We start from the raw sequence: 143,224 nt of genomic DNA on the forward strand, positions 1-143,224 counted from the left end.
GTAAAAGGTGCCATGTGGACTTTTCTCATAAACAAAGAATATTGTCTGCTTCCTTGGGGTCTAACAAATGTGTTAAATGCATTTTCTTCCTCAAAAACATTAGTTGATTTTTTAAGTGTTTTGTATATTGTTTAGCTTGCAGTCTCCTTCCTCCCAGTGTGAAACCATTGGGCAGGAATGTGTGTGACGTGCATTATTTCCTAAAATATAATCAGTTTCAATGTTCCTTGGTTGGTCTCTCAACTGAAAGTCTCTGATGTTACTTCCTCAATTCTTGTTAAATAACTTTTGCTAAACTGCAACAGTTCCGCTGAAATTACTACACCTCCACATGAGCTTCCAGTGTCCGATCTGAAGTCAAATTTAACTTCATCAATAAGATTTAGAGATTTCTGGAATAGACTCACAAACATTTGAGTCCTTTAACTAGAGGCCAAAATCATAGTAATGGACTGATAGTGATGTTTTGGTGTGTTCAGGCTGTTGTTTAATGATGATGCATTGTGTAATGTTGTGTAGAGCTTGAACAAATCACCTCTTACATAAAAGGAAATCTCTCTGGGGGGTTTTTCATAATGGAAAAATAATCTGTTGTGATTTAAAGAGATGAAATGGGACATCAGATGTGGAAAATAACAGAAAAGAGAACAGTTTGTCCCCAAGACAAAGTCAAGCAGATTCTTTCTCTTTCACTTTCGATTCATATTAATTCCCTGAAGGCTTATCCTAACCTTGACAGAGTCATAAACCTCAACCCTAAAAGAGACTGTACTCACCAGAAAAACTACAGCATCTGCCGTTTGCTCAAACTCTTAATGATTTACTTTTTGCCCGACGTGTGACCTTAAGCAGATGTGTGAACATCCCTCTCTAAATGCCCGGTCACACCAGAAAGTCACAGAGCCAGATTAATTTGCTGCGCATGGAAGATTGGTAATGTAGTGACTTGCAGGTCATGCAGCAGCTACCGTTAGTTGTGGTCAGTTTCGTTTGTGGCAAAAAGGGATATGAAGAGGAAAGCTCTACAGTTATTTCTTTTCATTTTGCAGAGCAGGAGTATATGATGAAAAGAAGGCTTTGTACACTTCCAGGTTCAATGCTAAAAGTATTTAATAAAGTCAAGCTTTTGTGCAAAAAAGGTTAATTCCAGAGTTTATAATGAAAAATACAGCACGTCTGTTACATGCAAGTACACAAGGTAATGTCTGTAAGTCAGATATATGGCAAATTCCACATGTTATATGACTGAGGACAAATCAATATAGAACGCAATCATGTACATTTATTCATTTAGCTGAAGCTTTATCCACTTACAATTGCTATATATGACAGAGGTTGCACGTCTAGGAGCAACTAGGAGTTAAGTATCTTGCTCAATGACACATTTGTGGGTGTCTCTCACACCAAAGGCATGTGTCTTATCCATTGCGATCAATCAAAAGATGTGTTTGCCTTCTTGCATCTTAGTATTATTATTATCTTAGCGTGAGTGTGGTCACTTGTTGAAAGGGTCAGGGTTATATAGAATTAGATGGTGAAACAGAGTTAATGATATGGTCAGCCTCACCTCTACAAGTGTTATTTATTAGTTCTTTAAGTGTCTAAAAGTCTAAAATGTATGTTTTATAGTGCCCTGAAAAATGTCCATAATGTCTATAGTTTGTATACTACTAAAAACCACCCAATGCAAAGCTTCATTCTATGAATGTTATTGATGGCAGAAAATAATGACACAAGTGCCTGAATCTATTTAAGCTTAATTTGATCTCTATGTAGTAGTAGAGGAGTAGGACATGGTGAATGCATGAATAAGGGAGTGATTTAAACTCATTTTCAAGAATCATTGGGAATATTTTAAGGCTGAAGCATGGAGATAATCTTACCATAACCAATGCGCATATGAATCCTTTTTGGATCAATAGGCAAGGGCCAAAAATCAATGACAAAAAGCCTGTTTTGTCATTTAGGTATGATAGTTGGTGCCCTAATCATAAAAAAAAAGAGGTTTATCTTTTGGGACGTTTGCTCTTAGATTGGAGGATAGAACTGATTTTTGTCCCAACATGATAAAGGCATAGCAAACACATAAACACACACATCTATTGAGAACAAACTGCTGCTTTATTGTGAGCCTTGTTCAGGCTCCAGAATGCAGCCTTGCAATATTCATTAAGCACAAACATACGTAAAGTGCCTAATCCCCCACTTGTCCACACCAGAAAAACTGCTATATAGGTCGATTGTGCAACAGCATATTACGGCCCATATTTACATTTATTGTAGTGGTCGCATGACAGTATTAAAGGAGGTAGTCAGGTGACGAAATATAAAGATTGACAAAGTCAACGGGGGTGGGTCAAAAAATAAACACGACTTTCACTCAGAAAACAGAGTTTTGCTTCCCATGTAGAAGAAAGTCAAAGTTGACTTATTTAAAGTTAAATAACGTTAGCCTACGTGCAGAGAAGGTGATTGGCTGCAATCTTCCATCTCTTGAGGACCTCTACGCCTCCAGGACTCTGAGGCGAGCAGGAAAGATTGTAGCTGACCCCTCCCACCCCGGACACAAACTGTTTCAGACTCTCCCCTCTGGCAAGAGGCTGCGGTCCATCAGGACCAAAACGTCTCGCCACAAAAACAGCTTCTTCCCGTCTGCAGCTAGACTCATCAACAAGGCCCGGGTCCCCCACTGACACTCCCCCCTCAAATAATCCAATCGTTTCTGCACATGTAAATATCACCTCATTTCATATCATGCATGAACCTGGCACATTGCACATATGTTGTTAATTGTTATTTTATTGGGTTTTTTTATATTGTCAATTTATACATTTATGCACACAACATCCTCTTCTGTTACAATATGTCTGCACAACACAAACCAGAGTAATGCACATGTAAATATCTGCCACATTGTTCTTTTTCTGCAAATAGTTGAATTACTTTTCTCTATTCTTCTATTATTTTTACAGTATATAACTTGCATTTGTTTTTTCCATATTTATATATTTAGACATCTATTTATGTCAGCTGTATGTCTGTCTGCGTGTTGCACCTTATCACCAAAGCAAATTCCTTGTATGGATACACTACTTGGCAATAAAGCTCCTTCTGATTACAGTAATTATGTCACTTGATTTACATAATATACTTATTTTAACCCCAAAAAAGTTTTTGCTAAACGTTTTGTTGCCTAAACCTAACCAAACTACGACAGCAGACAACAGTTAACTCCATATGACTTAAAACCCATACTTCCAACAATCGTACATGTCGTTTTGGGACAATTTACAATCAACATATTTGTCGTGGGTTTGACTCCAGCCCCGTGACCTGTACACAGGATAAGCGGTTGACGATGGATGGATGAATATTTTGACACTTAGGTGTGAGGACATGTTGCAGCCCCGTATTAGAACCACCCCACTCTTCTTTGTGCTCACAGGTGCTGCTGTCTGCAGGACATTCATTGTTGGTGGTCTGGTGGAAAAGCCAAAGGCAGCGTCTGTCATACATCAACCTCTGCAAGGTGCACACGTGCACGCACGCTTGCACGCAGATGCACACGCAGGAATGCTGTTTCAAAGCCAGCACCAATCCACAAGGAACAGATTTGGACAAACAGACAAGAGGCCGCACACAAACACACACACTGCTGCTCTGTGCAACCTGCACTGCATGTTTATTCTAACTGTTTGTATGAAGTGTGTATTGACTGAGCAATTAAACATAACTGCAAGGGCATGCCTACTGTACCACAGGACAGAACACACCACACACACACAGCAGGCATTATCCAATCTACCAGAATTCATTCCTATACTCTGCGTCTTTTCAAAGAAAATGTATGCAGTTAGAAATACAGTGAATATCATCTTATCTGTGACAAATGTAGTCTGTGAAAGGTCAGAATAGACTGCACAAAAGAAAACAAAACCACACCAAATATCATCTAACAATTAAGAGAGAGAGAGAGAGAGAGAGAGAGAGAGAGAAGTTGCAAAGTTTGCTAACATCAACCACCATAAACTTAAACCAGACCAATAAAAGCTGCTTTAAAACCACTGAGTGGATTTGATTCAACAAGTAATTCAACTTGTCTCTTTTTAAAAAGTTACGTAGACTCACTTTCATCCCGTTCTTTTCAATAGTCATGTTTTGTTTTCAACGTTTTCATGTGGATTTGAATATTAGTAGTATGTGAAAAATTTAGTGCTTCAAACATATTTGCATAACAAAATATCATTTGTTGATCCAGAATGAATCTTGACTCATGGTCCATTTACTAGATTTTTTCTGGAGCTTTCATCCGCACCTCATTATAGAGGTTCTGGGGTTTAGTTTAGCATCTGATATGGTTACATTTAACAAAAATGTATGTTGTGTTACGTTGTGTGTAACACAACATAAATTTTGATTATACAGAGATCTGTCCACGTTCCCAGCAGTCAACTCAAGACTCTGGCAAGATGAGGAGGCGCACTCCTGTTTTACATCGATGATGCTTGGTGTTCAAACGCAGTCAAGATGGACTGTTTCCCAAATATCAGACTTTTTATTGGAATATGAAATCATATTATCGTCATCTTGTTGCTGCTGTTTACATTCACTTCAGATGGAAATTCAAAAAATGCACTGCTGAATGTTCTTCACATGTATGTATATATTTCTTTTATTTAGACCTATTTGTTACCATATTTTAATATACACTTAATTATGTTGTGTGGGTAGCAAGAAGGAACTACAAATTATGTGGTGTTATGCAGCCTTCTGCTGTATGAAGCAAACAACCTTGTATAATTTAGAGCAAATTCAGAGTCCTTCATTGTCATTGCACAGAGTACAACAACATTTTTTGCATTCCTGATGGTGCATTCCTACCTAACAAACAATTAAAAGTTAAAAAAGTCTGAGCTAAAACATTTTATCTAAATATACAAATAAACAATACAAAGTGTGTGGATTACTATATCTGTAAAACAATGTGAAGCAATACAGTAACCAAACCTTTTATTAGCACCTGACATATTTCTCATATTGCACATTGCTGAATTGCAGTGGCCCTATGCACAGGCAGTTCAGTTGGGAATGTAATCTGCATACACGATACAGTGGAAATGATGCTGTCGAAATGTAAACATAGGTACGTGCTGTGCGCGCAGGTAAAGATTTACTCCAGATCCTCTCCTCTCTCATGTGTCAGCGCTCTGTTCTGCGCCGCTGCTGCGTCTTTGCGCTCCGCTCCCTCTCTGCCTTTTCAGGGAGCAGCGCACCTTGTTTGGCTCAGTCGAGTCCCCATGGTTCTCCTCCGCGCGTAATGCGGACTTTCTCCAGCACCGGACAACATTCATATCGGCAAACAGCCAACAGGCGGCTCAGTTCATGGATTGTTTCCAGGTCTGGAAATTTAATAAGGAAATAATTTCTTATTCTCGAAGACTGATATTGTCCCTGGACATATATTTTTACTTTTTTTCTGCGCAGTGCAAAGTGAACAAACCTTAAAAATGTTATTACACAGTATGTTCATCTCTGGAAGCTCGTGGTTGAAATGGATGGCCACATTACTTCACTTGGGTCTGTTCCTGCAGCTGGTGGTGTGGGAATCGGTGAGTTCACTCGCAACATTATGGCTATTATCTTCAGGATTGGCATGATGAGGTTTATGATAACACGTGATAATGATAATGAACAAGATAATGTAGCCTACGTGTTCTGGTTAAGACTGATTTTATTTTTGAAAAAGAGCTTTTTTGCTTGGCCCTGCATGAATAGTCTACATTTTAAAGATCTGATAGGAGATCAAGGTGACAAGTATTATTACATATTATTTTGTCTTAGCTTTGACAACCAGAAAAATATAATATATAACAAATATTTGTTTGTTTACTTGTCATTTCCTTCATTCTTGTATTCTATGTCCTCCTTTAGGGTTCATGGTGGAATAAAAAGGAGAAGGGTTTCAGATAGATTATATAACTGTTATAGATTTAATCCCATAAGCATTTTTAAACAATTGTGTAGCCTACTATTTTTATAATTTAGATATAGATTTCGATATATTTTATTGTGTTGGTGAGTTGCAGATTCAGTTCCCGAAAAATAAAGTTGTCGCGTTTAACTTATTGCACATCTATGCCAAAGTTAAAAATGTTTTTAAAGGTGGAAATGCTTTTAAAAGCTGCCCCATGTTGTCTGACATGATAATAATAATTACCTGTTGGATGACTAATGTGTCATGAGTGATGTCAAGTCCCTGATGATCACATGATTTAATGATGGATGTTTTATATTGAACCTCATTATTGGCTATTCTGTGTGGTGGTTTGATATTCCAGACTTTTGCCAAATCAGCTTGACTTTTGCGTTTTGCTATTTTTTGCTGCCCTAATAAGAAAAGTCATAACATTTGATAAATGAAACATGAATCGAGAGAAACATTGAGCTTTCAACAGGACCAACCAGTGATGAAAAACTGCACACATAGCCGTACCTCAAATAAATATTCAATAAATAAAAGAAAAGATCCAGTGGGGTCCTCTGTGGCTCCATTAACACTGGACACTCACTTGACTCTGCTGCCTTTGGCTCCAGAAAGACAACAGCAAAGAGAAATCATGAATATTTTCTCCTTGTGCATATGCACGTATGCCCAGTTTGAATTTCATACTTTGAAGACAATTCAGGGTGAAGAATATTCTTATTCTATTTTTATTATTTTTTTTATCCTCGTTTGAACTTGGATTGAATGCTGTGTGTTCATCTGTGGGTTCATCAGAGTCCAAATTATGATGGAGGATTTGATTTTGTGACATATGTTTCCTGGTCCTGAGGGGCAGGAGGTAGAGCAGGTCGCAGACTAATCAGAAGGCTGTGGTTTGCTCCTCCAATCTGCATGTCGAAGTGTCCTTGGGCAAGATATTGTCTCCTGAAGGCTGCATCATCAATGTATGAATGTATGTGAATGATTAGTACCTTTCTGATGTGCATTCTGCACTTTGCATTAGTGATGTGTGATACCACTTAATTCCTGTCCGATACCAAGTAATACCCAGGCTGGTATTGCAGGTACCGATACTTTTTACATATTTTATGTCTAGTTTAATGTGACCTCCCCCTCCCGTTTCTGTGTTTGAGAGAAATAAGGGAGTAGGCCGTAGCCTTACCAATTCAAAATAATAGCTGCATAATGACAAGACATCAAACGACAGATGTATTCTTTAATTATAATGAAAATATCCTGCTCAGAACTGCCGCTTCATAACATTATCCTGTTATTGTAACAGCCTTAATCTCAGATGTTTAGTGACATTTGCGGTATTGCCAAAGTATTTCACTGTCTTTGTGCACACATTACACAGAGCAACATTATTACCTTCACAGCTAAAATACAGCCAGACGTGACTGTTTTTACAGTCAGCCAGAGTCAGTATTCAATGGTGGGAAATGTAAATGTGAAGGGCTCTGTCACAGAGCCATAGTGCAAGCATGACTTTGACAAGCGGAAGGAAAAGTAGTTCCGAGTATAATTAGACCATCCTGGTGACAGTAAGATACTTATGAGAAAACACATACTCACTCCAAATGACTGAGTTTAGATATCGATCCTTTTATATAAGTATCGATCCTAGACCAGGAAAAGTTGGTATCAGAAATATTGATACTTTAGGATCGATCCGCACATCACTACTTGTACTACAGTGTAATAATGTGTGTGAATGGGCTGAATGTGACATGTATTGAAAAAGCTCTTTGAGCAGTTAGAAGACTAGAAAGGTATTATATAATATATACACAGTCCATTTACCATCCTAAAGACTAATGATGAGTTGTCCCATCCTTTATTAGCTACTTCCTTCAGACTCTGCTGCAATTCTGATTGATATCAAGACTGAAGGTGCTCATTCTATTCTCTCTGTGTTTTCACAATAGATCACTTTTGTTATCAATGACAGCAGGGGGGACGTCTAATGCATTAACCTGCTGTATCACTGTAAATTAATTTATCATGGCAGAAATGATTTATTGTGCACACGTATACTCCTAAAATATGTCATTTGTCTTGATCTTGTTTGACATTGTATCCTACTGATTAAAAAAACATTTTGTTATCTTGATTTGAAAGATTTAGTTAGATCATTTTGAATAGGCAGATTTGCGGTGACCTTTTTGACTCACTTTTGTGCATGTGCAGAACGGATCCGGCAGGCGTTTTTGACGAAAGATTTGGCACTGACACAACTGCCTGTTATGTTTACGATTTTATTAGGCTGTGATTGGCCAACCTGGCTTTACGGTAAGGGTCATATCACCGCCTGGTGGTTTGGCATGCTCTTGGCATGTCTATCATTTGGCACTGAATGTAAACATGGCACATTTGAGTACATAAATAACATTGCCCGTGTGAGATACTGTTATATTTGATGGGAGGTGGGGCAACTGTATACATACCCTAATCTGTAAAATTGTCCTCAAATGTGCATAAAGCAAAAATGATAATACTAAAGTACCTCATCTACTGAAGTACAGTACTTAACTGAATGTATGTAATTACATTCACCTTTATACACATTTAATGGAAGGACACTCAGGTTTCTCTACTGATTTTAGGAGACTATTCCAGAGCTTTTGAGCCCTGACGTCAAATTACTGTCTCCAGCCTGAGGCAACTCGTGTCTCTGCCTTAAAAACAAGCCCTAAAAACCTTAAAATCAATCCTAAATGCCACAGGTGACCAGTGCAGAAAGGTCAAAGTGGAGGAAATGTGCTCCAGTGTTTCTAGATTCACTGAGTTACCTTTCCTGGTGGCTGTATTTTGTTCAAACGGAAGGCAGTTAATTGATTTTTGGGGCAAATAATGAGCCACAGTAATCCTGTTTCTAGAAACAATGTCAGGTAGGGTTTCTGGAAATGAAAATAATGATGCAATTTTAAGAGATGCTCCTAAGCTGACAGTTAAGGTTGACTAGGTTATGCTGCAAAAAAAAGTTCAGATACATTTGAAGGGAGATCGATTTATTGAAAGGGTTGTTTTTGTGGTAGTTGATGTCAGAGATTGAGGTAGAACTCAAGAGTAGACTTGAGACTGGCAGGTTTGTAATTAAAGTCTTTTATTGAAAGAACAGGCAGGTGAGATGAGATGGTGGCTGGCTAGAGTGAGTGGCTGGGGTAATGGGGAAGATATCAGACAGAGCTCAGCCGGCTGGAGAGGAAGTCAGGTAGCCGGTGATTCTGAAGGCAGAGTATGCCTACGTTAGTTATGCAGGCAGGCACGATGAGCAAGTAACTATAGGCAACTAGACTTTAAGCTGCAAAGCTGAAACGCAGCACCTTACGTACTGGCTGAAGGAATTATCAGCACTGGTTTCTTGTAGTGTGGAGTAGATGCAGACCAGGTGCGCTGATGGCTGATAGCAGACAGGTGTGCATTGGGCCAAGCGAGGCGAGCCAAAGGAAACCACCCGCAACCATAAATGGAGAGAGGGAGAACACAGACAGACCAACACACCACATCAACCCAAAAGACAGAAATAACCAAAAACACCCATGAGGCATCACAGGCAGGAGTCAGGGAGGGGGAGTTGTGTAGTGCAGTTGAGTTTTGGCATAGGAAAAAGACAAGAGTTATGTTGCATACATTTATAAATTGCTTTATCTAATCATTAATTCTTCAAATGATAAATTTGGACAAAGATAAAAATGACTCTTTGGTGGAACTGCTTACAACTAATACACATACAACATGCAAGCTGTGGCAAAGGAACACACGAAGCTGCTCCCTTCAAAGGGGCACAACTCAACAACACTAAGAGTCTACAGCCATCCTAAAAGCTCTGTGAAGCTGTGCAAGGACAGATAGCGGGTATAGTGTTTACCATGCTCACCATCTTAGTCTGCTGAGGGGAATGTCATTCGTTTTTTTAATTGAAAAATCATAAGGATCATAACATTCATTACAATTCATCCTGAAGGGGACATGAATGTCTGAGCCAAATTTAATGGTAATCCATCTAACAGTTGTTGAGAAATTTCACTTAAAGCTTCAAATGTGAACATTATGGTGACTCTACAGGAGAAGTCAGGTGATCACCAACGTCATTCAAAATCATCATCTGAGAAACATGAATGTCTGCACAAGAGTTTGTGTCAATCTATCAGGTAGATGTTGAGATAATTAAGTGGATATGGGAAACTTTCTAGTTTGCTGTAGGAGGTCTGATGGATTCAATGTACCTGCGTATCATCAGCATAGAAATGAGAAGGAATACTAATAATTACTTGACTGGAGGTAAGAGGTATATTGAAAACATTAAAAAGGGACACACACACACACACACACTCTCTAATGGCACCAGAGACCTGGTGATTACCTGTCCTTTGTGTTACTGTGAAATATAAAATGATGGTAGCTTGGCCAGAGGCAACTGTAATCACCCAGTTAAGACACTGATTGAATTTAAATTACATTGCAACCACCTAAACTGTTGCCATTTAAGATCGAGGGTTACAATAATTACAGGGCATCCTCAAATGCCACCCCTCCATCCTCCAACACACACACACACACACACCCCAATCTGATTTAATATTCTGCGTCTTGGGAAAACATCTGCCGTGCTCTGCACCTCATCGGATTCTCTGCACATCACTAAACTGTAAAATTACACATTGTGTTGCTTCATAAGACAGCAAGCTGTGCTACTATCTTGCTTGTATAAACGAGGTTTGTTCCATAAACCTGCAGGGTTGATATGACTGTGTCATGGTGAGGCTGTGCTGCCAGATACATTTTTTCCAGCTACACAGAGGCATTTGTTGCTGCTGTATAAACTATTAATGGTTAGATGATGAGTTTATGGGCCACCCAGTTTAAATAAATTGTATAAATATTTAGCCTTTTCACATGTGTTTAGGGGGTACTGCGGATTTATCAGATAATCTTTAAAATAGAAAATGAGTGTATTTCATTTAGAACTGCTGGAAAATAGGGAGGCATTCATTTTGCTGATACAGTCTAATCCAAGCTTTGTAGGTCTGTGTTGTGTAGGAAACTGGGGGATTTATCCAACTGTGGGACCCGCCGACAGACCAACATTGACATTCTTAGTAACATGCCACTAGCATGGCTAAAATCCACCCATCCAACATGTTGAAAGGTCAGCAACCTCGGCCTTTTCTTGTTATCTCAAGAAAAAATGTCCTCCTTCGGCAAAGGTTAAAATATGTCCATGCTGCAGGGATGTGCGCTGTATTATTGACAAGACGGCCAACTCCACCCACTTCATTAGCATTTTGAGATAATAATTTTGAGCATAATCACAAAAAAAAAAAATCACAAAACTTCCCCTAACTTCACCTCAAAGTGTTTTAGAAGTCTAAACCCAACCACGTCTGGGACCAAGGATGCAAACCTTTTTCGTAGGTGCAGTTACTGAGCTTTGTTTGAACATATTTGTCAAAACAATTTATAGTACATAAATGTTATTTTTAGAAGACAGGGTTGAAATAAGACAGAGGGACATTTTATTTGATCAAATAATTCTCTTTTTCTCTTTCTTTTTGCTTAGTTTTGACTCAGAGACTCCCAGAACAAGAAAGAACTCCTATTTACGTCAGTAGTATCTCAACAACTGGTTCAATGAAGGAAAAACACATATACACACTGTGGACACACACATATTGACAGTCAGACAGCAATAACTTGACAGCTATAGGGAAAGATACCCTGCAACAGACCAGGTGGTGTTCTGTTCAGCGTGAGCAGTGAGCATCTCCTCTTGCGTTAATCCTGGACACTGCAGCACTGTGAGAGGATAAGGTCAAATGTCACGCTCACCTGCAGCGTCTCCATATGTTCAACCAACAGGCAGGTGTTCTACCTGTGATGGGCCACACATTTAAAGCAAGCACATTCACCGAAATCACTTAGAGAAGAACAAGAACGTACTTTATTGTCACATACACGTTGCGAAATTCATCCTCTGCATTCAACCCATCGCTTGAAGGGACAGCCACGGGGACAAACTCCAGATTGAGATGCCATGACTGGAGAACCTGCCTAACATGTTTTTGATGGTGGGGAAAACTGGAGCACCCTGAGAAAACACACGCAGACACAGGGAGAACATGCAAACTCCACACAGAAAGCCCTTACAAGCCTTCAAAGCAATTATAGGGTTTAGTTCTCCAATGACAGCAAAACAGATTTGTGACATGATTGCACAAAAATAATTTGACTGCAGGGTGGAGATACTCCTGGAATCTATATTTTCTTGGCATATGTGAATTTATACAACCTTCTTGGATTATTATAGGATTATACATTTCTGTACGTTTCTGTCCTCCTCCTCTTCATGTTCTTCAGAAGGCGCGAAAAGCAGGGCAACAAGGCAGAGGAGCTTTGACAGTAGATGTCAGGATTTTAAGAGGAAGTCACTGAACTCCCACGTTTCAGCTGTCAGGAGTGCTGATTACCGTATAGAGGTTCATCACTAGAGGGGAACCGCTAACACCCTCTGGGTTTTCAAGTGGGGTGAAAGGTAGGGCAACGATGTGTATTAGATTAAACTCACATAAACATTGGACAGACAGAGCAAAACGTTAAAAGATGGACAGATCAATACGTCAGTAATGGACACATTGATACTCAAACTGCTTACTTGCTATCTATCTATTAAACAACATTGATCATAAAAGGGTTTTAAACCTTTTAATGCAATCACAATGTCACTTAAATGCCCTTTCTGCATTAAATAGCTGTTTGTGTCACTGAACAGACCCCTGGTGACCTCTGTAAAAAAACAGAAAATACAAAACTCCCAAACGCCCAAAGCACAGGTTGCCTCCATTATTCTGTTGAATACATTTTTAAGTGATCACTTGATGAAATGCACAACTTTCTGTATTCTGCATTATGTTTGAATCCCTGTTTTCATTTGGTTGTTTAGTGTGAATGCTTATAAAGCAATATTTTGCTGAATCATTTAGATGCTTTAACAGTAGCTGAATTTGTGAATCAGCCACACTTGCAAAAGGTGAATTATGTGCCAGCTACCAAAGTGTATCTGATTTTCCATGCATTAGTGTGTTGATCTTAATGTGTGAAGCTACATAAAGTACTACTGGATGGCTGTGTTCTAAACAGACTTTAGTGGCATGATAATGTGATGAATAGTAGCACAGAGAGTTCAGACAGGGTGAATGTTGAACACTAAAAATGATTAATTCATTCAATATTTTAACAGCTTTGGGCAGCTCTTAAAAATAGTGCCTGTCTTACTTATGTATCAACCAAATGAAAGTAAAAGGTACTTGTTTATATTGGTCATAGTTTCTTGGTATTTTTGTTAAATTGTATTTAAATTAGCTAACTTGTGTCACAAGACTTTAATTTATTCGTTAATCTCATCCTAAATAGTGGACTGTAGGTTGTATTGTTGTATAAAATATTTAAGTCTTACATTAATATTGTTGCGTCACGTTTGGCTGAGACGTCTTTCATCCGGTGATTCCTGCAGACATGTGTCATGTCAGTGTAAACACCGCTAACGTAGCTCCCTGCTAAACCTTGTATCATAATTAGTGCAACTCAACTCTGCCATTATCTGTTCTTAGACAGAGGCCATCCACCCAGACTGCGCCGTGGTGGTCCAGCTCATGAAGGCTCAGGAAGAATGCAACCAGATCCTCAAACGGGAGGAGAACAACCACTCCGCCAAGACAGGTCTGTGTCTTTTATTTAACACTGATTTAAACACATACTTACAAAGTGGGAAGTGGGACTCTTCCCACATGCTACATTTGGGGACAAACATTGTGCCCACAAGGTTAACCTTTAGTCTTAAGATTGGTTTTAAAGTAAAGAATAGAATTAAACTTTGACTAAGGTTAGAGAAAAGGTTGGTTTTGGGTATGTAGTGGTTATGGTGTAGGTCAGGATAACCCTCCAGAGAATTAATTTGAGTCAGGACAGTGTGACAAAACCAAAACGTGTGTGTACAAAGGTGAACCATTTTCTCCATTCTCTGTACTTGAGTCATTTTTATGGTGTTTTTTTGGTGTATTTTATGAATGTCTGAATGTTGGCATGAGTTGTAAAGTGCTTTGAGTGGTCGGTAGACTTGAAAAGCACTAGATAAATGCAGTCCATTTACTCACTCCATCCTGATTTTTACTCTTGGAAAACAGTCTTTACACCCCTGAATAAAACACACAAAACACATTAGAATTAGAAATCACTCTCTCAGTGTAGGCCATTTCAATTGGTTGCCATCAGAAGCGGTCCTCAGTGAGTCATGTCAAGACATTTAGGATTAAATTTAAAAAGGTTCTAAGGTTTGAGTTTGATGGACAGTGAATTTTACAGTACTGGACAAATTCAAATGTCACAGGGATGCAGAAGATTTTTACATTTCACTTAGAATCATTCTGGGCTGAAAGGTTCCCTTGTCATCCTGTTACACATTATATTATACATCAGAAATACTTCAGAAATGTTTGCTTTCATGAGAGATCAGAATCTTACAGTACATTATATATATATATATATATATATACTGAACATAATCCATGCATCCTCCACACCTGCATGTAAAGCTCACTGCAGCTGATTGTTGCGGATCTGTAATCAACAGCATGGCGAGCACATTTGCTTCCTGTTATCAAATTACAATCTTTCATGTGGCAGAGCAGCCCAAACAATCAAGGGAACTAATCAAGCGAGGAGATGTCTGGATTAAAGGAGCTGATTGGTCAACCTGTTTCATGTCTGCGGCTCAGGTATAAGGTGAGCTAACTGAAGCAGAGGAGATTCATCCATTATCCTCCCTTCAGTGCCTCAGAAAAAAAAAGTCAGCCACTGGAACAGCTTGTCCTTCACGAGGACGTTTTCCATCTCAAATTCGGTATTAAAGCATATTGATTACACCGGAAATATGAATTCTCTTTGTTTTGAAGTGTTTCAAGTTATGCGACAGGTTCATTCCAGGCAAGTAAGCTCTGGCACTCCTCGTCTGCTCGCCTGTGACTGACACAGCTGGTGTCACTCAGGATTAATTGCATCATTTGTCACCCTTTCCTGTGAGCATCCCTAGCAAAGACATGACAATTAGCATTTGAAGCGGCACGCTGCTTCAAGGCCGAACACTGACGTAGACTGAGGCACTGCTTCACTTCTCCAGTCAGCTTTCAGAAATTTGAACTCTGAAGAAGAAGAAACAGTCCCAACTGCTCCTGTTTGGCCCAGTCTCTTAGCCAGCCCACCAAATACAAACACAAGCATCGAAGCGCTCAAATCTTTATTTATATAGATGTGGGAGCTCTGAAAAAATCCAAGCAGCAAAAACAGATTCTGGGAGAAGTAATGGACACACACAAACATTTAATCTTTGTTAAATCAGTGCCATAAAGCATAAAGTTGGGGTGGAAAGAGCTTCTGCAGCTAACGCTGTTGGTCTGAGCGTCTCAGCAGAGTGATAGTAAGAAGCGTCGGGTTAAAATGTCCACACTGTGCACCTCCATGAATAGGATTGGACGTTGATAGTCAGCTAGTAGTGAAGCAGCAGAAAAATTAGCTACTGGTGAATCATGAAGCAACGAATGCAACTGTGACTTTAATGCTATGCTCCATTTGTTTAGCATTTTCATGCAGGTTGTTGAAGTACAAAGTCCATTTTAGTTGAATGAGAAACTAGTAGAGGCTGGAACATGCCTCTCTTTCTAAACGTTAACATGACCAACGAAGGTTAAAATAAAGGGCAACTGGACTTGGTTGAAGATACTGGAAGACGTTTCGTCCCTCATCCAAAGGACTTCTTCAGTTCTGACTGACTGGCAGGGAAACTCAGCTACTCAGGTCAAGACTCTGCAGTCTACTTACATCTGAAGGACAGAGGACACTCGTTTGAGGACCACCAGGTGCACATTTTAGACAGAGAAGATGGATGGTTTGAAAGAGGTGTCAAGGAAGCATCTACACCAGGGTTGAGAAGCCGTCATTGAACAGGGGAGGGGGTCTACGCCACCACTTATCCCCCACTTACAATGCTGTCCTTTCATCACTTCCCAGGAAACTCAACAAACGTAACCTATTGGCCTCAGGTGAAGATACCAACGATGGTCGTTCAGTCTTGGCCACAGGTAGTCTCAACGACTGTAACGACTGTCGTCACAGCAACAAGGAACACTAACGAACCAGCGGTATCGATGACCCGGGATAACGACCCCACTGAGGTTAAATAGCTGAGTTTCCCTGCCAGTCAGTCAGAACTGAAGAAGTCCTTTGGATGAGGGACGAAACGTCTTCCAGTATCTTCAACCAAGTTCAGTTGCCCTTGATTTTAACCTTCGTTGGATAACTATGACCTGGATGACTGAGAATCTTCATAGACGTTAACATCTATCTGTTTCAAACTCACCTGCTGACAGGAAGCACCACTCTATTCATACATCCTCAGACGTTTACATGCGTCTTCACAGAAACTAGAAAGAAACAGTAAAACAATGGAAAACTAATCCACATTAAAGATAGCAACATAGAATTAGGCTACACTTCCTACTTCTACCTGTGCCTGTGAACTGCCGTGGCTCGCAAATGTAGTGTCCACACAGACAAGTCGCTGCTACTGCCAGCCCTATCTTACATTAAGTTTGCCTTTGATAATGGAAATCAATATTAGAATGTTTAATTTCAGAATACATTTCATTTATATTTAGTTTAGGCAGAAAAAGGTTTAGAAGTGTGTGTGTGTGTGTGTGTGTGCTCTATTGAACAAAATAAATAATAACCACATGAAATCTCTAGATGAGGTGCTGCTGCAGACGCGTGGCTGATCTAACCTGTTAACGTGAAATGAAAAGTGGTTCCGCACTGCGCTGCTCAGGTAGGCGGTGTGGCCTGGGCATTAGAGCATGTCAGTTCAAAAGAGATCTATGTGGTGGGTAAGTGAAGTGAAGTAAAATGAATAGAATCAAAAGACAATTTTCCTCTCTACTCTTGTTTTTATACAGTTTGGTGTTTCAGAAGCGCAGTTATCAGTTGTGTGCATAGCCATGTAGTCTAATGTAGTGCTAAATAAACAGTGAAAGTTGTCAGGCCATGGAAAATCTAATCTAAATGAGCTGGAGTTTAACACAGGTTGGTTTGATTTTGGACAGAGATATACTTTTGTTTTTGACAATTAGGATGTGTTATATTTGACATTTTACAACATTTAAGGGATGTTTTAAAATGTCAAATGTTGTTTGACATTATGTTCTGCTCATTTGTATAATTTGTGCAATGAATTAGCAAAATCAAGATTACAAATTTGTGCACAGGGGCGAGTTTAGAAGCCTTTGAATTTGGAGGCAGACCAGGACACCATAAGTAAAAATATGTGTGATTCACATTTAAAGCCCTGGTTGTTAAAAAAAAAACTATGCAATCAGTAGTTACATAGTTTATTCAGTGTAATAAATTAATAAAATAAATAAATGTAAGTATTCTAATATGAAACTATATCAAATAGCTACTATTCATTTGTAGTTGTTTTGCTATCTCTTTGTGGTCACTTTGCGTCTCACATGTTGCTATTGGTTGAAAAACAAAGATGAACTTTAGTGTTTAGTTGACACTGGATATTGTTGTAAGTTTGTGGTTGTTTTGCATGTCTTTGTGGCGCTGCCCCTGTTTGGCACACAGATGATCAATTCGAGAGCATATATAAGTACATCTTTTATACAAAAAAACTTTGTTTTCCCCAATACACCTGTCAAGCTTTGAAAGAATGAAATCATGGACATGTTGAATTTGTATTTATTTCATGACACCAGGCAAAGATGTTTCTCCAACTGGGGAAAAGCAACACAAACTATTTTGACATTTTGTAAGCATGACAATCCAATGCTCTCCACAATCCCAGTAAATTTAGTTTATTCCCATAGGGATAACTTAGTTAAAAGGGACCATTTGATAATTTGACTAATTCTACTTTTGATTATCGAGCACATTCTGAGACTAGCTAAGCTTGTTTAACTCAATGCAAGAGACATAGTTGTTCATTTCAATATGAGGTCAAACAGGTGCGTTTGGGAACACGATTCACCTGCAAATCCTTTCAGTCTAATTCATGAAGAGGGGAAGAATCTATCAGGTGTGACTAAATGAGGGACAAACAGATGGATGGGGATGATGAGTGGAGACGAAGGGTGATTGTGATGAAATTGTGAGGCTTCGTAATGGCAATGTTGCAAAAGACTGCACATGTAGGGGCAACTAATAGATACACACAGTTGTTAGTGTGGTTAGCTTTGTCTGTAATATGTAAAAAGACAGACAGTAAAACAGCACCAAAACAGGTAAAAACACACCTCACTTTCACTTTGTGCCCTTTTTCTCTTTCCTGATTCCTCAACAACTGTCCAGTAGAAAGAGGGAGAGAGGGCAGATGTCTCGTCTACTTTGGGTTATTTATTTAGTTAGTGACAGAGGAAATGAGGACGCAATGCAGGAGTAAAGAGAGACAACAGTCTTCTCCCTTTTCAACAGAAACTTGTAATTAGACTCACAGTGAACAACAGCCAGCCGCATGAATGTATGTGTGAGATGGCTGGCTGACACCACGGTTGGCATTTCCACAGATCAGTACACACCTGAATGTCCTGCCCTCTCTGTGTCTTTGTGGTCCCTTGTTATTTTCATTTTCACAAGTAATTACACAGAGAAAATACCAGAGGTGGAAAGTAACACAGCAAAGTTTGTCACAGAAATGATTGGTCTATAAACATATCAACAAATAAATTAATCAACAACAATCTTTAAGTAATCCATCAAACAAAAATGGTAAATTTTCAAAGGTTTCAGCTTCTTAAATCTGAGGATTTGCTGCTTTTCTGTTTTATATGATTGTAAATCTAGTGTCTTTAGATTTTGGACTGCTGGTTGAACAAAATAGAATATTTTTGTTTATTGGATAGAGACAGTAGAGAGACAGGAAACGTGGGGAGAGAAAGAAGGGTATGATAGCCGGAATCAAACCAAGGACATTGCAGTTATCTGGTAACGACCGGATGCCCAAATTCATTTTATATATATATATATATACAAACACACACACACAGTGTGTGTGTGTGTGTGTGTTGTGTGTGTGTGTATATATATATATATATATATATATATATATATATATCTTAAAGATATTTAGAGCTGATAAACAGTAATGTTAACCATGATAAACAGCATGTCTACAGCTAGGTGCTCAAGTGGACCACCTAGAAGAGAACTGCGTGGCCCTAGTGTAATTTGAGTTTGAAAGCATTGGTGTACACATGCAACTTATCATCTTAGAGGAAAACATTATAAATTTTCACTCCTTTCCGTCTGCAGCATCCAGTTCCAGATAATTTGTAATAAATGTTTCACCAAAATGTGGACATTTCTTTAGCTATTTATTGGATGAAGATTCAACATTCAGTTTTGCCTGGATTATCAGTGTTATGTGGTAATGGGGGATTGTACGGTTTGAGTTTGTGGAGCAGGAGGGAGGTTAAATAAAAGAGATCCAGGGAGTATCTTTGTTTTAAACCTACCTATCTACCTATCTTAAACCTACACAAACACTGAATTTCTGGTCTAGCTCTTTGCCCTTCTGAATATCTCCCCCCTGTCACTTCTTCCACCTCGCCTTCTCTGTCCACCTCTGCTTCTCCCTTATCACATAAAATTCTTTATTGAAAGGGGGGAAATTGTAGTATACAGATCCCAATGGAACCTTTCCTCCTGTAATATTTGTAAAAATACTACAGCAGCAGCAATGTACATGAAAAACAGAAGACGATTGAACCATGAAAACACTGGAAAGTGAAGAGTGGGAGGGAGAGTTGTAGCCAGAGGAGGAACAAAATACTGCGATATGGCCATGCAGTCAAAGAGGAAATACATGACATTCACCGGTCAGATTTGACTTTGTTTACCTGCCTCGGAAAGATAATCCAACAAATCAAATTTGATGGCAGCTGTGCTTCAAGCATTAAACACACAATGAAGTGTTGCTCTTGTTAATGCTGTCTCGTATACCAGTCATGGCCATGAGAGTCAAGTCTTCTAAGCATCTCTAATGAGGCTGCGTGTGCTTGTTCAACTAAAAATGTTGTGGGACCTCTGCGGGATTTGCAATCCTGTCTTCAAGATGATATGTTCATTTTTTTTCTATTGTTATTTTGCCAATTATGTTTTAAAAGGTAACACCAAAGGATTACATTATTTGGCAACATTAATGTAGGAGGCCTTAATGTACTGCACGACAGTTAGCTTGCTAAAGTATCAGCTTTTTCCATAGACAGTAAATTACTGAACAAAGCCACCCAGTGGATTTGAATGGAGAACAATGATGCCAGTTCCGGTCCCATGAAATACCACTACTGGGCTTCTTCCTGTTGGCACCAGTGTCTACTGCGCATGATCGCGCAGCATTAGCGTGGTTTAGTGACTCAGAGCAACGGCAGAAACACTATAATTCTGGTAGCTGCATACACAGGGTTTGGCCATCATTTTTGGGCCTACATGTAACCCTCCATGCAGGCTATTGTCAGCTTCACTGTTACAACTCTGGCTTACCCCCTTGGCTTTTTCATACAACAAGGCTGTGTCCGAAACCACCACTCATTCACTACTCCCTATCTAGTGAGTTGTATTTAGTGGACTATATAGTGAGCTCACCCGTAAAATGAAAGCAACACTTTCGGACACTACTGCGATCATTACCTCTGCGCTGTTAATTACGTCATTGCTGTCGGACAATCTGTCGGTTGCCTGTTTTCAGCGCAATGCATTATGGTACATAGGGCTTGGCTGGTGACCATCAGTTGTACACTAATTTTCAAAATGCATTGTGGGATATTTTGAGTGGACTATATAGGTTGTAATAATTCTCACCATTCTGATAGCACTACAAAATAGCGAGCTCACTTTATAGTCCGCTATATAGTGAGTAGTGGATGATTACGGACACAGCCCAAATGTAACATTGCAAATGTTTTGTATGGAAGCCCTAAATGGCCATCGATTCAAATATTTACTCCGTTTTCCTGTGATAACGGGATAATTATCTTGTGATCTTGAGATAACAAACCATCAGACGTCAGGCAAATGTGTAACATTAAATGGATTCCCCTGAATGAGAAGCACAGGAATTCCCTCTGCCTGGAAATGATGGGGAAATTAAGTCCTTTTTATTGATGGATGTGGACCAATCGCTCGACTGCGCATAGTCCAATATGTGCTTTATTGTGAGTATGTGAAACAGTCTCTTCATAAGAACTTATTTGTAGAGAAAAAGTTGGTCGTCCGTGAGGATCAAACACACAACCCCATGACTACAAGTCTACTGTTTTGTTATGTCGAGATCACGAGAAAATTATCCTGTTATCACACACATTAACACATTAACAATAAAAAATAAAATGATCTATTTTCAATGGATAACCTCTTGAAATAGCAAAACTGGTCTAAATTTATATGGTGTGACTAGTGTATAATTGTGGAAAAATGTGTAAACACCAAGTAATAAACGCTTTCCAGTTTTCCATTATTCCGACACGGTGCCAAAGAGAGTTCTTATCTTTCTGTTTGTTTGGGGGATCTGTTGTTACTTTGCTGCCATATGCCTTTGGAAGAGTTCTGTTATAATGTGTGAAGGTGTGTGTCGATGAGCTGTTCATGCATGTGTGAACATAATGATGATGATAGTGAACATTAAATAACAGTGACACAGACCACCGACATTAACAGGATAACTGAGATCCAGGAGCGGAGATTTATTAAAAATATGAAAAGAACAAGACAGAAAGATCCTTTAATACTTAAAAAAAAGCACTAGTCTATTCATCCACTGTTTCATCCTGTCAGGGTGTCACAAGCTTTACTTTCATTAGCACCTAATGAAGGACCTTACTGTTGTCACTTGCAGAGATCCTTTCACACTGTGATTCAAAGAAAAGCACCCTGTCCTTTCATACTGTCACAGTCTATGAACACACAGAGTGGCTTTTCGTTACTTGAAGAGCCATTAGGGCATTTACAATAACAGCCCTTAAAGTGCCATTTTCAATTGATGCAGATGATGAAAATGTCATCAGCAGCTTGGTGTTAGTGTGCAAACAATATCGAAGATGCAAGAGAAAATGTTCTAAAAAGGAGAGTTCAAAGTCACATTTATCCAGCAAGTTGTTTGCCTCATCACAGCTTTGGCAGGAGAACCTCCAGCTGTAGCCAAAAGCTGTGTTTTATTATGAATGAGTGGTGGTGTGTCTCTGCGCGCTGCTGTTTTAATTGACATAGGACCAAGCAACTTTGATGTATGAGGCGTAGTGGTGGCGGAGAGAGACAGGCTCCTCATTACTGTTCTCTTCCCCCTCTTCACACCTCCCTCGTTCTAAGCGACGGAGGCTGCAAGGAGAGCTTGTTAGCCATGCGAGGGGAACAGCAGAGACAAAGCGTGGGCAGAGAGGAGGGCTGAGGACGTCACCAAATCAAACACCCCTTCATTTTCCCAGACTTGGGGAAACCTCTTATAAAATTAGTCAAGCAACAGTCAGGTGACTTATTATATTAACTGTATGAGTTTCTATAGTGATAAAATGGTTCTTAAGTAGATATGTGAATGTGAATCTGTCGTGGATGGCTGAGTGCAGCAGGTAAACTGCAGTGTGGGCCCAAACGCAGACATAGACGAGGAGGACGCAGTTCAAACCAGGGATTTATTAAAACAAACAAAGCAGGCTTACGCTGGGAGCACAGCGGCAAAAATCCAAACAAAGGAAACTCCAAACCAAAACATAATCCACAGGGTAAACCAAGAAAACAAGGAACAAAGTACAATCCACAGGGTAATATCCAAAAACACGGAGAACAGAGCAAGGCATTACACTCAACAGCAGACGAGGACTTAACAAAGACTGAACAGAACATGCAACACCAGGTAACGAGCAGGGTGGGACCAAGACCAGGTGGAGGACATGAGCTAATTAGACAGAACACAAGCAAGCAGGTGACACCAAATGAAGGGAGCAGACAGGACCAGACCAAAATGTAGAAACACCAAACAAACACCAAAACACAAACTAAACATAACAGGAAACAAGTACGCAAGACTAAACACTGTCAAATAAACAATCACCAGACAGAGAACACAAACCAACCCTTAGAAGAGAGAAAACTAAATAATACAAATAAACTGAAACCAAATAAGCAACACACTAAAGCTAGGATAAAACAACACAAAGCAGACAAGACCACAATATTACAAACACAGAACCAGGAATAAATACAAAGACATGAACTAAGACACAAAACCAAAATACAGGGGGGAAAAAACTAAGATACAAGACAGGTACTAAGACAACTAAACATGAACAAAAGAATAAACAAGGCTACAAAGAAAAACACAAAACCCCAAACCATGACAGACTAAACACATGAAAAACATGAGCACAAAACCAAAGTCCTAACAGAATCACTACTTAACATTGCAAGTACTGTAGCTTTAAGAAGTGGTCAAACAAGTAGCTCTTTGATTGAATTTTAAGTGTGCTGCCGCTGCATAAAGAGAAAGGAAAGGTCCAGCTCTCTGTCTATAGTCAGGATTAGATCAAAAGCCTGAAAATATTCTTCAAAATTAAAAAACTTCTTATCAAGTAATTTTTCTCTGTAATTGTCATTTTCTTAAAACAGGTGAATATTTGGCCCATGGGGATGATAATTTCCCGATGCAAATCAACTTGTTTAAGGAGTTCCTTTTGTTGAGTCTGATACAACCTCCTGCCTTATTCGTTTTGGTTTGGAGGTATTGACACACATACCTAAAACATTTGAAGCAAGACTGTTCCACAGAGAGTTTGAAATAGTACAGAGTTTACAAGTGTTATTAAAACAAGTTGTTATAAGTCTCAATAGTTGACAGAAATGGCTTGATAAGATGGTGATTTATTGTGGTTCACATTGATTTAACTTCACAAATACTTGACTGAAAAAAACTCTGTTAAGTACATTAACGGGTGGCTGTGGCTAACGAGGGTGTGGCTCAGCAGATAGAGCGTATCGCCCATTAATCAGAAGGTCGGTGGTTCGCTCCTGCAGTTATTATATACATATTGAAATTGAAATGTCCTTGGGCAGGATACTGATCCCCCAAATTTCTCCTGAAGGCTGTACCGTCAGTGTTTGTGTGTGTGTGTGCGAATGGTTAGTTCCTTTCTGATGAGCAGTTGGCACGTTGCATGGCATCCACTTCATCAGTATATTATTGTGTACGAAAGGGGTGAATGTGACATGCAAGTTGATGTAAAAAGCTTTGAGTGGTTAGAAGATTAGAACAGCGCTAAATAAGTACAGTCCATTTACCATTACTTTCCCTCTTCTCAGAACAAATAACATCTATCATCTATTTGTAGAAACAAAATATGTCCGACCATATTTAATACAGTACATTCTATTTAACTACTTTGACTCTCTACCTGTACTGTGAGCTATCAGTGAAACTAATGTGTGATAAATGTTGTCTTCATGTCTCAGGTTGTCCAACTGAGTGGGATGATATTCGTTGTTGGTATCATGCTGAGGTGGGACAGGTGGTCAGCGTCTCTTGTGCCAACGTCTCCCAGCTGTTTGCTAATAATCAAGGTAAATCACTCAACTTACGTTTCACATACCTGGGTAAGATTTCAAAGCACAGCCACGAAAGGCATAGATGCATTAAGAAGCTGTTTACAGTCTCCACGGGGCCTTTGAAAGAAATGAAAATGAGTTTTGTCTTGTGTTCTTTTATCCTCAAAGAAATATTGTGAGCCAGGCTCAGGTGTGAGGAAGTTTCGGAGACTGATGAAGACTTAGCATGGTTTATTGAGCCCGGCTGAGGAGATACAGTGCCAGCATACAACACGTGAACACGTCAAATGTCAACACCAAATCTGAAGGATACCATCGTTTGGTTCCTTTTTATGTTTCTGTATTCTCCCAAGTGCCTGTAGGTTTCCCTATTAGGTCATCTTTTGCTGGCCTTAACTTAGAACAACTAATCTATCTGATGTTTAGACTCCGATGCTTTGTCATATTGGAATCTATCACTACCCATGAGTTATACTCTAATCTGAGTTAGTGAGTTCTTGTAAACATTCTTGTTGGACTTAACCTTGTAAGATTCCCAGAGAACACTGATATCTGCTAGCCTGACGCCTGAGCTACTGTCTCTACCTTGTCAATCTAACTGTTGTCTCCCTAACTAGGACAGTTACATTGAGAAATACCTAGAGCTAGAAGGTCAGAAAACACTTACGGGGTCAGCTACATTACTCTAAGATAGACCTGTCTTACCTTTCCTTGTTATCAACAGAACCCCTTAAGCAATATTCTCAACACTGCTTATGCCTATACTGTATTCCCTTCATTGATGTTGTCAGCCAATACTCTGTCTTAAGGTAGCAACAACTGTTACTACTCCAAGATGGCATGGTGGCGAAGATGTGTGTGTGTTTGTCTTGTGTGAGTAGCTGGTGTTCTTCTTTCTAGCTATGCCCGTATTGGTTGGTGACTATTATCAAGGACTTCTCTGTGTATTGTGGATACTTCCCTGAAACCTGTGTTGTGTTAACAAACGCAGACATTTGGTATGGATGTGTATGCTGTATACTGTTACTGTCACTGCCTCCTCACCAGTAGGTGTCACTGTATGGCCTGCGTATAGAGTGAGTAAAGCCCCTCAACAGTTTGCCGTGTCCAGTGCTTGACTCAACAATGGAACAACCTGCATTACCCGTTGTGAAATGGACTTATTATTTTACAGTAGATCCCTGTCTCCTCCAACTGGCAGCTAGTTAACAAGCCACTGTTAGCGACCACCACTACTGTGCTCATGCTACTGTACCTGGCTGTGCTGTGCAGATGGGATCCATCTGCCTGGGGGAAATCTCAGTGCAGTGCATTGCCCGCCAGGAGGACACCTTCGTAGCACAGTACATTATTACAGTATTGCTTATTTATCAACTAGTCCTCAGGCTGGAAACCTGCTCCATGCACATACAAAGCACTCTCTTCAATAAACTCTCTCTTTATCTCTAGCCATTATAAGGTATTTCAACATGCCTTGTTTGCTGTTACTATAGTTTGTATGTTCTTACTAGTCTTAACTGTTTCCCTTCCCTGTAGATTCCTTAGCCCTCTTCACTACCATACAGAGAACCCTCTTGCCCCACCCCTCACAATGTCAGAATTTTGGTTTAATTAATTTCGAGAGACAAAACCTCCATTTCTGTCACTCAATACTTACTTAACACCCATTCTGCCATATCGCTGGCTGCCCACACGGCGCTGAATCTATACTTGGTCGCATACTTATCTCACTCCTCCTCCTCTATTTCTCAAGAGACGTAGAGCTAGATCAAAGCCCTTTAGCTCTTAGTGCTGTGCCTACTCCCCAGGTGCTTTCATTTGCTGACTTCTGTAACTGTAAAAAAGTCTTGGCTTCATGCACATTAACATTAGAAGTCTGCTCTCTAAATTGAATTTATATACTGCCCTTGCACTCTCAGCCAACCCTGATATCTTAACTGTTTGTGAATCCTGGTTTAGGAAGTCTATCAATAACAATCCCTAACTACAACTTTTTCCATCTAGATAGAACTACTAAAGGGCTAGGAGTTGCAGAAACAGCAGCACCGAGCAGTGGCCTGGACATCAAATACGAACTGATCGACCCCCCACTTATCCTCAGAGTTCTTACTGCTAGGAGACTTCAACTGGGAAATGCTTAATACCCCTGCCACTTTACATTCTAAACTTGATGCACTCAATCTGACACAAATTATCAATAAACTTTCTAGGTACAACCAAAAATCTAAAAACAGGGTCTCATCCTCTCAGTAGCCAATGCATTGTTGTTCTTCAAAAGTGATTTCCTCTGGTTCACACCAGACCTGACCGCCCTCAACCAGCACAAAAACATCTTGAAGCCTGCGTCTTCTTTCCACCAGGCTTGCTTGTCCGAACCAGTCCCACCCGTGGCTGACTAATACTATCCATAGCACAGATCTCAGAGTTGCTGAAAGAAAATGGTGAAAAATGAAAGACCTTGCCGACCTTAAGGGCTAAGAAATCCTCCTATCCTCCTTCTCAACCAGCATTAGTGCTGCCAAAACTGCGTTGTATAATGACCAAATTAGCAGTGCCACTGACTCAAGGAAATTATTTTCCACTTTCAAATCTCTACTCTATCCTCCTCCGCCTCCACCACCCACAAACCTGTCTGCCGACACCTTTTGTTTATTCCCAGGCAAATTGACGGTTATAACTAGCCTATTCTCTAATTCAGCTACGTTCAGACTGCAGGCCTTAATGCTCAATTACAATTCTTTTCCCAGACCAACTGACCTACCTCTGTGAATGGACTTCACCTGAATTTTGTATTTTTGCATTTGTATTTGTGTGTTTTAAATGTGTAACTACAAATACCACACACTGTACTGCATCTTGCAAATGAGAATTTGTTCTCAATCAGCTTACCTGGTCAAATATAGGTGAAATAAAATAAACCAAAATTTAATAAAGGCCATGATGACTTTTGCTTGTAGAACAAGGTTTGTGAAACTCGAGAAAAGAGTGTGACCATTCAGTTGATCTTTCAGTTTACAGCTCAGCAAAGTGACCTGGTTATATTTAGATATCTCTAAGCACCAGTGTTATACTTTCACTGAGAGGTTTATGGAGACGAGAGGTTTTTCTCTGCAGATCACGTGGACCTACAGTATGTCTGAACTTGGCTAAAGAGAGCGCTGCTCTACTGACTGTTTACATGACCCATACCTTCTCCCAAGCCCTGTCTCATCCAGCTGGCTGGTCTAAAGAAAACAAAAATATGCTCAGAATCTCTTGTGTATCAATGGCTGACTGTAAGAAACAGATGCAACTGAGATACTGTGTTTCTGGACATTTAGGAGATGAACGATGGCAGAAAAATCAGCATGTTGTCACAAACAGACCCAGTGGAAATGTAGAGGAGTGGGAAAAGAGGCAGTAAAAATGTTATTCATCTAGTCAAACATAAGAATATACACCAAAAATATGTAATCTGTATGATTATCCACGCAAAGACAAACACAGGAGTTCCATGCAAATTTTCAATTCAGCTCTGTGACAATCCTGTGTCTCTTTAATGAATTAAATAACTAAATACATGAAGAAAACAGTCTGTGTGCTGGCTTGACTTCAGGAAATCACTAGATAATTGTTATAACCAAACAAAAGGGATCTTTAGCAACATGTTTGTTAATATTATGTGTTTATGTCTGGGGAAATAAATGACTTCATATGTCATATCATGGTATTGTTAAACTCTCAAATATTGCTACCCAATCTCCTTGACATTACATTTTAAATACAACTAATTTGCAACAACAAATATGTCTTGAAGGAATCACAATGGATTACGTTTGCTATTTTGCTAACTTAAATGCAAAAAATATTGACACTGAATATATCAGTAAACTGTTCACTGACAGACAACATATTTAATTTGATTCCTGACAAAATACTAGATCTTGTAATAGAATATCTGTTATTAGCCACTACAGCATTAATCAGCTTTTTTATGGTTATGTTGGCAGCACTGGGTTAAGGTTAAGGAAATATCATGGTCTTAGTTCAATACAGAAAAAAAGTCCTTACTTTATTGCCAAAACCTGACTGACTACAGGAGTCAGGGTTGAATATTGAAGCCGGTATTGTTCAGGCACTAGCATTTTTAGACTGCACTCGTACACTTTCTGAAAACAAACCAATGACAGGAGTTGAAGCCCTAACTCCTCCAGCAGAAAGCTGAATTACTTTTCACAGAAGAGTCAGTAGCCGCAGAGAGCATGTTCAGTATGTGGGATCATATGCCTGCAATTGATGCACTTGACTGATTTCCAATAGCAATGAGAAGGAAAGAAAAAGAAGAAAAAACACACAGCAGCTCTTCCGTGAAAGTCAAGCGTATACTTTGTGTCGATGGACCAGCAGGCGGAGGTTGCTGTTGATGATCTCATAACTTATTGTTAGTGGGTTCCCAGACCCCACTGGATTTCCTCCTCCACAGAAACCCGGATAAGTCAAGCGTTGTAGCTGTGCAGTTAGAACCAGCCTACCCAAGGGGAGGCTGCGTGCAGAGAAAATAACGAATTGGAAAATCAAAGAGTTCACTGTAAGAGTCAAGAGCATGAGGAAGGAGTTGGCACTGCTTGTTAAGCATGGCGGTGTGAGCACTAGCGCCCTCCCCGGAGCCTCGGCCTTCAACCTCCATTCACATCCAACCATTCACCCACCGATGCTGCAGGCCTGAAGGCTCTACACAGCACGCTAGACTGAGGCTAATGCAGCTGGATATCGGAAAAACCACCCACGATTCAAAACCCCCACACTCTCCTCTGCTGTGCTGAGGAGCCGGACAGTTATTTCACTCTAAACTTTTTATCCTCCCTCTCCCTCACATGGATTCACACAGAAAACCTGATGACCTTATGAGCATCATAACCGTCACAGAGCTTGGTGAGAGAGCTCTGTCATTCTGACTTCAGGCCATGGTGGGAGAACATGGCTAAAAGTTTGCCTCATTTGAATTAATTTACGGTATTCACCTGACTGGACTACTGTTAGTGTTACCTAGAGACTTTAGCAAAGTACACAAAGTAAACATCTCGTACTTAAAATGTAATATTTTCTTGTACTTTTGGATGGATACAGGTGTAACTGCCTGTGTATAGGAACTACAGAGCACTCTACACAAAAACAGCCGGACACAAGAACATTTCCTTCCCACAGGCCAAAACTATGATGAACATAGTGTCACTAACTCTGTAACACTAAACTTCCACTTTAAATATGAATTAAAATACATCAAGTCTCTACTTATTCAGTCATCTGACAATGAGACAAAATACAGACAGAATGGCGTTTCTCTCCCCAGCTGAAACAAAAATCTGTTTAATTTTGTCATTTGATATTTTTGCTTTTTATCTTGTAAAGTGTCTCTATCACGCACGCACGCACACACACACACACACACACACACACACACACACACACACACACACACACACACACATACACACACATACACACACATACACGAGAGGAACCATCAAGGGTCTTTCTCTTTTCACTGTTATGGGTTTATGGGTTTTATCTCTGCATATTCCTTCTGGTTGTGTTTTTGTGCTCACATTCTCTGCTTTCCTTTGGTTCTTGTTGTTGGCGTCTCTGCTTGCCACTGAGAGGTTTATGATTAATTTTCAGGTTACATCTACAGGAACTGCACTGAGGATGGATGGTCCGAGCTCTACCCCTCCTATGAGGAGGCCTGTGAGTTCACAGAGTACGAAGAGACAGAATCAGAGGTAAATTTTTTAGACGACTTGTTGAGCGACTATTCACTGTAATTATTCCTCCCTCTTTTTCCCTTCTCATTTTGATTATTTGTCTTTCTGGGTGCTGTTATAAATGTTACCCTCAGGAAGTGGCTGTTGAAATAAGCTGAAGATGCCAAAGCATATTTTTTATCACTTCAAGCATGGCACAGCCAATAATTTTGCTTATTATGATGAGGTAAGGCTAAATGACATATGTCTGCCGAGATTCGCAGTCATCCAGGTCATAGTTATCCAGGGAGGGTTAAATCAAGGTTAACTGGACTTGATTGAAGATACTAAAAGACGTTTTGCCCACAAACAGAAGAAACCTCTTGGACGAGAGGCAAAACATCTTCAAGTATCTTCAATCAAGTCCAGTTGCTCTTGATTTTACCCCCCTTGGATAACTAAATGACAGATGTTATTTCAAGCAGGTTGTAAAATAGATGATTAACAATTCTGTCCTTCTTTGAGACATGAACATGAACCCTTCCAGGCTGGAAATTTATAGGATTGGTCATTTGTGCTAAAAATGCTTAAAATGTCTTTCCTGAAAAGTGACCTTTTGCTGTCGAGCAAATATTGACTCTCCTCTCTAAGTAACAAAGGAGGAAGTAGAGTGATGGACTTGCCTGCTCATACAGAGATGCTTTGGTCAAGGGAAATGCTTTGAACTTAGTCAAACAAGTGCAGATCACCTTTCAAACCATAAAGTGCAAGTGAAAAATGAGATATTACACCGGCAGTGTGGCACTGATTCAAAATAAAAATAAAAGCACAAGGATTTTCCAAAGGTGATAAGTCATGTCATCTAAACATTTCAAAGCGTCCAGCACATGTCTTGTCAGATTCAGCTGATACTCTGTGGTTGTTTTCCAGACTTTCCACAGAAGAACTTGGAGGATGTAGTCAGCTTTCTTCAGTTTTGCATCTAATTAATTGAAAACCCCATTCAAATCAGTCACACTAATCCTGCAGCATTGGTCATAGAAAACACATAGCAATTGCTGAAGACATGACACATGCACCTTCTGTCCAAAGTGTTGAAAAAGTTTACACAAGTTACAGCTAATTCTCATACACATACCAACATTTACCACTAAACGCTTTGTAGGTACATCATGTTCCACCAGACAGAAATGTTAAAAAACAGTGGCAGTTCCTGACTGCCACTATTCAACCTAATTCTCTCATCACATTAATTAGCAGTTGTAAATTAGCAGTTGTAAGGAAGAGTGTGAGTGCAGTTAATTGTTATGCTAAGATTGGTTTCTTTCATACTATTTTGTTTGTTTCTTGCATTTCAGACAACATACTTCTCCAACTTCAAACAGGTGTACACCGCTGGCTACGCTACCTCCCTCGTCTCTCTTATATCGGCCATTTTTGTCTTCACTGTGTTCAGGTAACAATGTTTCAGAGACTGTCCGCACAAGAACAACTGCAGCCTCAGACAAAGTGCCCTCTAGGAGTTGTAATAATCATGACGGGAGCAAAGGAGGAAGTCAGGTGACGTTATTATAGAGTAATGTCAAACTTTAACACGGCTTCTTCTTTCCAACTGCGGGTAAAATCGTGTTTTCCAATCATGACCACGATAGTTCCCTAGTAGTTGATAGTAGTTAGTCCCACCATGACGACGCAGGTCCCCCACCATCAACAAAATACTTATTTTATTTATTTTAACACGACACACAAAGTAATTTTCTTGCCTTAAACCTAACCAAACCAAATCCAAACCAAGACTTGTTGTTTCTCCCCGAAGGGTACTTGCTAAACTCAACTAAACACCGATTTCCAACCTACCGGTGGTTAAAGCTTGAAAAAAAATCCTTATTACAAATACCCCAAATGTGTTTCACAGAGCGAGATCCCTCCATTTAAGAAACCAATCTAAACTTCTCTGTGCTCTACAGGAAGTTTCACTGTACCAGGAACTACATCCACATCAACCTGTTCTTCTCCTTCATCCTGCGAGCGAGCGCTGTCTTCATTAAAGATGGCGTTCTTTTTTCTGATGAAAACCTGGACCACTGCTTCATGTCTACTGTGAGTTTGAAAGCTAACTACATCTCCATTAGTGTGTCTATATTTACCAGTGAAGGGCACATTTCCTTTACTAACATACAACAAGCGGTAACTGTGTTTAATGGACAGACACAGTACAAGTACAAGTAGTCTCGTCCTGTATTCAGTAATCCAGAGCGGTAAACATGCTGTAGCAGTAAAATGCAATTAAGTATAAAAAGTAAAAACCCTGAGAGAGTGAAGACGAGTAGATTGAGGTTCTGTTAGGTGAGTGTCATGCTTTCGGATCATTTGAAAAAGGAAAGGAAATAAAAAGACATGGCATAGGGAAGTTTATAATTATGAAGGTTTAACAGAGAGGGAATATGGAAATAAGGAAAGACATAAGGTGGAAAGAGGAAAAAGTTAAAAGAAAATATCGAGAAAAAAAGTAAAATGTGACACAAATCTTATATAATATTAGGTAATATAGTATCTACAGTCATGAAAGAAGTGGAGTTAAGAATATTATCCTCTGAGCCTTTCAAAATGGAAATTTCATCAAATGTGACCTCTCCAGGTCTTGAATATGAAAAACATTGTATTGTATTAATGCAAGACAGAAGTTAAAAAAGACAAAGTTAGAAAGAAGTGAGTTTACAAGACTCCTTATCGCTGCTTGAGGCTAGCGGCTCACTGACAACTAATTTACTTATGCTGATGAAATCCAGCTGTACGTCTCCTCTAAGCCTGATGAAACTGACAAGCTGACTTCTCTGAACAATTTCCCGACTGCCATTAAGGACTGGACAACTTTGAACAACTTTTTACATCTTAACACAGATGAGACTGAGGTCCTTATTTTTGCTTCTGACAGCTCCCATGGTTGCTGAGGGGGTATTGGGTCCTCAGCTGTACAATCAAATCTCAGAAATCTCTGTTTTCTTCTTTGTCAGTTCATTGACCAATATTTGTTTGTTTTTTGATTCAAGAAACATTGCCAAAATCAAATCTGCCTTATCAAAATCTGAACTAGAGATGATCATTCGTGCTTTTATGTCAGATTACTGCAATTCCCTTTTCATCAGCAAGTCATCTCTGAACCGTCTATAAATGGTCCAGAACGCTGCTGCAAGGCCGTTAACCCATCACACCCATCTTGTCATTGTTATATTGGCTGCCTGTTTGGTTCAGGATTCATTTTAAGTTTCTGGTTTTCACATACAGAGCCCTGCATGGTCAGGCACCTGTGTACATCTCCAACCTGCTCCACTCTTATATCAACACTAGGTCACAGAGATCTTCTAACCAGGCCTTACAAGTTGTTCCTCGTTCCTGTTTTATTGTAGTTTATTTACTTTTTAACAATCTTATTTCTTTTATATTTTATTTTGTGAACTTTACCTACTAACTGACTTACTTCAGTCAAATTAATAAAATTAGTTGGTTGGAGAGGAATAACCTGCATTTTGTTTTCTGGACACAAACGTCACTAACTCAGAAGAGCTCATTATCACAGGAGTTGGAAGGAGTAGGATTGAAATGCCAGGTGTGACTGTGCAGAGCCTGGGAGGGTATCAATGACGGTTGTTTCTTTATATATATCTCTGCTGATGAGGCGGACTGGAGTGAAGGTACAGTGAATATCCCTGTTAGCTACGAGGGACTAACATCAACACAACACTGTGACTCATTTCTGTGAAGGGCCATGAGAGAGAGAAGATAATGAGAGAAAACTCTTGTGGAAAGGGAAACTAATATATAAAATAATAAAACCAATAAAAATTGTGACAATAAAAAAGAAAATGAGTCTTCATTTATATAGCGCCTTTCATGCAAGAATGAAAGTGAATGTGAAAATACACCTACAGTAGTGATCAAACTACTTGTTAAATCTCTTTAATCGCAGTAATCAGTTACTGAATTACTATTAAAGCAGCTGGTGAATAAATTAGAATATTTAGCAGCCGAGGTGCCAGGTATTTTTCTTAGGAGTTGCTGGAGACCAAACCAGAAAAAAGGAATATTAATGATGACAGAAACAACTTCAAAATGAATGCTTCTTGTCCTCAAACATTTTCTTATAGAAGTGAAATATTATTTGAAAGCATGAACCATAAATCATAAATCTCACCTTTGTGTCACTACAATTTCTTTGTACATTTTTGTACATGGACTATCATTTTGTGAGGGCTGTCTTTTGCATGAGGCATGTAGCTTCAGCCTCAGTCCACTTAGCATTATATCATACATAGTCATTGTGTGCATATTTTAGACCATTATACTCTCATTTAAAAGTGAATCAGCTAGAAACAATACAAAATCAGCTGGAAACAATTTTTAACCAACCCGCAGAATTAGTGTTGATTAGCTAGTGGCAACTGATAAGCAGACAACATTTTCCGTTTCATCTTGAAATGAGGAGCCTGTTTTTTTTGTGTGAAATTTAGGAGTCATTGTTTCAAAACTTACTGTGAATTCCAAAGTTAGAAATCTGTCACAGGTGTAGCCAGGGGCGTCGCACAAAAATCTGGACCCTGTACATAAGCATTCTCCATGGGCCCCTCCTTGCATCCACGGCTATCCGTTCTAGTTTCTTTGTGGGCCCTCCTCACACATCAGTCCCCTTTTCCCACCCAGTCCCACATCCCTGGGTCTAGTAACAGCAGGGTGCGAACTACGGGGGAGCCAGGGGGAGCTTAGTTCCCCTAAATAAGACATCAGCTCCCCTAAAAGCATGATTTGTGATATTTCGGGGGGTCTCTAAAATATTTACAGCATGCTTTATTGCCATTAATTTCTATATATTTCTCTATCATCATGGATTCATGCGTAAATTCGGGAGTGTCAGACTTCATCCAGCCAGAGGGGATTATTACTGACCGCCCGCAGATGGCCGGTCGCTCCTCGATCTTCTGGCCCAGTACGCTCCACAGCCCCACTCCCTCTCTGGTATGGGTTGTTTCGCTAGTACGGCTGACGCTCTGTAAACGGTTTGTGTTTGTTCAGTTTGGCTGGATATTACGCATGATCCATGCAGTGCTGCAGCTGGGGCTCTCCGCAGCGCCACGCAACTTTTGAAAATTCCCTCTCACGGAGAACAGAAAGGACAGGTCGCAAACATTTGTTGTGTGAAGCGTAACTGTAGCAAAATAGCTACATATGATAATAATATAATAATAATATTTTTCTTATTATAATAATAAGACAAATTCTTATATTGTCTGTACAATAGAGTGTGAACGCAGCATTGGCTCCACATACCCTCTCAGCTATGAACACATACCAGCTGGCTAATCAGCTAAGAAGATACAACATGTAAATAAGATTGTTTTGCCCTTGTGCTAAGCTAACACAACCCCAATCGCTCTCCACAGAACACACAAATCTTATCAATCTAAATGAATGCTTTTTAACTTCTGGCAACAAACAAGATTACCCACATAATGTTAATTTTCAAATTAGTAGCCCATGCTTTTATTTGCTTCAATCAATGCGAAAAAAATCACGCTACTGAATAACAAACTCAAACAAAGAGAAAGAGAACGCCCCATATCAAAGTAGTGTTAGCCTAGAATGGATGAAAGCCAAAGGTCACTGTAATTATTAATTCATTTTTATGAAAGAACGGTTTGATTATTTTGATTGTAGGACTAAAGGAGTATAAATAATCAAGGTATGGACACATATTCAGACTTTATGACCACTTTAAAGGTAGTGCGTCTCCACTGTCTTTCGTCTCTCTTGTTTACTATGCCAGTAAAACTGAAGGAATATCACTTTGGTGTCCATGGTTTCTGTAAAATGAACTGAATGATTGAATTGTGGAGACTCGAACTGATCTTACAATGTGTAGCCACAATGACAAAAGTTTAAATAGTTATATTTGTGTGCATAATCTAAGCATCTTAAAACTAGAACTGAAGATAGTAAACCGGTGGGCTTTAAGAGGTTTTACATTGCAATCAATCTAACAGAGAATCTCCACTGACTACAATCTTAATTAGAGTGTAATATAACCCACAACCACAGCTTTAATAAAACAGGTGCCAAACTGACCCACAAATATCCTCAAAGCCTTAAATCTTGTAAAAGTGAGACCGTCGATTGCCGTCGATTAGCTAACTAGTGTACATTTTGAATTTTGAGTGATTAATCTGCCACCATTATTATGAGTGTAGGGTGAGCTTGCCTTTGGTGTGGGAGACCTGGGTTCAATTCCCACTGTGAGACATCCACCATTGTGTCCCTGAGCAAGACACTTTGCCCCTAGTTGCTCCAGAGGCGTGTGACCTCTGACATGTATAGCAATTGTAAGTCACTTTGGATAAAAGCGTCAGATAAATGAATAAATGTAAATGTGTTGTAAATTACATACACCAGTAAGTAAGGACGGGGCTTAACCTTTAGTTTAATTATTACCCACAACCACAGCTTCAATTGTTTCTGACCTAGAGGAGAATTTATGCCTAACCTGCAACCTTCTTTGCCTTCGAATGTATTATCATTACAGAAGTCCTTGTGGCCCATAAAGTGATGGGAGAGGCCATCACCATTATGACCTCTCCAGATAAATGACATCCACAGACTAATCCGATGCTTATGGCTTTTGTTGCTTTTGTTCCACAGACATCCTGTAAATCAGCTGTGGCCTTCTTCCAGTTCAGTATCCTGGCAAACTACTTCTGGCTGCTGGTGGAGGGCATGTACCTGCAGACACTGCTTGCTCTTACCTTTGTCTTCCAGAAGAAGTACTTCTGGTGGTACATACTCATCGGCTGGGGTGGGTGCCCTGCTCTCTTTCACCTGTCTCTGTTTTGTTTTCTCTGTCTTGTTAGAGCTCTGCTTTGTTTGTGCCTCCCAGGTCTCCCAACAACAATCATAACAGCGTGGATCCTCACTCGAAACTTCTACGATAACAGGGGGTGAGCTGCTGTATTAGACTATCAGAGAAAATGGCACATAAAAATGAGGAAACTTTGAAAAAGAATAGGCATTTAGGTATCCTCCCAATAACACCCACTGACATCAATTTTTGTAGCCAACCACCACAGAATCTAACATGATGCCTTCATTGAGACATCAAAAGCACTACTGGGGATATTTACCAAGAATATTTAGGTGCAAACAAATTGTGTCTGTCTGCACAGACGTTTTGTGCTGGTAAAAGCTAAGAAAAATATTCCAAGTTCAGCAGCAGATGACACTTTCTTTTGTAGTCCATTGCTTTTCAGACATGCACAACATGGTCAAAACAACCTGGCATCAGTTCCTGTTTATGCAAATCAGATGAACTCCGGCTGGGTTCATTTACATCTTATAGGTTTTATCTATTGGGCCATGAGCGACGAGTAGACAAGCTGTGCTAATAAAACTTGACAGGTTTTTCATTACAAAAGGTGTTGCCAATCTTTCTCACTTTAAAAATTACAATGAAGGAATTAAAGAAATAGTTTTGGGAATTACACTTATTGACTTTCTTGTCGAGAGATAAATGAGATGGTTAATCAACACCACTCTCATGACTGAATGAAGCTACAGCCAGCAGCCCTTTAGCTCATTAGCATAGCATTTTATGTTGAATACATTATGGTGATTGCAAGTGGAATGAGTAGATGATTGTGAAAATTATTACACAGAATACTCAGCAGAGAGAAAAGATGAATAAAAGTTAATCTTGCATTTAGATTTAGACGTCCCCGTAAGGATTTGTTTCATCTGTTTCTAACACAGCGTTCTGTCTGAGGACACTGAGTTGTTGTGTGTTTTGTGATAAGATTCTGTAACTGCCTTATTCATCTCATTACTGTCTGTTGTGTGCCTCAGGTGCTGGGATGACACAGATGTGGCCTTCATCTGGTGGATCATAAAAGCTCCAATAACTGCATCACTACTGGTGAGTATAGAGCAGTTGTAGTGGGAGTTATTGTGGAATTATAAGAGTCCTAAATCCTGGATCAGGCCTGTATTTTAAACACCAGCTAGACACTTGGGTGTTCACATTAGATGCAACAATAACAAGTCAAGGAAGATTTATTAATTTCCTACTTTAAAGCAGAGAAACTTGCTCAGTGCTCAAATGGTCGTCAAACTTGTCATTGTTGGCACTTAACACAAACTCAGTACATATTTCTCACAATGTATTTAATATTACAGTTTGAATGCCTAATTCTCTTGTACTCCAGTCCTTGACACAGCTGACCCCTCTGTCAGTCTAGAAAAATACTGGAGGAGGCTGCATGCCTTCTCCAAGATGAAGTTATAGTCAGTATGCTGTCATCCATCAGTCACGGGCTTCACTGAGAGGGCATATTTCTCAGCCACCAGGGATTGAACTAAATATAACTAACTAAACTAAAAAGGTTGTTTATTTGTCATTATACAATCCAAGGTTGTAAAACAAAATTAAAGTTTGTAGTCCCTTCATGCTACACACACACAGAAGTTAACAGATAATTAAATCTGAATTAAGACATGGTAAAATTCAAATAAGTTAAATTAAATTAAACAAAAGCCTATGAACTGTTATTTATAGACATTTGGGAACAAAGCATCATCGCTGTAAACATAAAGTCACCTCCTCTTATCTTGCCCGAGTCTTGCCCTGACAGCTCGGAAACACGGACCACCCGCCGATTGCTTGATCCAGGATGTTTACGGGGTAGGTCTCTGTAAAGATGTGGGCACAACAGTCTCTGATTTCCGTTGCTTGGCCAACATGAGTCTCATTTTGTCCAGACTTGACCTGTAGCAGCAGCCTTAAGTCCAAACTGGGCCAACACAGGCATGATTTGTACGACTAATGAAGCCTCTTGGGTGCATGTTCCAGTGGCAACATGATGTTGTGGTTTAAAGTTTTTAAGGTGTAGGTGAAACGCAAGGTATCTCAAAACCTAGGTAATCTTTAGGAGTGAGAGGTTGATTGTCACAAGCTTTCTGCTTCCGTAAAACTTCTTTCAGCAGGCCAGCAAATATAAAAAAATTGGCTGAAATTGTAGCACAAATACTGTGGTGGTTCTTTAAAGTTTTTCTTGACACCTCTTCATTTGATCCATGTAGGTGAACTTCATCATCTTCATCAACGTGATCCGTATTCTGGTCCAGAAGCTGAGATCTCCTGGTGTTGGTGGCAACGATACCAGTCACTTCAAGTGAGAATAAATATCCATCCACATGGTGACATGTAATAACACATAGATACACCTACAAATGACCTGCAGATACATAGTGTATGCAGTTTTCATGGGTCTTTTTATACAATGTGTGCAGGAGGCTGGCCAAATCCACTCTGCTTCTCATCCCTCTGTTTGGGATGCACTACATGGTGTTTGCCATGCTGCCAGAAAACACAGGAGCAGAGGCCAGAATCTTCATAGAGCTCGGTCTGGGATCCTTTCAGGTAAAACACAGATACAAATTAAAGTTATACAGGAAAAATAAAATATACATTTTCCATAGAAACATTGTCCCACTGACAACTTTGCTCAGGATGTAGACTTTAAAATTTAATGTTTAACACGTTTTGGATAATATTTTTCTGCTCTGAAGGGATTTGTTGTGGCCCTGCTCTACTGTTTCCTAAATGGTGAGGTAGGTAAACATTATGCTCATTATCATGTAAGTAAAATTAGTCATCATAAATATTTTTACTGTTTTGTATATACTTGTGGTAGTTTATATTTGTTGACAGTTAGATGACCATTCAAATGTTTTTTTTTACATGTTATCATCCAAAACATACTTTAAGTTTCTAGAATCATCTCCAAACTCTGGACAGCCATTTTAAAGATACTGTGCTCTAAAAATAAATTTGACTTTACAATATTAAACTTGCTTGAGATTCTCACCACCTTTATTTTCTGGAAAAATTTATTTTCCCCATGAAAACTTTTATGATTGGTATGACTAAGGATGCTCTGGGGTTTGAGAATGGGCTACTTAGAACCAACCTTTATGAAGACCCTGCACACTCATGCAGGTGTTTTTTTTTGTTTTTTTTTTAACCTTTTCTGGTTGATCAGGTTTCTGATCAGGTTGAAAGTGTGCAGGGTTTTTCTTCATGCATTTTCATACAAAACATGCTTGGAAAAAAAGTTGCTTCCAAAGTGCCAGTTGTTATATATAAAAAAAACAATATCAAAACAGTCGCAATAGATACACAAATAAATACTTAAACAACTGAGACATATAGCAGCTGATCTTTCTGGTTTTATAAAATGCAATTGCACTTGCCAGTAATTAAGTTAAGTGTCTTTTAGTGCATGGCAGCACAGTTATTTGGTTTCAGGTGGGCATGTTAGTGGGAGGGGGCACAGTACGTTGATGACTGTAACAGACTGTGGAAAGAAAGTGTTCAGCATCTGGCTAGACCTTCCATGCATGCTGACGACAGGAGGGACAACAGACAATAAGATGGGTGATGAGGGTCTCCAATCACCTTTCTGGCTCTGCTGATGGTAGCTCTCCGTCAAGACAGGGGCACCGATGACCCTGCTGGTAGTTTTCACTACTCGGTCAAGTTGGTGAGGTTCCGACGCCCTGCTGTTGCCAAACCAGCAGGTGAGGCCATAGGTGAGGGTAGAATCATTGGTGCCGTAGGTGACATGCCCTTCTGATAAAGCCAGGGTTTTAATAATAGTTTTCATTATATTACACAATGACAGGAGGAGGATGTCAAATGCCTCATTTTATGAAGCCAAATAAGTCATAACACCTGTGTAGGTGTATCAGTGGTGTGCAGGGCTTTGAATGCAAAGAAAAATCTCTTTTCTAAGTTAAACAATAATTTCCCTCGAGATAAATACACATCTATCTTAGAAAAAAAGAAATATCACTGCTCAGTGTAATAAATGACAGGTGGGAAATATAATATACGGTCTGTTTTGGAAAATTGTTAGAAAGTATTTAATGGGCTGAAATCTAGTTGTATGGTTCCTTTTTTAGATGTGGAAAGGAAAAGCCCAGTGCAGACCAAAAGTGCACCTGTTGTCCAATGTTGTAATGTTTCTGTATTGTTTCATGTTGGTGTGTGTGTGTGTGTGTGTGTTCAGGTGCAGGCAGAACTGAAGAAGAGGTTTTGGAAGTGGCAGACTCAGAGTTACCTGAGCTACAGTAAACGACGGCGTACGTTGTTCACCGACAGCAGCACGGTCACTCAGATATCCGTCCTGGACAAATCCAGCCCTAAAGATCAGCCGGCCTTAGAAACACACAGGCTGACATCCAGCAACGTCTCCACCGTCTGAGGAATATTCAACAGCGCTGGTCTTCACGTCCTGCTTGGTATTTGGACGATGTTCTAAGCAAGTGACTAAATCTCAGAGCCTGATTGTTGAATGTTTAAGGTACCTTAACTTCATGCAGTACGAATTATTTACAGATTCCCACATGGGCTGCCAAATGTACACGTGTTACCTTAAGTCTAGCTTTTTTATTCACATATCCCACACATCTTTCATGTTAAACTTTACCCCATTTTTCACCTTACAGGCTTTATTACAGAGCAGTCACATCTTCTATTGCCTTTTATGTTTATCATAGGTTGCTATTGGGGGCCCTCCTCCACATCTTACTTACGCACCAATATCCCAACATCAAACTAAATCAGTTGTGTTATAAAATAAGTAAGAATTATGATTAGTTTCTTGTGGCACTTCTGGTGCAAGTCTCAACTGCTTTGTTTCGTGGTAAAATGTTGAGTTTGTGTTTTTTATCGCCTTTACACACGCTAAGCCATCCATAAGGACAGTCAGAAATGTCTTGCACCTGAGCTTAATGGAGACTCTCAACTTTTTCAAGCTTTAAAAAAATTAAACAAATAAAATAGATTTTTTTAACAACCGGAAGACTGTCCTAACAATATTTTAGACCAGTCTTAAATATCTTCTCCTACCCTTGTGCCACTTGTTCTAATTTTCAAGCATGTGATGTTCTTTATGAGCATTCAGTACAAAATCACTCTAGTGAGTTTACAGCTGATTATCTTCCAGCTTGACCAGTTTACACCACAGGCCCTAAAAGGACACGTGTAACATCCTCACAATATTTTGACCCAGGAAAAAACATTAATCACGACACATGCACATTGCTGCTCCTTAATTTTGCAGATCTACATTCATTTCTTTAAATAGTTTTACCTTAAGGATTTGTGCCATTCTTTAGTCTGGATGCTTCTCGCTGTGATGTTAGTGTTATTCTTGCTTTCACTGATTCAGCTCCACTGATCTCTTGAACGTTGGGTGGTACAGCATAATCATGTTACAGAAGAGAGAATTCCTATAAAAAATCAACAAAAACGTTCTTAGATTTATGGAACAAGCCCATGCAACCATCAGTGGCTCTGCATGCAACATGTTGCACAGTGCACTAGCGCACATCTGGAGCACTAGACTGTAAAAGATATTAAATTGTCAGATAATTGTTTTAATGTCTTTGTGTGAATGTACATAGAGTTGAACTAGAGTTTACATGTATTTTATGTCAGTACAAAAAAATCATAAAAAATACAACTTATTTTCAAATAGATTGTTGAATTTGGTATTTATATTTAACATATTTCTTGTATCATACATGTATGTTTTATTCTTTTTTTGCTATAATATTGCAAAATGTGGAGAAAATCATACTGTACATTTCCATATTTGTTAGCACAAGTTTATTGATGCCCAGTTAATGATTGCTGTGCTAATGCTAATCCAGAGTTTCCTCTGAGAAATAATTTTGGGAGACTAGATGAGCTGTTTAAAGTTGATGGCTCAGTGTTTGTGTTTCTATGTATTTCTGTGTTTCTACTTGGTAGGCAGTTAACAGCATGCCTGGAAATTCATCATTTGAAGGGGCAATGCCACTTGACCTTTGGTGATTTTTTGAGAGCACAAAGGCCAAATGCCAGAGCAGCGAGGCCATAAAACACATCTACAGAAATGATACATTTAACTTTTTAGGAGGAACTTATCCCTATCGTCTTCTGTCTTGTGGCTTTCGCTGCAAAGCCTTGACTGAACTGGTTTTGAGGAGGCGGATGTGGGTTGGTGCTTTGTCAAAGTGGGCCAACAAAACATCTCTCTCACTTTAGCTTTTGTATAGTGGGCTGCTCAAGGGGCCCGCGAAGTGATTTCTCACGGTGCCCCCGAAGGCCAATTCAACTATGGATTCTTGTCGTACGTTTTCTCTAGTTTATCACACTTTCTTACCTCCGCGTAGTCGACCTTGTCTTCTCAGTAGTCCACTCAATCACAGCTTTAATGTGACTCATACCAGGCTCAAAATCGACCCCGCCACTGGCTATGTGCGCAGTGTTTTACTTGATGTTGCCCAATAAGAATACAGAATCTCAAAAACTGTGGCCACAGAGGGGCGTAACGGCATGGCCCCTGGGAAATTCCTGCCTTGCTTAACAAGTATGTTCAGTACAGTATAAATACATACAGTATGTACATGTAGATACTGTATGTATCATTCATGGAAGAAAATATAAATTACTCAGCTACTGACCACTACAGTGCCTTTACCATAAAGTAAAACTGTTGTTTTGCTTTTTCTCTGCAGTTCAGGTGGATTGACATACAGTGGATTTTGAATTTGTGTAACAAAATCAAATATTTAAGATTGTGATACTATACCACGTACTTGAGTCTTTGTTGTGCAGCATAACAGATATGCTTTTGTGTTGTGTCCGGTTTAAGATGGACTGTGCTTAAATGACAAAAAGAAAGCTTTCATCAAATTTCACATTGTGCAGCAGAGAAGTGAAGGACGTTCTTAACTGAGCATGCTCTGATGTGATGTTTTTGAAGGAAAGCTTGTCATGTTGTGTCTGGACTTTTGCTTTTTGTATTATATCCATGTAAATGTTATTTCTCTTTTCTGACTTGAAAAAGTAATGTTTCTTTTAGCGGTTCCGGTTTACTACACAAATGCAAGTTTCTCATAAGGTGTTTTCTTATTTGGGCTGGTGGGTGAACATTACAGGATTAGGCGAGTGATCGTCTGTTATTGTCAACAATACCATTACAAGACCTAAATTAAAAGGTTGTTAGTCTATTTCACCATACTTTGTGATTACCCTACCCTGTCTGTGGCAGTCAGGCCCTAAACCATTGGTTCCAACTAAAGAAATGTCTAAAAATTATTAACAAACAAAGTTATTTAAAAAAAAATGCTCTATAATTTACTGGCCAATGTAATTTTTAATGAATGTTACTCAAACATGAATAAATAGTGCAGTTGTTGCTACTATTTTCAGAGGTGGATTAATAAACATTTTATAAATTTTCTGTCCAAAACATACAAGCCCCAAAATACTCACTAGGGCACCAAATGTAGATTACCAGACCAGCTGTTTCCAGAAATTCCTGAGCCTTTAAAAAAATAATAAGGAAATTAAATCTTAGGAATAGTAACAAATGCAATAGTGTAGGAAAATTGGGAAGTATAAAGAGATTAATACGTAGAATTTATTCACAATAAAAAAAAACACCAGCCTTACCCTTTAAACCAGAAGACTTCTGAATATTTATGACACACAACATTGAGCCAACAAGTTAAAAACATTTATTGTCGATGCTTCCAAATGTACAAAAAACCCTTCTAATGTGTACACCGAAACAAGATAAAACGGTGCACTGTGCAGTGAAAGAGGTGGAATGAAAAAAGAAGAGCTCATGAGCAGACAGAAGCAGGCTCACAGCTTAAGTTACTTTTACATTCAGCCATCAGTACACAAACTGCATAACCCCATTTTTACCTCTTAACTGATTTAAACAGGCAATTGGGACAATGACGCAATTCAATAAAAAAACAACCACCATCAAAAAGCTACAAAGAAACACATTTAAATCCAATTTTCTTGTCATGCTATGCAGTAAAAAACAATAAGAAAAGAAAAGAGTACAGCAGTTTTTATGGCACTTTACTTCTCCTCATGTCTGTAAATATTAACATTCAAAGGAAAAGTATTCGATGGGTCCTGATGGCACTAGAGCTACAATTCGATAAATCGTTCACAGTTGAAATCCAATATCCATGTTCCAGCTTATTAATTGCCTCATCCACTCATCACAGCGGATTCGAAAACAAGGACACAGTTCAGATTCCCTTAATGGCCTGAAAGCTCGACCCTCCCTTGTGATTACATCTGCTGGTCAAATGAGATCAAAATGATTTAACACGCATGCATCAGCCTATTAGAGAGTACAGAGGCATTACAGGAGGCTTTATACTTTTAGCAAACACGATCACCATTAAAATAAAAATATGAGAACAATCACTGCGCAATTTTTAAAAATAATGACAGCTATTCACTTTTAACCACAGAAAACTCCATTTACAAGGTACAATGTTGGCAGCTTGTTTCTGTCTCACACATTTAAACTGCAGTTTACTTAGTCACACAGGCTGGCTACAGACCTTTCAAACACTTCATCTAACTACAGTACTTCATACTCTCAAAACAACAGGTTCAAACGAAAAAGTATTCTTGTAATAATAGCAACATCTTTGTCTGACATCAACATAGTACTGGCAATATAAGGCTCCAACTCCCATATTAACACTAAAGGAAATAAGTTTTAAATACAAGACCTGGTGAGATTGTCATAATGTCTTTAATGAACTGGACTGAACATTCAGCTGAACCAGAGCAGAGGTGGTGATTTTCCAGCCCTTTCCCCCCAACATCAGAAGAAGAAACAGGCCCCTCTTCTGGCTGCTGTTGGATCTGCACTGTTATTATTTCAGGTCGCACTGAAACATACACCGTAGAGCAACAGGACAATACAGTTTCTGGTCAGCCCTTCTGTTCTCTCTTTGCCTTTGCCTGGTTCGCACCGAGTCCACCCAGAAATAATAAATTTGGTAATTTGCAAGAGATGACATTTTGAGTAAAACTGGACAAATGTTTCTATGTAATTTTAGTAACTAAGTGTCCAGTAAAAGTCTGATGGACATTGAAATAAAGTTGACTGAAATGATGTTGAAACAAAGGTTATTTGTCATCTAGATGTAAGAAACTAATTTAGCCCAGTTCCAGTCCAGTAACCTAGATTTAGGGCCCACCATTGAGGACGCTGCAGGCTCTCTTTACTGTTTGACTTACTACATTTTAAATTAATTAATTTTCTTCAGTTACTAAATTTTATTGTCTAATTAGAACCTGATACAAAGTTAAATACAGTCTATAAAATTACTGTTGACAAAAAAAATATTAAAATGAGATTAACATGGACAAGAAGTTCTTTAAGTTCTCAGAAATTTGCAATCTTCAATTCAATAGCAACTGGGTGACCTCTACTTACTGATAAATATCAGATACAGAACAACTTTTAATGTAACTTGTGTTGAATTCTCAATTGACTTCTAAAAACGTTTACTTATCAACCTAATTAAGCAACAAAATTTTTGTTTTTTACCTACATGCACAGAGGACACAGAGGCCTTTTCTTATTGTTTCTGGGAATGTGGTGTTTTAAAAAAAATAATTTGAACAATTTTATAATCCAGGTCTGGACTATGGAGCCCTGAAACAGTCAAAATGGTTTAAAAAGGTTATCAGACAAGTCAAAAATATAATTAAAATAAAATATACTGCTATGAATTTTACTCGGGTGTGAAATGAAAGATGAAGTTTCATGCTTTTACTTTACCACCATTTATCTTTAAACAATAATTACTATTTAACAATATTTCGTCTGTTTCAGAACTCCGTACCTGACGTCTTTTCCCTGCAAATTACCAAAACTGTGTTTATTGTGTGTCTTCAAACAGCTAATGAGGAGAAAAACTCATATATATATATATATATATATATACATACACAGTAGAACACTGAACTGAGCAGATGTACTTTTCTATTATTATATTGTCATAAATAATGTGTATTCAGAAATTAAACAGCAAATATGTGCGTTGTTGTTTTGGAGTTTGTCTTTAAAGACACTTCCAGATTTCAGTCATTGCAGAAATGGGAAATTCAACCCTATTTAATAGAAATTTTGCCCCTTGGACAATAGAAAGTGTCTCATATTTTATTGAATATCATAAAGAAAAGTCTGTTGTGGGTCAGGTACGTGAGGCCTTATACAATCCAGTAATCTTGTATTTTTCTGCTGTAGAGAAAAATAAAACGGTTGTGTTGGTAAAATAAGAAAACTATAACATATTTATTCTTGTGTGCAGGTGATATAGTGTGCTGTACATTGACTCACTGAGTTAGTATACAGAAGCACTGCTTAATTCAAAACACTAATCTGTCGTATGTTCTGCTCATCTTGAGCAAAGACGAGTTAAAGTACTTTGAAGGCCTCCAGGTTTAAAATACTGATTTAGTCTTAAGCATCATAAAAGCACTTTGTTCAACCCTTTTCTTTACTTTGCAGTTTCGTTTTGAAATTAACAGACAAATCTCCTCTTTGTTTTAAATCATCAACCGAAGTCAAAATACTTGTTTTGTGCTTAAAGGCACTTTTGGAGACACAAAGAAGAAGAGTCGAGCATTGGGATTCAGAGGATAGTCGAGTCAGACCAAAGGTGAAATCTGCATCAGTCGCAAAGCTATCTCAGCCTCTGCAAACAGATACGGCCGTGCAAAAACTCAGTGAGGAGTCGATTAATTCGTCTTTGGAATGAGAGAATTACCCCCCGAGTTAAAAGTTCCTCTGCGAAAATAACATCCATCTCAATGTGCTTGTTTTCAAGCATTAAGAGAGAAAATGCCACAAGAGACAATAACTGCAGCAAGACAGAGATACTGCAAGATAGCATGAGGGATTTGTCTGAAATGAAACCCTCATTAATCAACATTTTTCAGATGGTAATTGGTGTTACCACCTTCACTTCGACCAGTACAATGTTGAAACTTCCTGCAGGAGGCTGTTGAAGAGGCTCTGTGACAAGAGAATCAGTATTACTAGAGCATCGCCTCCACAACAGCCCAGCACTGAAAGTTCATGAAGAAAAAGTAACTGTTAAGAAATTTAAACATCCAATTAAACACTGAATTCTCACACAACAACAGCAAAAAAAAAAAAACCCACAGACAATAAATGCAATTTCATGCATGCAGTTGAACTCATGATGCTTCAGTCACAAGTTCATTTTCATTGACATTTTCTGTACTAACGGCTGTTTAAAACTACAGACGCGCTGACCTCCAAAGGTGTCTTTTTCTCAGACGTCTAGTTTTCAGGGCTGAGATTTATAGAGAGGTTTGTGTTTGTGGTCGTAGTTGGCAAACCTCCCCAACCATCCCCATTTAACCCTGGAGGGGTTTTAAACTCTGTTTTTTTGGCATTTCACATAACCGTAGAAAATATGTCCTTCTCGTCAATACTGCTTTTTCACTTGTTAGATCCAGAAGAAATTTCTCCTCAACATTCCTCAGTCTGGTTGTCTTCATCACCCATTAAATTGTTTTGTTTTATCCGTCACTGTTTACACAGGAATCGAAGGATTGTGCCAGTACACAGTCACAGTTTAGTTGTTAATGTGGTTGGATGTTTTCCTCAGCAAGGAACACGTTCAATAAGTCTCGGTAAGACTCCGCTGACATCAGCCATAATGTTTCAGATGACCATTTGCTTAATCAGTAACATCAAAATATTTAACAAAAATAGTCATTCTGTACATTAGGGAGAGTAAGAATCGAAGCGGCAGAGGCCGAGATATGAATTTGAGTCCAGAGTTTGGGGTAAGTTCCAACAACACATTTCCCACAATGCAGCAAACAATAACCATTTAATGGATCCTCCTCGCTTAGTAAATACCCACATCTTCCAAATGCCATGCCCATAGTTTATATAACAGGTTTCCAAGCTGAAATAACCCTGAAGACATCACTAGGATTATTTTTCAGGTCCTTGAGATCCACACAGGCTGATAAGTACTCAACGTGACAATTTAACTTATCTTCATGTGTAAAATCATGTTATTTACATTGCCATGTGTTGTCTGTCTTTAAGTAAACTATTTCAAATGGCAAGGCAACTGAGACGTCTATTTTAATTGGAATACAGACTGTAGTTATAGTCTAAAATACATTTTGAGGATTAAACTTAAGGACAAGTGTGAAAACTTCCTCAGACAGACTGGAATGATCACTGTGAGAGGGCACATACTGTAGAGCTGCAGTAATAAACTGGTCCCACTGTGCTATACAGCAGCGGAAACTGTAGCACCAGACAACTTTGAACACTGATAGAATATATACAGAGACATAACCATGCTTTTTTCTTCATGTTACAGCCCAGCAAGACACTGAATATAAACTAGAAGTCCTAATCATGCCCTTTGAAATTTAAAGGCTTAGCCTATACCGGACGACTAAGTGTGTTTTTCACTTCGGCTGCATCCGAACCAGGTCAGAGGTCGGGACATGAAGAGATTCATTATGTGGCACCTGACTTTCAGGTTCGGTCATGTTTAGGGTTGAAGCAGGTCAGACTAGAGGCTGTTCTGGGTCGCTGGAGTTGAGTTGGGTTTCCATCATGGTTTCGTCTGGGTATGGGTTGGGGTATGGGTTGAGGAACGGGTTGGTGAAGCTGGTCATCGGGACGAGGGTAGATGTGGCAAGGTTGGAGGTGTCAGGTCCGGAGGCGGCGTCGTTGCCGGACATGGCGTCCCCGTCTGTGCCGCTCAGGTGGCCGGGGTCTCGGCCTGCAGGCTGGACATGCGGATCTGTGAGCTGCTCTTGCTGAGGATGGACAGCTGCGTGCCCCCGTTCACCCCACTGCTCGCCAGTGAAGGATGCCGGTGCTTCAGGTCCACAGCAAAGTACCTGTTCACCGTCCAGCTGCGCCATTTCCTCTTGATCTCCGATTGCACCTTGAGGGATATACTTCACAAGGTCATTATTAATGGACCTCGCTGGAAAGAGACAAGCTCACTGTCACTCAGTCTCACTCTAGCTCTGTCTGTGCTGTTTGTCAGGCTCAGTGTTTTAGATTTTTACTGGTTTTCATTGAAAAATACAATTGTCTTAAAAGTAACAAGTTCTTTAAACCAAATTTTTGCTGGAATTTATGCCCCCACACATCCAAAATCAATTCCTGCTTCATAAAGAAGCTACGCTAAGAAAATAGTCCATATAACAGAGAGTGAAAAAATGAATAAGCTACTAATTATGTGCCAGATAAAGAACAGTTAAAGTGTCACATCACATTTCTACAAAAAAACGTCCTGGATTTCCAGTTTTTTTCATAATCACAAAGACAATTCCAGATGTTTTTGTTTTAAAATAAAAAAGTGTGAGCCTCATTCATAACATAACTCAGATTATTTGCATTTCAAACCTCATCTATTCCTGATCAGTACTTAGTCAGTAACAGTATTAAAGGAGGTTTACCTCTCCATTCAGGAAGCAGTAGAGGACGGCCACCACAAAACCCTGAAGAGACACGGAGGATGAAAGCAAGAGACAAAAAACACACTGACTGAAACAAATGCTCAAGCATGCACCATAACTTTAACTTTCCACAATCTGTACACAGATTGTCCTTTTCTAAATCCAAGCCGTGATGGAGAAACAGTCACCTGGAAGGATCCGAGGCCGAGCTCAAACACCAGACGCTCTCTCTTGCTGACGTTCTCAGGGGAGAAGGCAAACACAGTGTAATGGATCCCAAACAGAGGAATCAGTAGCAGAGTGGAGCGGGCCAACCTCCTGCACAATAACACAACATTATGATGAGAGGGCTAGACTACAGTATGTGTGTCCTCATTATAATTAGCTCACACACGCATGTACAGTATGCATGATAACTGGCCCCATCCTCTGTCTGGTATTTGACACTTTTTACGTGTTTTTTCAACAGAGGGACGCGGAATAATTACATCCCTAGTCCTTAACTGTATGATAATCATTGTTTAAAGAATTTATACACAGTCTCTGAGGTTTATTGTACTTCAGTGATGAGGGTACTGTAATCTCATTACTTCTGATCCAAGTCAGATTCACCAAACCCTCAACTGGACAAGCCTGTTGTAAATCACTCATTTCAGCCTGAAGACTGTCAGCTGTTCATGATCCTTGTGAGATTTCATTATCAGTATAATCTACACTCATAAATTTGCCCTATGAGGCTGCCTGAATGCGTGAAAAAATGTTATGTCGTTTAATTGCAGAGATGTAGAAAACTAAAATGAACTCAAAACACAGATTACATAAATACAGACAGTGTTTATATGTGCTCATACAGGACAGTGACCTCACAACATCTGATCTTTACAGCAACATCTCAAGAGTCATCTTGAAATGATTAATGTAATGAACAAAATCACTTTATAGTCGAGCAGAAAATGTCAAAGCAAATGTTAAATTACTCACAGGTAAATGCTGGATTCATTTCCACCGATATCTGGGGACTGTAACTTCTGGACAAGGATGACGATGATGCCAATGAAGAGCACGAAGTTGATCTGTACAAAAAAAAAATTAATATGAGAAAACAACAAATAAACATTTCTATGGTAATGGAAGGTTTGTTTTTGTTTTCTCATTATTCAAAGTGATGACATACCATAATTGAAGCCAGCACAGGTCCCTTTATCACCCACCAGATGGCAGCATTGTCATTCATGTCCCAACACCTTAGAGAACATAAAACATGTTCAGCGCATGATCTGACAGGCTTCAACATGAGACTAAACTCTGTTGTTCATAACCTACCCTATATTATCAAAGTGTAGCTTCAGCACTGCCCAGATGGTCACACACACTGTGGGGGCTCCTGTTGCAACAATAAATTACACACACATAAAAAAACATGATGCAAAAATTATTTAAATGATGCCTCCACTGGGAATTATACCCATTTGATCAGATAAGAAATCTAGTGTGTGATGTGGTATCTGTCTCACCCCAACCGATGATGATGTACCAGTAGAAGTATCTCTTTTCAGGGAAGAAGGTCTCCACCAGTAAAGTAAACAGGTACAGGCCCTCGATGAAGAGCCAGAAGTAGTTAGAAAGGACGCAGTAGTGGAAGAATATCATCACTGCTCGACACTCCAGCTTCAAGGTAAGAAGGGACAAAGAAACAAGGACAAATGTCACAGTTGTTAAAATCGTAGTAAATGTTTGAACAAATCACCTTCTGCCTGTTAACATGAGAAGAGAGAGCATTGTGGGCATGTGTGAGGGCGTGTTTGTGCTACTCACAGTGTGCATGAAGCAGTGCTCGCTGTCCTCTTTGGCATACAGCACGCCGTCTTTGATGAAGACTGAAATAGCTCTCAAGATGAACGACACAAATAGGTTCATATGGATGAAGTTTCTGGTACAGTGCAGCTTCCTGTGTAGATGAAACAGACATACTGTTTCATTAATGAAAAACACTACACTACAATATACTGACATGTTTTTACTATTGCTATTCATTTATAAACACCAATACCGCTTTTTACTGCTGTTCATGCAGTAGTAGATGCAATTATATAGCGGCAGCAGTAGTGGGAGAAGAGATAATAATTGTAGTAAAAGCAGTAGTGGTAGTAGAACTGTAGTAGCAGTTGTAGTCGTACCTGAACCTGCACAGGATGACCATGGCCATGGTGAGGGAGACCAAAGAGGTGCTGTAGCCCACAGTGTACAGAGCCTTCACTGACACAAAGTACATATCCTGGAACGGAAACACAAGCACAACAAGCACTAAACAAACAGAGTGTTTTTCATATGAAATGTCTAATTGAAACCTTGAATCTAACACAGCTGCAGACGCAGTAATACACTAACCGTATGGCTGCTGTTTCCTTCCTCATACAGGCAGGCGTCAATGTAATGAGGGAACGTCTCCGACCAGCCAAACTCAGTGCAGTTACGACTCACCTTTCCCACCTCTGTGGACACGGGGCACTTTATTTGATTATGGCAAACACAGACTTATTTCTAGAGTGTAATGAGAGCTGGAGCTAAGGTAGTTACCACCTCCAATATCATGCATATCTTCAACATTTTTTGCAATTTTATTCTAAAAATCAATAATACAGTTGGAAGCCCTTAATTTGACATGTACAATGCAACACAGAGAATGGATTTCTCACACACTGTATGATTCATAATACATCAAACAGCCTGAAGCCATGACCTTAGCCAGAACTTAATTCTAACCCTCAGCCCTAAAGTTGGGGATTATCCAACTTTCCAAAAATATCCTTACTAAAAAAGAAAATTGTTACTTCCCCAAAAAGTTGGGACTTGCATAGGTATCAACTCATAATGTGCACAAGAGTGCACGCTCATCAATTTCAACACTGCAATTCACTGAAATGGGATCACACAGTCTCCACACTGCAACAAGATATGTAAACAGGCAGCCTCAAAAAGCCCAATTAAATCAACAGAATTAGCCGGTGATGGTAATCGTGTAAGGAAAGTCGTTAGTAACTGACCGTAGTCTTCTTCACTCATGAATTGAGAGAAGAGTTCAGGACAGATGACTTCGACCACCTCACCAATCCTGGCAGGCTGCCAACATGTCAGATTGTCCCACATCCACGGACAACCTGAGGACACAACAGGTAGACACCACGTAAGTGTTACATTCTAAAAAAAAAAGTCAATGAGCCATTTATTCATTTTCAGAAAAGAAAAATTTCACAATCACAGATCCTTCAAATTCCCATTTGGTAGGTGTAATGTCAGCTCCCATGCAGTACAAACAACAGAGAAAAGCAAGATAATATTGGGCATTTTATGTTTGATGATTGGTTATTGTAATCTACTTTTTGTAGATGAAACACGAATTTATAAATCGGTGGGACACAATCATGGAGGTTAACTGAAAAAATGGCTGCATATAGGCCTAATTAGAAATTGGGAACAATCGTCTGGGTTTGCATTGATGGTGCTTGCAGCAATAAAAAAGCTAAAAGAAGATGAAAAAATTTCCAAGTCTAGTTATTGCCTTAGTTAACTCTTTTTTGCAGCTAATATTCCAATAAAGCAACCTAAGTAGTATATGTAACAACAACACAAATAACATCTTTGAAAAGACCGTGCTAGTTTGCTGTGCAGATATACAACCTTACAAGCTACTGTACTTGACATCAAGTCGATATGAATATAATCAATCCTCATTTAAACACATTATATTAATATCATTGTGTAATCAGCCATCCTTCAATGCTGCTGGATGGCAACAGAGATGTAGAAGAAAATGCAGATTGTCTTAAGGTAAACGTATTGGCAAGCATTTATGGGATAAATCCCATTTATATCACATTTGTATGACACCCTTTTCACTTTTGAACTCTTTGAGACTGGAAAAATTCCAATAAATCTGCATGTAACAAAATAATAATAAAAAAAAGTGTAGAGCACTTATCAAACAAAGTACAAAGAGCCTTCACAGAAAGATAAACACAATCAAATCATAGCAGTCAATAAGAGAACATTTCCTGTTCAGCCTTTCTAACATCAATTTATGATGAAAATGTTTTATTTATGTAAAGTGAAGTATTACAGAATATAATGCATTGCAGCTCTCATTCTGTGTTGCTTTCACATATTTTTCTCCTGTAGATCAACTTTTCTCATGTAATGTCATCCCTGATGAATTAGCAGACATGCAGGCATTATTTAGTCTTCCCTCCTCTTTTGTCATGTTCACAGAGAGAGAACGGAAAACTTGGCCGAATAGAAACTGTGACAAGAAGTTGTTAAAGTTACTGACGGGTGCTGTACGTTTTGGAGTCATTTTATAATCAGTAGCTTGTTTTATCTTATTTAAAAATGCAAATGAACCTTTCTCAAAGCGCTTTCTTTGGTTCGTTGCCGTTTCATGTTGCAAGCTATTTTTCAAAGCATTTATAACAAACGCTTTCAAAAAGTGATGGGGACATGTGCCCAGGGTAAATAACACTGTTTTATCCTGTTGACGTTAAACTACATTACATCCAGGTTGTTGCCGCTGCTCTGAACAGCTTAGCTAACATTACTGGTGAATAACAGCAAGCAAAGTTATAAACTTGGCAACATCACTGTATCTGACAGGACAGAATTGTAAGATAGCTTACTTCTGGGCTTGTTTCCCGACGTACAGCTCGTTTGTCTTTTACCATCCTCACGTGTTCAGCTGTCAGACTGAGGACTAACTGGTAGGCCAAAATGCTGACTTTATTAATGACCAGCGCCCCCCAAAAGGTGAGGAGTTTGCATGCCTGAGCTCTGCTTTTGGAAGACAACTCCAAAGCAAAAGAGACTCATGAACAAGGTTAACAAGGAGAATTGGCACAAAGCGGCCTCTTTCTCAGTCTGAACTTCCCTTCATTCATCAAATAATAAGCCAGAGAGACGCCTGTCGCTCACTGTCTCCCTGATCAACTGTAATTTGTCAGTTCATCAGCACGAGATGCTGCCATCTCATGGGAGGCTCGGCCCCTCCCTGACTCTGGAGATAGAGCCACAGAGTGAAACAAAATTATTAATGTGCTTAGCTGAATTACTCTGTTGGCCCTGCTTTAGCTTCCTGTGCTACAAATCAAGCAAAAATACACACAGGGAAACTGTGAAGCCTTTCTAATGTATTTACAGACAAGCAGGTCAGAGTCAAGTACAATTTGTAGAATGATCTCCTGCTCATTAGTATGGAGCCCCTGGAATTATTCTTGTTATTAATCTCTATGTTTATTCTTTTCTTTATATTAATTAGGCAACAAAATAGTGGTTAACATGAGGGGAAGGGATTAAAGGCTAAACAAACACACACTGACAGAAACCTACCAAATTCTGGATCGTTCCCAGGATCATCCAAGGCCATCATTTCCATGCATTTCTCCTGCTCCCTCTTGATCACACAGTTAGGAGGCACCTGTTGGCTCCAAACCTGAAAAAAAAAAGCATGAACATACACACAGAAATACGCACACCACAGAGAGAAAAAGAGAGTCAAGTGGCTGAAGATTACATCAGAGCAAAGAGGAACAACCCAAAGGTAAAATGGAAGAGGCCGCTTTATTAGCTTCACAATGCGGTTCATACCACAGTGTGGGAGAGGTCTTAGCTCTGGGATCTGTTTAAACACTCAACCAATTAAACAAACCATTTCAGAGCTGCTGGCACTCTCCCCATGCTAACTGACCCAGAGGAGGGGCATTATTCTAATGAAAACAAGGCAGGAAAGGCTTTCAGACGTGCACTTTTCACACTGGACCGTGCCAGGCGGTACTCCCATCTGTTACAAGCCGACACACAGAGAAGATTGTTTAAACTTGTACACACAATCGAAGCCAGAGATCACAGCGGCAGCCTGAGTCCCAGAGCTGCGACTCCAGACATGGAGGTTACATCCGGAGACGCCGCCTTCATAGCCCCTGTGACAGCTGCATAATGCTGGCCTGACACGGTGACTGAGAGAGGGGGTTAGAGGTGGGTGTCTGGTGAGACGATGACTTTGTGTCTCTGTTGGCGTCAGTCCGGGAGATGCCACGTCACAGCTTGATGAGATGTAGCGGAGGAGCAGTTGAGCATTTATCCGCTGACGTCAACAGCTCTCGCTTGGGATTCATGCACTGAAGATTTACCAGAGTAATAGAGACACAGTGATTTGGGGGCACTGAGCGGACGAAGTGTCGACACACAAATCTGTATCGATGAAAGTGCTGGATGATTTATGTGCTGCACTTTCTAGCAACAGCGCCATTTCTGCAGTGGTACAGCTGGTTCCATGCCACTGGCAGAAAAAGCACAGGTGTTTGGATTGATGACATCCTCTGGACCACAGTTATGAGTATGTGGATGTTATTTCAACATTAGTTCGACCTTGTAGAAACTACTTTTGTCACATTATTGGGTATGGAGGAAAAAATATTAGTTTTTTACCTCCACAATCGATTATATGAAATAGTAGCATCAGCCTTCAGCTTTAAAGCAGCTCAGACTAATATTTTTACATCAACAGATCAAATAACTACTGCATGTGTATAAATGAAAGGGCTTTTGCTCAAGGGTCAAACCAAAAGAGAATTATCACCTGTCTCTGCAATCTTCCCCCTCTACTAATTTTTTAGTGTCATCCCAGTGTTTTGGTTTTCCAGCCCTCAACTTCAGTGTTTTTGTTCAGTCTAAGCACTCTCTTCAACCTCATTTCCAACACCAGCACTGCTCAACCCAGATACACCCACAGTACAATACTCCCGCACCAAAAGGCAGATATGTCGCATTCCAGACCGGTCGGAACTGGGAAATGTCCAAGTTGAAATATCCGACTCTCAACCTGAAAGCGGCGCCGAAAGTGAACGAAAAACATGGCTGACCGTAACAAACTCATTGTCAAGTCTGCACCCAGTTGCACCCTCAGCACTGCCCTTGGTGTTTTTTAAAATGATGGCCGTTTTAATGAAAACAATGGATTGAAGTGGTAATCCTCAAAAGTCTGTAAATGTTGTAGATTATACTCCCTAATGTTGTCAAATGTTTTGGTGTTTTTAACATTTTACTGAATAACTCTTTTGAAGAGAAGATGACTTTCAGAGCTTCTTTACTGTAATCAGCTACCTAATAACATTGGCAAAACATCAGTTTTCATGCAGGACAGGTTTTACTCTATGATAGCATGAATTCTTTTAATTTAAATACATGGAAATATACTTTGTTGCCTTTTAGTTTGTTATATGTGTTCTTCCATGTGAGCTGCCATTGTTGTGTGACGTCATTCAGCTGCTACACGTGAAGTCAGGGGTAGATATTTCCAACTTCAGGTGGCGTTCCACGGTACTTTTTCTAGTTGGATTTCCCAGTTCAGAGTTGCCTGGAATGCAGCAATAGACCAAGTTCACTACTAGCCGGTTTGCTACTGCAGCTATAAGCAAACTGCAATTGAATGTGTCTGACATGCAACTATTTTGCAGTAACAAACAGGCTCAAACTAACATTTACCTGAATTTACCAGAATGTGAAAATTTCAATCTACATTTTATTTAGACAACATCAGCATGATGCAACTAAAGTGTGGTTTAGGTACATTAAAGAACAGAAAAGTAAAACCACTTGGACAAAACCACACAGGTGTTTTCACTTAGTCTACCTGATTAGACCTCAGCTCAGGTTAAAGTTGGGTGGAGCTATACTGAAAATTGCATCAGGTCACCAAACTGACGAAACCAATAAATTGTCCAGGTGCAACGAACCCAACAGAAATGTCAATTATTCAAAGTCTGTACACCCCCACACAGAAATGAGAGGTCTAATCAGGTAAAATAAGTTGAAAAACCTGTGGAGGTGCTTTCAGGCTAAAGAAACATGCGGGTCACAGACCGGTTAAATAATAAAAAACGTTGGTGCTTTGATAGATCATATAATTAGAGTGGTACATTGCTTTTTACCTTTCTGTGTTTGAGATTTAAGGCCTAACTAAAGTTGAGTGCATTGATTCATTATAATTTAGGTGCAAAAAAGATCAACACATGCAGTATGAGATGTGATTTAAACCTGGACCACAAAGTGTTTTATGTTTTAGATACACATCCCCCCTTCTGACCACATGGGCTCACTTATACCTGCTTTATAGTCTGTACTTCATTATTTGGCACTGAATGCTGACAGTGAACATCAATCCTTAATGCCGATTAAGTGCAGATGAACTCGGTCTGCAGAAATGATGTGTGTTTGGAGCAGCAGGAAATGCCAAACACACTGTGTGAGTCCTGAAGAGTGTAAAGTTTCTGTGCATCTGTGTTTATTTTTTCTGCTTTGTAACCTCCTGTGACTAATATCACATCTGTCTGCCCTCAGTCACAATATCCAGTTAGGTCAAACTGTGTTTGCCCAGCATGATGTACATGACTGAGTGTGTGTGTCACAATATTTAAAACTAATGCAGCTGCTTATGATGCTTAGCGTTCAGTGAGGCTGCTAATTTAAATTTGTTTGATCAGTTATCAGTTATTAATTATTGTTATAAAAAGTGAGTGTGTGTATATATATATATATATAATGTGTGTGTTTAAAAAAATAAATGTAATGGTGCCCAGACAGTATTTTTATTAACAAAGTTTTTTGTTCATAAGCTTTCCAGGCGTCAGTAACAAAGGACCAGAACAATAATAGGTTTCTTATCAGCAATTATTACTTTTTATTTTTAAATTTATATTTCATAAAGGTTGGACAGCAAACTTCAATTTGTGGAAAAACTTATTTTTTTTAAAGCACAGGGTTTTAATCAGTGACGTCTATTTCCTTTAAGTTCGCCCCCATTAAACCCTAATGTTCCGATTAGGCATTAGGAATGCTGACAGAGGGCCGACCAGGACTAAACACAGCATATGGCGAGTGATCAGTCTGCTGATCTCTTGTCAGATAGGCAAACTCTGCGTATGTGTTTTCATATGTTTCCGTTTTTACTGTATCTCTCCATCCCCCTGGTTTAAAAGTTCCACATTCACACACTGCTCACCACAATTAACCTGAACATCTGTACTTAACATCTAAAAATACGCTCGGTCATTGCAGCAATAATAACTCTCTCACAGATTCGTCTATATAGAGTCTTGATTTTAATTCCCACACTTTAATGCCCATCTGTTCAGCTCCCTGTTTTATCTACATACTGCAGCAAAACAAGAGTGTAATATACTGTATGTTGTGCACAAATACATCCCTCTCTGCCTTCCCCTCCTTCAAATGTCTTGTTGTCATCCACCATCTTCTTTAAACCTCATCCCTCACTTTCTCAGACAACACAGCTCAGGGGTGATGATTCACATTTAACAACAGTAATAAAATATCACATTACTTCAAGGAGGGTTAGATCAAGGGCAACTGGACTTGGTTGAAGGAACTTGAAGACGTTTCACCTCTCATAAGAGGCTTCTTCAGTTCAGAACTAAAGAGCTGTTGTAAGGGACATGTCCTGATTCTAAACCCTTGATAAGGTAACTTCAGACCTCAAACCCTGTTTGCAAATTGCTGTTGAGTCTGTTTTCACGTGGATCATTTTAGCTGCACTTACATGTGCTTACTGCTTACTCATACACACAGAAACTGAAGCTAGATTTGATAGTTTATCCTTTGCATGCATAAGAAAAGTAAAGAATAAAGAAAAACAATTTAACTCAGCTCACCAAGGGTAAGAGGAGGACGAGGACGAGAATCAGCGGGCTGAAGATAGCAGCAGACATTTTGTGTTTCATAGTCAGGGGTTCCCTCCTAATACTGGGCTCAGATGGACACAACAGGACGTCAGCACACTTTGGGATCTGAAAAACACAAGAGTGTGGGACATTTAGAGACAGGATGTCTACACAATACATCTCACCAGGACATGTACATTACATTACAGTGTCTTTCGTAAGTGTCTCTTCACTGTAAATCCCTGTAAAGCAAATCCAAAAAAAGCAAAGTACTCTAAATCTAAACAACAGAAATATTTTAGAAACCGTTTATAAAATCTCCATTAAATTCAATTCCCCAAAAAGAAAATATGTGAAACACGTAACTAGTTTCCTCCTTAATCTATTGCGGTTGCAATTGTTCATGATAAGATGGTGAAAATGTTCAACCTTTATCATCAGAAGATATCAATATAAAGAGCAAGTCTCTATATTTATCTGGAAGAAGTTTTCTAGATGCGTTTTCACAAGCATTTAGCTGACTGACAGAAAATACTGCTGATTCATTTTCAAGCAAAAACACCAAACATAGGTTCCAGCTTACTAAATGTGAGGATCTGCTGCTTTTCTTTGTCTTATGTGATAATAAACATTTTTCTCCCCACACGTTTTTAACAATCTTCAACTGTTACTCACTCAATAATTTGGTCCAACAGTTTGGACCAAATTACCAAATTATTAATTGATCAAATTCAATAAATAATTTGCAAATTAATAAAAATTACAGGAAAACTGTGCTTCTTAGAAATGCAGTTTAAAAACACAGAAAATACTTAATTAATACCTTTACCTTCCTTTGCATTTAAACAACTGTAGGCAGCTATTACAAAGATGTTGTCAGATTATCAAGTGATTGTCTTTTCAAACATGAGGACAAGCATGTCAAGTTGCATGTCTGCAATGAGCCCATGTCCCTGTATCTGTGTGTCCTCATGCACGCAGCCTGACTCTGCAGGCCCGCCGGGTTTGCACAAGTAAAGCCAAGTAGCAGGGCCGAGCACTCGGGCCTCGTCCCACAGGGAGAGCTTGGCAGCTTGGCATTCTTAATCAACCAAAACCCTGCCAGCATCAAGCCCCTCCTCGCTGCCGTTGTCAGGAGCAACAGCTGAGAGAGCTGCTGAGCTTGGATCTGAACTGAACCACGTGGACCTGGAACCTCCTTCTGGTCCTTCTCCTGCTCTACTGTAAATAGATTCCCTTAGGTTTCATAATGTTCTTCAGTTTGTAAATTATAATAAACATCACAACTTCACGAAAACTAAATCAACCCAAATTTCAGTATGTATTTCAGTAGAAACACACTAATTTGTAGATGCAAACCGAGCACATCTGATTTGAGTCTGGTACACTGAATATTAATGCATTACAGACACACACAAACAGTACCTTCATTCATATTTTGCTAGAGTAAATCAAAGACGGACACACACAAACACGCTGAAAGAAAATCTGGAAAATAACAAAACAGGACATAACATGAATGGGAGTCTGCAGCTTTGCCAAGGCCACCATAATGGCTACTGATTCTCTCCCATAAAAAAAGCTTTCATGGTGAGTGCTCCAGCACAAACTGTCTTTAATTCATTTGAAGAAAAATACACTCACATGTTAAAAGCAACCACAACACTGATGGTATCTCAGTGGGAGTCGTCTCAGTGTGTGTGTGTGTGTGTGTGTGTGTGTGTGTGTGTGTGTGTTTAGAGAAAGAGAGAAGGAGAAAAAAAAACAAACAGAAAGCTAAATCATAAAATAGGCGCACTTTCCATGATTTAGGAACTTAAAGTTCCTCAGAAAGAGTTTATACTTTGATGGTAACCTCATGCTGCACTAGGAGGAAAAACCAAAATGCCCAAATGATAAAATCATCACTCATTTTTAAATAATGCCAATGATTTCAAATTGCCCTTTTCTCATTAACTGATTACTTATTGAAGCCTTAATATACAGTCACATTAGCTTTCCATTCAGCATAATCACCCCAACATTCTTCCCCAACAGAGGATGTGATGCCGTTTTTTTATTTCAATGATTAAAGTACATTATCTGATCAGAGACTAAGTGAACAAGATTAAACATTGGACCAGACCAGACCAGTTTCCAAGTGCCACAGACACACTACCCAAAGGGGAATAAAGAGGATGTTTGACACCAAGCCCCATTCATCAGTCGTGCAGGCTGCAATTTAAGTGAATGGGAGATAAAGCGTATATTTGAAGAGAGAGTGCGACTATACTCCAACATGCCTGGAACCACAGACAACTTCCACACTCAACCTCCTGTCAGGTATTTATAACAAATACAGTATGTATATGATGGATGTCAGGTGTTACTAGCTGACATCATGGCCCTGTCTTCTGGAGGAGCACTGTGTCGAAATGTATTTTTAGACTTTTATTATTTTCATGTATATTGCGCTCATACGGTGAATATTCCTATAATTGTGTTAAATCCAATTTTCAGCAAATCCGGCAATATTGCAACGAGCAGAGCTCAAACAATCTACTGGTAACAGAATGTGAAAAGGGCAATGATGAGAAAGAGTTGTAAAGCAAATGGTATTTATTAAATCCAACTTCTGCAAAAAAAACATTTTTGCAGTTTTTGTTTTTAAATATTAATTGGTCAGATATTCAATAAACACCAAAAATGAGTGTGTTTAAGCTACTGGATGCCAAAATTTCCACCGGGATCAATAAAGTATCCATCCATTCTATTCTACTTATTCACTTCTCATCCGTTTTAACTGTCCTTGGATAAATATGACCTTAATGACTGAGAATCTTCACAGACATGAACCATGTACCTGTGAAAACCAAAAGGCTTTTATGGGATACTAAGAGAACCAGACACAACTCAGGTGTGCGTCACTGAGGAAACAGACTTATGTTGCCTGCCGGTACTGTGGAACGCCACTTGAATTCAACAAACAAAACAAAAAATATGTGCCCCGACTTCACGAGTAGCAGCTAAATGAACTCAAACAATGACAGCTCCCTGGAACCACACATTGTAAATGGTATACCATATAATAAAAAGGCAACATAAAGTACATGTATATATTTTAAAATAATTGCCTATATATGCTTTCGTATAGTAAACACAATTCGGTTGTTAATTAATGTAGAAATACTGTATCTTGCCTATGTTATTAGGTAGCTGGTTACATTAAAGAATCTCTAAGTCATCTTCTCTGCACAAAAGTTATTCAGTAAAATGTTAACAATACCAAAACATTTGAAAACATTAGGAAGTGTAGCTTGTAACCTACAACATGTACTGACTTCTGAGGATTACCACTTTAGTCACTTGTTTACATTAAAACGGCCATTATTTTAATTAACACCAAGGGCAGTGCTGAGGGTGCAGCTGGGTGCAGACTTGACAAAGAGTTTGTCACGGTCAGCCATGTTTTTCATTCATTTTTGGCATCGCTTTGAGGTCGGAAATCAGATTTTTCAACTGGGACATTTCCCAATTCTGAGCAGTCTGGAATGTGGCATTAGTCCCACCCACAGTTGTGGTTACAACCAACTATATATAGTCATACCACCAATACTATCAACAATAACATTTTTCAGTTAGAAGTGAAGGAGCACACGCTATAATAATACACATGGCATTATACTGTACATGGATACACATACAAGGTTTATGGTTAATCACACATTTTAAAAAAGTAAATAAAACAAAACTTCAGGAAGTGAGTGTGTTACACAGCAGCTGCTCAGGACCCTCCTCCCCGAGCTGTAATCAGTGGTTTAATGAGTCTCAGCGGCTTTCATTTTCAACACTGTCAGCCTGAGTGTGCGTAATGTTTGATTCTCCATCTAAAGAGCACACACACAATTAAAGAAACACACATGCAGATAAAGGAATGTTCACCCTCCAAACCAAACATTTAGACATTGGTCTTTACTTTAGGCGTATGATAGCACTAATGAATACTTAGGCTCGGCTCAGCTGCACCCAAGAGGGGAAGATAAACAAAGCAGGCAATGGAAAAGTAAGAAAGCAGAGGGAAAGAACATGTGTGTGGGAGTTTGAGTTAGGAGAAATAATTCCTCTTGGGAGAGGAGGAATAGTCTCTCTCAGGAATAAGCAGGAAAGGAGAAGTGAGGCTTTCTTAGTGATCACTCACCTATAATGCTGCTGCTCTGCCGAGAGAAAAGCTTTAAAAATGATGTGATGAGATGCATCATTAGAGAGAAAAAGAAAGGAAATTATGGAAGGAAATAGGGAAAGAGGGAGGAAAGAAAGAATGAGTGAGCCACTTTGAGGTATGTCTTCATGTTTGCCTTTGGTGGGACACTGGGAGCAGTTTTGTCCCTCGGGACATGTTCTTGTCAGGTTTTGACAGCTGTTGTGGCCTGGAGAGTACAGACATGCACCAGCTTATCCTCCTCTCACTAACAGCCCCTTAACCCCACACTCTTCTTCTCTTTCTACCTCTCATCTAGTGAACAATGCTTCTTTCTTCAGAAATAAAATAAAGAAAAAAGAAGGAATTCTTATCCATGCGGCTTCAAGAATCATCATCTAATGAGTTAATCCAGCATTTGGACCGTCTAATTCCCAGTGAATATCACAGTAAGTCACTCAAGTCTCAGGCTCTATATTTAGCCCAAGGAATTATGGGAGGAATTAATATACACAGACATGACTTAGTCTTCATTATTTTGGAGAGGGAGAGGGAGAGGGAGATGCACATATTACACAGAGAGAGAGTATGAAAACTGTCCTGATTTCTCGCTCCCATTATGTCCCGTTTTTCCCACAATTCCTTGGGGAGCTGCGTAGTCACGGGATTGAGGCAAAGACACTTTGAAACACAAAATAAAGGAGAAGCTAAAATAACATCATACCGGACGAACCGGATGGTTGTTGGTTCAAGTCCAGCACGGGCCACTGGCAAAGGTGCCCTTGAGTAAGGCCCTGAATTCTGCATGCGCTGTACTGTTATTAAATTGTATGTGGCCAATGAAGTTGAAGTATTTAAGTATTTATTAACTAAATAGACTTACTCAAGTAAAAACAGTTTCACACAAAGCAATGTTTACAGACAAAGTCGCAGAGGGACGCAGTTTCGGCTCGCTGGAGGTGATGCGAAGTGTGAGATCATGCAAAAAATTGCTGCACGCTTCATCACGTGAGTTGAAATTTGTCAGCGTGACACTGGGTCCCGATAGCCTATCAGCATTCAGACTGTCCGGACATCACTGGCGGCTTTTCAGAGTGTCATGTGGAGTGTTGGATTACTATAATCAGATTACTTTTGTCTGTAACGCAGTTTTAATTTAGTTTAATACATTACTGTTGATAACTTCAGTAATCACATTACAGTTACTAATAACAAAATAATTGCGTTACTGGCGCACTGGTTCTTGAACTATCCGCATAACAGGAGAAGAGAAAAATAAATCAAATGTCCCTTTTCGTGCGTGTTTGCGTAACACTTTTCCGACCTCCCTTTTGACTTTAGAGCCAGTTCATGAGGATGCAGAAATGGCAGAGCTGCTAAAGACGTCTTTTGAGGGGTGGACAACCTATTTTAAGTTATGTTGTATTATATGAAATTCATTATTTAAAAAATAAATGTTTCCAATGAAATGTCCAATTAAAGTCCTAAGCATTATAGTACTGTACTCAAGCCTTGTTCTTCTCTTGACTAATGTTGGGCTGATGTTCACAACTTTGTAGTCAGTTTTGTAGTATTAAAGAGCATAAAAGAGAGATCCTGTCTATGTTCTCATTATAATAAGGATTTGTATTGATCTGAGCATATATGAGGTGTAACTTTAAATTGTTACTGTGTATCACAGGTGATGTTACGCAGTAATCCAAAAGTAATGTAAATAGTAGGGCTGACCCCCGAATAGTCGAAGATTCGATGGGCGGAGCCAGATTCGACTGTCAATCTCACAGTCGAACCTTCGCAGCGAAACAAGGATCATGCCATTTTGGTGATATGGGGGTGCTCAACGTCTGATTTTACATAGAACTACCAGTTTTCTCCCAATAAGTTAATATACAGCCTATTACAATATACATTTCAACATTTAATGTTGTAAATAAACATGTAAAAGAAAAAAACATTCAATAAATGCCTGAAACTTTGAATAAGTGCCTGAATAAATCCTAAATTGTAACCCTAACCCTGGGTTGTCAGTGCGCATGTGTAGGCGAACTGTGTATGTGTGTAGTGGCAGGAACAGTTGCTTAAGAGACGGAACCCCAGCTTCACTGGTGTTGTGCCAAGTTGTCCGCACTTTCGGATAATTTATCATCGTTGATGAACCATACCAAGAATATTTTATCGTTTTTAAACAGCCGGCGACTTTAAATAGACCCGCGAGGAACCGCGACGTGCACGCAGTTGTCGGCAGCAAGACTGGTGAATGGCAGGTGAGAGAGAGAGAAAAAACAGTCAACAATCAGCGTCAGTTTAGCTTCATTTAGCAATCGCCACGCACATAAACACACGATTCGACTATCAGTCGACTGTAGGCAGTAGCCCTAGTAACTAGTAGTGTAACTAGTTACTTTCAACAGTGAGTAATCTAGTAAAGTAAGGCATTACTTTAAAAAAGTAACTAGCAATGTGTAATCCATTAACTTTTTGGAGTAACTACCCCAACACTGGTTGTGTGTAGAGGATAGGGACACCAGGCAGAGCGGGGGGATAGAGCCACAGCTCGCCGACAAATAGCTGCTTGGCTATGGGGACCTCTGAAGTGAAAGAACCGCGGGCAGCGCCGGAGCTTTGGACAAAGAAACACCTACAGTCAGACTGGTATCTGCTCTGGTAACGGAGCCCTTTAACGGCAGGAGGGTCTCAGAGTTGATTGCTTTTATTAAATTAACTTTTACTTACTTGTATTTCTTGGGATTAAAACATAGATTTATCTTCACTTGCGCCTCTCAGCAGCCAGCTAATGTGTTTCCAGACCCTAGCCCTGATCGATTCCATTCGGAAAACATGCATTTTAAAAGCTGTAAGCTTGTCATCATGCTGACAGACTTAGCAAAGCATGACTTAATATTTTTAATAAATCGGCATCATTATGTAGTTATTTCAGCAACAGCTTGATCCGTTTATTGCAACTTTATCACAGCAAAATGGGTTTTTTTTGGCTTCATGCAGCTGTAGCAAAGGCGGGTTGTGTTTTTATTAACATAATGCAGAACCCCTGCTAATTAACATGTCTCAAAATGGTGATACCTCATGTATGCGCTAAATGTTAAGTTAACACAACACTTACTTCATTTCTTGAACATATAAATGACATCACCATCTTTCCAAAGTGCTTTTGTTGCCTAAATGTAACCACAGACAGGCCTCAGGATGTAAGCTCCATATAGTGTCCACCATTCACTCCAACCAAGTCCCTAAATTTATGTGTGGTACATAAACCAGTACACTAACCATAACTGACAAAACAAGAGAATTTTAATATAATTTCTAGGAGACAGGTGCTCGTTATAAATAGACGCCTTCATGGTTTGGAAAGAAACCATTTTATCATGTATCGCAGTTTATGACATGAAGCCCGTAATGGACCGGGCTGAGATGTAACTGAAAAAAAGCTGGGGTGGGTCATTTATATCAGAAGCATTATTTTGTAATATTTGTTGAAATTCTCCTTCAAAATTAGCAATCAGTAAATCAAATGCTGTGACACACACAAAAAAACAAATCCAGTATCTGTGGCTGTGGCAGGACTGTAATAAGCAGAGCCAATAATTTATTTCTGTCCGAATGAAATGATTGGCTGCCCTACCTACACGGCTACCTACCTGCACACACTCTGCTGCGCATGTGTTTTGGTGGGAGTGGTTTTGGAGGGACGCCTGTAGGCAGGGGTGGGATTTCTTTAGTTGGATACTTTAAAAGCTAGCTGTCTCTTGCCAGCTGTCTCTTGCCAGTTCTGCCTACCCCAGCTTTAAATAAGCCTTAATTCAGTGTTCCCCTACATTGTTGTTTTAAGTCACAAAAAGCTGGATTTCATTTAATTTAGTGGAACAAGTCAACTTGAGAATCTCCATTTTATGAGACTTTTTGTTTTAACTCCATTTTAATTTGTTTTTCCATTTGTACGGTCTTTTTGTTTTACTTTCTTGAATTTACTTTCCTAATTTATGTATTCCTTTACCTCTTCTCCTTCCTTTCATCCTTTCTTTCTTATTGTTTTCTTCCGAGTGGTGGCTGTTTATCTTTCTGTTGTTTTTTTTTAGCATTTAATACATTTACATTACATACATTACATTTATTAGCTCATAGTGGCCAAATATTCTCAAATGCAGATTTAACTAAAACTTGAAATTAGGATTGCAATCTGGTATTTGTGATATTAGAAAATTATTTGATGGTGTAGACCAGAGGACAGAGGGGCTTGTATCATACACAGAACAGGTGTGACACAGAAAAGAAGCAGAAGCAGGGCGTTGTGAAGAGCTGTGCAGCTGAAGATTGCTCATTCTCAGTCCTGCTCTGATTCCCAACATGACCCAAGAGACAGCGTCGTCGGCTGCGTGGCTGCACTATGATGTTTAACACCAGCACAAACTGACCGAGTGATCTCTTTAAAGCTGACCAGGATCTGACCAGACTGTACAAGTCAAAGATCAAATGAAACAAGTTTCACTTTTCATGATCCTCTACAGGAAACTGGATTGCAATGCACTAATCTCAATACAATAAGCAGGTAATTTTGTTTTGGAGAAACCAGTTAGAAATTTATGCACTTTTCCTCTGGCTCAGTACAAAACTATTCTGCTTCACCCCGCCATGGCCTGTCCATTTCCACTTTGCAACCGCTCTGACCAGCAATATTGTTGTATAGAATGTGGGCTAAACATTGACATCCCATCAGCATGTCTGGTCAAGAAGGTGACTAGAGAGAAACCATACTTTTTTAATATGGCTTAGCCTTATTTTTCTAATACTGGTGCAAATGCACATGGTGACTATTGGCAGTAGAGCAATACTAGCACAGTGAAGTGCAAAAGTGAAAGAGAAGATGAATGGATAAGTAGTGGGAGGAATACTGTATCAGAGAAATGTACTGCATTAATGACCTTTTAACTGCATACATTTTGACTTATAATTGCAGGGAAACCACAGATGTAACAACAACATTACAGTGAGCTGTGCCAGGATACATAATACCAGCGTCCTAAAAAATGTGTAAAGCTTAACAGAACGCAGCCATTATTAATTTTATAAAATTACACATGTGCTTTTCCTGCTATGACATAAATGAGCACAGAGCTTAAATGAACCTGATGAGAGACACTGTTGAGACTTTGAGGGGGAAAATGTTAAACTCCATAAAGCACTGCGATGTCGCACAACACAATTAAACACCATTGAAAATATTAATACATTACACCAAATATGCTGAAGATGTTCTTTGTAACCTAAATTTCTGTTTCAGGAAAAACCAAACGTTTCATGTATAATGCTCAAACAGAAGTTTGAATTGGATTTGGATATTTGGATCATCTGGCTGCTCATGTTTTTTGCCAAGCCGGACCTCTTTGTAACGTCATCACATTCCCAGATTCCAGCAATTAACTTGGTGATTCAGTGTTAAAACACTGATATGAAGTACAAGTTGTATAAAACCAAATTTTCACTTCTCACTTTTCATGAGAATTTGAGGAAACAATAAGGTTGAATAAACCTCTTAATCTTGGCGGGTGGGTCCATCTTTACAAAACGTGTGGATAAACATTTTTGAAACTGACTTTAATTTTAAATTCTAGTGGAGGTTACAAAGCTTCCCAAAAAATAAAATACACAAAATACGTTGCTGAAATTTGGAAAAATGTGTGCAAAATTACGCACAGTATTGATTGAATAGTTCATCCATAAAAACATTGTTGAGTTTCCCACTCAGTGTGGAAGTATCATATACCATCAGTGAGCTGCAGAGACAGAATATGCAGTTAATGTTTCATATAATTAAACAAAATTGAAAGATCTATAAAGGAAAGGGGTCAATAGCATTACTCCTTATAATGTTCAGCCTTTTGCATCAGCATTAGATCTCCTTGATGTGACTAAATGAACCTCAGCTCATGCGTGATACTGGGTGTGTTACAAGGTTACCGTGCTGAGACTGGGCCCGATGCCTAATGTCCTTTCCTCCCTCACTTTCTCTCTCCTCTGCTACTCAGGCAGCCAACACAACAAGGCTAATTGGGCCATTTAAATGTCAGCATCACAGAGATCTGAGAGACAGAAAAGCTCTTCCCTTAGACGTGTGCATTTATGCTGCGAATGTTTTTTCCAATGTTTTAGCAGCAACGATCTTAATGACATATTGTGTATATGTTTGTCTCCCACAAGTCAAGCTAATCTAAACAGGATTCTGATGTTTGCCTGATGTGCTGAACCAGATGTGAACTGTAAATTTGAACAAAAAAGAATTGCACACTGTGTTGACTTTTTGGATACCTGCTCAGATATATAAACAGCTCTCACTGATATTCAGCAGGGGGATCTCCCACAGAGAGTCAATGCAAGCATTGATCTCAATTCTGTCTGTTTTTGTTTTTTGCAAAACCATACATATAGCACCGGTTTGGCCTCGAATCAGAATTCAGGGTGGGTGTGCCACTCATTCATCACTCTTTATGAATGAGGCTGCAGCTGAGCATTCAGAAATGTAAACAAATAGTTCAACATGAGCATTATTTTTATCAATCAATCTGCAGCAATCAAACCGGAGCGATATTAGTTACTAAAAACATGCAGCAATAGGTAGACGCACTCTCTACTTACACTTTGTTTAGCCAGACATGAACATTCATCAACATTAAGCATTGACAGGCGCTGAGAGGAAGCCCACTTCTGTCAAACATACAAAGCAGATAACCAAATATAGATGTCTTTTTGCTGCTGCTTTAACCCCCTCAAACTATCTAAACACAAGCAGCAGAGAATATAAAGCAGCAATTGTGATTCAGTGACAGTAGGATGCATTACAAGGTCACTCACAGCTTTTTCCAAAGGCTTGGATTCCATAGATCTTCAGGAATACGAGAGCCAAAATACTGCATCCTAAAATAAGTATAACAAATCCTGATGTCAATGTTATTGTTGGGTAATTGAATTCCTGCAAAAGCCACTGCTGTTATACTGCATTCCTGTACAAATGACATATAAACATAGAAGGAAACTGGTATCTACATCAAAGCACAGTGTAACATTGACTCTATCACTGAGTGTCCACTTCATTATTATTCGGTAACAGCCTCAACAGATTTAGAAAAGGTTGAGCCTCCCCATGCATATGAGCAAATATAGGCTACATATTCGTCAATAAAGAGCATGCTACGGTTTTATTCACTCTAATAATCCCATGCAGTATATATAAGCAATCTCATATTCGATGCTTAATGTTGTTCGTTTACAGTTATTGTGCAAACTGCGAGCTGTGAGGAGCCGCTGAAGGTAACGAACCTCCTCACTGAGCCCAGCATGCCGCAAGATCCCGGCATGCTTATCTCCAAACATCCTTCAAGACATCAACGGTCGTGCAAAAAACGTGATGTTTAATTCGAGACAATGCAATTGTAATTCATCCATTTTTGACAAATCTTACCATTATATGAATATTCTCCAAATTCAGTTTCTGCGCTGTGGATCCTCCGGGCTGATGAAAGGCTGCTCACTGCGCAGGGGACAGATCACCCCTCACGGGGCTGCGATGGTACAAGACTCCCCGGTGGCTCCAGGCAACACAACTTCCTGTTGAAATGCAGACTGGAATAATTGTTTTTGCGGACTTCTTACCGGAACAAAAGGCGAAAAGCTTGTTTTTGCAGGAAAATTTAGAGATGAATTCCGATTTGTGATAAATGTTGAATTATCACTGTAGATATTTCGAGCAATTCGGCTGCCCTGCGGATGGCTGCTCGCTTCGCCGTCCACACAAGAATGCACTGTGCATTTCAACTAACTCTCTCTCTGTCTGTCTCTCGCTCACACACACACACACACACACATACAATCACTCACACAGGCGCGTGAGGAAGCACAAATCCAATTTTGCATGATAGATGTGAGACATTAAGCGGTTATGTTGAATAAAGAATCCAGTAACACCAGATTTAACAAGGCAAATTATATTGATGTGATGTGGTGGAACATACAGGGTGTGTGTGTGTCTCTGTGTGTGTGTGTCTGCGCGTGCATGTGTGTGTGTGTGTTCCTGAGGTCATTGTAATGGGTCACCAGATTTAACAGAGATCAGGACCATGGACAGCGACCATCATCATTTTACTCACTCCCAGTGGGAAAAAATATGAAAATGTGACAATCAGGTGAGCTTCTGGGTAACATCTAAAATCAGTATATTCTGCCATGGTTCCTTACAGGCAAATCTGAAAGAAGACTTCAAACAATGTGGGAAATTCAACTTTATTTTTGTTTGTGACAACTTAAAGGTAATGCCTCAGTCACTGATTAAAGTGATTGTTATCAAAACAATGTGAATCAAATACTACCAGCTAATTGAGATTTTGGACCAGCTTGTTAAAGACAGTGGGCTTGGACTGATCAGGTTTTGTGTAAAACTGAAGGCAACAACCTAAATTCCTTTGAGGAGAGACTGTTCACAAGTACTGTGTGCCAGATTGGTACGATTCCTCACCTTGCAACAATAACACTGCTAAAGACACAGAGTTCTTGGATAGGGATCAGGGAGGCAGTGGGATGCAGTGAGAAAGAGGCTATGATGATGTTTGAGTTTGCCCATTTCTGAACAGGCAGAATAACTTTGCCTTTAGACGTGGCTGTGCAACATGTCGTACAACCTAGTGCATTTAAAGGGGTAATATGTAGTTTTCAGCGGTGCGCTCGTACGCATGCTCGAACTCATGAGCGATCAAAAGGCAACTGAGAGAGCAAAACACCTGGAGACAGCTGCACACAACATGCTGGAAACTCAAGTAAACTGTAACCTTACAGTCATGTTTTTATCAGCTTGAGGTTGAAGTAATCCATGTTCGTTATATGATAACATTGACTGCATTTAGCCAACATGATATGGCTGCGTTAGATCGCCTGCTGCATGCTTTTCAGTAACTATCGTTATTTTTTTTATCTTTCACAAGAGGCTCACAAATGTCAACACAGCTAAATGTATTGGATGATAAGAAACGGTTAGTGAGCTAGACTGAATATTGTAAAGGAGATTATTGCCACACTTTATAACAGTTAGACTGCATTAAGTAACGTTACTGTAGTGAATGGGTCTTCTACTGTGGTTATGTTAGATTATTGTATATTATGTGGATCACGTAAATTACAGTGACTGAGACTTGTGGATAAGCTGTGGAACTGAGTATAGGTAAAACAACAATAAATCTAAATTGAACATTACCAAGCAAACAGAGGCAGATCTGTGCTAATGATAGCTGGCTGCTCCTGCCTTGCATCATTATAGGATAGTATAAACAAACTGCTATCCATTTGCTTGCAGGCAAAAATCAACAAATTGACATCATACCGGTGGTACACAGGATAGTAATATGGGTCGCGTTAGCTGGTGAATTAATATGGAAAGCGATTCAACTGTAGTATTTTGCTCCGGGATGATGTTAGCAACTGCTCGGCGAGCTAACGTCATCTAACTTGAACCAACTAAAGCACAAAATCACAATATGTTTCACATGCTTTGCAGCATGCTGGGAGTCGGTTGCTTTGTGGTGTAAGTGGGTTGCATTTTGTTAGCTGCCATGTTGTTGCTGTTGCCATAGTGAGGCTCAGGAGCTGCATCCTGACCCAATAAGAAAATAGTGGCTGTTGCAAGCAACAGAGAAAACAGGCATGATTTCACTTCTAAGTGAGGTTACAGCCCATTGACAAATGGGAAGTAAAAAATTTATTTAATAATAAGTGACCTTGAAAAACTACACTTAGCCCCTTTAAAGCTTAGTGCGCTGTTTAGACAGTGCTCCCCACTACCATCGTCAAATGAGGGAATTTTGGAAGAATGGTCTCAAGTACAGTTCTGTGGTAAAACTATTGACAAGTAGCACTGAACTCTTCTGAAGAACATCTTACTTCAACACTTTTACTTTAATTTGTATTTCACATTTGAATATCACAATCAATGTCTGATCCAATCTTCTAAATGTGTTTGTGTATGTGTTGGGGAATCTAAGTGACTTACTATTACTATAACAGTTGTCATGGTGCATGAACTAAAAGAGAAGGAGGAAGATGAGGACTGTAGATAAGCGGCTCTAAAAATAAATTCTCTCTCTTACTCGGTTGCTCTCTGTGATTGATGTAAAACTCCGCTTATCTGCAGCAGAATGAAAAACAAGCCTATTTTCAATGCTCTATGTTCTTCTGCTAGAAGATGGAACAAAAGAGGTGGCAGAGTTGCAACAGGGTTATAGAATAAGAGGTGTGCTATTTTATCCATTTGCACTGTTAGAGAAATGGAGGTGAAATGTCACTAAGTGCACCACATTTTACTTGTTTTGTCCACTTCCGCCAATTTTCTAACGGAGATCCTCTACAGCACTAAAAATCCTAATATGGATCTGATTTCTATTATCTCACCCTCATGCTGAAAGTCAGTGTGTTTCATTCCACTTGTATTCCCCATCCTGCCATCATCCAGCCCTCCCACACAGTGTGTAGTGGTGACTCAGGCACCTCGAGTCTGCCTTCATCTTCCACCCTGAGCTGCAGAGAGGAACAAATCTTCACTTTTTTACTTTGCTTCATTCTCAGATCACTGTATCTTTCATGAGTAGCGCGCACACACACACACACACACATATGTACTAACACACAGGCTGCGCTGAAGTAATCGTGATCAGGATTTTAGTGGTTCACTTGACGCAGTGACATCATCACTAATTGATCCTCTTTTGAATTCTGACAAGGAAATAATATGCTGCTATATGGGGTTGCCATAGCAACTGGCCCATTTCAATGCGAGGGGATGTGGAGTGCTGCTGGAAGCTGGGGGGTAATTGGGGATGTTGGGATGGGAATGTGGTTGAGGATGTGTGTGAAGGGGGGGGTTGTGAGCTGCGTGAAAGGAAAGAAAGAAAGAGTTAAGAGAAAGAAAATGGCATCAATGCATCCAGAGCATTTGGATGAAAACACTTGCATAGAAATGACAAAACTCACACACAGTCTATGAAAATATAAAGAGCAGAGGGGCGGAGCTCTGATTTGCACAAGGAAAAAAATCAATTATGCCGATGATGGAATTAGAGAATGTGAGCTATTGAGAGTTGGATCAATCACAAATCTCACCTCAACTGCAAGCTATTGACCTGTTACGTCTGCACAGATCTATAGGTCACAGATATTTCTACAGCACAGCCGAATAAAGAAAAAACACGTTGCATTCCTAATCGATTGATGTTCATTGCTGTGACGGGCAGACTGAACGTCCAGAATCAACAGAGTCACTGTTATATCAATAGATTATTTCAACACCATCTCACCATCTCTGTTGTAGCGTTTGGCAGATTTACACACTATGTGCCATTAAGGAGGTATTTAGTTGCTAATCATTTTGCAACATGGTTACGCAAAGGTCATGAAAAACATAATTTCCTTCATTGAAAATCTATTCATTGATCTCAACTCAACTTCAACCCTTTGGTTTCAGCTCAATTACTTTCAGCTCGGTTTCATTTTTTTTTAAGATGGCCAGACACTGAATGTTTTTAATGCTCTTCTGCATGGCTAAAACATATGACATCTATGCTTACACCATGCCATTACATGTAAACACAACCCAAAAGTATACCAACTTCATCAAATTTGCTGAACTGTCTCAATGTTTACATACAGAAAGATTTTTTTATGTAACAAGGTGAAGTCTGAACAGATAGTTTTGAGTCTGCAACGGAAGATGTGCAGAGGTTCTTCTGTCCTGAGATAAGTTTTAATTTAATGCAATTTTGCCTTAATTTGGGATGCCGGGATTCGAATCATGGACGTTGCAATTATGAGATATGCGGCTCAACCATTACGCTACCAAGGCACACTGAAGGATGAAATGGTTTGAAATGGATACCATTGTGTAAAATAAATCAAAATATTACTTCTGAGTGTTATATGAAACTTAATAAAATTTGCAACAACCGATTAAAGCCACTCTTAAACACAAGACACTGCAAGACAGTCAACCAAAATGATTTGAAATCAATTTTAGTTCAAACAAAAACATAGAAATTCAGCCTGATTGTAAATTAGTTGTGGGAGGTAATTTTCTTGCAGTGTCTGCCAAGCTTTACCCACTTCATTCTTTTCAGGTGGCAGGAGGCTGGAGTCTTTCCCAGAATGCACTGGGCAGAAGGTAGAGGTAAACCAACCTGACCATTGCAGGGTCAGTGCATTCAATATGCTTTATTGGCACATAAAGGCAAAGAATGTCTAAACAAAATATACTAAGGATAAAATGCATTGTAGTAATTAGTGGCTTAACAATCAACATTTTTTCTAACTGCTGCGTCTCCCATTGTTTATATGTGATCTGTAGGCCTAATGCTGTGAATGAAAGTGGACTGAGTAGCCGCGCTGTCAGGAAGATAAATGCTGGCAGAGACAGCCACTCTGAATGCTCGGGAATGTAAATATAACGCAACTCCCTCTCTCCGCCAGCAGGTCCTCCTCATCATGATGTAGCAATGACAGCAATTGAAATCACCATGGCAACAGAACGTCTACCTGAAAGCAAGGCTGTGGAGAAGCTGGAGGAGGAGGGATGGAGAGACAGAGGGAGAGAGAATGAAAAAGAGGGCTGGGGCCTCTCATAATGCAGCATGATTTATGAAGTCTGGGAAGGAACATTTACAACACGTCCAGTTCACACACTGAAAGAAAAGGACCCGAGGCATAAAAGGCCAGGCAGCCATTCAGCCAGTAGATTCATTCTCTCTCTTTGACCCTTTCTTTCGGCCACTGTCTTCATCTCTTTCATCCAATTTCTCTTTTTTCGCTTGTAAAAATTTACAAAATGTTCTTCTCAGTTGCCCTGCTATTGATATTTTTTATGTGCTGCTGACAAACTGGTCTTAAGAACAAAATACATTGGCTAATGTGAATCCAACTCCTAATTGAGTAGCACTGGAGGGGGGGGGGGGGCATCATTCCAGAGGAGTAGTTCTCAAAACCACCCAGAAATACCACACCCTCCCAGAGCATTGTTGTGTGTTTATTGTTTCCAAATGAATAATCTTATTTAAGCCATACAGCCTGAAAAGTTTGCATTTACTCATTTAGCTGACACTTTTATCCAAAGTGGCTTACAACTGGTATATATATCAGAGGTCGCGCACCTCCGGAGCAACTAGGAGTTTAGTGTCTTGCTCAAGGACACATTGGTGGATGTGTTGCAATGGGAATCGAGCCCAGGTCTCTCACACACAAGGGTCTTATGCACTACGCCATTGCCACCCACAGAAGAAAAAACAAGAGAATCTGGATCATATGCCAGCTATAGAGAGATGAAGTGAAACCAGAACTTCCAGGCTTCTATTAAAGAGGTAAGAACACCTCACTCAAAATCCCACTGTAAAAACCTTAATAACTAAACATCCAGCTTTGGAACAGATCCTTTCTAAGCATTATGTTTTGTAGCTCACTTCATATGTTTAGAAAAGGATGGGAGCAGTAACATTAACTGGCTAACTTAGCTAGGTAGATTACAAAGCCAGACACCCATGTTAAAAGATTAACACACAAGCTAGATTGATCATTAACAATCTTCATTCATCTTCATGATAATTAGTAACCCCGTGTTAAATAAAACAGCCTTTGTTTGTTTTGTATGTTCAGTCCATCCATCCATCCATCCAACCATTATCTTTGAGTCCTGAGTCAGGTCACAGTGGCAGCAGGGTATTCCAGACCCCACCCCATCCGAAAGAGGTATCCTTATCAGAGGATCAAACCAACTCAACTGGCTAGGGGTAACAAGATCATGAGATATTTAAACCCCTTCACTTGGAGCAGCAACTGACTCCCAAACCAAAGGGAATAATCCATTTTCTAGCAGAAAAGACTCAGACTTGGAGGTGCTGACACTCAACCCAACCACTTCACACTCTGCAAACAGTCCCAGTGTGTGCTGACAGTCACTGTCTGATGAAGCCAACAAAACCGCATCATCTGCAAAAAGTAGAGATGCCATTCTGAGGTTGCTAAACCGCTAGAACTTTCTTGAGGCCATTCGGAAGCCCTTCTCCATACCCTCCCTGAACTCCATTTGCTTCAGCGACAGCAGAAGCTGCAGCTGTTCTGGCTGAAGGTGTTTTTACACTTATGAATGACCTTATGCTCGAACATAGTTCGAAGAAGTCCACTGACAAAACACTACTCTAGTTCAGATCAGGCACATATACATTATAGCCAATAAAGGTCATGCTGGTGGGCAGAATCATGTTGTCCTCAATCCTGCTAGCAGGTAAATGCTATAATACTGACTGCTGTTGTGGCTAGTTCCATATGTGATTTTATGAAAGATACTTTTCACTATGCTAAATACAAATTGTGTAATAGAAGTATCAAACCCAGAGATAGGAACCATTGGGAGAATTTTTTCATTTCAGATTTCAAAATCCACCCATTTATCCTCAATGTTCTCAATATGGATATGTTGCATGTAAGAAAATACTAATACAATCTCAGTTTAGCAGGAAATCTTCATAAAATGTCTTGACTGCCTATTTGTGAAACCTGTTACAACAGTAGTAATAATAAAACAATAGATTTGTTGGAGAAAACTCGTGTTCTTAGTTATAGGAATTTTTGATTTTGCCTTGGCAATTATTTTCCTGTTATAAAATATTGAAGTGCAATGCATCTTATTCCTGGCAAATATTGCCAGTGCCGAATTTTGTTCCCAATGCAACCATGACTGGAGTGTTAATTAAATGGCCTCACAGTCTGATTATCAGGGAATCTTATCTTATTCAGGCCTTCAGTGACAAATGTGTAATTTAAGGGGTGGATTCAACAAATCATGGCTCTCTTTAAAAAGCTTGGTGCTCTGAAATGTCCTTATATTCTCTCATCCCTCTGTGTTCTTGTTTCCCTTGTTGAGTGAGTGAATCATCCTCTCCAGCTACAGTCTCGTCCAGATCAATGGAGATCTCCACATGGGGCCGCACAAATCTCCCCACTCTTCCTCCTCGCTTTGCCATTGCCATGGAGACTCTTGCTACATGGCGAGACTTGTCAGAGACACGCAATGCTTCCTAGTGGTCCCACAGGCACACATGGATACATACACTACCAGTTCTTCAATTAAGGAGATGAAAGAAACAGATTCCTCTTTTCCCTGACTGTCCAGCTCATTGCCTCTTCTCCTTTCACCCAGTGCCTCATCCACATCTTTACAGTTCAGCATTTATTTTCTTGGCTTTCTGAAAGATCCCATGCTACCGACAGCTTTATTTTCCCAGTGGGTAACAGGTTTTAGAAAAGTTCGCACAGTAACAGTGACGTCCAGAGGGAAATAGAGGACAAGGGTGACTGCACACATAGAGTAAGCTGAGAAGTAGGATTACAATAACAAGTGAATGTGATAAGGCATTTGGGGAAAAAAACACAAGCACACTGAGTGATTCAAAGGTCAAGGAGTAATAATTTATGTTAAGTTTTGAAGGTGAGCTCTTGCCCCTTGAAATTCAATTGAAACCAGTAATACATTCGGGAATTATAACTACAGTATTTCCCAAACTCCAAATTTTAGCTTGCATCTAAAATTAAACTTATTTTGTTTTTCTTATCCTGATTGAAGGACAGATACATGCACCTCATCAGAAATGTAACTACTCTGAGCTACAGACAAACAGTATGGATATAGTAGCCAGTCCACATACTTTGGTGTAATTTTTGGTCTAGGCCTATTTGTTACGATTTAGTCTAGGCTTTTAAGAGAAATCTTAATTCTAAAGCATATAATTATATTTTAGAGGCAACAGTTTGGTGTGGAAGATCTTGACTAGCCTGCACACTCTGCTGGCCTCAACAACATCAAACATCGAAGATGCTGGATTGTTGATAGTAAAGGTAACATAAAGCAATGCTGAATATCGCCCTTTCAGTAACACCAGACAATGTTGTAATCCAGCAAAGAAAATTTCCAGTGAAAACGTTCTTCCTGTGGGGATCATCAATCTCTATCTGGTAAATTAAAGAATGTATACTTTTTATGATTACTTTGGGTAAATAATGACATCTCTTTTTTTCCACAAGCAAAGACAAGTTTATTTATATTGCACATTTTATCCACAAAGCCAATTCAAAGTGCTTTCCATAATGCATTGAAAACATTAAACAGGAAATACAGTATAACACACGGAAAGACAAATGATAGAAACCATGTGTAGTGCGTGCTTTAAGTTTAGTCAAAGGCAGCAGACACCATGATGGTTCTGAATCTGGATTTAAAGGCAGTCAAAGTCAGGGCAAGTCATCCTGTGGTTGTTGTTGTTTTATTACAGCTCTGTGGTGCATAGTAATTAAATGCTGCTTCTTCACATTTTTCTTCATACTTATTTCTGTGACCACACTGCAAATTAATTCTCCTTTTTCTGATGATAACAAATTATCTGGTGTTGGTGTGCTTTCTCATTAGCAGTCATGTGGTAACACTGATAACACTGTATGTCACTTCATTATCAGCGTTCTGCAGTTTGTGCCTCTTTTGCCCTTGTCTTCGTAAGCAATTATCTCGTGTGAGATTGCTTCTTTGGCCTACTGAGACGGAGACACACTAAGTCCAAACATGACAGCAAAGTGTGTGTTGGCGCCGAAATATATTGTGACAGCTAGTTAGTTAGAGTCCTGTGACCCAGGCATCCAGAAGACGGGAGAGACCAACCACCCAGAGGTGCATCTACATCATGAACAGTCCCCTAACATGCTGCTGCGACATGATCCGACCTAAAAGAGAACTTTACAGTAGAAAGAGAGCAATAGGTGGGCAGAAAAAAAGACAAGAAAGAAAACTTTGACAGACATCTTCAGAGACAAGAGTTAAAACATTAGCAGTCAAACAGTACAAGGAAGAACTCTCTCGTGATAAATAAAACATTTAGCATTTCGATTCATGCTGATCTCCAGAAGGCTTGACGGGCCAGGTTGTGTGTGTGTGTGTGTGTGTGTGTGTGTGTGTGTGTCATATATTTCTCCTATAACAGAGTAATTTCATTCTCAGAGGATGATGGATATAAACAGATTGTTTTTACAACTGTCACAAACTTCTAGCTATTAAAAGTGTGTCTGTTTTTTTCTCCTTCAGCATGGAATTGCAAGAAAAATGCGTCAGCTGTCACTCAATCAGGATATTTGGCAGCAGAATATCCAGATCTCTGTAGAAATAGACCAACAGAAATAACCAAAGCAAATGAGAAGCTGAGAAGATTATTCCATTCCACTGAGCTGCATGCAGTGGTAAATAAATCTGAGGAATTCAATTACTTATAGTGATGTGGAATGTGTTTTCTCTCAACCTTTGATGAGCTACAGTATACTAACATCGAAACAGGGTGAAATCCACACATTCTACTGAATGATAAATAAAAAAACAGATGTCTCCCCCTTTTTATAACTATTCCTATAATACCAGTATTTTAGCCATGCTAGCGGCAGTTGGTGCACCACTTTGCTCCAGATTAAAATATCTAAACAACTAGTGCCACCATGAGGGTGACATTTATGGTTTTGAGTGAAAACGCCTCAGACATTCACGTCCCCCTCAGAATGAATCATAATAACTTTGGTGATCCCTTGATGTTTTAACTAGCAATAGTAAATATTAGCATGATGGTGAACATGACCACATTACACCTACTGAACATCAGCATGGTAGCATTGTCATTGGGACTCTTAGTCTTGTTGAGAAAGGTATTTCTACAAGCATTCAGCCTCCCACCACTCCTAGAGAGGTATTTTTGAATGTATATAATACATGTGTATACAGAATCTGAAGCTCAGTGTAAATTCAGCCAAGAAAACTTTATATTTTTTCCTGATTCATTCATTCTCTTGTTTGCTTTCTGTCTCTACCACCATATTTTGCACGATCTCCATCAGCCAATCAGATTACTGCTGTGAAACTTTTAAACTGTTCTCCTCTCTGCTGCTGTCAGCTGTCATTTCAATGCAGAACCATTATGAATTGCAATATTAACCTTACCTTTCTCCATTTCTCTTTGTTGTTGGGGAACAATCTGATGTCCAACTCCAGGACACTCTGCTGCAGATAACACCCTGATTGCCACCTTGTAGTCTCTGTGGATAATTCCATCCAAGCTATCCATGCAAGCCTTCAGTCCCTGAGAAACGTTTGAGCCTGCCTGCAGCCTGCCTGCAGCCTGCCTGCAGCCTGCCTCCGTGTTCACCAGCACTTCACATGCAAGCCGCTCATTACTCTCTGGCCTCCGCCACCTCAGCTCCCACAGGTGGGCCAACATCCTTAGGCAACAACATTAGAAAATAATTAATTTTATGTATCAGTATCTCATTTCATCCATTTTCTCTTCCTAATCAAATACTCTAAACTGCTTCTCTTTGGACACTGAAATATTGGTCATGCTAGACAGAGGTTCCCAAGCATTTCCTGCTCTAATAATCTATAGGAATACCACAGTGTGGTTTCAACCTCCACCCCCTGGGGAATGGTCATCGCAACTCGCCAGCATGCCCCCGGCACATAACTCCATCCGGATACCATCAATGCAAAAGAACCAACGTGGTTTAAAATCTAATGTAACATCTCTCCTCACCAGTAAATGTTTGCATCACTGTCTATTTCTCACCTGGGTTAAGTGTTTGTAGACACCTTCCTCAGGCATGAAATGCATCGTATTGCAGGATGAGTTGCTATGCAGTGGTGTTTGAACCTTTCTAAAGGGAATCAGGCTTCTTAGTTCAAGGCATGTATTAGAGACAGGACTGTATTCCCTGTCAGGTTTCATGCTGGATATGAGAAAATACTGTTTACCATATCATGTTAATTCCATTCATTTGAATTCACTTTTATTTATACATACAGACAATTCTTAACAAAAGTTATCCCTTTGCGCTATAAATTTACAGCAGGTCTAAACCATACTCTTTGTAATATTGTTTACAGAGACCCAACAATTCCCACCATGAGCAAGCACTTGGCGATATAGGCAAGGAAAAACTTCCTATTAGAGGCAGACACCTCAAGCAGAACAATGACACAGGTTGGGCAGCCATCTGCTATGACCGGTTGGGGGGAGAGATACATATTCTCCCATTTGTCTCGGTAAGTTTTCGTACTGTACTACGTCATGCTATTATACAAATTCTACACATCCTGTATCAGCATAAAATTTAACTAAAATAGATCATATAATTTAAACTAGACCTACAAAGTGTTGAATAGCATTTATTATATTGTCGAATTTATTGATTAAGCGATGGAACTTCTTTATGCCAGATGGCATGTACATTTTTGACTCGCAAAAGGAGTTTATTAACTCTTGTTTTCCCTCGAACTCTTGTGGCGATGTGAGTTATGATTGTTGTCTTTCAGAAGCAATGGCATGAGTAGGGTGATGTTATATACACCACAAAACCTTTAGGGGAGAATGTCGGGGCTGGTTTGTTGGTAGTGGTCAATAAAGTCTATGACTTTGACACCGCAACATTCAACACTGGTTTACTTTTAACCATCTTTTACTATGCTTATTTTTTCCATTTAATTTTTGCAATTTAAATTTTGGAATGAAAAGACAAAAAAGTTATTTTTGAACTAACCAGCATTTATTCAAATATGGCCGATAATAACAAACTTGAAGATTCATGAACTCTGCAGTCCAAGCTAATTAATGGTGGTAGCTATTGGTTACTGATTCAAAGTTAATGGGTTGACTGAGATGCATCTCTCAAACCGACTTGAGTGTGAAACCTTACAGAAAAGTAATGAACATTATCCAGCCATGCATGTGTCACTGTGTTGAAACGTGCCTTTACATCAAGACATCTGCATGGTGAAATGCTTGAGGCTACCGCAATGAAATTACTGCCTTTATCAGAATTTAATCACTGTTATTTTTCTGTCTCCCCTTGCAATGTCACGCAGCCAGAGGAAATGATTACAAGCCTATTTTCGGCAGCCTGCAGATGGCAGCTCTCAGGTTAGACCCCTGTATTTGAGTGATTAAAAAAGTGTTCAGAGATAGAGTCTGCTGCAAGTGGGGGAAAGGAACTAACAATAACTCAAGTACTGTATTTAAGTACAATTTTTAGGTTCTTTACTTGAGTAGATTAATTGTCTGCTACTTTATACTACCCCACTACATTTATTTGATAACTTCAGTTACTCTGCAGATTAAGATTTATATGACAAAATATAATCAACAAATAAATTACGATCTATTATTGTAGATTTATATAAGATGAGGGGAAACTCACAAGCTAACCAGCAGAAAAAGCATAATAAGTAATTGAAACTAACTCTACATTTACAAGCTGAAACATTTAAGTGGTAAACACATGCATGTATCAATAATTATAATCCTATAACATACATTGTTCTGAAATGCATAATGAATACTTTTTACTGTGTATTTGCAAAGTGCATAATGGATTTAAATCCTTAATATCACTGTGGTTTGAATAAAAAAAATTGTCAGATCTTCAAATGCCTTGCTAGCTGTGGCCTTCCATCTTTTAATTCTGAGCTGAAGCCTGTGTTCCTGGCTGTTATTTAATTTAAAAATCAAGCTATTTTAAAAGCAAGAGCTGTAAAATAAGGATCTCCAACCTCATTTGGGTGTCTTCCTACTGTTTCTTTCACCATTTCTCCTGCCACTGGTAAAGGTCATTGTCTTTACTTTAGAGACAGAACACTGAAGGATGAGTTATTTTTCCAAGGCAAAGGTTCTTTTGGGAGGGACGTGGGCTGCAGTTTATTTGAAATGTAGATTCTGCGCTGTGTCTGTAGCACTTTCATCCTGTCCATGAAAAATGCACACTGTGATCTCATTATCCTGCTCTCCTCTTGGAACGCTACATAAAATCAATGGGGAGCAGAGGGGTGACAACACTAAAGATCCTTCTTTTCTTTTCGCAGTGGGTAAGAAGAGGCCCTACAAGTGGGAGAAGTGTAGAGGAGAGTGAATGTGTGTGTCAATCTGCACTTGTGTGTATATTAAGCACTAAACTGGTGGTTTAACTGCATGATTTCACACCTTTCAGGCAGCTGCTGGTTTCCATTTTTTTAAACATGCTTCAGATAAAAAATACATAATAGGCAGTGGTGGAAGAATTACTCAGATCTTTTAGTTAAGATTTAATTTACTTAAGTAAAAATCGCCATACCATCCATCGTCAACTGCTTATCCTGCATACAGGGTCGTGGGGGGGCTGGAGCCAATCCCAGCTGACATTGGGCAAAAGGCGGGGTACACCCTGGACAGGTCGCCAATCCATCGCAGAGCAGAAAGGCTGGGACAACCGACAACTTCCTCAAGAGAAAGTGCCCTTTTTTCTGGGATGCATTTTTTTTATATAAATAAATTTACTGTATATATATTCCTGTTTGTGCACAGACACGCAGACAGGCAGCAGCCCCTCCCAGCTGTGTTTTTCTTGGCTTGTGTGGAGGTGAGTGGTGATGAACAAAAGACCAAACTACCAGTTCCTCGAGTTTACCGCTAATTCGCAAAAAGACAAAAGGCAAGTACAAGTCTTGCTAACATGCAGGTAAAGGAAGGATTGCGTTCATCATGGTCCTGATCTGCTATTAGCCACTCGTGCAACACACCTGGGAGAGGCCAGGAGAGCAGTGATGAAGATGTTGAGTTTTGCCAAGGCAATCCCAAAATGGGAAATCCTTTTATTTGTTGTTTTGGATAGTATAATTATTTGGTATTTGGCCATTTAGCGTTTTAAACAAGACAATCGAACAATTCTCTCAACTGCCTTTATTGGTCATAGCCAGAAGAAGCCTACTGGTGGGAACAGCTACTGTGGCCACAAGCCTCATGGGAGGGTGTACCATCCTGTGAGAGTCCAGTATCTTAGGTGAGTCAAGCCTTAAATTGATCGTTTGGCCAAGGACAGGACATGAACTGCAGTCTCCCATGCTCCCAAAGTGGTACTCTTTAGATCTACCGGTTCTCCCGTCTCCCACATGTTTCATGACAGTAGTATAACAATGTCACTAGAGACTGTACTGACAGTAAGACGTTGCTTATAAGTTTTAACAACCAATTCCTTTGTTAATCTGGTTGCAGAAACTTTCTGGCAATGTATCTCATCGAGGCAATGCTTTCGTTGGTTTTCGAAAGTCACAGAATGTTTGAATGGACGACATTTTGAAAATGACATAAATTTGCAGCGATAATGCAGAATAATTTCAAGTAGGTTTCTAGTAAATCCATGTCATGTTCCATGAAAGCCAAACATAAGAGATAAATCTCAACACTTCTGTTATGGTTTAAAAATGGTCAGCAGAAAAGGATATTATAAACAAGCCATAGATAGTAGACAACGCACAACTAACACTATTGTCCCTTTAGCCACGTGTTAGTGCACAAACAGAATGTGTCTGAGTCTGTCAGTGTAGGAGGAACATAAAAGTGTAAATATAACTGCTTATCTAGGAACATAAAAGTATAAATATAACTGCTTATCTTCTCCGGAGAAAACACACCTGCCATCTTTATTTCACTGCAACAGATTGTTTTTTTATTCTGCACTGGATGTTCTTATTGCTAAATTGGCAGCAGGTGGGGAGACATGTAGCTGCAATATAACCAATTACAGTAATGATGGGTGAGGGCTGTGTCTCATTTCCCATTGCAATGGGCTAATGTGAGCACACCTCACCAAACACACTGCATACCAATGGTACGCCTGAATTTCAGTAGTTTCCAGCTCTGTGTCAGTGGCTATGTTCAGGCTCAGGAGCGGGGTGCTTGTACTGTTAAGTGCATTGTAAGGAATCTCTATTTATTCCATTTTATGGTTGCCATGGTAACCGCTGGCCAGAGGCTAAAGTGAGCAGTGCCCTTGGCTCTCTCAGATTAATGGCCCATGGCCCATTCAGTCCACTGCTGTTCAATTGATGTCCCCTTCGTCTTTCTCATCACTACAAGCACAGCTGTCTTCACATTTAGATCAATGCAGTCTTCAGCCATCAGTATCTGCATCAAGGATCTGGAATCTGGGCTGCAGTGTGGTGCTTGCAAAGACTGTCAAGGCTGTATGTGTTTCCCTGTGCTGTGTCCCCATGTTCCTCTTCTGTCCTCTAGTTCTGCCCCAGGAGTGCTACAGCTGATTGCTGAATGAGGTCCACCTAGCTTCAGAGGGCGGTCTTTAAAAAGCTCCTATGCAAGTATCAGAAAGGAGGCTTTTTGAGTTGGGTCTGCTGGTCTAGCTGCCTCTCAGCCAGGGAAGTTTGTGTTATGACTTTATGTTTTGACTTTAACTTATGTCTTTTTATGTTAATAAGTCCCACAGATTTGGTTGTTTTAAAAGGTGTTTATTTGTTTAGTTTGGGTCAGTGTTGGAGTGTTGTTTGCCCCGTTTAGCCACCATAGGGTGGGGAATAACAACAGAAAAAGTTTTAAAAGGTAATAAATCAATTTTGCGAAAATTAAGGCCATTAAAAAGTATTAAAAAGTTTTAATCGCCATTTAACAAGGTATTAAATGTTGAAGATAATTTTTTTTCAATATGAAAATCCTGTTTGTCCAAAAGTTTGTTTGCTAAAAGTGTAGGTGAACGTATTTATTTATAATGCATAGCCAAAAATACTAGACAGGCAGAGAGTAGCGACTGTGTGATTCGTTTCTGTAACGTGAAATAGGCGCAGGGATCTACCGTGCGCCTATTTCACTCTTAAACGCTCCCAAAAATAGATCCGTGCGAACCGGGAAAAGATTTACGAATACAACCGACCGTAATCTCCCACCCCGCCGGACCCTCAATGTTAAGCGTCCAAAAACTAATCGGAGTGGCGATCAGGAGTAACAGGATTAACCTGGTTGGCCCGTCGCCCTATGGCCACTTGAACATCCCCGTTCCTGAAAAACAAGAGCGAGATGCGCTGCAAGAAGCTGAATCCGTAAGACAGAAGGCAACAGGGAAAAATTCAAGGAGCGTGTGGGTTTGGCTATTTAATCTCTGCCTTTTATTTAAACACGTTGAACTTCTCATAAAGCCGATGCTCTTGTTAATGTCACTTTTTGTGAACAGATCAATCACAGCTTGGATGGAGTGGGATTTTAAAAAAGAGTTTGACTTGCTGCAACAAACTTTATAAATGTTGAACTCAGTGTTGTGCATAAATGATTATGATTATTGAGGAGTTAGTAGCCTGCCTAAAATCAAGTTGGAGACTCAGCAGCCTAGAGCATTTTTCTTGCGCAAAGTATAAAAAACAACCCCAAACTGAAGCAGCTGTAAATTGAATTAATATTACACTAGTGGTAAGTTATATACTATTATATGAAATTATATTGAACATAATGAATACATTAATATCAAACTTACAGTTTACTATTAAGTTAACAAAGTACTTTTAACTTAATGTTATATACTAATACAGTCATTTAGACTAGTTCCTCTTCCAGGTTGTGCCTGTGCTACACCGCCTAAGATCAAGTGGTCAATGAAAGTTATCACACATCATTGCAGGCAAGCTCACATTATCTAGTTTAAACCAACTAAAACACAAAATTACACTGCGTCACATGATTTGCTGTAATGTTGCGTACATAAACGTCATAGCCTATGTAAGACAGTTGCTTTTTGCAGGAAATCTGACCAGTCCTTCACATAGAAAACAATAGGCCTATACAGGCTGTTATAGGCAACTAAGAAAGTTGGTGAACGCCTCAATTTTTAGGTGGCGTTACAACCTGATGACATACAGGCAATAAATATGTTGTAAATATATTTAAATTCATTTTAAAACCTCAAAAATGTCCCTTTTAAAAGGTGTGTGGGTGATTTCATCGGTTACAGCTCAAAGTGGCGCGGCAGTCTTAAATAGGTCTTAAAAAGGTTTTGAATTTTGCTGCAGGATTCCTGTGTATATACCCTGAACAATGACTATTGAATATCTGATTACAACTGAAAACATGAGACAGAAATACCCATGAAATAACCATTGATTAAAACATAAAATAATACTCCATTATAAAACTGTTAAAAGTGAACACCGTCCTTGTTAACTTGTGTACACAACTGCTGCCTGGCAAGTTTGGCAAGAGTTGGTTGGATATACTACTTGTAGCACATCTTAGTTTTAAAGGTACCCCGCGGTTTTGTCCGGAGTCAACTCACTCTGAAGTGTTTCAGCAGAGGAGCGTTTAGCGTACACGTTGTTAATGTTGTTAATTTGTCATTTTATGTGCTTCAACTACAGATAACTGCTCTCTGTGAGCCTGTTCCATTCCACTCTGTGTGGGCTACAGATCCTACATGGAGCATTTCAGAATAAGAGAGTCTGATTTTGCTGAGTTATTCAGATGTTGCTTATTTGTTCAGTTGACCTTGATTTTAGTGGTTTAGGTGTAGGTGTTTTATTTTGAAATCGACCGCATTCTCTGTGCCGTTCTGTGTCTGACTTCCTGTCTGGTTCATCTGCTCTGTGCTGCCTGACGCGGCTTCAGTCAAAAATAGACTGGCAGTGAATATTGAACTAGCAAAACTTCAATAAAAAATCGCTATTCGAATCATCATAGCAATATCTGGCAGAAAAATTGCAATTAGATTTTTTTTCCCCCAAAATTATTCAGCCGTTGTTTCAATTACACTGATCAGTTATGGTCATAACACACAAGGAAACAGACTAATGCAGCTACAAGGGCAGTAAAGGAGAAGACAGAAGATTGGGAAAAAGGTTTAATATATTTAGGTCTGACCCTTAAATACTGGGGCACAACATTCAAACATCCCAGGACTGTCGCAGTGTTGCACTGTTTCATTAAAATCAAAGGAAGCACATTATGGAGTGTGCACACTATCTCAGATTTCATGGTTGCTGACAGTACTGTCTTCTATTGACTTTGTCTTTGCTGTAATCTCATTGGGATAATGGACTGTGCAGAATACTTTCAGTCTTTCTTCAACACGAGCCTTATTCAATCATTTTGCCCTGTAACTTGTTTAGAAGAGACTTGTTTTAATCATTTTTATGGATCCCTATCAATGTTATTAAACGGAAAAGGTGATTCAACAAGATACTGAGTGATATTTATGTGGAAACTGTTGAATGAGGAGGTGGAAACATAACATGAAGCGGTTGACATTCTTGAGAGTCGAGCCCGGACACAGGTGGAGGATAAACTCTCCCAGCTCCGATCACCGAGGCTATAAATCGACAATCTTTTCTTTCTAAGCGAAGCCACTTCATGTGAAAAACGATACCACTGTCACCTCCTTCCCATTCACTCTGACTATTGAACTGGCTGGTGGAAATGTCAGGTGATGCATGTTAACTCTCTGGCATTTTAGTAAACAACAGGTCTGAAGAGGATCATGGCTCATCATGTTCCACACCCTCAAAACGAGGTTACGCCTGCACCATAGCTACAATGTGTAATAAAATAATAATTATAATTGCAGCGTGTAGGAAGTTCCTCCAAATCATCACTAATATGCTCTCTGAAACCACTGAGAGTGAACACAGTGATAGTTATAATGATGATAATGTGTGTGAGCATACATTCAAACAAAGGGTATCATTTGTACATGAGGGAACATGTAGCATTGACTAATAACGAGTAGGTAATTGGATGATTCAGAATTACAATGAGTACAATTTTCATTGTTATATGAGAGGAGACCTGCGTTTCACCTAGTCAGGTGGTTGAATCAGTTTGTTAGACGGATTCCTCTGTGGAACTGAGCTATCTCTGCTCAACCACGCTCCTCTCGGCTGGCGTAATTTTCTGTCGGATTGTTTGACTAATTAAATTGGCCACACTGAATGTCGCAGTGACAGACAAAGATCAAAGGCCTGAGATTCAGAACATGGAGACACAAAACTCCAACGTAAATGGAATTTGGTGATGACATAGAGAAGTGAAAGAAAGCTGAGATGACAGGGATAAACAGAAATTATATTAAAAAGATGCTGCTTTAATTGTTGTTGACAAAGAATAAGGTGGGAAAGAGAGTGGAGATGTGAGAGACACCAACAACAGAGGGGAGAGGAACACAAGTCATAAAAAACACACAAGTGACAATATTACAAGTGGCCCTGAGAGGTGGCATCAATTATTATACTCTGAAAGCAACAGAAGTTAAAACTAAGTCCTCGTGGGCTTGAAATCACTGACATTGGTTTGAAGAGGCAGAGCACATGATCTGAGTATAATCAAATCCCCTCTCGTGCAAACAGCTGAGGAAAAACACAGAGTTAATGATGATTGTACTGTTCTCATCAAAATGAAAGGGCAAGCTAAACTCATTTCTCCAACATCTTCTCCAATGAACAGGTCGCATGTTGTACTTGGCAGAATTTATTTGAGAAAAGGGAAAACTGAAATAAACACAAAGAAACACAGGTAAATATTACAAAATTGTAGTTAAAATAATGACGCTAACAATATTCAGGTATTCATGATAGCTTGTTACTTCTGGTAAATACATCATTAATGCGCTAAATAATAGCATGAATGACTAACTAAATTTTACATTATTCCACGGGCTCCTAAATAAATAATAAATATTTACTGGCAATGCCAGACTAAGACAGCAAAATAAGTAGTTGGTTGAGAGGACGGTCAGGCTCCAACATGTGCTCATCAGTATACACTCAAAATGGCTGCCCTCATGTTAAATAAGAACTTCAAAATAAAAGTCACTTAGATGTCTTAATCTGTTACATTACAATGATTTAAGACAGAGAATTAAGACATGAAGTGAGCATTATGGTTGGGAGAGGAGCCAAGAAAAGACTGATTGAATTTATGGAGTCTAAACTATCAAGTTCCAACATTGATCACATTTGACTGGCAAAATTGTTTGAATCCCAAAATATTTGCTTATGGTTGGGGATGATAGCCTACATTGTTCAAAGAAGCCAACAATGTAGGATTTGGTTTCAGAAGTGAGAGGACACAATAAAAAGACATGCATTTGTAGTAAATAATTCTGCCTTCCATAAGTCTAACAAATAACTTGAAAATTTAACTGTATTGACGCTCTAACCCTGAAAAACCCCTGCAGTTTTTGATTAAGGTTCAACATTGTCATTATTTAGCAAGAGACTTTAATTCAGAACAGAGCACATAAAATCAGTCTGTATGCTGATGACATTACATTGACATTCTGTCCCTTAAAGCCTACTGGATTTAAAGCCCGTCCGTGAGCTCTGCGACCATCACAGCTCCCTGACGCATCGCTGACACATTGCAGACGCCAGCCAGATATCTAGCATGCCAAATATTTGGAGATGTCAGCCAACTCAACATCCACATCCAGCCAATGAGAGAAGGCGGCTGGCAGAGCAGGCAGCTACTTTTTCACTGCAAAACCTCCAGCCTCCAGACAGTCCCTGCTACCTGCGTGTGCTAATCCATTCTTTCACCCATATTCTTTATCTTTATAATCGCTATTTTTATAATAACAAACAAAGGCTGTTTCGTGTGTAGGTTTGAGTCATTCCGTTTTACATTTCACATGTGTTTTCTTGATAAAACGTGGTTTGGAACCAGCGTTGGGTGACACAGCCACTGTCAGCTCATGTAGTGTGTGACCCCTGTCACCGCTCAGTCTCATAGTGTGAACGCCACAACGACTTCAAGACTCCCGTCACAAGACAGTTGTGTAATCTGAACAGCATGGTGATCGGCCGACGCTGAAAGTTGTGTAGTCTGCACGAGCCTTAAAGTGGCTATAATAAATGTTTTTATGCATCAAATGGCAGGTTACAGTAAAAGGAGAATTATCACCCAAGTCTACTGCTCCATTTGGCTTTACGGGCTTTAAAGTGAGTTTCAACTCATTGTCCACTCCCAACTGTGGCAGCTGTATTCAGAGATAAAGTTCTAGAAACCCACTGTACTCACGCAAACAGCAGAGAGACACAATAAAAAGGTAAATGGCAAATTAAGACAAATTTGTCTTCGTTTGCTACACTGGTTAAATATTTTGCCACAGGCATGTTCAGTCCAAAAATGTCTTTAAAACAAATCAATAAATCACTAAACATCTCACTTTTTTACACACACACACACACACACACACACACACACACACACACACACACACACACCCTTGAATAGTAGGACCAGCATTGGGAAGTTGTTAAGCAGAGTAAAATCATCTCTTTCATTTCACACCCCAGTGAAAATGTGTAACTGATGCTACATGATCCAATTCCCGATGATGATGTGTCTGCCCAGCCTCGGGCTGCAGTGTAGACAACTGCTGCTGCTTCTACTGTATGTGGCTTGTGGGGCTTGTTTAAGCTGCAGGGTGACTGTAACTGCAGCAGAAACAGGAGCTCTACTGAGATGCATCTCAATGAGAACGGGGGAAGTGTTTTTCTCACATTTTCACACCATGAGCTACATATTTACTTCATAAATAATGTGCAATGCCTGTTCCCTGCAACATTAGCCAATAAAGAAGAAAAAAAAAACACTCAGCTTTTCATTTACATAAATATCAACATATCTATCTACATACAAATATGAACACAAGGTGGAGTTTCATTTAGGCTGGTGGCTCATGTTAAATGTGATGGTGAAGAAGATGATTTCCTTTCTAAATATTTAGAGAGAGAAATGAGGAAGTTAGGAACAGAAATCATTGATATTAAAGCAAAAAGGATTTTAACAGCTGAAATATGATCTGTTCTGATGGTCTGATTTGTTAAGAAATCCATTGAAAGCACTCACACATCTACATATTTCCTTAATTCTTCAGTTTTATAGTGACCATTTCCGTTAATGTATGATGTAATTGTGACCAACATGCATAATTATCTTCACCACACAGCATGAATTAAAAACAAGATAATAATCTGAAGATCAGATCATCAACAATCAAAATAAAAAAGTCAAGTAGTCCTGTCCAACATGTTCTCATCCCAGGGCTTCAAACACCGACGCTTTGACAAAGCACACAACGTACCCTTCAGTGTCTGTATGAAACGCTTTAAGATGATGTTAACGTTGTGAAGTGGTCACAATTTGGTTAGGTTTAAGCACCAAAACCACTTTGTTAGGTTTAGGAAAAGATCATGGTTTTGTTTGAAATAAGTAAGTTATGTTACTGTAGTGTGACCATATGCAGTGCGCAGTACCAGCATTTCTACATTTTACTGTTTGGCACATCAGGACTTTTACTTGCGTACTGGCACTTCTCACAAGTCAGTGGAAATGTCAGTGGAATATGTTAAAACGTAATTGAGATAAATGCTAACATCACAAAAGAAGGAAACAAATTGATTGTGAATCCCTCTAATATAACATGAACAGTTTCCATGATTTCCATGTGTGGAAGTTTATCTTTACATGTTGCTACAGTAAACATGGCATTTCTTAATATGGAGGCTTAAACTTATTTAAACTAATCTGCTGTTATCTGTACCACTGAGACTGAAACAAGCTTTAATGTCTTTTTAGATTTTAAGCTGCGCCCTCTTCATACTTCCCAGCAGCAGTAATCATTGTACTGCCATCAGAAATCACATTAATGAGACACACTCTGAGCAGAACCTTTCCTTTGAATACCTCTTGAAGTGAAAGGAACAGCGATCACTAAACCCATTTAAGAGCAGAGCAAAATGAACGACTATTCTTAAAGGTCTCATAAGCCCAGAATCCCTCAGCAATTCAGAGCTTTTGTTCCCATGACAGCAGCAGGAGGACTCTGCAGTTCTGCAGTGAAATCTCACTGATGAGTCTGATATGTACCATGTGTGCCACACAGCACATTAGATACTCTTAAAGATGAGTGCGTATGTCGTGCTTCCCTGTTCATAAAATTAGCACCTTGCATGAGAGCCAAATTTGTACAAATTACTGAGGTGATTAACCATGTAATTTTGACTCAGTGATGTGATTGCAGTGCCAGCTTAGAGAAGAAGGGAGGAAAAAAAATCAACAGGGTGGGAGTCGAGGGGAGGGAAAACAAGAATTCTGGGCAGCAACATCCCAGGAGTCTGGTTGGTAGACAGACGCTGATGTTGAAATTCAGCTCACACAGTCGCCTGCAAACCATGCTGCTCACCAGGGAAGGGAAGGATGAGAGACAGAGGGAGAGAGAGAAGAGGGGGGAGCATACAGCATACAGAGGAAGAGGCTAAACTTTGATGTACACGCATTTCACATGCATACAATCGGACAACTTCCAGTCAAATCGAAGGACTGAGGAGAATGCATCAAAACGAGGCCTCCACCTGGATTCATGTTAATTACAATTTCACCTAATTTAGAATTCGCATATACAATATAATTTCCAATAATTCAGCTTATCTTTAATGTTTGAATTTGAAATTGTGATGCTGAACAGCAGAGGGGCTCTCTGCTGTGATGATGCCATGTCACAAATCATGGAGCCGCCTCCACAGTTGGTGAAACAGGAACAACTCAACTTGATCACGACAGAGTGGTGATTTAATGCTGTGTTCAGACCACATGTTGTTGCATCAAGTAATCATTTTATCATGGATTTATCATCAGTGTGGGGCCAGTTACTCAGAAATTGTGATAAGTTACTAGTTACTTCCTAATCCTTAAAAAACTAATGTTACTTAGAACTGGGTGATATTACATGTTACGTTACTATATTACTTTCATTAACCCACAAACGAAGCTGTCTCTCCCGACTCCCGACTTTTTAGCTAATATCACATTCATTCAGCAGTAAGGAGTGTTTTTTACAAGTCATGACATTTCTTAACGCCACCGGTTGAAATAACAAAATAATGCAAGTAAAAATTTTTAACTACTGTTTTTCTGCACATTTAATTATAAGAGCAGTATTCAGTATTGACGCCACGCTCTCTCCCAACGAGTCCAAGCATCACTAGCAGTAGCCGCGGGGTGCTACAAGTTTCACGTTGCTGTGTTGCTTTAACAGATTCGTCAGTTGTTTGCAGTTGAAAGCTTTCTGCTTGTCACACGGAGTTTACAACGGACAACAATGTTCTGTGACACGATAACTGCAGTAATGTTACTGACAGCTTTGAAAAGAATGCCTCTCTCACTTGTTCTAAATTCTTCCTTTAACTTCTTGGCTAACAGCAGTAACCTACCATTCACTTGGATTAGTAACTGTAATGATAAAACTGACTGACGACAATCAATGCTGCAATGAAATCTATGAAAAATGTGTGACCTTACTTGTAGAAATAATCACACATGTGTATCAGTAAATTTGAAGTAATGGAGCCAAATACTTTAGGTAAATGTTTTTCTCTCCCGCAAACAACAAAAAGTTACATTTTCTCAAATTCAGATATGAAAAGACTGCAGTGAATATGAAAAACACATACATAAAATGTTCTCGCAAAAAACTTTTTTCTAGCACAAACTCAAGTGAATAACTAAAAGTGATTCATGCCACTACGAGCCTCAAATACAGTTTTTTAGCTCACAAACAAGTTTATTCACAAAAATGTCAACAAATGTATGGGGTAGATTTTGAATATGCAGAAAGTTTTGAACATGAGCAGAGAACTTGCTAAAATACAGGTGTGTGTGTGTGCGCGCGCACTTACATAAATAATGACATTTCCACCTTTAAATTGATGCTGAAAATGCAGAAATTTGTAGGCCTACAATAAAAAAAAAATTATGTGTATATATATATAATAATTAATATGTGCCCCCTTCAAATGAAACCAGTTCTCATAACCTGGGGATGTGAGAACTGAGACACGGGAGGGAAAGGAGTTAGGACAGGCTTATATACGTATGAGCATGTGATCGGATTAGAAGCACAGGTAGTTGGGTTGGAGGAATTGAATGAGGCCCAGGTGGTTGAATTACTAAGAGAGAGGCGTGGTCCTGTTCCAGATCATCACAAAGACTGGCTACGGATACCGGTTCCGAAGTGGAACAACCATCAGTCACCTCCTCTACATGGATGACATCAAGCTGTATGCTAGAAATGAGCGAGACATCGACTCACTGATCCAGGATCTACAGCGACGACATTAGAATGTCGTTCGGACTGGACAAGTGTGGTCGCATTGGAATCAAAAAGAGGGAAGATGATCACAACCGAGGGGACTGAACTACCAGAAGGCCACATTGCAGATGTTCAGGACAGCTACAAATACCTCAGGGTGACGCAGGCTAATGGAAACCATGAGTAGGCAGCAAAGAAGTCCGCCACAGCCAAGTACCTACAGAGAGTAAGGCAGGTCCTGAAAAGTCATCTGAATGGGAAGAACAAGATCCAAGCCATCAACACATACGCCGCTGGTATAATAAACTGGCCAAAGGAGGAGATAGAGACTACTGACATCAAGACAAGAACGCTCCTCACAATGCATGGAGGGTTCCACCCCAAATCCAGCACCCTGAGACTGTACACCAAGCGTAGTGAGGGAGGCCGAGGGCTAGTGAGTGTCAAGACCACTGTCCAGAATGAAACGACAAAGATCCAGGAGTACATCAGGAAGATGGCCCCCAAAGATGAAGGTGACGAGGGTGAGGACAAGGAAGACGAAGAACCTTCATGGAGGGACAAGCAACTGCACGGCATGTATCACAGACAAATAGAAGAAGTGGCTGATATCAAGAAATCCTACCAGAGGCTGGAAAAGGCTGGACTAAAGGACAGCACAGAAGCACTAATCAAGGCTGCACAAGAACAGGCACTCAGTACAAGATCAATGGAGGCTGAGCTCTACCACACCAGACTGTGCAAGGATGCCACTGAGACATTACAGCACATAACAGCAGGGTGTCAGATGCAGGCAGGAAGTGCGTACATGCGTACATGTGTGTGTGTGTGTGTGTGTGTGTGTGTGTGTGTGTGTGTGTATCTCTCTCTATGTCTACCTCTATGTATCTATCTCTATATAGCTCTATATCTATATAAAATCCGTATGTTGGATGGAAAGTATTATCATTAAATGTTGGGTTTTGGGTCTTTGTGGGATTTAATTAGTGATAGTAGAGATTCAGACAAGAATTATAGGGAAGGTGGCATGCAACAAAGATCCCATGCCGAATAGAACCAGGGAGTTTTAATAGTCTTTCCTTTTCCTAGGTTTGTTTTCAGGTTTAGGGAGATGAATGTGTGTCTTTGAAAAGATCCACTTCCCTTCCCACAAGACCATCTAAGTTGTCCTGTGTCACATTTTTATAATGTAGCATGGTGACAAATGTGCACACAGAGTGAAGGTAAGTGTATACAAACACAGACAGGTGAGAGAATAGGGAGGCTGGCAGGAATGACAGCGATCCGGATGAAGAGACAGAGACAGAGCCTCGGGATTCTGCTGTGCTCACCTGTTTGCATAAAGCAGATGGGTAAATGAGTTTGACAGTGCAAACACAAACCAAACACATACGCACATGTGCACCGGGATGAGTTATTGGATCGCCTTTTGTACATACACAACATAGTGCCAAATCAAATATTCAGGGGCTTAATTCCCACCTTAGAGTTCACAAAAATACCACTAAACCACAGCGTCCTCTGATTGTCTGGACATGAGAAGCTTTGATGTCAATCAAAATGTTAATAAGCTCATCCGAGTCGCCTTCAGTTACCGTGTGCTCGCAGCAGTTAAGCTTTACAAGCAGAAGGAAGTGATTTACTGACTTTTTCCTGACAAGCTGCCCTACCTTCTTGGTGGTGGCTGTTGGGGCTGTGGAAGACAGGGGTGGCGTCCATTGTGACCCATCCACCATTGTGTCCCTGAGCAAGACACTTAACCACTAGTTGCTCCAGAGGCGTACGACCTCTGACGTGTACTGTATAGCAATTGTAAGTCGCTTTAGATAAAAGCGTCAGGTAAATATAAGACAGCATTGTCCACAGACTCTGCCCTGTTTTTGATTAAAAAACATTTGAGATGTTTTAATTTGTCATAATTTTCCTAAAAGAATACTACAACTGATAATCCATTGAAGATACTGCTGTAAAAGACCGAGCTCTCTCTAGTAAAGATAGTATTAAAACATTTAGTTTGAGGGTTCATTGATGATATTGGAAAAAATTTTTGTCAAACAATTTTACGTTCTTATTGTCTTAGTGTATTATCCGGCAATGTGTCTGTATTATGTATTATAATGGTAGGCGTAATAACCAATTTGATCATTTATTATTTGCTAGATATAAAATATAGATAACTCTATATAAATGAATAACATTTTGTTAAAGAACCTCTGACCTTATTGTGACCCCTTTTTCTTTTTACATATTTTGTTTCCCTTGCTCTGTTTTTACATCAAATAACTGCATTTCATACTCACTCTTCTTGCATTTTGCAATTTTTATCCATTTTTTTGTCTTCTCCACCTTCACATCCCTCATTCAGTCCATCACTCACTCTCCAGATACAACAAAGGTGCATGATGTTGATTACATGTAATCAGGCAACCTCTAGCCAGCATTCCCACAGTGCATTAACTTAACAGAAAAAGCAAGGCATGATGGGTAGGGAAGGGTTTTGAAAGGCTGAAAGAGGGAAAAAAAGGGGGGGGGGGTTACTAAATTGGCGTCAGGCACACTGCCATTTGTACCCGCTATACATACCATTTTGCCCTCATCCATCACCCGCTCCTCCCTCTTGTTTTGGTGTTCGTGCTTGTTCATTCCAGGTCAGAGGTGGTAAACAAACAGGGGGCTTCACTCAGAGACCCACTCAATGCCCTCCATTGATCTGCAAATGTGTGTGGGGGGGGACACTTTTGGCTCCTTTGTTCAGAAGAACAACCAGATTTGAGTTATTTGTTTACTGTCATGCAACATTTGACTCTTCATCTGTGTGTGAGATGCCGGGGCCTTGAATAAAGGCGATGTTGCTATAACAGAGCAGGAAGAAGAGAGGAGAGGGAGGTACAGTAATTAATTTAGCATAGAGAGGCGGAGTAGAATGTGAGCACAGGAAGAGATGATTTGTTGGTTTCGTAGAAAAAAAGAAAGCAGACAGAAAGGCGTGTGAGCTGAAGCAGTGATCATGACTTACTCTTTCAGCGGGGCTGACCCAAGAAGATTTAGTTAGAAAGAGACAGTTATAAATAAGAAATAAGTTTAAATGTTACAAAGAGCACTCTATGTCTATGGCTGTCACTTGTATTTTGAAAGTGGCAAAAAAAATTTGTATTTGTGATCTGTTTGAATTTCTAAATTCATGGTTCAGAAGCATTGGACCTGCAATGGCCTGAAGGGGAAATGGCTGAATGAAATCATTTTGTTCAGGTCAGCACAACTATATATTTTGTAGTTGTTTTGGGCTAAGTGATCACTGTTCAGTAAGTTCAGTAGTGATCTTTGTAAGATTATTAGTTCAGCAAACATCTAGCACTACACTCTTTTTATAAGGTATCTAGTCTTTCAGTCAGATTTTAGCTAGGCAGTAACTATTGGATTGATTCAATCACCACTGAAGGAAGCTTGAAGGCCAAAAGTTACAAATGTGTTACTAATAAGTGTTTGAAACAATCTATCCCCATACTAACACTTCTAGTTTTAAGTAATTAGTCCTGACTTCAGCAGGGATTCTAAAATGCACCATCAACCCATCAACTGCATGACCATTTATCAGTTTATTTATCAGTAAACAAGGCTATTTTGCTGTCTTCTATAATGTAATTTGAGGTAAACTACTGTTCATGTGTCAAAAGATTATGTTGGGTATACAATATCAAAAATCAGGTTTAAAAGTAAGGCTGTGGGCTGTTTCAAGGATTATCTGAAAATAACGGGCATTAAAATTAGACGCTTGTCCTATAGGTTTGCACGCAAGTTTTCCTTTTCATTGCTTACATAAAAACTTTTTTTCATTAATCAACCATAGATAACAATGGAAATGGAAATCTCATGAAAATCCCATTGCCACTGTTGAGCATGTGTTTGTGTAAATGAGTCATTCATTTGTCAAATGACTGTTGACAATGTTGGCAAACACTTACCAATGGGAAAATGGTATCTGCTTAACAATACAATCCCACAAAATGAATGAATGAATAAATCTTTATTGTCCACCGAGATGGAAATTTTTCTTTGGCTCGCCAAGACATACAGTACAAATGAACATTCAAACAACATCAAGCAGAGTAAAGGAAATATGGTGCCTCCAGCTGAGGCACCATATGCAAAACACACAACTCAGCTCAGCGGTGAGATCTGACCAGAGGGAACATCTCTACTGCATCTGAGCCACGCACGCACACAAGCTAGCACGCAATCTATGGAAGCAAAAAGAAGGCCACAAACATTTAAAGTTTTAATTATTTTACTTTAATAGTCATTTGTCTGAATTATTGTGGTTTGAAATACATTGGTGGGGTCATTTCAAATGATGCAATCTCAAAACAGATAATTTTTTTTTATATTACTGTTTCTATAACTTCTGATGGAAACTTAAAGTGTCTAATAATCAAAATACCTTAATCAAGTTGCTGAAAAAACATTCAATTGCTCATTTTCGGACCTAAAATTCTGTCAAAAAATTTGTTTTGCTACATTTTGAATTGAAAGATTAAAAATTTCACTTGTTCATTCAATCTACAAAGGATCAGTCACATAATCCAAGCATGTAATTTTCCTAAAACACAAGAGAAAGAAACCTTAGTGCCCACATGTTCAAGTTAGAATTGTTTATCTTGCATTTTGGTGTCTAAATTAAACTGAGCCAATTTGACCAACTTTTAAGATCTGGAGTTGAACAACTTGAATACAGTTTTTTTTTTCAGTATTGATCTATTAAAGTCTTTTCCATCTGAATTTGTAAATGAATCAAAACACCGGTAGCACACTTTGTTAATCCATGTTTAGCATTTATAAGCAGAATATAAACATTTACTAAATAATGTTATGTATTTGTAAGCAGATATGGACATTTTCAAGTGTTTATTAATGTACAGTATTTGTCAATTAGAACCTTTCCCATGAATTTTATTATAATAATTTTGGTTTTAGTGCATCGTCCATTATCTGTTTACACAGCAGCCTCGACAGGAGGAGTTATATTTGACAAATACATAGATACATAGCTGCTTACAATTACATTATATTTTGTTATATACCATGTAATATGTATGTACTGTTTATAAATGCTAAATGACTGTTAAAATAAAGTGTTACCTATATATTTTAAGTCTAACTGATTTGATTTGTTTTCTGGGGAAGAATTGTCTTTTTGGCAAGCAGAAACAAGTTGTGAACAAATCATTGACTTTTAACTATTTACTTATTTACACATCCAGCAGTTATGGAGCAACATTATCATTCATTTGGAGTCATGTTTGTGTCCACCTGACACAATGAATGCAAGTCTAAAATCCACTCTATTTCTTCTCTCATTTTTTGTCTCACCAACTCAAATATCAGTCTGTTTAGCAGATATACTCACCAGCTGATCACTAACTACATCTGTCTGCTGTTGCTGCTAAGGTTCAGGGATACAGTGGGTTTTTAAAGCTTTTTTTTTATGAAAACAGCTGCAAAAAAAACAGCCATGAGAGCACAGAGAGAACTAAAACAGTTACTGTAAATGTAAAGCCGGGGAGAGCCTCAGATTCAGGTGCCAATTCTTTGCTGGTTGAGCCACTTCTTTCACATCATCATGTTGTTTTCATATGAAATCACATATTTGAAAAAAGCAAAACATTTTATAAATTGAAAAAGATGGATTTCCAAGTAAAATATATTAATGCTCTAAATGCAGTTCAATTTAAATATTGCATTAGTGATTCAAAATACAATGGCTATTGTTTGCTTCCATACAAGCACGCACACATTTGCACCACTGCTCCACAAACACACACTTGAACATAGTGTCCCCTGCAGTACTGTAGAGTTCACTAATCACTATGGCAACCGACTAGGTCCACATTTTCCTTTCAACCACCTCACCTCATTTAGAACAACAATACTTTCACAGCAATCGGGTGCTCAGTCTTTCTCACTCTCTCTGTCTCACATATACTCGTAATAGCATTTCTCTGTTACGTGAACACAGTGCTGGTGTCTTTGAGCCGACCACATATCCTGTTATTTGTGCTGCAGGGTTCTGCTCCGTGTCTGTCATCTAGTAAAGCATAGCTATTCATAGAGGCAATCAATGCCAACCGGCAGGATGAGTGACAAAACAAAGCTTAATGACGTGTGAGGCTGCTTTTCTTAGCATGTATAAATAAACTGTACACTGCTGCTCACCAGTGAGTCTGCACAAAACAATTAAAGAATGAGTCAATAAAAGACAGACCTTAAAATCTCTCAGCGCGGTATTTATTGTTTGTTGTGACATGCTAGGGAAAGATAAAATATTTTATCTAAAGCAAGAAAGGTAAAAAGTCAACAGGTAAGTGTGTAAGCATAAATAAAATTAATTTTGATTATAGATTATCAGTGCACTACATGTCCACCAGATTTCATCTGACTGTGACTTAATGCTGCTGAATATTTTCAGTAAATTTTTTGGTCTATCTATATATCTCTATATCTCTATATATCTATATCTATATAGATATATAGATATAGATAGATAGATAGATAGATATAGGTTCATTTTAGATGATTTCTGCTGTTGCATTAATTTATTTATTCATTCTGTCCTTTTCAGCAACTCAAATACACCTCAAGTCTGACGTATCATTTTGTCAATTTAATGAACTACAAAAGCTGCCAGAAGCCTTTTTATAATAATGATTCACAACGTTAAAAAAATATATATTCTGGTATGGGTAAGGTATAAGAATAAAAAAAAAGCGAGAAATAATAATTTACTCTGGACAAATTATAAATGCAACACTTTTGTTTTTGCCCCCATTTATTGTGAGCTGAACTCAAAGATCTAAGACTTTCTCTACACACTAAAAACTATTTCAACCCAGAATATTGGGTTATTCTTTGTGACCCAACTTCTGGGTTAAAAGAACAACCCCAATATCTGAGCTGAAATTGGTTGGTCCCTTTTTAACTCAGGAATTGGGTCAAAAATAACCTAACTTGGGTTACTATGCCAGCATGTCTTATTTCTGAAAATAAAACTTTGTTTTACAATATCTGTCACGATGTTGTGCAGGCAGAAGAAGAGGAGGAGTCCAAAGTTCCAATTCCAACGTTTTACTAAACGTAAGTAACTCCAAAAAGGTACAGACAGCCAGGATATACTCACACTAAACAAGACTACAAAGTATAATGGCCAAAGACTGACTGAAGGAACTAAATACTAACACAGATGAACATTGATTAACTGAACACAGATGATGACGGTAATTAACAAACCAGGGAAACAGATGAGTGGTTGTAAAACAGAATAAAGGAGGACATGTGACTAGGGGTCACACTTTTACATTTTTATTGCATTAAATTAAACTATATAAAACTAGAAAAATAAACAACTCTCATTCAACACATTCAACAACAATAACGTAAGGCTTATAGTCTTCAAATATTGGTTGTGTCATGTCATGTGTGACTTTACACAGACTTTAAACTAGTTAGATGTACATGGCAACCACAGAATTACCACGGCTAACGCTAGTCTCAACGTAACTAAGCAATAGTAATATTTTCAGAAAATGGTGCTAAACTAGCAACGGGGACATGGACACAGAAAAGTTTACGTTACATCAACACTGTAAATACTCACTTACCATGAAAACACGACAAAGTTGCACCAAAGAAGGACAGGCCAAAACATATCGACGGTTATTTCAAACGACTGTTGTGAGAAAATTGCGGGGTGGTTGCTACACGTTCATGCCAATTAAGCTAATTTGAATTTGAGAGAGAGAAAGCCAACCCTATAACCCAGAACATGGGTTACTCTTTGAAAAATAACCCAGAAACCCAAACAACCCAGGAATTGGGTCAAAATATTAGCCCTATAACCCAGAAAATGGTTCCTTTCTGAAAAAATAACCCATAATTTTAACCCAACACAACTAACCCAGAAAATGGGATGAAGAAATAACCCAGGAGTTTTTAGTGTGTATGTACAGAAAAGGCCGATTTCTCTCAAATATTGTTCACAAATCTGTCAAAATCTGTGATAGTGAGCACTTCTCCTTTGCCGAGATAATCCATCCACCTCACAGTTGTAGCATATCAAGATGCTGATTAGACAGGGTATTGCACAGGTGTGCCTTAGGCTGGCCACAATTAAAGGCCACTCGAAAAGTGTTTTTATAATTCTGTTCAGTGCATTTTAATACAATCCTTTCAGTGTTATATTTCATTGTCTGCAGTGGTGTGCAGTGTGGGAGAATTTCCTTGGTTCAATGCTCTCAGGAACAAACAATTAAACAAATACTGTGTGAATATAATTGCTGTGTGTCCTCACGCTGGATTCTAGCCTCAGAGGAATGATGACTTGATAACTCAGCCACTGTACAGTAAATGTGGCTAAAAAGACCAGTTTCAAACGATGGGCAGCAGACACAGAGAGAATACAGTGGTAAAAAATAATAAAACATTTACTCAAGAATTTCATTTAGTAGCATTTCAGAGGCAAATAGTATATTCATTAAACCACTATTAATTACTTTAATACTTTTGTACTTTTAATTTTAAGTAAAAAAAAATGTAATGCATTTAAATTTGTAACAGATTTTCTACAGACTTTCTATATTATTACTTTTACTTAAGTAAAAGAGCTGAGTTAAGTCTTCCACCAAGCCAGAATCACATTTCTGTATGTTTCTGCAAAAACAGGCTGAGTGAAGTCCTTGTTTCTGATTCCAGATCCCAATAGCACACAATGCAATTTCAACACAGTAATACACAATATCTAACACACATGTCTGCCCCAAGAACGAGACATTTTCAACCACAACAACCCCGATTTAACCACTCAAACACACACACGCGCACACAGTGAGCAATCATAGCCAGTCTGCAGTCCCCAGGCTGGCAAAGTAAATGAGGTAGAAATGTATGAAGCCTAAAACTTCCCCAGGGAGACATTATGTGAAAGAGACACCATTTCACTAAGGAGAGAAGCCACACAGGGCCACAAGAGAGGAGGAGACACAAAGCTGCTGAGAGGCAAAACAGAGGGTACTCATAAGGGAAAGCTGAGAATTTACCCTGTACAGTATACGAAAATTTGAGGCTGATGTACACCGCAAACCACAACTCAGAGAGTCAACCGTCATGGACTCTCATTTGGATGAAAAAGTAATTTTGCCTTGCGAAGCTCAGATGCATTGACTTGGGTTGCGGCTTCTGGGTCAAACCTGTGGGCAACAAAATACATTAAAATACTTGCTACTTGTATAACATTCACTGGCAATGATATTTCCAATACAGGAAGAATTATAGAATCTGCATACGTCTGCCAACCCAGACTTTCCCCAACAACTCTGTACGTTTTGCATCTTTGTCTCGACAAGATGAATCGTAGAAATGAGGACAATGCAGAATACTTTCAGAAAGTCTCACCTTGAAGGATTCATTCAGTTGCACTCAGTTGTTCACACAAAATGTAGAACTACAGTAACTGTCTAAACAATGATAAAAGACAGACTGAGAGAGAGGTTTAAATCTTGCCTACGTTCACACCGCCACACACCAAACCAAGCTCTGTGTGAAGAAGACTGAAGATTGTTGGATTGTCTGTTTTGGAAATTCATATAACTTCCTATTAGCCGAAAAGGAGCAACTCAAGAACAGATGACAATACAATAAGAAGTGTACAGGACCAGTTATGACTAAAATCCATTTGTATTTAACCATACAGACGTATAAAAGAAACATTAGCAAAGCGACCTTACAGTCTCACTAGAATCTATAAAACAATAACCATTCCTGGACCTCTGACAGAATTTCGTTGCTCCACCCTGCAGCCATCTGCAGATGTATTTCTGTGCTTCCTCTGACAGTAATATGATTATGTATTCCCGCAGGCTTTGTGAACAACATGCTAACTGTCTAACCCCTGACCCCAGTCCCCAAGGTGCTCCTTTTTCACTGTCACTCATCCCCATGGAGCCTACAGGGGCAGCTGTACCTGCCAAAAGCCTTCAACCCCCCTGCTGCCTGCCAGCCGGCACCTCTCACCCCCCAGCAACACCTTCCTCCACCTGCTGGCATTCAGCAGCTGTAGCCAATATATTTAGGGCGGACAGAGCTGGGAAAGAGAAAAGAGGAGTGTTTGTGTGTCGTGTGTGTGCGTGTGTGCAGTTTGTCTTACAGTCGTATGTTTTGATGATATATATATCTTCAAATACAAAGTGTGTCCTAAATGTCAATAACTTGTTGTTGAGAGATGAGACGGAGCGAAGCGCTCAGAGAAATAGGTATCCATGGCAACACTTAGTGTCAGGCATCACTTCTCAGAAGTTGTGAGCTGTGCACACCACTCGGCTCGGCCTCCCAACATTACAGTCCTACCCCTGGACTGGCCAATCAGCTCCACATGCATCCTCAAGGAGCCATCAGATCACAGAGACCTGGTGCATAGTTTAAAGAAAACTGGCATTTAGCAGTTTGTGCATCGCCTTGGCAAGCTATCCTTGATGTTGTCTTCTGTTAAAGTCAATTCATAGTTGTTATAGTAGATTATGAATTATTCAACAGAAAGCTAAACTGATAGTCCACATTTTTAGCAGAACAGTCATGGTAACACCGTTTGTGGCGGATCGGACCACCTTTTTAATGAGCTTTCTGCATCACAGAGTTACAGAGTAAAAGGTCCAGTGTGCAGGATTTAGTGGCATCTAGTAGTGAGGTTGCAGATTGCAACTAAAATGAAAACCCCTTGCCTAATCTACATAGCAGCAAAACTCACGAAAATGCCAAAGGCCCTCTCTAGAGTCAATGTTTGGTTTGGCTGTTTTGGGCTACTGTAGAAACATGGCGGTGCGACATGATGGACTCCACGGAACAGGCCCCTATGTAGATATAAAGGGTTCATTCTAAAGTAACAAAAACACAACTGTTCTTATTTTCAGGTGATATACACTATTGAAAACTTACTTATGAATATGATTCCATTTCTGCCAATACACCTAAAACTTACACAATGGTCTTTAGTTTGTAGAGAGGCAGCTTGTGTTTTGTTTGTTTTTTTGCAAAGGTTTTTTTTCCCGATAGATAAACAGAATAATGCAAGACATAAATTAATTAAAAACAGGTAACAAAGCAAACAGAACAAAACAAAACACATAGTAGTCAGCCTGAATAAAATAAGAAACATACATACATAAATGCAACATAAATGAAGTAGAATATTTTAAATTTCTTTCTTTGTAAAAATTAAAATGTGAGAGCTTCATTAAAGTTCCTCTGCTAATTATTGGTCCTCGCCATTAAATATTCAAAAGAGGCAATGTCCGCCATTCATTTTAGCCATTCATCAAAAGCCGCTTTGTCCTGTTCCAGTGTTGGAGAAAAATCCTTAAAGCCTGCCAATCTAAGTGCAGAAATTTTTGGCAGTGGTTAATGCAACCACTCTCCAATACATTTAACTACTTATTTCCAGATAGGAGAAACAAAATAATCCCACATTAAATTTAAAAAAGCACCTGCTTCCTTTACTCCAACAATATCCAGTTATTGGATGCTTAGCTGGTGGATGATAATACCTACTTTAATACATTAAGATCTCTTTCCCAGATCTTATATTTCTGAAATTTCTGCGAACACTCCTCCTTGCATTAAAGTAAAGAAGGAAAAGGCAACATTATTTATACATAGATCTGGAGCAACCACAAACTGACAAAAACTCAAAGACATTATTTTTCAAGTTATTGTTTTTATTGTTTATCTGTTCCCTGTATTCCTCAAGCAACATTTAACAACTTTCACAATAGTCTTTTGTTGGCTTCTGGGCCCCATACTACCAGATTTAGAAAAATAGGTAATCAAAATTTAAATCAAGACAAAAACCTTGAAGAAAATCCACATGCGATGATATACAATGAGCTGAATCTAGGGTTAACGTTGTTGCAAAACAAATGTGAGCATAAAGTGAAGCTGAAACGGGTGCTGCAGAGTTGAGGCGCTTGGCATCGATACGTCTGTGAGAGTAACAGAGAGAAGGGAAGACAGATTAACAGATACAGGAAAAGACAGAAAAACAAGAGGTGTCGGAGAGAATAGAGAAACGAGGAGAATGAAAACATGCAGCCTGTCCTGTCGGGTCGCCATGGTGAACATCACGACAGCTTGCGAGCTCCTGCTGTAACTCCTTAGAGGAGGAACACGCCTCCTTTCTGACAGCGGATTTAGTTTGCTCCTGCACACTCAGACCCCGCTGATGTCTTATTCTTATGTACGTATGTCACCTCCTGTTTGTATATCGTGTTTACAGGGAGGTAAATCCGATCTGCTGTACTGTGTTTGTGTGTTTTAGCTGCCATCCTGTCTGCAGTGGAAATCCAGGCAGGCAGGCAGGTCAGCATGCAGGCAGATGGCCAAACAAGCAGATAGACAATCGGTGATGGGGGATTGGATTAACATGAGGATCTAATTGCATTTGAGAAACCAGAGAAAGCACATACAGAAAATTAAAAGTGGCATCCAAAGGATGGCTGGGTTACATAACATGGGCACAAACAAGAGGACTTTACAACAATTTTCCATATGAAGGTTATTACAGTGATTAGAGATCATAATGCTAAGGAAATGAATTCTGTATGTATTAAGCCATTTCAGATCTTCACATCCACAAAAAGGGGCGAAATGCTTGAATCCAAACTGAACAGGAGATAAACAAGTTTAATCAGTTCAGAAAATCTTCCCGGGGGCTGAGACTGTTCACCAGGCCAAAATTTATATTAACACCGAGACATTTTTTAAGTATTACCTACTCATTAGATGAACTCCATTACATGTTAGGTACTTAAAGGAATGACAGGAATGCCTCAACTAACAAAGTGACAAGTTTGTTAAAGCTGAAAATGTTAAAAGCAAAGGCTTTAAACCAACATTCAACCTCCTCTCTCTTTTTCTTTTCCTCTTGTTTTTGTGTTGCCGCATATACAGTGGGGAGAACAAGTAATTGTTTCTGGGAGAGAGAAAGGGGGACTCAATCCTCAAAAGCAAAAACCTACACTACCCAGCCTCCCCCACCTCCACCGCTCAGCTCAGGGTGCTCCACTGCAGGAGGTAAAGGGAAACCACAGCATCATTTCCCAGGCTTCACAGAAATGCAGAATCAGCAGCTTTACAGGAGAGGAAACCAAAGCAGGAAATTAACACTCACAATGTTCAACTCCAATCCACACATGGAGCTTGTCATTGCAAAGTATATACAGTGGGGAGAACAAGTATTTGATACACTGCTGATTTTGCAGGTTTTCCTACTTACAAAGCATGTAGAGGTCTGTAATTGTTACCATAGGTACACTTCAATTGTGAGAGACAGAATCTAAAACAAAAATCCAGAAAATCACATTGTATGATTTTAAAATAATTAATTTGCATTTTATTGTGTCTGTCCACACAGAAACAGACTCCAACCTCTTCACAATGGCCAAGACCAGAGAGCTGTGTAAGGACATCAGGGATAAAATTGTAGACCTGCACAAGGCTGGGATGGGCTACAGGACAATAGGCAAGCAGCTTGGTGAGAAGGCAACAACTGTTGGCGCAATTATTAGAAAATGGAAGAAGTTCAAGATGACGGTCAATCTCCCTCAGTCTGAGGGCATCAATGATCATGAGGACGGTGAGGGATCAGCCCAGAACTACACGGCAGGACCTGGTCAACGACCTGAAGAGAGCTGGGACCACAGTCTCGAAGAAAACCATTAGTAACACACTACGCCACCATGGATTAAAATCCTGCAGCGTACGACTGCACCGTATTGAGGGGAGGAAGGATGGGACCATGTATTGCGAGATCTTGGCCAACAACCTCCTCCATCAGTAAGAGCATTGAAGATGGGTCGTGGCTGGGTCTTGCAGCATGACAACGACCCGAAACACACAGCCAGGGAAACTAAGGAGTGGCTCCCTAAGAAGCATCTCAAGTTCCCAATAGAAAATCTTTGGAGGGAGCTGAAAGTCCGTATTGCCCAGCGACAGCCCTGAAACCTGAAGGATCTGGAGAAGGTCTGTATGGAGGAGTGGGCCAAAATCCCTGCTGCAGTGTGTGCAAACCTGGTCAAGAACTACAGGAAATGTATGATCTCTGTAATTGCAAACAAAGGTTTCTGTACCAAATATTAAGTTCTGCGTTTCTGATGTATCAAATACTTATGTCATGCAATAAAATGCAAAAATCATACAATGTGATTTTCTGGATTTTTGTTTTAGATTCTGTCTCTCACAATTGAAGTGTACCTATGGTAACAATTACAGACCTCTACATGCTTTGTAAGTAGGAAAACCTGCAAAATCAGCAGTGTATCAAATACTTGTTCTCCCCACTGTATATACTTTGCAATGACAAGCTCCATGTGTGGATTGGAGTTGAACATTGTGAGTGTTAATTTCCTGCTTTGGTTTCCTCTCCTGTAAAGCTGCTGATTCTGCATTTCTGTGAAGCCTGGGAAATGATGCTGTGGTTTCCCTTTACCTCCTGCAGTGGAGCACCCTGAGCTGAGCGGTGGAGGTGGGGGAGGCTGGGTAGTGTAGGTTTTTGCTTTTGAGGATTGAGTCCCCCTTTCTCTCCCAGAAACACTGGGGTGGAATAATTACATAGTATGTGCAAAATTGAACTCCACTCATTGTGAAAGGATGGAGAGAGAGAGTCAATGATAGAGAGAGAAATGAAGCAAGAAAAAAAGGAAAGATGCCGCCAGTTCCTGTGTGTATCGCTGAGCCTTGCACAGCAGTTATCACATTATTTACAGCCGAGGATTTAATGTACCGTTCAGTAATGAGCAGCAAGCCAATGGCCTGTGATCTGAAGCTCACTCATTCACTTGCTTGGCTGAACTCCAGACGGTTCAAGGCTAAGGAGTCCCCCCCCCCCCAAATGGAAAAAGCCAGATCCCCCAGATATTTTTCCCTTTTGCATTTAAGTGTGATATTACACATGTGCCTCTGTGAGAGAGGGGGGTATATGTGTTTCTGCTTTCTTATATTTTGAGAATCCCCCTTTAATGTCAAACCTAGAGGATCAGTTTAATTGGTCACCTAGCTGAGGCTCCTCTCATGGTTTGACATCCCACAGTGGATCCTTCCTTGTTCAACACGCTACATACTGAATTCTGTATTAAGCGCTAAAGTGTATAATCATGTGCAGCTTCATTTGATTGAAAGATGATTATTTTCATGACATTTCTAGTCTAGGATTCATGAATGTCCTACCTCTTTCATCAGAAAACCCAACCGTCTGCTCGACTGCAAAAGCTAACAGTGACGCTTTGTGGTCATCTACTGAAAATACATCATCTGTAGTTTCTACAGCAGCCCACACTGCACTGCTCTACAGATTTTTCACATCAAAGTGTGTTTCCAGGTGTTGGGGAGTACTACTGCACATGTGGAAAAAACTGTAGAAAGCCTTTAGTGTATCAGAATCAGAAATACTTTATTGATCCCCAAGGGGAAATTCTTCGTTACAAATTGCTGACCTGCATATAAGGAATAGAAATAATAACAGGAAATAGCTAAGTATACAATTAAATGTACACATCTAAAAAGATTAAATATAAATATAAAGCAGTGTGGATATGTACAATATGTTACAGTGTTAATAGAAATGTAATAGTGAATTATAAAGTAATCGTAACAATGAGAACTGGTTGGGTTGACATGGAATGGATAGAAATCTAAAATATAAATATAAACATTGTGGCTATGAACAGCATTTTAGTAGAGTAACACAGGTACTGAAGTAGAAAATATTGCACATTGAGTATTAGAACAGAGAATATTGCACATTAGTATTAAATCAGATAACATTGCATAATATTTCAGGCCAAAATTCTCTGTGTTTGACACTCTGAGGAGTTAAAGAGTTTGATGCCACAGGCAGGAATTACTTCCTGTGGGATGTCACTTGAGTCACTGTCGGTTGGCTCTGAAGACTACAAGTCTGAAAATGAAAATCATCTGGGGGTTTGGAATTAAAACTATAGCCAGCTCCTCATCTCTGCTGCTGTTAGTTTTTTCAAATTTCATTTTGTGGGTTGCGTTTTGGGAAGATAGTGTCCCTCAACAGCAACTTACAAATCAGGCATTCATTAGTCTTGCAGTTAGCCCAGAATGCAGCAGCTCAACTTCTAACAGTGACAAAAAAGCATGAGTACACGACCCCGTTTTAGCCTCGCTCTACTGGCTTCCTGTCCATTTTAGGATAGATTTTAAGATTTTATTGCTTGTGTTTAAGATTTTTAATGGGTTGGCACGTTCTTATTTATCAGAACTTTTACTTGTACACACTCCTGTCAAAGCAATGAGTCATCCAAACAGCCTTTTTTAGAAGCTGCACCAATCTTTGGAGTACTTTATCTGCTGAAATACAAACTGCTCGGACTGCTGACGTTTTCAAGTCCTTGCTAAAGACCCATCTCTATTCATTGGCCTTCAAACAGAGTTGAGTATTGACATTATTGACCTTTTCTATTTTTTTGTTGTGAATAGGAAAAAACTTTGGTCAACTAGGGCTGTTTTTTAAATGTGCTATAGAAATAAACTTGAACTTGAACTAGTCTGAATACTTAAGACTTAATTTTATCACTTCTCCCATGTGAACACACTGGATTTGGGGCGCAGCTTGGGTTTGTATAAAAACAAAAATTGAAAGACAACTGAGACATTCTGTAGTTAATGAATTTATTGACAATAAAAAGGTTTAAAGTCTTCAGTACTGCAGCATCGTCTGAAACAACAGAAAAAAGTAAGAAGAAGGAGACTGTTACATACTGGAGCACTATAAAGTAAATGTTTGATATTACTAAACAATTGCTATTGCACAATGTGATGTGCCAAATGCAGAATCATAGGCACACTTTAAGATAAAATAAGGTCAGGAGTGCAAACACATACCCCAACGACCAGAGGGTTTGACCAGACACCAAAAATAAAGTAAATAGGGGTGATAGAAACGAAATGGAAATGGAAACAAAAACTAAAACCGAACTGGAAAAGAAACAGGAAAGAAATTCTCTGACGGAAACTCACGTCACTGATCCACTTGGTGAAGGAAGAGGTGCGAGTGAACACCGTGGGCTTCATGAGGGTGTTGCATCCTTGAGAGGAGACGAAGCTGGTCACACCCTGCACGTACCACCTCCCATCACCACCCCTGCAGTTCAGAGGGCCTCCTGAGTCCCCCTTTAGAGGCAGACAGAAGACAAGTGAAGGCAACAGAATGATACATGCTGAACATGCAGTTCTTATGTTGTGGTGACCAGATAAGGGGAGCGGTGCATACATGGCAGCCAGATCGGATGTCACCACCAGCGCAGATCATTGTGGGTTTCACAGAGCTCCCCCACCAGCCGCTGCTGCTGCAGACGCTGTGCCCAACCACAGGAAGGAGAGCCTGTTGGAGCTTAGAGGCAATGGGACCACCACCTGCAAGGAGGGCATATAAATTAAAAACCCAGAACAGTGTCAGAAAACACAATCAGAGGGACGGCTGCTTGAAGGTACACTCTCTCTTCAACATCATGTTGGTTTAGAGCCTTTGACCTTTCCATAGATGTGCAGTTAAAGTAACTTTGTACTGCTGAGATGCCAACAAAAACGTCCTCCAGATGTCATCTGTATATAAAAGCCTGGACAATAACATCTGCAGTGACAGCTATGGGCTGGATGTTTTATTTGAAATTTAAGAATATTGTGGGAAATAATATATATAATAAGTTTGTTTTTATATAATTTTATTGATTTTTCTAGTCAATTTTCTAATAACAGTTAGATGTATTGCTGCACTGCTCAGCTGCATTTCCCATCCATGTTTTATTGGATCATTGCAGTCACGTCACAGAATTTAGAATTATGGATTATAGATCATAATCAGTGTGTTGTTAAACAAACTCTTACTGTAGAGTCTTCCCCAGCCCGTGATTTGGCAGGGGTCATTGTGAGGAGCGATCTCTCCACTCTCTGGCACACAGGAGGGCTGCACCTTGTCGTTCACAATGGCAGGTGAGGCCAGTTTAATCATCGCAACGTCATTACTGAATAACAAGAAAATCACAGAAAGAAAGGACAACAACTTTTTGGAATGAGCGTAATAAGTCATACACTTGAAAAATGTTTCTCCAACACATAACTTTGAATTTTGAAAATTTTGTTCTGTTAACTGCTCAAAAACAAAGTTACATGGTGCTTTACATGGCTGAACCAGATTTAAAACATTTCAGGACTGAGGCAAATAAATATAACAAGACAATTTCAATAAAAGAAAAATAAAATCGAGTAAAATACCAAATAATATAAAAGATAAAACAATGACACTAAAACAGATCAAATGTGCTGGAAATAAAACAGTATGCTAGCTTTAATAAAAGCTCAAATATATATGTGTGTCATCTGCATACCAGTGGCCAAAAAACAATGACTGCAGCTTTAAACTTGTTTGTGAAATGTCACTGTCCTTTGTGTAAAACTGTGAAACATGAACATGCTAAAAATCAGCTGTATGGAGGAGTTATATACCCTTACCCACAAGACAGGCAGTTATCATTCCAGCCTGGGTGAACCACGATCTTCTCCACACTTCTGATCTCAAACCTAGAGGATCAGTTTAATTGGTCACCTAGCTGAGGCTCCTCTCATGGTTTGACATCCCACAGTGGATCCTTCCTTGTTCAACACGCTACATACTGAATTCTGTATTAAGCGCTAAAGTGTATAATCATGTGCAGCTTCATTTGATTGAAAGATGATTATTTTCATGACATTTCTAGTCTAGGATTCATGAATGTCCTACCTCTTTCATCAGAAAACCCAACCGTCTGCTCGACTGCAAAAGCTAACAGTGACGCTTTGTGGTCATCTACTGAAAATACATCATCTGTAGTTTCTACAGCAGCCCACACTGCACTGCTCTACAGATTTTTCACATCAAAGTGTGTTTCCAGGTGTTGGGGAGTACTACTGCACATGTGGAAAAAACTGTAGAAAGCATTTAGTGTATCAGAATCAGAAATACTTTATTGATCCCCAAGGGGAAATTCTTCGTTACAAATTGCTGACCTGCATATAAGGAATAGAAATAATAACAGGAAATAGCTAAGTATACAATTAAATGTACACATCTAAAAAGATTAAATATAAATATAAAGCAGTGTGGATATGTACAATATGTTACAGTGTTAATAGAAATGTAATAGTGAATTATAAAGTAATCGTAACAATGAGAACTGGTTGGGTTGACATGGAATGGATAGAAATCTAAAATATAAATATAAACATTGTGGCTATGAACAGCATTTTAGCAGAGTAACACAGGTACTGAAGTTGAAAATATTGCACATTGAGTATTAGAACAGAGAATATTGCACATTAGTATTAAATCAGATAACATTGCATAATATTTCAGGCCAAAATTCTCTGTGTTTGACACTCTGATGAGTTAAAGAGTTTGATGCCACAGGCAGGAATTACTTCCTGTGGGATGTCACTTGAGTCACTGTCGGTTGGCTCTGAAGACTACAAGTCTGAAAATGAAAATCATCTGGGGGTTTGGAATTAAAACTATAGCCAGCTCCTCATCTCTGCTGCTGTTAGTTTTTTCAAATTTCATTTTGTGGGTTGCGTTTTGGGAAGATAGTGTCCCTCAACAGCAACTTACAAATCAGGCATTCATTAGTCTTGCAGTTAGCCCAGAATGCAGCAGCTCAACTTCTAACAGTGACAAAAAAGCATGAGTACACGACCCCGTTTTAGCCTCGCTCTACTGGCTTCCTGTCCATTTTAGGATAGATTTTAAGATTTTATTGCTTGTGTTTAAGATTTTTAATGGGTTGGCACGTTCTTATTTATCAGAACTTTTACTTGTACACACTCCTGTCAAAGCAATGAGTCATCCAAACAGCCTTTTTTAGAAGCTGCACCAATCTTTGGAGTACTTTATCTGCTGAAATACAAACTGCTCGGACTGCTGACGTTTTCAAGTCCTTGCTAAAGACCCATCTCTATTCATTGGCCTTCAAACAGAGTTGAGTATTGACATTATTGACCTTTTCTATTTTTTTGTTGTGAATAGGAAAAAACTTTGGTCAACTAGGGCTGTTTTTTAAATGTGCTATAGAAATAAACTTGAACTTGAACTAGTCTGAATACTTAAGACTTAATTTTATCACTTCTCCCATGTGAACACACTGGATTTGGGGCGCAGCTTGGGTTTGTATAAAAACAAAAATTGAAAGACAACTGAGACATTCTGTAGTTAATGAATTTATTGACAATAAAAAGGTTTAAAGTCTTCAGTACTGCAGCATCGTCTGAAACAACAGAAAAAAGTAAGAAGAAGGAGACTGTTACATACTGGAGCACTATAAAGTAAATGTTTGATATTACTAAACAATTGCTATTGCACAATGTGATGAGGCAAATGCAGAATCATAGGCACACTTTAAGATAAAATAAGGTCAGGAGTGCAAACACATACCCCAACCCTCAGAGGGTTTGACCAGACACCAAAAATAAAGTAAATAGGGGTGATAGAAACGAAATGGAAATGGAAACAAAAACTAAAACCGAACTGGAAAAGAAACAGGAAAGAAATTCTCTGACGGAAACTCACGTCACTGATCCACTTGGTGAAGGAAGAGGTGCGAGTGAACACCGTGGGCTTCATGAGGGTGTTGCATCCTTGAGAGGAGACGAAGCTGGTCACACCCTGCACGTACCACCTCCCATCACCACCCCTGCAGTTCAGAGGGCCTCCTGAGTCCCCCTTTAGAGGCAGACAGAAGACAAGTGAAGGCAACAGAATGATACATGCTGAACATGCAGTTCTTATGTTGTGGTGACCAGATAAGGGGAGCGGTGCATACATGGCAGCCAGATCGGATGTCACCACCAGCGCAGATCATTGTGGGTTTCACGTAGCTCCCCCACCAGCCGCTGCTGCTGCAGACGCTGTGCCCAACCACAGGAAGGAGAGCCTGTTGGAGCTTAGAGGCAATGGGACCACCACCTGCAAGGAGGGCATATAAATTAAAAACCCAGAACAGTGTCAGAAAACACAATCAGGGGGACGGCTGCTTGAAGGTACACTCTCTCTTCAACATCATGTTGGTTTAGAGCCTTTGACCTTTCCATAGATGTGCAGTTAAAGTAACTTTGTACTGCTGAGATGCCAACTAAAACCGTCCTCCAGATGTCATCTGTATATAAAAGCCTAGACAATAACATTTGCAGTGACAGCTATGGGCTGTATGTTTTATTTGAAATTTAAGAATATTGTGGGAAATAATATATATATAAGTTTGTTTTTATATAATTTTATTGATTTTTCTAGTCAATTTTCTAATAACAGTTAGATGTATTGCTGCACTGCTCAGCTGCATTTCCCATCCATGTTTTATTGGATCATTGCAGTCACGTCACAGAATTTAGAATTATGGATTATAGATCATAATCAGTGTGTTGTTAAACAAACTCTTACTGTAGAGTCTTCCCCAGCCCGTGATTTGGCAGGGGTCATTGTGAGGAGCGATCTCTCCACTCTCTGGCACACAGGAGGGCTGCACCTTGTCGTTCACAATGGCAGGTGAGGCCAGTTTAATCATCGCAACGTCATTACTGAATAACAAGAAAATCACAGAAAGAAAGGACAACAACTTTTTGGAATGAGCGTAATAAGTCATACACTTGAAAAATGTTTCTCCAACACATAACTTTGAATTTTGAAAATTTTGTTCTGTTAACTGCTCAAAAACAAAGTTACATGGTGCTTTACATGGCTGAACCAGATTTAAAACATTTCAGGACTGAGGCAAATAAAATATAACAAGACAATTTCAATAAAAGAAAAATAAAATCGAGTAAAATACCAAATAATATAAAAGATAAAAACAATGACACTAAAACAGATCAAATGTGCTGGAAATAAAACAGTATGCTAGCTTTAATAAAAGCTCAAATATATATGTGTGTCATCTGCATACCAGTGGCCAAAAAAACAATGACTGCAGCTTTAAACTTGTTTGTGAAATGTCACTGTCCTTTGTGTAAAACTGTGAAACATGAACATGCTAAAAATCAGCTGTATGGAGGAGTTATATACCCTTACCCACAAGACAGGCAGTTATCATTCCAGCCTGGGTGAACCACGATCTTCTCCACACTTCTGATCTGCTCATAGCCCTCCTCTTTGGTGAGGTCGTACTCGCCCAGCACCACACGGTAGGTACGAGCTCTGACACATATATATACACAGAAACACACACTTTAGCTAAGTCCTTCACCTCACATCATGACCTAAGAAAAGCTGTGAATGAGAAAACTGTGGCCCACCCGATGCAGTGGCCCGCAGTCATGACCCAGTTGGGAGCGAGCAGAGTGCCTCCACAGGTGTGACGGTAGGTGGAGCCGCTGAGATATTGCAGAGAGATCTGTGAAACATGGAGTGAGAGGGCTTTAGAGCCAGCACACCATGATAATACAAGTACATCTTATTTAATTAATAAGGTCGTTACTGTTCTTAAAAGCTTGTGATTACAGTCATGATCCTGGTTCTTTCAAGTTTGCATCAAAAAGTCCACATTAGTCTAAGTGGAACTTCAGGCAAAAAAACAAACAAAACAATTTTTACTCTACTATGTTGTTTTGTAAGAAGTTTTGATATCTTGGGTGAGAAATATCGATACATGGATTTAATGTGTTCTATAACTGTGTATATGCAGTTTTATATATACATCTGTATACTATGATACAGAAGATTTTCTGGAGGTTTAATAGGGAAACTGTTTATAGTCATTCTCTTTTAGCAATTACTCCACAGATTCCTTTTATTTTATCTGTCATTTCATTGTAACTGTTAACAAGGTGTTCCTGAAAGATAATTTACCATATACGTAGCTGACCAGCTCATTTATCTGCAGTATTAACAATTTGACATAGTCACATGTGTAGCAGTTCTTTGTCACATCATATACAGTTATTTGTCTTAAACCCCGATTATAATCTACTCACCTGCCAGGGCCAGCTGTAGGGTCGAGCATCTTCCCCATTAACAACACGGCTCACAGAGGGCGTATAGGTGGGTGTGCCACACCCATAAGCTGGGCCACAGAAAGAACTGGAAATTACAAAGGCTGATACTGAAAGCTGTAACACTTCCTGTAACCTAGTTTTTTCCCCTCAGCTCTCCACATGTCTCTCCACATGTGATTCAGCCACTTTTCCTTTACAAACTTTAGGTGAACAAAACTAATTGTCACATGGGTTGCATATTCAAAAGTATTGCAGTACATTTAGATTTTGCCCTGCTGCCTAGTTCTCACTTATTTTCTTCAACTAAAACACATGCTTTCAAAAACAAATGCACACAAGGGATATATCTGTGCCATAGCTAGTACCCCTGTTGATTGAGGACATATCTGAAGGTATTCTTTAGTTTGTTATTGTCAACAAATCCCATAAATGACCCAAACCAACAGTGAATATATCTACTAACAGGTATTGTGTGTGTAGCCAAAGCCTGATATCTTTTTTCCTCTGTGCCCTTGAGCTCTGTTGTTGTCTATAAACTTAAAACACATCAGTGAGCCACGCCGTCGCACTGGGTGACATGTTCATTCATTACCATGAACACGCACACTGTAGTTCATTAGGACTACATTAGGAGATTACTGAGCCATTTAATTTTAAAGTGAAACTATAAATTTATGAGCTGTTTTAATATTTCTTGTCTTGTAGGAACCAAGGGGCTCAGGGTTGAGTGCCACAGGCAGGGTAGGGAAGTTAGAGACAGACTAATAAAATGTTGATGTTGGTCTTTTTGTGGGATTTTTTTGGTAATAAGAAAAACACAATAACACCAGACTAATTCTTTAACTCTAATCCTGTTAGAGGATGCAGGAAATCAGGTAGATGAGACTCACCGTAGCCAGCTAACAGCAGGACAAGGGCCACTTTCATCATGATTCCTCAAAGTGGACTGTCTGAGTGCGTCCTATAGCTCTTATACTCTCGAAATTGAACAGTAATCAGCCACAAACACATGCACAGTCTAGTCTTTGACCTGGGAATCTACGTTCCCTTCTCCATCTGTTTCAGCTGTCCTTACATAACCCCTCCAGAGCCAGAATAAATCTGCACGTGTTCAAAAACCTCTGACGCCAAAAGAAAAAGAGATGGGAGTGTAAAATAATAATCTAGTGAACAGTAAACACATAACTATAATCTTATGGAGCATTTGGTGCTGGACCTGAAGAAAAGATGAGAAAAAGAATCAACTTGTTTTTAAAGCTTTTAAACTATTTATTGTGTAATTTTATCTATGTGTTTCCATTGAGGGGTGTGTGTGTGTGTGTGTGTGTGTGTGTGTTTGTGTGTGTTCAGCTGAGGATAAATAAAGTCATTTGAATTTAATTACATGGCTACACAATGGTGCAATAACAAATTTGTACATAAATGAATACATACGTTATCTTTAAACAGTCCTAATAATACATAATTAGTATTAGTAACATCATAGCAAACCAACCTTTAAATTAACTGTGATGACGTAAAGGCTTTTAAAAAAATGTGGATAACGCTAATTAATTAATTTAACTGGCATATCTTTTCCACCGAAAGTTAAAATTTCAGCAGCCCGTTGCACAAACTGAATGTAAGAGTGATTTGTTCCTGATCAGAAGTGTTTTCAAAGAGGAGAGGCTTCATAATGTTAAAGTAACTTCTCCACCTCCAATTTAGGGCAGAAAATCTACCAAACGGGGTTATGTGTCTGCAGAGAGGCAGGCAAAGATACATCAAAATGTATCTTGTTACAAATACCCCTGAATTAAATGTATCAAAATAAAAAACAAAGTACTGGTGACAGAAAATGTATCAAGATAATATATATATATATTGTATTTTCAAAATACAGGAAAATACATTTGTAATATTGGAAAATTCAGTCACAAAGCTTAAAACGGGGCTGTTATTCTTAGCTCATAAAAGGTTGACTTTTTAATCCATGCTGTGGTATTTTCCACAAAAGCCTGTGTCCTTGACATTTCTTTCAGGGAAATCTGTCCAGCAGGTGCAGGTGGAAAGAACGAAGGCATGCCAAGACCTCCTCCAGGGTGGCAGGAGGAGCCAAAACACACAGCCTGTGAGGGAAAAGCAACACACAAAACAAAACATTAACATTTCCACGGATATTTTTGTGCATAAAGCAGGAGTAAATGACAAGTTAATTAGTGTTCAACAGGTTTTACTCTTTGTAGACTTCAGGCATGAGCATATAGTATATCAACTCAGGGGACAGACTCGTTGTGCTCACAATTATGATATCTTTTTTGTTTGGATAACAGCAGCTAAAGGTCGTAACACTGCTTAACAATCATAACCTCACCATGGGAAATGAGAAGATATCTCCAATATAGATGTAAAATTTGATATAATTTAATTAAAAAAGAATAAATGCAACAAAGGCTGTTCAAGGACCTTTAGTTATTCTAAATGATTAGACCTTTCCAACACTTTCCATGATGTCCTTAAATCTCCTTACATTCCAACATGTCCTCACTTTCCAAATGGTCCTGTGGTACCAGCATTATCCTGATTTTCCCCACGATCAAAACAATCCTTTCATGAAGTGACCTCTTACCAAAATGTCCTTGTTTTCCAAAAATAGCCTCACTTTCCTATCTTAACAAAAGAAAAAAGTCTTTACTTCCCAAAAACGTCCTCTTTCCTAAAAGCTGCTCACTGTGAAGGTCTAAAACTCACACACACACTCATGCAGCAGTTTTTCTTACCGGATGTGGTAATTTCGATTGTCTTGTCCGTTCTCACAGCCCGCTCCCAAACACAAACCTTCTTCTTCCAGTAATCTCTGTAAAGCACGTCTGCCTCCACTCCTAACATCTGAAACGAATAACATCAACTTGTACCAACTGTAAGGATGGCTAAAATTACAGCTTTTCAATGCATAATGATATTTTACACACAACGGTAATTAATATTACATTATGTTTCTTATCAACAGTGCTATCTGTGACTTAATAACTTAATAAAACCAATGAAAGAAAGTCCAAATAATTTTTTATAATGCAGAGTTAATTTACACGTGTAACAGAGTTTAATTTTGGGGAAAAAAATAATAATTTGGTGCTTAAATTAAGTATTTGGTCATTAAGTATATATGCCTGTTTGACTTTGTTAACCAATATCACTGAAGTAAACAAAGCTTTAGTAACTTAAGAAAACATTAAAGATCCAATCATCATCATCAAATTTGCTTACTTTAAACATTCCCCATATAATCATATTTATAAAGAATTCAACTTCTGGACAAATCATTTATATTTTGTGTATTTCTCAACTGGCCATTACAGAGGATTTTTGCTTTAGGTTTATAAACTATTTCAAATAAAAGTACTACAGCAATAAACTGAAACAGACTTTCTGATCTTGGCCTCCTCTACCATCTGAGGCGGTAAATACAGACAGAGATAAAGAAAGACTCCTGCCATCACTGGCTGGCATTTGATCCCTGGTAGATCATTCAGGAACTCATAAGCACGCTGAGCATTCTGGGACAGAGTTGTCTGAGTATGAAGAATCTCCTTCGATTGAGATAAAAGGACAAACGGTGGTTACCAGGTGTAAAAGCATCAAAGCCCCTTAAAAAATAGACTAGACTAAATGCTGCACTAGTGAATATTTTTGTGTATGTGAAATGTCATAGGAGTGATTTTCCATTTACCCGTGTGTATGTTTTATAGGAAGGATCTCCAGGTGATGGTGGATTAACCATGACCTCCAGAGCAAGCTGTGGTAAAACTGGAGGGCAGGAAGAGGCCTGCATTTTCCTTACTTAAATACTTATTGACTGCTGGGTCCATGTTAATTACCTCCACATAACCTCCTCTCAGACCACATCTAAGGTGAGAACAGAGTACAACGAGTCACCTGAGAGAAAAGACACAGTTCAGACTGACCTTCAGGGAATGCTTCACCTCACTATATTCTTTTTATAGCCTTATACAGTTCCATGTTTTCTTGAATCACTGGCAAAGTTGTACTTTTACTGCAAAGAAGTTATAGGGAGATGGATGTCAAACCCAGGATTTTGACACCAGGCTTGGTTGGTTAAGTATTTTAAAAGGAAAACATTGTCTGGTGTCATGCTGACTTTCTTAATATAAAACCCAGGAGACATTTTCATAACCTGGCTGATCACGACCAATTCTGAGCCGCATTAAAAAAAAAAAATCTAGTAACTGAACATCTAGTAACTGAACATCTAGCAACAGTAATTTTTATCTTATGATGAGGTACAAGATTAGAAAATATAATTTTTCGAGGCTTTGTGAGCTCAGTATAGAAGTGCTTTTAATGCCAAGCATATTCAGCTTCTTAAAAATGTGTCTTTGCTTGTGCCATCTGACAGGGGCGAGTTTGTGATGTATGTTGTCAAATCACCAAGTGTTAAAGAAACATCAGTGTGCTCACTCTCCCATGCAGGCGTTGGATATAGAGTGGAAGGAGAGCAGCTCCACTGTCTCTGAGTATTTTTTGTCCATCTCAAACAGGACTTTCTTATAGTAAATGAACTCTTTGTCCTGTCCGTACATGCTGTCCTGGTACACCTAGAAGGTGCAAGAAGACATGAAAAAAAGGGAGTTTGTGCGTGAATGAAAACTCCTGAGAACAACAGTGTGAAGATGCTAGTTTCTTTGTGAAGCTTGTAATCACCTCTTCAGCCAACAGGACGAGGCCCTCGGTTGCGGCAAAACGAATCACTTCCTCTATTGTTTTCCTGTCTTGCACGTGACCTAGCAAGATCAATTGTAGTGAGTATAGTGGGGAGATGAGCAAATGTAGCTATTGCATGTTGTTTACCTGTAGGGTTTCCTGGGTTGCTGATATAAATGGCTCTTGGCTGGCAGCGCCCCTTAGCAGTCTTCAAAGTTTGATGCAGCTCGCCCAGGTCTACAGCCCAGCCTTGGTCCTCCATCAGCTGGTAAGGCACCACTGTCACTCCAGACATATCTAGCAGTGTGGGAAGGTTGTGTGGGCAGGGCATGGGGGCCAACACACCTGTCTGACTCTCCCCCTCCCCACTGGCCATGTGGTGCAAAATTAGCTTAACACAATAAATGAAAAACATACAAAAATATGTGCTTTTATTCCACATTAAGTACTTTTTTCCATTGTAAGATGGCTATCAGTTAAGGAGGACAGTTTGTTTTTGGACAAACTGTAATAGAGTAAACATGGTAATGCTCACAAAGACAATGTTTAACCTGTTCAGCAGGTAATGTTTAGCATTTTTACCATCTTAGTTTAGCATGTTAGCATTTATAAACACGCAACATAGTACTATAGAACATATCTGAGGTTGATGGGAATGTCATTTTGGGGCTATTTGGTTATAAGTCAAATTATTAGACTTGAAATTTTAATTTGGCATTCGCACTAGATAAATAAGGGGCTGACAAAAGGTTGTTGCAGTTGAACTCAAGTTAGTAACTGTAACAAATTGTGGAAGGTCTGTCAAGCTTTAGATGCACATGGCAAAGAGCAACACACATAGTTTTTACATCATTTTAAAATCATGATAATTAAGATCTGTACCTATGTGTGTATGTCGGTTGGCCAGTTGATTACTTGGGTCCAGAATGAAACTTGCACTGATGTTCACATACACCCGGAAATTCACCCCCAGACTTTTATTCTAGATTTAAATGTCTCAACAATTATCGGAAGGATTGCCCCTGAAATACCTCCATCATTACGTAATGGACAACACTGATGCATGTGTCCCTAAACAATCCCTTTACAGCTATATATATGTACCAATAATACTCTAGATACTAGAAAATCTTTTTTTCCATCTTACCGACAAAGTCTTCTGAGAACCACTGGAGATAATGATGTCATCTGGGTGTGAACTCACTCCACCATCTCGCCTTGTGATGAAGTCGGCGACACTTTTCTGGACATGTGGTAAACCACAGGAGGTTACAGATTATGAACCTGTCATCGACAAATTAGATCAGCCATTACAGTGCCAGTCAAAGGAATTCGATGAACTATTTTGGGTCACTTTTTTCAAATCTGTAACATTATTTATTCTCACCCACGCTCCCTCAAGCACAGGCCCCCAGAAGCTTCTGCGACCTCTGCCTGACATCCAGAGGAAGGCTTTTTTCTTTGAGGACGTCAGGGTACAAACATGCTGCCAAGACCTGAAACAAACAGGGAATGACAGGCTCAGACAGGCTCAGCTTGTAGCTGTCAGACTAATCATGAAAGCAGGGACAGCAGGTAGACAAACAAACACTCACACACACACCACCAACCTGCCGAACAAATGAGATGGGAGCCATCCCTGCCCTGTGGGGATCTCCTCAACTGACATCGATCACCTTCTGGAAGGGTTTCTTCGCTTCCTGAGAAGAAAACAGTCTGGTTAGACACAAGCTCAGGTTGGTTGTATTTTTCAAGCCCTGACAGTCTCTTTTGATTGCCAGCTACATTGCTCTGATTGATGAGCGAACTGGAGCTGGTGCTCTGATATTGGCACTCAGCAGGATCCGAGGGTTTTCAGTTAGACTACATATACATGGGACTGTAGAATCCAGTTTTTGGGAGTGTTTTGCTGTGCAGGGCCATGTGATGAGGCTGTCGAGCAGCTTTTTCATCTTCTTGAATTTGTGAGCCATATCTGAGTAGTCTCCATTTAACAGGAGACTACTCAGATATGGCTCACTTTGCTGTGTGATTGTCATTTAAGAGTCCTCTCTCCGTGTACAATAATAAAAACATTGTATTTACCAAGATGTTAATTCTGACAGTAATTAAAACCTGAAGTAATCAGAATTTCTCTTCTACAGCTTTGTAAGATTATGACTTTACAGGGCTGACATTAGTTAGCACACACTTTGACAGCTAAACACATCAATAGTCCCCATCTTAAACCATAGCATATAAAAGTCTAATTTCTGTTCTTCCAAACTCCTAAAAGCCTTTTTTCTTATAATGTTAAAAATGAAACATACGCTGCATAAAACTAACCTCTGTTTAGCCTGTATATTTTCCTATAGATACTATCTAACAGTCTGATACAGTCTGAACATAAGAGTTTCTACACTGCAAAACAAGAATTTAGCTTATCTTTACTTCCAGGTCTTCTACGTGTCATCAACTCGTGAGGAGGTTTTTCCTGGGGATCTGTGAGCTTTAGCCTTTAGTCTTTTAGTTGACATAATGTACAGCATGTAGTCAAGTAGCCTACAGCCAGAGAGGTTTTAAACCAGAAATACATACATTTTAGCTAAAGTAAGCTCAAAGCAATCCCATGTATGTAATGCTTTTTAATTCCTGTAATTCAGGTCAAATCAGCCTGACAGAAGAAAGTTAAAGTCAGTTCCCATGAGGTATAGGAACAAGAGACACATTCAAGCGTGTTGTTTTCACTTTGATTTACATATTTAATTTTGCATTTTCACTGGCTTTTAATTGCTGATTGGAATGTGCGGCCCCCTTGTTCTCTAAACTCCTCGTTACAGCGGTGAACTAAAACAATAGTAGTGTATATCGTTCATATTAATATTACACCTGCAGCTCACCTGTGTGATCTCCTCTGTGATGCGAGCAGCCAGACTCTGCAGGCCCGTTGGGTCTCTGATCCCCAGCACCCTGGGGTTCACCTCCTGCAAAGAACTCCTCTCTGCTCTATCTGACAGATTAGTTCTTAATGAGTAGCTCAACACAGAGACCTGAAAACGGCTCGATGTTGCAGTAATACCTGTGTCAACTTCAGAGCCTGTCGAGAAGAACATGCATGCCGTCAGAGTGTGCACAGTGGGAGTGTCAGAAATTTTGACAAATGCTCCATATTACAAACCACTATAGTTTAGGTATATTTAGTGTACTATTACTAATACTACTTGTGATAATAATAACAACCTACTAGTAAAACCAGCTTAATAATAATCAGCATTTATATGAGAAGAGGAGGGAAGATGGGGAAGAATCCATATAAATGTGTAACATTCTACTTAAATATTGGGTTTGCTTTGCAAGGTACAAGGTTGTTTATTTATCATTGTACAGCACAAGGTTGTATAACGAAACAAAGTTTGTAGTCCCTTCATGCTACACACACAGAACTTAACATATAATTAAATGTAAATTAAAATATGATAACATAAAACAAAAAAATAAAACAACATATAGCCTACAGTTATATATATACATAAACGTTTACACCCCAAACATTCTGCAGTGCATTTTTTGAATTTGCATCTGGGGTAAATGTAAACGGCATTATCAAGATGATGATATGGTTTCATCTTCAAATCTGCACCCGCCGTGCTACCTGGTCTGGTTGATCTTGTCTCGTGGTCCGCTGCTCTTGAATCCAAAAACTATATCTTCCTTTTCCAATGGCTGTATTTTTGTCATAGGCAATACGTATTTCGGCAATAAAGCCAGAGAAACAGATGAAAAACAAAAGTGTAGCAAAGTCAAGGAACATAATTTTGACCTTACTCTTACCTGAACCTGGCAGTTTTTATTATTTATTTACCGGGGACAACATTCCAGTTTACACATTAGTGTAAATGTGCTGGAGTTTCATCTGTAGTCCCTGGGCATGTTATAACCTGGCTCTGAGAAAAGTTCTGCTGAGGGGCCTTCCTACCTGACCCATGTAAACTATGTGCCACACAGTCACACCTGACAATAATTCCCCTTTTAAAAACAGTTTGCTCCGTCTGTCAGGCTAAGAATTAGCTGTGATGGTTAATGTGAGGGTAAGGGGCTTCGAGAGGGCTGTAACACAGTTAGCTTGCTAGTGCAGTGAACAACCAGTATTTCACATTAAGAGGAGCTGAGATCAGTTTATTAACAAGCGGGGCTGACCCCAAAGATTTGGCCTTTCTCACGTGCAAAGGAAGGTCACAGCCTTTGGTGTTTGGATGAGGACCCCTGCACAGACTCAAACATACATACCAGACTTGAATTGTTTATTCTGGAACCATTCTCGACCACTCTCACCGGAAAGATGTCACTTGCCGACACTCTCCAGGAGGACCAAAAGGGCAGGTAACCATGTTATCCCGATGGTCATCACCTCTTCAATTTTGAGTAGTTTTATTACCATGTTGTTCTTGTTTAGAAACTATGTTGAAAAGCTAAAGAATCATCGGAGAAGTTAATTTGAAGTGGGTTTTTTTAGCTTTACTTCATCTCCTTGTGCTCCTTTGTCTACTACTGTCTGTGTTTTAATGTTTACACTGATGCCGTGTTTCAAACAACTTATACATTTTCTTATTAAGAATGTGTAACAATCATTATTATCCTGGAAATATTTAGGTAAGCTGTTCTTTAATTTGCTAAATTGTGTCGTTTAGCTGCAACAGTTCTAATAATTAAGAACAAGTAACAACAGCTTTTTTTTTCTCTGTTCTTTTGCATGAATGCTTAGAAACTAAGAACTGTAACTATGTAACTATTTATGAAATTTAAGAAAGTGTTGGTATTGTGGGAGGATATGATTAAAACCCGCAAAAATTAAACTTTCTCAGATATCACTTCCAGTTAAAGTTAAAACACCAAGACCCGCAGGGTGGGGGGGGGGGGGGTGACACTATACCCCAAACTGACATCACATTTCTGAAACAGAGGACAGATAAAACCTTGCGCCCCTCTGTTCGCTCTCTTGTTCCTTTTTTCCCACTTCCCTTTCCGATGGCCTGAGGGAACTCCATGATTCCAAATTCCCCATTATCTTTTTTCGAGCCTTCACTGGGATGAAAACTTCCCCAGACTATTTGTTTAATCTCAGCAACGTAAACTACCTATAGGCTATTCACAGTCTGGTGAATCTGCGGTGAATGTAGCCTATGCGTTTATTTGATTTTGTTTGTTTAAAGTTATCAGGTCGTTTAATTTATGCAACTTTTGCCTGAGAAAACAATCAAGTTCTTTCACACCCTTATCTCGGTTTGAATTAACCCCACTACTCCCAACATTTGAATGATTGCTTATGATAATAATATTTCCAAGTATTATTACTCATAATTATATTAACAGAGTTTAGGTTCACTACACTAACTAGTTGGTAGTGTCAAGGAAAACTAGGGTCCTACGAATGCAGTTCCGGTCCTAGGAGTGCGGTCCTGAAAATGTAGCCTCCGGTACTACAGATGCATACTACTTCGAAGTAAAGCTAAAACACCTTGATCACCCCGTGGTGGCTCGCTGCAGTATCAGGTCATAAACCCCACTCCCTCTACGTCAGTGGATGGGACATGAGCCAAACAAAAAAATGAAAATACAGGTCAAATTTTTTCCCAAAGATGGTTTATGTCATTTTTGGTCATTCTTATCACCTAAGCTGCTTCCCACTGTGGCGAGTGTATCCTCGTACCTGCAAGCCCAATCATAAATCAACATGTTAAAAGGAAATTAAGTCTTCCTTCCTATGATTTACACTTTAAGGATCTGTCCTTTTTAACAGAGGGCTACATGTTGGGTCAATGGGTTATTTTCCCCCATGTCTCTGTCCTTCACGCCTCTTTCAGGGTGAGGAAGTGCATCCAAGAGGCGAAGGTGAAAGGAACCGAGGCGAGCCAGGACCTCCTGCAGGGTGTCAGGAGGAACAAGGACACATAACCTGAGAGAAAGAAAGAGAGAGAGAAAGAGAAAGAGGGTGAGAAAACACTTATATGGACACTTTTGACAAAATGCAATATATAATGTAACCTGACTTCATGTCTCTCACCTTAGATGATAGTTGCCAGTAGTTTCACCATACTGACATCCTGCTCCTACAAACACACCTTCTTCCTCCAGTAACCTCTGACAGTACAGAACATCTGCCTCCACCTCTAATATCTATAGACAAAGACAAAAACAGCCACACTTAGCAGATATGACTGAAATCTGATGTACTCCTGAGCTTGTTCTTTGACAACATGCAAATTAACTTCATGTTGTAAGTGTAAATTTTAAATAGCAATTTGTCTGTCCGTTGGGAAGAACAACGTGCTGTTACAGTGATTGTTATCTCTGATTACCTGTTTCAAATACAAATTAGCAAAATGCTGTCCCTCAAAACGAATATATTTATTAACCACCCCACGTCTTTTAATTTATCTACAGTGGTGTACTAACCTTTGGACACAAAATGACGTTTTATAGTGAATATGTAAGTGAATATAAGCTATCCTGACACCTATTTCTTACAATTGTATATTGTATGGTATAACTTAAAAGGGGCGATGGCAGGCTGTAAAAAAACACTTCAAAAACTATAAACATGACATTCCTTAAAAAATGGTTGCCAATTATATAAATCACATACAGTTTTCGGTAAAATTGCAAAAACATGTGACAGCACATCTGTAGGAAGTGACGCTACGGGGTGTGAGGTGGGTGTGTCGGCAGGGATTGGCTGAGCGGACCCCGGAGGTGTTGTGATTCAGCTGCAGGAGAGCTAATCTGAGCTCTCTTTCAGGCGTGGGATCAGCCTCATTCTCCCCGCTGTCCTGCCTCTCAGTAGTTGAATGTCTCTCCGCCATAGTTTTTGTTTCTGCATTGCCCTTCTGAATGTTGCTACCCCTTAATTAATTAATGAATTAATTCTGATTTATGGGTTTTTGTTGTTGTTTTTTTATGGCTTTTGTTGCTTTAATTAACAGTTTATTTTGTCGGTTGAATTAACCTTTGTTTGGTTTAGATTAACAGTTTGCTTTGTTTCAGTAAATAGTTTGCTTTGTTTGAATTGTTTTTTGGTTTGGGCTATGCAGGTCATAAGTATTTATGCAAATGGCTGCTTTTTAAAGAGATTTTTAAAAATCTCCGTCCATCCCTCCCTAAGTAAAAATGTGTTCTCTAAAATCTGTCACCAAATTGTACTGCATTTTGTTACATGAACTAATATAACATAATATTTTCCCACCTCTGCCTGCTCTATAATCTCAGATGGTGGATGCAGGCGAGGATAAAGGTAGATTCCCCCCATCACTGGCTGACAGCTCATCCCTGGTAGATCATTCAGGAACTCCTGAGCCCGCTGTGCATTCTGGGACAAAGTGACACGAGTGAGTAGAATCTCCTGTAGAAAATAAGAATAACAGAGATTTTATTGTATTATTATGTTATGTTATTTCTGTTTTTAATGAATTTTCCCTTGTAGATTAAAGATAAAGATTGAATTAAATTAAATCTATACCCTGATTCATGTATAAGAAAGTGATTTGATATAGTTTTGATATAGTTTTGATAGAGATACTTTTCATGAAAGTGGTTTATCTACATGAATGTATACATATGTACATGAATTTAAGATTTCTTTGCTTGTTCCTCTAATGCAACGTGTTTTAACGTAGGTGATGTAGATTCTGATATGTGAGATAATGAATCTAATATAAAGTTTAAAAATAATTTTTGATGTTTTGAAGTACGACTTTCTGACCACATTCTGACCTGTGTGTATGTGTCATAGGAAGGGTCTCCAGGTTTTGGTGGGTTGACCATGACATCCAGAGCAAGCTGTCCTGTGACTGGAGTACTGATATCACCACACAGCACATTATCAACAAAATGTGCCACCTCTGGGTCCACATTGACCAGCTCCATGTATCCTGCCCTCAGACCGCACCTGAGACACAGAAGTTATTTGGATGCTTAAAGAACAGTTTACTTAAAACACAGTCATTGTTTCATGTTTTATGCAGTGGTGCCGTGGAGAAGACTTCTGACTTTTGTGGAGGAAGTTTGGTGTTCAGGGCACAACCATTGTGCTGATATGTGTTGGGTTATAATAAATAATATGTATTATCATACTATATATACATTATATATTGTGCTGTGCTATAGGCCTACTCACACTATACCTTATTATATTTGATATGCCATGCAATATTATGTTAATATGGTTTTATCACATTATGTACTATATCATCATATCATTATTTCATCATAATCACACCACTATGTCACAGACTGTCACGCCCCCCCTGCTGCGACCTAACCCTGACTTGTGGAAGACTGCCTTGTGTTTGTGTGGTTTGTTTTCCCTGGGTGTGGCTGCAGTTTTGGTTTTGGGCCCTTTTCCCCTTTCTCTCTCACCTGCAGGTTGCCGGGAGGCGTGTCAGCTGCGAGGAGCTGATTAAACACACCTGCACGTGATTTGCAATCCCTCAGGTTCCTGCCCTACTTAAGCAGCGGCCTGATATCCTGTCCTCGCCGGATTGTTAAGTTGTCTCAGTACGTCTTGGCTACCAGCTCGGTTGGTTGGGAACTATACCTATACCTGTACTCTGTTAAGCTGACAACTAACCTGTTTTTCCTGTGCTCATAAACGAACCCGTCCGTGACCTGGATCTCACTCTCCTGCCTGTTACCTGTCTGCCTCTCTGCCTGGACCCCATCAGCTTCCTTCGCCTGCCTGCTCTGCCTGCCCCGATCCCCGCAGCCACCGCCAGCTCCTTGACTCAATAAATCTCTGAGAACCAGCTCTTGTCTCCAGTCTATTCCTGGGTCTTGTCTGAAGCGTGTCACAGACACTACTGCCCCATTAGTTTAAGTTCAACAACAGCATGTAACATTTTTTTAAATGTAAAAGTCTGCATGTGAAATAATTTTTTTCTGTATCCAAACATTTTTATTGACACACATTCATTCTATCCACGCTTTCAGAAACATAATCCACCAATCAAAATAGCCCCCAACAAATATGCTATTTCCCCTCGAGTTTCAGTGACATGTGTTGAAAACTATAGTGCCCACTGTTTTAGGAAATTACTAAGCCCTTAAATATAAAAATATCAATTTGTGATTGTTTATTTTAAAGATTTATGACCTTTATGAATTTTGCCTGGGGCTACCGACAGGGTAAAAAGTCAAAGTATTGAGCAATGGACTAATGTATAGTAGATTTTACTATTTTTATGGGATTTGTTAACAGTAAGACAAATATATATTAATACCAGCATTATCCTATCAATGTACTTTGTAGCATGTACTGTGTATGAATGGTTGAAGCTACATCTGTTGTGTGATGCTATCAACAAACAATAGCAAAATACTGTCAAAATGACAGAGATTCGTATATGTAAGCACATAAAATGGTGTAAGAGACAGAACTCACTCTCCCATGCAGGCGTTAGATAGAGAGTGGAAGGAGGCCAACTGCACTGTCTCTGAATACTCTTCCATCTCAAACAGGACTTTCTTATAGGAAATAAACTCTGTGCCCTGTCCATACACGCTGTCCTGGTACACCTGGAGCAAAGGGGAAAGGATATATAATTTAAGGCTGTGTGAGAAAAAGGCGTCCAGTAGCTGAATTAAATCCCAATCTGAAGATTTGTGGGCAGTTTGTGATCACCTCATCAACCAACAGTAAGAGTCTCTCAGCTGCTGCAAAATGAATCACTTCCTCTATTGATTTCCTGTCCTGCACATGACCTAGTAGGACAAACGGCAGCATACACAAAGTGATGACAGCATGGACGTTTAAACAGGTGTCTTTAATGTAGCTGCTGTTATTTACCTGAGGGGTTTCCTGGGTTGCTGATGTAAATGGCTCTGGGCTTGCAGCACCCCCTAGCAGTCTTCAGAGCTCGGTGCAGCTCACCTAGGTCTACAGCCCAGCCTTGGTCCTCCATCAGCTGGTACGGTACCAGTTTCACCCCAGCCTCATCCAACAGTGTGGGCAGGGTGTGTGGGCAGGGCATGGGGGTCAACACACCTGTCTGACTCTCCCCCTCCCCGCTGGCTATGAGCTTCACAACCACCTTCACATAATACATACACATACAAAACATATCCATAATTTCACATTCTGGGCTTTAAATAATAGTTCCAGGTAATTACAACTTCTGTCTTATCTTGATATGTTTTGGTAACATTGTATACACTGAAATAAGCTTTGCGAGCAAGCACTTATCCATCCTTTACTTTGGGTTTTACCTCAAAGTAAAATGGTCTAGGTCAGTGGTTACCAAGCATTTTATGTATGTCTGTCTCTGTCGGTTGATTTTGACTGACTTTTTAAGATTCAAATGTTTTGTCACAAGCTCAAACAAGAATAAAAGAATAAAAGAGTTAAAAAATGTAACAGTGCTTATTGGTCTATCATGTAGGTGGGCTGTGCAACTTTCCAATACATGACATTTTTAGAAGGTATTAAATGTACATATGCCACAAAAAGAGGCAAACTATATAAAAAAAAATTAGGTACACACTCAAGTACAAATGTGCAAAGTGATGCAAAAAAATCACAGAGGACAACGTGCTAGGGCAAAAGGTCAGAGTTCTCCATACTGAAAGCCCGTTCTTTCCATCACCAGTCTTTCTTATATTCCTTTTCAAAAATATGTTCATCTTGTACCTTAGTACATGTTGTTATGCTGCCTGAAAAAATCTTGCTAACCTAAATCGTGTTAACTTTGCAAGCACCAGAACACCTTAAATCAAACTCATTCAACTTAGGTTCTTGGTAGAATGTTAACATAACTTATACACATGATGGCTAAAATGATCATTTGTTATCGTCATAACATTACCCCAGAGTGGTATCTGAACAATGAATATGTAATGTAATGATACATTATTGTGTTTATACCCTCAAGGCCCTTTGGGAACCAGCAGAAATGAAGATGTCTTTGGCATAGGAAGGCACTCCAGCGTCTCGTCTCGTGATGAACTCAGCGATGCTTTGCTTGACATGAGACAAGCCAGAGGAAGCTGTGTAGGAACCTGTGGATCAGTCATTGAATATTAGGGGTGTAACAAGACTCACGCAATTAACATTTTCCACATGCTGTCACGCCTTACATCAATTTTCCCACGCAGTGAAAAACAAATGGATGTGTAAGTGCCGAGCGAATCAACGCCGTCCAGCTGATGCGACACCGGAGTGCGCCGTGATAGTAATCAAGTGAACCTTTTGCGCTGTGAGTCGCAGACAGTTGTGACCAAGTGGAACATAGCTGGAGTTTTATAATATAAACATCTAAAAACTGAGGCTTTTTCAGCCTGATCACAAGTGTTTTCAGTTACTTTCGGTTTCACATGCAATATGAATGTCCCAAACTGTGTTGCAGACTGTCTGAAGGGGATACTACCAGCAGAGCAATAACATAATGCACAGCAGAGTATAAGGCAGGTAGACATAATTATTATTAATTATATGACGCTAGTCTCGTATTATTACGATTTTTCAGGGCTTGTCAGAGAACACAGATATATGGGAGAGATTCTGAATGTGCAGGAGGTTAACATGAGCAAATAAACCTGTTGAAACAGAGGAACTATTAAAGTTCAGGAGTTTGTCACTAAATTAAAATGAGGTTACATCCCCAAACAAAGACACAAAAGATGAGGGAAGACAAAAACTTGTCTGCATGTGTTCTGACTCTGATCTACATGAGATACATATAGATTTTTTTCAGTCCTCACCCACACTTCCTCCATCGCAGACCTCCAGGAGCTTCTGAGCCCTCAGGATGACATCCAGAGGAAGAGTTTTGCTTTTCAGCAGCTGAGGGTACAGACATACTGCCAAGACCTGAGAAAAATTATTCATTTAATATTTTACATTTATTTAACCAGAAAAAATCTCTTTTGCAAGAGCGTCCTGACTCAGACAGGCAGGAGCACAATTAATCAACAGGTCAGATTTTGGACAATGTAGACAAGAAGCTAGAGAATTTAATAAGTATGTTCAACTGGGAAAGTGCCATTTTACAAGCATATCAAGAAATCAGCAGTAGAGAATGTGGTTCCATAAAATATAACACAAAATTTATAATGACAGATAAGGAAGAGAGTAATCGATCAACAAAACGTGTGATCAGAAGGATAGTATAAAACAACAGTCAATACCATTACAATGACTACAGAAAAGACATTCATGGATGTTATAACATTCTTAAAATGAACATATAGAATGGATACATAAAATAATGAAACAGATTCTGTTGATCACCAATATTTCCAAAAAACATAACGGAAGAAAATATTCCAGAAGAAAGAAACACTGACAGCTAAATTGGCTGGGCCTCCAAATCATGACAAATAATTTTAAAAGTGTGTGAGGAGATCTGAAGTTACTGAATCATATAAAAGCACAAATAATAAAACTTACCTGGCGAACAAATGACATGGGTTTGATTCCTTCTTTGTGGGGGTCACCTGAGCAGACATCTATCACTTCTATGAAGGGTTTCTGCACTCCCTGTGGGAGAAACCATTAATTCTGAAAAGTATCATATCCAGTATGGATTGAAAACCAAAAAACACAACAAATGTGAAAGAATTTCCAATTATAGTTTGGGAAATGTGGAAGTGTAAACTTTTTACTCCTGTTTTAATCTGTTCATCATTTAAATTTTCTTTAATTTTTGTATTTTTGCATGTGGTCTATAGATAAACTAGATATTTGTGATGGTAGATAGGCTATTTCATTGGACTTTTTGTAGATCCTTGGATTTGCAGATGCCCAAAAGTCACTTTTCAAATTACAAACAGAAAGCTTATTCTCCAGAATGCACAGACTGAGCGTGAAGGCAAATGAATAAATTTACAGATTACAAACACTTACCTGTGTTATCTCTTGTGTAATATGTGCAGCCAGACTCTGCAGTCCACAGTGTGGTGAGACTCTGATCCCCCTCACCCTGGGATTCACATGTTGCAGGGAACTCATCATATTATTGCTTTATTTAGATTTCCAAACTGTCTGTGTAAAACTGCCTACTAGAATCTTGGACCTTGACCAGACAGACACTAGAGAGGCTTCAGTCAAAGTTGCAAAATGTAGAAAATACACCTTTCATACATGCACAAGAGCGAGGCAAATGGATAACTAAAGTATTGTCTTTTTTTTATTAATGTGTCACTGATCTCCCCTGTTTTGATTAGTAATCCTTGATGTTCATTCACTGCTTCAGTACAGATTTCTTAGTACATCTGACCTCTCCAGAAAATTCTCATTCCTCCAGAAACACAATGAAAGTGTCAAATGCTCCTCCACTAAGGCATCTGATGGTTTTTAACATGTGACATGATACAAAAAGGCTTTGATAAAGAGTCTTTTGGAATAAAATAAAACTGACCTACAATAAACTGTTATTGAGAAAATTTGGCAAGATGATTTCAGAATAATAAACCGTTTTTATGGTCTGTATTTATCCATATTGTTATTTATTTATTTATTTATTTGTACACACACTAGGGCTCCACAAATCATGTGACATACCAACATTTGTAGATGTAGTCCAGTCTAAAATATCAGAAATAATGATGAAATAATATAAATAAAATATATAAATGTTGCATCATTTCCTTTTAGTCGTTTTTTTTTTTTATTGGGCAAAGGGTAGAGGAGGACTGGAATGATTTGCAGCCTTTCATTGAACAAGATTAACATTTTAATCTGCTTTTAATCTGCTTGTTTTAAAATAAAATGTTCTAAAGTTTCTCCTTATAGTTTCAGCATTCTGTATTTATTTATTTACTTAAATTTATGCCCTACATAAAAATAGGCTACACATACAAAATATTTATTCCAGCATCCTTTGCACTCTGCTCCACTGCATTATTGTTGTTGCTTTTGTGTAGGTATACCTTGTTTGTGTCTGTTTTTATTGAGCTTGTTGTGCTGTTTGTGCTTGCAAGTTACATTGAGAACAATAACGGTAGTCAAATATTCCTCACATATGTAAACCTAGCCTACTACCACTAAAGTAATTCTGATTCTTCTGATTTATAACAACAAACTGTCAAATGAATGGACAGCAGAATACATGTTTATTGCTGTTTCTTTATAAAAATCCATTAAAGTACATTCATTGTAATACTTAGTTATGGCACAATCTAACCTAGCGAACACATTACCATTGTGTAGAGTTGGTTGTCATTAACCTCCAGCCAAATCACGTGCCGGAGGTGTGACACCAAAATGTGTGACCTATCAGATTATGTGACCCATCAGATTATGTGACCCAAATGGCAAGTTAAACACCAGAGGGTTTTGTTGACGATGTGAAGCGGTTGCAGTTTGGTTTGGTTGGGCTTAGGCACCGAAAGTACTTGGTTATGATTAGGAAAACATCGTCGTTTGGGTGTAGTCACAGAATCTGATAGGTCACAGATTTTGGTGTTACACGGGTCATTGACCAGGTTAGAGGGGCGAGTTGTCAGGCTGCAGCAGGTGACTGCTGATTTTATCTGTAGAAAGTCAGTGAATATGTTTAAATCTTCGGTGAAAGCAGAGATGTGCTACCTGGCTGAGGAGGTAACTCTATCTACAGAAGCCAAATACGGTAGTTTGGGGTTGTTAATACAGTAACTATATCAAAGTAACTATATGGTGTGATGCTAATCGCGATTAGCGCGCTAGCGTCCTTAGCATAGCACTCAATTAGGTAACGTTAGTTAGATGCCTGTAAAGTGAAAATACCAGCTATTGCTAGTGCTGTTGGCTAAGAGACGAGCTAAAACTAACTAGAGATAGCGTTCAAGCTTATTGTTATTTGACTGAAGTGATGAACAGTTTAACGTATTACACAGAGAGGACCGGGAAACTCTCCTTGAGGAGTGACGTTAGCTGGAGGCCTCCCTCTCCCGTCCGCCATTTTGGACCGCCATTCCCCTCATCTTTCCATCGCTCGTGGACAGGTGAGTGACTTCTGCACTAGAGGTGCTCAGTATATGTACGAATCAGTTAATTTAGTACCTTTTTAGAAGTAGAGCCTCCTGTATTGATAGTTTACTGAAAGTTGTCAGTTCAGGCTCTACGCAGTGTGCCACTTTTTGTTGTTGAAATCTTAATAAATCACCAGGGAAGCTGCATAAACAATTGTGATGTGACAACTGCGTTGCAAATAATCGGCAACTGAGCTATTAGTCTCACAAACTGTGCTTGTATGGGCCTTGTTTTTAACTAAATTGAATTAAAGCTGCAACCATTAACAGTACTTGGTTAAGAAAATTGATCTTCAGCTCTTGACATTCATTTTAGTAAGGATGGGCTGAGGCACTGAAACACCTCTGATTTTAATGGTTTTAGTTTCATATACGATAAAAATCCAAGAAGCCTGCCTTCTATTATTAAATCTGTAATGTTTTTGTTCAGAAGTGCTGCATTGAGTGTAGATGTTGTTTTGCACTAAAATACAGTAAAATAATTAATAAATGCATTGTTCAAAAAGCCTAGATATAAAATATATCTGCTGACAGGAATTATTAGGCTAATGTACCTTTTTGGTGGTATTCAGGACCAGAGTCAACTTTTTTTGAACTTCATGGTTGACATTTTTTTTGGCCAGACCTAATGAGTGTCATTGTCCTGTGATTGTTAAATGATATTCATTGAATTATCTTATTACCTTAATATTACATTATTGTTTGGTATAAGGTGGAAGTCTGTCACATAGATAGCTAATCTTTCAAGACTGACAAACTGAAAGAGGCACTTTCTGAAGCACCAGAGATGTTAGAAGCTTAATCACGTCATCAGTCGAGTGATATTATTCATTTCATCCAACCTCCGGCACGGTGTATGAAACAGGGCACTTCTCAAGGCTAAAATCCACTGACTACGGCGTGTTACGGCTGCCGGAGCTGATTGCGGCCATTATAGTCAATACACTGTTAAAATGAACTTAAAATGACCAATGCATATTATTGGAAAAATGCTGAATATTTGCGCCGATATTGGTCGATCCCTACATTTTATAAGTGAGATGATCATTAGGGATGAAACGGTGGGCTCATTGCAGTTACTATCACTGTCTTCTAAAGACTTATTTGTTTTCATGTAATTGTCCACGGGGCCCATTGTATTACCTATATAATATAAAATCTTGATAATGCACACTTACATGATTTTCATATGTTTACAAAAGGTATTTGCTGTTTTATTTTTTATGCAAACAAAATGGCAATTGTATTTGTAGTTTTCAATATTAAACTTGTTGAAATGGTTTCAGCGTGAGTATCAGTAGATTTTAATATTTTTTTGGCACATTTTTACAATACCATGATAATACTGATAACCGTGATAATTTAGGTCACTATAATGGTGATATGAAATTTTCATACCGTTTCATCCCTAATGATGATGTTGTTGTTGGTTGGCTTTTAATTTGAATTGTTCCTAGGAGAGAGCTAGGCTAGCTTTTTTCCCCCTGCCTCCAGTCTTTATGCTAAGCTAAGCAAACTATATCCTGATTCCAGCTCTGCACTTAAGGCACTGATTTGAGATTGATATTAATCTTCTCATTTCACTCTTAGAAAGAAAGTAAATCGGTCAATATCGACTACCAGCTATATACACCGTGCAAGCCTCGGAAACCCAGCTGCATTCTAACATTAACTTAGCTCTCCTTATTAGCTAAGCTCCTTACATGCTTGCTAATAACTTCTTTTAAGCTGGGCAGGGCTTGACAATAACCGGGGCCAGTAAAAAGTAACGTCGGGAGACTTGAACAAGCAACTCACTGGCCCGACTGGGCCAGTGCAAAAACATTAATATTAAGAAATACGAAAACAAAAAAATCGCGTTAGAAACTCAACAACCTGCAGTTGTTTTGCAGCTCTCAATCCAGAGTTGTAGTTGCGTGACGAGTGGTTGTCAAATGTTATTTCTCTTAAGATTTAATTGGAGCATTGTGAACAGGCACATTTGTGGTAACCTTCTTTGACAGACAGAACCACTTCTGCACATGTGCAGAACAGATCGGGCTAGCAGCAGGCAACAACTGGCGGGAGACACTGAAAGCGAAGATGGCAGCAAAGGATAATTACGAGCTCAAACGCAAGTGAAATTTATTATCTATCTATTATCTACCGGGCCCTTGACTGTACTGCTCAGGAAGTTAAATGCCGATGCCCATCGTATAATTGCACGACTTATAACAACGGCGTATTGCGTAACTAAGACGGACCAGCTATTGAACTTCAGCTGAAGAATGGTGTGGACCTGGGAAGTCAGTATCATACAGACGTGGCGTGTCGCAGGCAAGTAACGTTACCTAGCTACGTCTATTTTTTAGTATGGTCAGATAATGGTTGAAAATGTTTAGCTAGTTTTGCTAGATGTTATGTTATAGTGGACATTTTCTCTGTGTGTAATATACATCCGAAAGTCCCAATCTTTCAGCTATCTTCACCACTTTTTGTTTTGATAGTGAATGCCATTCTAAAACTGTTAAATCATTGGCTAAGTTATAAGGTTTTACAGTTCTAATGTTTTATGTTTTCTTTTGTGATTTAATGGTGGAGGTAGCTGATAAAGGCTGAACGAATTTAGATTTTTTTTTTATTATAGGTTTGCTATGGTTATCTTCCAAGACCTCTGGGAGCCCTTCTTGGAGGACCTGAGGAGAGCAAAATTCAGTATGTTGGCAGATAGTGCCACTGATTCAAGTGTCCATGACCTCGAGTCGGGGAGTTGGGTTCTCGGGTCTATGTTCGCATGCTTAAGGACAGGAGCCCTAAGAATATTTTCTTGGCTCTTGAGGAGCT

General features: G+C 39.3%; 5 protein-coding genes and 1 pseudogene across 7 annotated transcripts; 1 reads left to right on the forward strand and 5 right to left on the reverse strand.

Annotated features, from left to right (window-relative positions):
- Positions 1-5,067: 5,067 nt before the first annotated feature.
- ghrhrb (growth hormone releasing hormone receptor b) lies at positions 5,068-46,901 on the forward strand. Its single transcript, XM_038715045.1, has 13 exons — positions 5,068-5,609; positions 13,615-13,723; positions 24,548-24,655; positions 30,299-30,399; positions 31,719-31,816; positions 32,328-32,460; positions 37,048-37,201; positions 37,283-37,343; positions 38,245-38,314; positions 39,478-39,569; positions 39,688-39,817; positions 39,967-40,008; positions 41,469-46,901. The coding sequence occupies exons 1-13, from the start codon at positions 5,508-5,510 to the stop codon at positions 41,661-41,663; spliced, it is 1,395 nt and encodes a 464-aa protein (XP_038570973.1). The 5' UTR covers positions 5,068-5,507; the 3' UTR covers positions 41,664-46,901.
- adcyap1r1b (adenylate cyclase activating polypeptide 1b (pituitary) receptor type I) lies at positions 44,948-72,465 on the reverse strand. 3 transcript variants are annotated; one of them, XM_038715041.1, is made up of 15 exons: positions 72,126-72,465; positions 71,519-71,581; positions 60,469-60,603; positions 56,132-56,234; positions 53,800-53,913; positions 53,144-53,247; positions 52,933-53,030; positions 52,571-52,703; positions 52,270-52,423; positions 52,079-52,139; positions 51,930-51,999; positions 51,737-51,828; positions 50,944-51,073; positions 50,756-50,797; positions 44,948-50,248 (listed from the first exon to the last, which is right to left on the reverse strand). In XM_038715041.1, the coding sequence occupies exons 2-15, from the start codon at positions 71,543-71,545 to the stop codon at positions 49,850-49,852; spliced, it is 1,662 nt and encodes a 553-aa protein (XP_038570969.1). In that variant the 5' UTR covers positions 71,546-71,581; positions 72,126-72,465; the 3' UTR covers positions 44,948-49,849. The 3 variants fall into 3 exon arrangements, with proteins under 3 accessions (XP_038570969.1, XP_038570970.1, XP_038570971.1); XM_038715043.1 differs by having other exon boundaries at positions 49,904-50,235; XM_038715042.1 differs by lacking the exon at positions 71,519-71,581.
- Positions 72,466-114,368: 41,903 nt separating this feature from the next.
- LOC119900252 (proproteinase E-like) lies at positions 114,369-116,285 on the reverse strand. Its single transcript, XM_038715047.1, has 5 exons — positions 116,222-116,285; positions 115,598-115,734; positions 114,984-115,126; positions 114,731-114,883; positions 114,369-114,428 (listed from the first exon to the last, which is right to left on the reverse strand). The coding sequence occupies exons 2-5, from the start codon at positions 115,719-115,721 to the stop codon at positions 114,411-114,413; spliced, it is 438 nt and encodes a 145-aa protein (XP_038570975.1). The 5' UTR covers positions 115,722-115,734; positions 116,222-116,285; the 3' UTR covers positions 114,369-114,410.
- Positions 116,286-117,945: 1,660 nt separating this feature from the next.
- LOC119900251 (proproteinase E-like) lies at positions 117,946-121,755 on the reverse strand. The gene is made up of 8 exons (XM_038715046.1): positions 121,615-121,755; positions 120,704-120,792; positions 120,026-120,123; positions 119,802-119,927; positions 119,175-119,311; positions 118,561-118,703; positions 118,308-118,460; positions 117,946-118,005 (listed from the first exon to the last, which is right to left on the reverse strand). Exons 1-8 carry the CDS (start codon positions 121,652-121,654, stop codon positions 117,988-117,990), a joined length of 804 nt encoding a protein of 267 aa, XP_038570974.1. The 5' UTR covers positions 121,655-121,755; the 3' UTR covers positions 117,946-117,987.
- Positions 121,756-122,533: 778 nt separating this feature from the next.
- On the reverse strand, positions 122,534-128,806 carry LOC119900253 (annotated as a pseudogene).
- Positions 128,807-131,022: 2,216 nt separating this feature from the next.
- On the reverse strand, positions 131,023-138,505 carry LOC119900254 (alanine aminotransferase 2-like). Its single transcript, XM_038715048.1, has 11 exons — positions 138,297-138,505; positions 137,841-137,930; positions 137,153-137,261; positions 136,317-136,450; positions 135,243-135,486; positions 135,078-135,157; positions 134,838-134,971; positions 133,172-133,346; positions 132,645-132,800; positions 131,466-131,578; positions 131,023-131,357 (listed from the first exon to the last, which is right to left on the reverse strand). The coding sequence occupies exons 1-11, from the start codon at positions 138,402-138,404 to the stop codon at positions 131,195-131,197; spliced, it is 1,506 nt and encodes a 501-aa protein (XP_038570976.1). The 5' UTR covers positions 138,405-138,505; the 3' UTR covers positions 131,023-131,194.
- Between the last annotated feature and the right edge of the window lie 4,719 nt (positions 138,506-143,224).

The sequence above is a fragment of the Micropterus salmoides genome, unplaced genomic scaffold (assembly GCF_014851395.1).
Source record: "Micropterus salmoides isolate LMB-PRFRI ecotype aquatic unplaced genomic scaffold, ASM1485139v1 Ms_hic_scaffold_13, whole genome shotgun sequence".
Taxonomy (NCBI): domain Eukaryota; kingdom Metazoa; phylum Chordata; class Actinopteri; order Centrarchiformes; family Centrarchidae; genus Micropterus; species Micropterus salmoides.

Coding starts and splice junctions, on each gene's coding strand:
- LOC119900254 (XM_038715048.1), bottom strand. CDS start 138,404: ATGATGAGTTCCCTGCAACATGTGAATCCCAGGGTGAGGGGGATCAGA. Junction 137,931..138,296: donor TTACACAAGAGATAACACAG/GTAAGTGTTTGT, acceptor TTTCTCCCACAG/GGAGTGCAGAAACCCTTCAT. Junction 134,972..135,077: donor TCTTACTGTTGGTTGATGAG/GTGATCACAAAC, acceptor CCTTTGCTCCAG/GTGTACCAGGACAGCGTGTA.
- LOC119900251 (XM_038715046.1), bottom strand. CDS start 121,654: ATGATGAAAGTGGCCCTTGTCCTGCTGTTAGCTGGCTACG. Junction 120,793..121,614: donor CCTGCTGTTAGCTGGCTACG/GTGAGTCTCATC, acceptor TCTGTGGCCCAG/CTTATGGGTGTGGCACACCC. Junction 118,461..118,560: donor ACATCCGATCTGGCTGCCAT/GTATGCACCGCT, acceptor CTGCCTCTAAAG/GGGGACTCAGGAGGCCCTCT.
- ghrhrb (XM_038715045.1), top strand. CDS start 5,508: ATGTTATTACACAGTATGTTCATCTCTGGAAGCTCGTGGTTGAAATGG. Junction 31,817..32,327: donor TTTGTCTTCACTGTGTTCAG/GTAACAATGTTT, acceptor TGTGCTCTACAG/GAAGTTTCACTGTACCAGGA. Junction 39,570..39,687: donor AACGATACCAGTCACTTCAA/GTGAGAATAAAT, acceptor CAATGTGTGCAG/GAGGCTGGCCAAATCCACTC.
- adcyap1r1b (XM_038715041.1), bottom strand. CDS start 71,545: ATGGAATCCAAGCCTTTGGAAAAAGCT. Junction 53,031..53,143: donor AAGGAAACAGCAGCCATACG/GTTAGTGTATTA, acceptor TTTCCGTTCCAG/GATATGTACTTTGTGTCAGT. Junction 51,829..51,929: donor CTGTGCTGGCTTCAATTATG/GTATGTCATCAC, acceptor TTTTTTGTACAG/ATCAACTTCGTGCTCTTCAT.
- LOC119900252 (XM_038715047.1), bottom strand. CDS start 115,721: ATGATTAAACTGGCCTCACCTGCCATTGTGAACGACAAGGTGCAGCCC. Junction 115,127..115,597: donor GGGCTGGGGAAGACTCTACA/GTAAGAGTTTGT, acceptor CCCTCCTTGCAG/GTGGTGGTCCCATTGCCTCT. Junction 114,884..114,983: donor ACATCCGATCTGGCTGCCAT/GTATGCACCGCT, acceptor CTGCCTCTAAAG/GGGGACTCAGGAGGCCCTCT.